Raw genomic sequence first — 144,179 nt, 5'->3', positions numbered from 1 at the left:
AACATTACATTAAAAGGATTATTCACACCAACCAAGTACAAATTATTCCAGGGCTGCAAGTGTGGTTCAAAATACACAAATCAATCAATGTGATACACTACATTAATATAAGAAAGGACGAGAACCACATAATCTTTTAAATAGATGCAAAAAAATATTTCACAAAATGCAGTATACTTTCTTGATTAAAACTCTCTGCAGTGCAGGTCTGGAGGTAACATTCTTCAGTATCATAAAATCCATATACAAAAAGCACGCAGAGAATATTATTCTCAATGGGGAAAAAATGAAAGCATTTCCGTAAGGGCAGGAACATGACAGGGATGTCCAGTCTCACCACAGTTAATCAACATAATGCTAGAAGTTCCACCTTAGAAATCAGGCAACAAAAAGCAATAAAAGGCATCTAAACTGGCAAAGAAGAAGTCAACCTTTCACTCTTCACAGATGACATGGTTCTCTATATTGAAAACCCAAAATATCCCACCCCAAAATTGCTAGAAATCATGTAGGAATTCAACAAAGTAGCAGGATATAAATCAAAGCACAGAAGACAGTTGCATTTCTTTTATTTATTTATTTATTTATTTATTTATTTATTTATTTATTTATTAGAGAGAGAGAATGAGAAATAGAGAGCACGAGAGGGGGGAGGGTCAGGGGGAGAAGCAGACTCCCCGCTGAGCAGGGAGCCCGATGTGGGACTCGATCCCGGGACTCCAGGATCATGACCTGAGCCGAAGGCAGTCGCTTAACCAACTGAGCCACCCAGGCGCCCCAACAGTTGCATTTCTGTACACTAACATCAAGACAGAAGAAAGAGAAATTAAGGAATCGATCTTATTTAGAATTGCACCAAAACCCGTAAGATACCCAGGAATAAACCTAACCAAAGCGATAAAAGATCTGAACTCTAAAAACTACAGAATACATATAACTGAAATTGAAAAGACAGAAGGAAATGGAGAAATATCCCATGCTTATGGATTGGAAGAACAAATATTTTTAAAATGTCTAGGCTACTTGGGGGGGAGGCAGGATGGCAGAGAAGTAGGGGACCCTATTTCACCTAGTCCCCTGAATTTAAAGTCTTTATATCCTTGTTGATCCTTGGATTAGATGATCTGTCCATTTCAGTGAGGTTGCTGTTGAATTTCCCCGCTCTTATTTTTTGTTGTCAATGTGTTTCTTTGCTTTCATTATTAATTGCCTTATGTAATTGGCTGCTCCCATGTTAGGGGTATAGCTATTGACAATTGTAAGATCTTCTTGTTGGAGAGACACTTTAAGAATGATATAGTGTCCTTCCTCAACACTTATTGCAGTCTTTGGTTTAAAATCTAATTTGTCTTATATAAGGATTGCCACCCCAGCTTTTTTTACTGTCAGTTAGCACCGTAACTGATTTTCTACCCCTTCACATTCAATCAGGTGGTGTTTTTGGATCTAAAATGAGTCACTTGCAGACAGCATGTGCATGGGTCTTGTTTTTTGATTCCAATCTGTTAGCCTGTGTCTTTTGATTGGGGCATTTAGCCCATTTATATTCAGGGTAACTAATGAAAGTTAGGAATTTAGTGCCATTGTATTGCTTCTAAGCTGACTGTTACTGTGTATTGTCTGTATTCCTTTCTGGTCAATGTTGCTTTTATGTCTCTCTTTGCTTAGAGGACCCCTTTCAATATTTCTTGTAGGGCTGGTGTTGTGTTACCAATTCCTTTAGTTTTGGTTTGTCCTGGAAGCTTTTTTTTAATTGTTATTTTAATCACCATACATTACATCATTAGTTTTGGAAGTAGTGTTCCATGATTTATTGTTTGTGCATAAAAACCATTGCTCCAGGCAGAACGTGCCCTCTTTAATACCCATCACCCAGCTACCCATCCCCCCACCTCCCTCCCCTCCAGAACCCTCAGTTTGTTTTTCAGAGTCCATCGTCTCTCATGTTTGGTCTCCCCCTCCGATTTCCCCCCTTTCATTCTTCCCCTCCTGCTATCTTCTTCTTCTTTTTTTTCTTAACATATATTGCATTATTTGTTTCAGAGGTACAGATCTGTGATTCAACAGTCTTGCACAATTCACAGCACTCTCCATAGCACGTACCTTCCCCAATGTCTATCACCCAGCCACCCCATCCCTCCCACCCCCCACCACTCAAGCAACCATCAGTTTGTTTCCTGAAATTACGAATTCCTCATATCAGTGAGGTCATATGATACATGTCTTTCTCTGATTGACTTATTTCACTCAGCATAACACAATCCATTTCCATCCACATCATTGCAAATGGCAAGATCTAATTCCTGTTGATGGCTGCATAATATTCCATTGTGCATATATACCACTTCTTTTTTTTAAGATTTTATTTATTTATTTGACAGAGAGAGACAGTGAGAGAGGAAACACGAGCAGGGGGAGTGGGAGAGGGAGAAGCAGGCTTCCCGCAGAGCAGGGAGCCCGATGTAGGGCTCGATCCCAGGACCCTGGGATCATGACCTGAGCCGAAGGCATACGCTTAACAACTGAGCCACACAGGCGCCCCTTATTTTTTTTTAAGATTTTATTTATTATTTGTTTTTTTTAAAGATTTCATTTATACACATCTTCTTTATCCATTCATCTGTTCATGGACATCTTGGCTCTTTCCACAGTTTGGCTCTTGTTGTCCTGCAAGCTTTTTATCTCTCCTTCTATGTTCAATGACAGCCTAGCTGGATATAGTATTCTTCGTTGCATATTTTTCTTGTTTAGTGCCCTGAATATATCATTCCAGTACTTTCTGGACTGCCAGGTCTCTATAGATAGGTCTGTTGCCAATCTAATGTTTCTACCATTGTATTATGCAGATCTCTTCTCCTGAGCTGCTTTGAGGAATATCTCTTTGTCTCTGAGACTCGTAAGTTTTACTATTAGATGTCGGGGTGGTGACCTATTTTTATTGATTTTGAGAGGGGTTCTCTGTGCCTCCTGGAATTGGTGCCTGTTTGCTTCTGCAAATTAGGGAAGTTCTCTGCTATAATTTGCTCCACTATATCTTCTGCACCTCTCTCTCTTTCTTCTTCTTCTGGGATTCCAATTATTCTAATGTTGTTTTGTCTTAGGGTATCGCTTTTCTCTCGAATTCTGCCCTCGTGATCCAGTAGTTGTTTATCTCTCTTTTTCTCAGCGTCTTTATATTACAACATTTGGTCTTCTATATCACTGATTCTCTTTTGCCTCATTTATCCTAGCAGTTAGTGCCCCCATTTTTGATTGCACCTCATTCATAGCCTTTTTGTTTGCCTTGGTTAAATTTTAGTTCTTTTACTTCTCCAGAAAGGGTTTCTCTAATAACTTCCATGCTTTTTCATGTCCAGATAATATCCTTAAAATCATGTTTCTGAACTCTAGGTCCAATGCCGAACTAATGTTCATATTGAGTAGGTCCCTGGGAGTTGGTACTAACTCTGCTTCTTTTTGTTTAGGTGTTATTTTCCGTCTTGTCATTTTGTCCAGAGGAGAATAGATGAATGAGAGAACAAAATGCTAACAGGGTAACAATGTCCTCAGAAAATATACTCTAAACAAATCAGAAAAGACCTGAAACCAGGGGGATAGAAAGGGAAATAAAAAAAAAAAAAAAGAAGCAAAAAATGAAAAAGAAAAAGATAAAAACAGAATATGATCAAATATGGTCAAGGTGCTGTAAAGATCATTACAACACACTAGATTTTAGCTGTATTTTGGTCTCTTAGAAAAAAGTGCCCCCAAAATTTTAAAGAAAGTAAAACTTACATATGTACAAAAATGAAGGTTGGTATGATGAAGGGATGGAATATATAAAGATGATAATTATAAAAAATTTTATAAAAGGAATTGATGAGATAAGAAGTTGATTGAGAAAAAAAGAAGAGGATTTAAAAAAAAGAAAGGAAAAAAAGGGAAAAAATGTGATCTGTCAGGAGACTAGAACAAAGCAATACACTAGATATTTAAGGCATATTTTGACGTTAAAAGAAAATGTATCTCAAAATTTTCAAGAAAGAACAAGCCAAAAATAAGGGTAACTACTATGAAGGGACAGAATATGGCTCTATAAATTAAAAATAATAATGTTTCTTAAAAAAAGGATTGATAAGATGTTGGTTGAAAAAACGGAAAAAAATAGTTAAAAAGAAACACTTTAGGAGAAACAAGGAAAAGCCCACTGTTCCGAAGAAACATCAAGGTAAACTCCAACAATACATCCTAAGTGTGGATCCATGAGGTATATGCTATATTTTTGTAAATGACACCTGAAAAAGTGATGAATCCTGACCCGTTCTCTGCCACCTGACATCTAGCTTGCCTATATCAAAAGAGGAATTCTTGGTGGGAATGCTGGCCACCAACTTCAGTTTTCATTCTGACAGCAGCCATAGGCAAGCCTCTCTCCGGAACTCGAATCACCTTTGGCCACCCAAGAAGTGCCTCCTAATTAAGTTCCCTTGTATTTAACTACATTGTTTTCTATCTTTATTTTCTTTGTTTACATTTATTTTGGTTTATTGGAAGTTTTGTCAGTTTTCATTTGACTGTTCTCATTTTTCCCGTTCATTTATATTTTTATTTTTTGGTACTACATTTATTTTTTAATTTTGATTTTGTGGGGGCCTGGGTGGCTCAGTCATTACGCATCTGCCTTTGGCTCAGGTATGACCACAGGATCCTAGGATCAAGTCCCACATCGGGCTCTCTTCTCAGTGGGAGGCCTGCTTCTCTCTCTCCCAATCCCCTGCTTGTGTTCCCTCTCTTGCTGTGTCTCTCTCTGTCAAATAAATTAAATCTTTATTTATTTATTTATTTATTTATTTATTTATTTATTTATTTGTGTGTGTGTGTGTGCGCGATTCTGATGACATCATGGCAGCTTCCAAGCAGTTAGTGAAGTCATAGTTGTGGAGCCAGGCAGGACACCGAAATCAGTCGGCTTAGATAGGAGGCACGTGAGAGGGAAAGTGCAGAGTTGACCATCGCAATGTATGTGGGGAAGATTGGTCGAGACTCTGAGTTGCTTGTGGGCTTGCACACATGAGTGTGTGTGGCAAAGCAGCTCCCCTGATTGAGAGCCTTTGGACCTTTTCCTCCAGGCCTCACATTCACCTGGTACCTCTACTGGCACATCTCTCTTGGGCCAAGGGGAAGGCTTGGGCATCCAGAAGTTCCTAATCAACAACACCTGCATTTGGATTTGCCTCTCTCTCCTCTTGTGGCTGGATGAAAAGTTTAACTCTCACTGGCACCTTCACTTTTTCTCTATCTGTGTATAAGAGTTGTCAGAGTATCGACCCATGCATGCCAGGTGAAGCTGGTTTATAGTTTCTTGCGCTAATTTAGAGACTTTTAGATAGTTATCCTATATATTATAAAATTCTTCTCTTATATAATGTTTAAGTCCTCTTGCTATTATTGTGAATAAAATACTATATGAAAAATTATTCTCTCATGCAGATTACTGCCTTCATTCAATTTTCTGAAATATCGATTAATGAAACATTTTTTCCTTTCTTTCTCTACCCTATTTAACCTTACAATCCTCAGAACACCATTTTTCTTATTGAACATGCATTTTTTTACTTTCATTCTGCCCCATTATATAAACCTTCATTTTTAATTTTTTTATCTTTTAATATGTTAGTCACCACACAGAATATCATTAGTTTTTTTAATTTATTTTTTACTATGTTATGTTAGTCACCAAACAGTACATCATTAGTTTTCGATGTAGTGACCCACGATCCATTGTTTTCGTATAACACCCAGTGCTCCATGCAGTACGTGCCCTCCTTAATACCCATCACCGGGATAACCCATCCCCCAACACCCTCCCCTCAAAAACCCTCAGTTTGTTTCTCAGAGTCCATAGTCTCTCATGATCAAGTGCTTCCCCCAATTCCCTCCCCTTCATTTTTCCATTCCTCTCACTAATATCCTCCATGCTCTTACTTATGTTCCACAAATAAGTCAAACCATATGATAATCGGATTTCTCTGCTTGACTTATTTCACTTAGCATAATCTCCTCCAGTCCCATCCATGCTGATGTAAAAGTTGGGTATTCATGCTTTCTGATGGCTCAGTAATATTCCATTGTGTATATGGACCACATCTTCTTTATCCATTCATCTGTTGAAGGGCATCGGCTCTTTCCACAGTTTGGCTATTGCAGACAGTGCTGCTATGAACATTGGGGTGCATATGGCTGTTCTTTTCACTACATCTGTGTCTTTGGGGTAAATATCCACTTGTGCAATTGTTGGGTCATACGGTAGTTCTATTTTTAATTTTCTGAGGTAAGCAGTGATTAAAAACCTCCCCCAAAAAACGAGAGTCCAGGACCTGATGGAGTCCCTGGGGAATTCTACCAAACATTCAAAGAAGAAATAATACCTCTCCTCTTGATGCTCTTTCAAGAAATAGAAACAGAAGGAAAGCTTCCAGAATCATTCTATGAGGCCAGCATTAGCTTAATATGCAAACCAGGCAAGACCCCATCAAAAAGGAGAATTTCAGACCGATATCCCTGATGAATATGGGTTCCAAAATTCTCAAGAAAATCATAGCTAATAGGATCCAACATTACATTAAAAGGATCACCCACCATGAACAAGTGGGACTTGTCCCCGGGTTGCAATGGTGGTTCAACATTCACAAATCAATCAATGTGATAGAACACATTAAACAGGAGAGAGAAGAACCATATGATCCTCTCAATTGATGCAGAAAAGCATTTGACAAAATTCAGCATCCTTTCCTGATTAACAGTCTTCAGAGTATAGGGATAGGGGGAACATTCCTCAAGTTCATAAAATTCATCTATGAAAACCTCACAGTGAATATCATCCTCAATGGGGAAAAGCTGAGAACATTTCCCTTAAGATCAGGAACACGTGAAAAATGCCCACTCTCGCCACTATTGTTCAACATAATATTTGAAGTCCTAGCAACAGAAGTCAGACAACAAAAAGAAATAAAATGTATTCAAATTGGGAAAATAAGTCAAACTCTCTCTTTTTTGCGGATGACATGATGCTTTATGGGGGAAATCCAAAAGACTCCACCCCCCAAATTACTAGAACCCATACAGCAATTCAGTAATGTGGCAGGATACAAACTCAATGCACAGAAATATCTTGCTTTCTTATACACTAGCAGTGAAACTGTAGAAGGAGAAATTAGAGAACCTATTCCATTTATAATAGCACCAAAAATCATAAGATACCTCGGGAAAAACCTAACCAAAGAGGTAAAAGATCTACACTCTAGGATCTACAGAACACTCATGAAAGAAATTGAAGAAGACACAAATAGATGGAAAAACATTCATTGCTCTTGGATCAGAAGAATAAAAATTGTTAAGATGTCTATACTGCCCAGAGCAATCTATACTTTCTACACCATCCCAATCAAAATTCCAATGACATTTTTTAAAGTGCTGGAAGAAACAATCCTACAATTTGTATGGAATCAGAAAAGATCCCAAATCTGCAAGGAAATATTGAAAATGAAAGTAAAGCTGGGGACATCGCGTTGCCTGATTTCAAACTATATTACAAAGCAGTGATCACCAAGACAGCAAGGTACTGGCACAAAAACGGATACATAGACCAATGGACCGGAATAAAGAGCCCAGATGTGGACCCTCAACAATATGGTTAAATAATCTTTGACAAAGCAGGTAAAAATATGCAATGGAAAAAAGACAGTCTCTTCAATAAATGGTGCTGGGAAAATTGGACAGCTCTTTTCACTTTGCATTGAATTGTTGCAAATGGATCTCAGTGTACATGTTTGGAAACAATTATGAGTTGTTGTTGTTATTTTTTAATCTGTATCAATAAGCAATCCTGCTGTTGATTAATTAATAAAGCAATATAACTGAATTCTCCTTGGAAAAATTAATATATATCCATAAATATAACACAAACATATATAACATACAAATATACATTGCAAAACACTGATGCATAAAGAAACAAATAAACTTAGCACATTTGAAAGGGGAAAATTCCTGGATTAATGCCAATCTTTATCTTAGATAAGGTTTGTGAGATTTCATTTCCACCCACAGTAGACAGACACGTCATAGAACCGTCGTGGCTGTTAAGTTTTGATGAACTTCAGAAAGGGGTTCTTCTCTGTTCTCCACACCACCAGTGGTTCCTATCCTGAAAAATCACCATTCTTTTTCCCTGGATATCATCAACTTTGCTGCTTAAAGCTTGTCTGATTCAATTGAATTATAAATAGAAAATGCCTAGTAACCATCAGAGTTCTAAAACCTATTGTTTGAAATGTACTTCATTTAATGTATAGCAATTCGGGTAAAAGACATTTAGTACAACAATGTTTCTAACATTTTTTTATAAGTGTACCAAGGCTCTGGGTGCCTGGGTAGCTCAGTTAAGTGGCTCACTCTTGATTTTGGCTCAGGTGATGTGACATGGAGCCCCACATTGGGATCCAAGCTGAGTGTGGAACCTGCTTAAAATTCTCTCTCCCTTTCCTTCTTCCCCTCCCCCCACCACTCTAAAAAACAAAAAAAATGAAGTGTACAAATGCTTATATTCCCATATGTAATGCAAAAAAAACCCTCTTATTTAAAAGAGATGCCAGTTCCTTTGCATATAATCATATGTTGTTATCAGCATTACACACATATACATTTTCATTAATTAATCCAGGATGAGGTTCCATGGCCTGGTCACCTATTTTATTTGTACAACACTTCCTTTAGTTAAACCTAGTCCAGGAAAACTGTGTTTCTCTTTCCATATATTCAATAACAATGTACTGATACATTCAATAACCATGTTATGATAATAACACTGTTTCAAAAAAAAAGTGCTTACAAGGTGATATAAATTCACACCATTTGGCTTTCAATCCAGCTCTCTTTGATTTTGAATCCTATTAATAGTGATTGTTTAAGGGGCCTGATGAAACTAGAAATGCCCTTCACTCTTTCCATGCTGGGAACACGTTGAAGTTTAGTCACTGAGACTGAGAGTCTTTCATGATGAGCAGCACTGGACAGGACTGGGGTTACAGGGCTGTGACTGAAGCACTTGTCCTGCACCAGAAATTGTATCTCTGCTCAGGGAAGTACAGGGAGGGGAGTTCTCATGCACCCAACGGGTCCCAATCGAATCTCATACCTTTGGGGGGCAGGCATGCCAAGGGGTCCCCTGAGGTGTGCTGTTGAAACACTCCACAAGGCTGTAGCATCTTGAGCATAAACATGTATAAATGGGATGAAACTAAATGCACCACTTCCTTTGATGTGTTTAAATGTTCTCTTGGTGTGGATTCTTCCTGGTTCCAATTCTGTTGCTCTTTGCCCCACATCACTATTCCTAACTGATTAGAGCATCTGACACAGGTTGTGTGGTTTGGTTTTATATGTTTGTATGATCATGGCTTCAGCAAATTGTTTTCTATTTCTCTTTAATATTAGCACCAAAGTATGCTTCTACTAAAGAAGTGGTCTAACCTGAGAAATAAAACCGATTCATTTCTTTGTTAATGCAGACTTGAATTTATACATAAGACACTTCCATAAAAGTAAATTCAAATGAAAATTCACAATCTTCAATTACCAGCTACTTTTTAAAAAAAATATTTATTTATTTATTTGAAAGAGAGAGAGAGAAAGCACATGAGATGGGGGATGGTCAGAGGGAGAAGCCGACTTCCCGCCAAGCAGGGAGCCCGAGGCGGGACTCGATCGCAAGACTCCAGGATCATGACCCAAGCTGAAGGAAGTCGCTCAATGGACTGAGCCACCCAGTCGCCCTACAGGTACTTTTAATTGCAAATCAAACTAAGTGACTTCATCAGTGCATCTGCAACATGGGGACAAAGCTTTGTGAAAGCCTAATATGAAGCAGGAAGCCTAGGAATTCCGTGAGGGAAGGAGCTCAGTAGGTGTTTATTACCACTCAATATCTAGCAGCTAGAGCAGGTCAGTAGACCTTGGTTCTCCCAGTTGGGAAAGAGTTAGTATGTATTTGTATATAGATATTATATTTATATTTTCTTTCTTTATTTTTTAAGAGATTTTATTTATTTATTTGACAGAGTGACAGATAGCGAGAGCAGGAACACAAGCAGGGGGAGAGGGAGCGGGAGAAGCAGGCTTCCTGCCGAGTAGGGAGACCAATGTGGGGCTCGATCCCAGGACCCTGGGATCATGACCTGAGCCGAAGGCAGACACTTAATGACTAAGCCACCCAGGCGCCCTATATTTTCTTTATTTTAAACTCGCTCCCAAGGATGGGCAAGTAGCAAATCAAGAACCAGAAAAGGGCACCACAGGAGAGGTTGCAGAAACAGAAGAGGAAGCAGGGCAGAGAGGATTGCAGAGAAGAGCAGACAGAAGGTATTCGCTCAGCTTGGACAGCACTGTGGGAGTGGGGAGGGTTCTGGGAGGAAGTAGCCAAGAGTCCTGGAATTCATACCCAGGGAACAAATAGAGAGATGCACTTGAAAAAAGAGCTACATTTTGGCGAATTGAACATAATTAAACACACACACACAAATAACAAACAAAACATTGAGATTTCGTCTTTTTCTGTAACTTTTAGACTATAAAAGCAATGCACACCTAAATATACTTTTGACCATGAAAAAAATAGGAGAGCTACAGCCACCTCCCTCCCACATTCAAGTCCATCAGCCCTGCTGGGAAGCAGCACAGAGGGCACCAATGGGCATGAGTTATTGGGCAGAGGGAGAGCAGCGGGCACTGGATTCCTGGGGATCCCAAATGGCTCTCAGGGCACCAGTGCTGATGGTGGGCATTTGGCTTTTGTTTCCTGTCAGGGAAGGTGTCTCCTGTGTGCCTGCCTCTCCCCATGTGGACAGCTGGTCTTTGAGCCAGGACAGGGCTCCTGCAAATACCCTCAGGAGCACTTCCTCACCTCAACCCCTCTTCCTCCCTGGTCCAGCTCCCCAAGTTCTGACCAGTACCCAGACCTGAGCAGAGGAAGTGCTCAAGGGTTGGGGGTCCTCCCAGTATCTGTGGGGGTTTCACCAGCTCATCCCCACCAGGAACTGCACTTGAGATACACTAACTGAAGCCTCCCTTCCTGTCCTCTGGAGAGATGGGCAAAACAAGAGGCCAGAGGCCCTGGGTACAATGAGACTAGCACCACAGTTAACTGCCTGATTGGTGAAAGCCTTTGCTAGAGGTGGGAAAACTCTCCTGGGGTCGTCCTCTGCCTTTTACAGCTCTAGTCATTGATTAAAGTTCATGGAATGTGCTTTCCCCTATCTATGCCTTTAACCACTGCAGACATTCTTACTGTTTAGGACCTCAAGTGGAAACTGGATAAAAGGTAGATCTGATAAATGTTACTGCTGAGACTACTGGCTGTCATAACCAGATGCAGTCAGCCTGTTCAGTGCAGGAGAAAGGACCACTTCCGTGCCCAAGACTCACACTTCAGGGTTGTTTGTTCTCCACTAGGTTTGCCACTGTCTTCTGGTTGGAGCTGGTGAAGAAAGCACTGGAGGCTGGCTCCAGTTTTAGTCTTTAGCTGAGATAAGTGGTGTGGTGGAGGGTGGGGAAGGGGCTCTGATAGTGTTTTCTAGTTCTCCCTTAACTTAAAAAATGTTAAGGTGGCAAACAGGTGGTGGGTTTTTTTTTTCCTTTGGTCTTGGTAATACAGACTATGAAAGCATTTAGCCCCTTCACCAGAGGCTAAAAATGCCAACTTCAATTGTTTCTCCTGATACCCTAGAATCAGAAGAAAGGATTGAAAGAGTAGAGATTCTGTTGTACTTGGGTGGAGTTAACTGTTAAATAAAAGAGATGAGCTTAAAATTGCTACTGAATACATATACCACATCTTCTCTCTCAATTCCTGTGCCCACGGACACCTGGGCTCTTTCCATATATTGGCTATTGTGGACATTTCTGCTATAATCCTTGAGGATACAAGTGCCTCTTTGAATCATAATGTTTCTATGCTTTGGATAAATACAGAGTATTGCATTTGCTGGGTCATAATGTTGTTCTATATATTTTTTTGAGATTGGTAATATTTATTTGAGAGAACAAGCATAAGGTGGGGAGGGGGAGCAAGCAGAGGGAAAGCAGATTCCCCGCTGAGCAGGTCTCCTATTGTGGGGCTCGATCCCTACCCTGGGACCATGACCTGAGCTAAAGGCAGATGCTTAATCGACTGAGACACCCAGATGACCCAGGTAGTTCTATTTTTAACTTTTTGAGGAACCTCCAAAACTGTTTCCAGAATGGATGTACCAGCTTGCATTCCCACCAACATTGTTAGGGGTTCTCCTTTCTCTGCAATTCTCACCAACATTTGTTGTTTCCTTTCTTGTTAATTTTAGCCATTCTTACCAGTGTGAAGTGGTCTCTCATTGTGGTTTTAATTTGATTTTTTTTAATGCTGAGTGATGTAGAGCATCTTCTCATGTGTCTTTGGCCACTTGTATATACTCAATGGAATATTACTCCAGCATCAAAAAGAATGAATCTTGCCATTTGCAATGCCATGCACGGAAATAGAGGGTATTATGCTTAGTGAAATAAGTCAGTCAGAGGAAGAAAAAATATCATAGGATCTCACTCATATATGGAAATTAAGAAACAAAACAAATGTACATATGGGAAGGGAAGGAAAAGTAAAATAAGAGGAAATTAGAGAAGGAGGGAAATCACAAGAGATTCTTCACTGTAGGGAACAAATTGAAGGTTGCTGGAGGGCTGGTGGGGAGATGGAGTAATTGCATGATGCACATTAAGGAGGGCACTTGATGGGATGAGCACTAGATGTTATTTGCCACTGGTGAATCACTGTATTCTTCTGAAACTAAAAATGCTGTATGTGTTAATTAAATTGAATTTAATTAAAAATTAACAAAACTCTGCTATTGAGGTTTCTATCAGATTTGAGGGACATTGGAGAATTGTAATGCATGCAGCCCTTGATGGTGGAGATGTGAACATGTTGCTTGACAATATTGCTCTAACTTGTCAATGAGCTCTCAATCAGTTTTCTTAGAAAGGTTATCGTTGGGAAGATTATCTGGTGAAGACACAATGAAGGAGATTTGAAGAACACCTTAATTATCACTTTAAGGAGAAATAAGTGTATTTTGTACTTCATGGTAAGAATCCTAGGTGAGCCCTACCCCCTAAGCATTTCATTGTAAGACCTGTGTGATTTGTAGATTAAATTACACTTGTAATTCACCTTTACTTTGTTAAAAAATTTGTCATTTGTTTAATCAAAAATATACTGTGTATATTCATACCTTCCTAGACAAACCACTAAAAACATGAGGAATCAGTTCATTAGGGGGAGAAAGTGAGCAAAGAAATCCAAAGAACAGGATGTGACAAGGAAATAATAAATGGGGCTGGAGACTACGACAGTCTACACTAAAATGCCAGCCGTGTGAAGCAGTCAGTGGTCGGGGGTGTGGATTGACCAGAAGAGGACACACAGTGAGATGGGTCCTGGGCTCTATTGAGGAGTGGATTTTGCAGAAATTGACTGGAAGAAAGAAGAGACTGGGAGCCTAGGAGGGAGAAGGGGCTTTCATCCCTCTCAAGGAATGATTATGATTCGTTTAAAGTGAAGGAAGATTATTTGCAGTTTCAGGTTGAAACGTGTAGGTGTACACACTCTCCCACCAGGTCCTACCTTCTCAAACTGGATAGCTTCTGTTCTTAATCTGGTGGAATTCCTCCCCTGTGAAGTCTTCCCTGATTTTCACAACCAGATTTCTTTTTATTGACTTCCACTCTTCCTGGTTCACCTACAATTACATGAGTAAAAGCAGTTATTTTTGGTTGCACTGACTTTACATCTTGCCAATTCCTGTTTTATTCATTTATTTTTAATAATTGAGGTATAATTAAGGGGTAACATTATATTCCTTTTGGGTGTATGACAGACTGATATCTGTATATATTGTGAAATAATCACCACTTCATTCTGGTTAGCATCTCCCCACAGTTTCACGTTTTCTTGTGAAAAGAATATTTAAGAATTTTGTCCTAGCAACCTTCAAATATACAATCAAATATGATTATCCACAGTGACCATTGACTGCAGTTCTCATGAAACCAGTTTTACACATTTTTTTCACACCTTACCTTCTGTCTTTAAATCACATATTTTAAGGGCAGAAGTAGGTCCTGGGTTCCCTTTTCATTCAGAAGGGTTTTGCCCTGTGGTTGTAGCTTTTCACCACCAATGACAATAAACCTCTGTTGCCTGGCATGGTCCTTGACAGTTGGTTAAGAGAATGGTCAGAACATACTGGCAGGGCTGAGTCCCTGTGGGAGCAGGCAGCTGCTGCGCAGAGAGGCATGGGGTGATGAAACCCAGGCAGGAAGATCACTCTGATTGTGAAGGAAGATTTGCAGCTGGAAAGCCCTACAGTTATTACTGTGAAAAAGAGGGAGACCTGAGAGCCACTGCTGGAGAGGCTGTAAATCTGAGCACAGAAACAGAAGGAGTCTGGTTTCTCTGACAAAGTTTGACTGATAGTCAATCCTTGGTATACTTTCACAGTTGGGAATTATGAAGCCAGCAATGTAAGGCTATGCTCAATCATTCCATATGCATTTATATAATCGTGTCTACTTTGGCCAAGGATGTGCTAGGCTTTGGTGGTAAGAGATAGGACAAGGCTCCAGATGATGATATGCTGGCTCTGCTCACAGGAACTTCACACCAAGGGACAAAGATTCAAATCTGAAGTCCGTGTATATCAAAGTAGAGATGATGCATTGATTTATCATGTATGTTTCATGTCACAATATTTTTGAGTACCTGTGGCATGACAGGTGTTGGCACTGGTGCTCTGTCCTTTTAGTCTGGGAAAATGCCCAGAATGATTCTGGGAGGGGATGGTGTGTGCTGTTGAGTGGGCCCTCAGATGCTGCAAGAGAGGCTTCAATAAAATCAGTGCCTATGTGGACAAGGGAGTGACCACGCTTCTAATGATTAGTGGAAGTGAAAATATTTTAGTAAGCCCATAACTGAGAAGCATTGTTGTTCTGCTCCATGGATGGTACTGAGATGCCAACTGTGGAGGGACACACAGTTCAGGACTGACTTACTGCTGACTTGCCCTCACCCAGTTCTAGTCATTGTCAGCTAGATGACATACCACTCCTTCCAGACACCTGGTGTTACAGAGCAAAGAAATGCCAGGTTTTAATCAACCCCTTGTAGAGATGAACGATGTCTTCAGGGTTCTGTTATTTCCATGTTGTTTATGTGACCAATCTTGGCTAATGGCACAAAAGAAGACAGATAGAGTCCTTTTTATTTTTTTTTGAAATTGGAAGGAACCTGTCAGCATTGATGAATGTTCTCACTGTTATATCATAAGTGAAGGAACACATTCAGGAATGGACATGTCCAGTTGCATGACCATTAAAATTTTTCCAAATTTTCCTCAGAATAAGTTGCTAAATATGTCAGTCAACAACAACAAAAGAAGCTTATAAATCATTTTGAGAATTTATTTATTTCACTCTCCATCTCTAAATTATTGTAAGGGTTAGTATCTAGAATATATAAAGAATTTATACAATTCAACACCCCAAAATCAAATAATCTCATCAAAAGTGAGGGGGAAGGCCTGAAAAACTATTTCCAAAGAAGATATCCAGATGGTCAACAAACACATGAAAGGATGCTCACCATCACTTGTCATGAGGGAAATGCTAATCAAAACCACAATGAGATACCAACTCATACTTCTCAGAATGGGTAAAATTAACCACTCGGGAAACAAGAGATGTTGTCAAGGATGCAGAGAAAGGGGAACACTCTTACACTGTTGGTGGGATTGTAAGCTGGTGAAGCCAATGTGGAAAACTTTAAGGAGGTTCTTCAAAAAGTTAATTGTAGAACTACCATATAACCCAGCAATCGCACTACTGGGTATTTACCTCCAAAATACAAAAACACTCAATCAAACGATTACATGCACCGCTAATTTTTAGCACCATTATCTACAATCAGCAAATTATGGAAGCAGTTCTGTGTCCATTGCCTGATGAATGGATAAAGAAGATGTGGTATATACACACAAGGGAATATTACTCAGTGATCAAGAAGGATAAAGTCTTGCCATTTGCAATGACATGTGTAGAGATAGAGAGTATAACCCTAAGCCAAATAAGTCTAAGAAAGACAGATACCCTGTAATTTCACTCTTATGTGGAATATTAAGAAAGAAAACAAGCAATCAAAGGAAAAAGAGAGACGAATGAAGGAACAGACTTAACTAGAGAACAAATAGATGGTTCCCAGCGGGCAGGTGGGTGGGGGATGGGAGGAAGAGAAAAAGGGATGAAGAGCGCGCTTATCATGATGAGCACTCAGGAAGGTACAGATTTGTCGAATCACTGTACTGTACCACTGAAATTAATATGACACTGTATCTTAAATCTATTTCAACAAATGAACAGGAAAGAAAGCATTATGGTTGACTTTTCAATGCAGGAAAACAACTGTCACAAATGGAGCTCATTACACAGGACAGTGACACTGCTTTCATTTTGTTTTCAAAGGTCGGTCTAGGGGTAATTAAAACATTTCGAATTTTCACGTGGCCATATTTAGATCTAGTCCGATTACACCTAAAAAACAATTAGATTAGAAACCAATAGGAAAAGTGAGTTAGAAACCAGTATGTTGCAAAAATCCAGCCCCTCTCTGTTCCTGAAACTTTATTACAACCCACAAATAGAGACTGCCTCTTAGTGTTAGGGATGCTGAGCAAACATTGGGGTGCTGTTGAGCCTTGCTCCTGGCAGGCATCAAGGTCAGGCACCTCAGTATCTGTGGGCCCAGCAGGGTACTGGAGCAGGTGATGTTGTGTGGGTTCAAGATAGGAGAGCATCCTGAGCTTGTGGGGCAGTTCTGCTCATCTGCTGGGCATGTGTGAGGGAGGGCTGCCTTGGGGACTTGGAGTCCTTTTTACCAGGGCTTAAAACTTATCCAGCCAATCAGAATCAGAAATCTGGTCCTTCAACTGTATGTGCCTACGTTAAGATGGTGGGGACACAGGGGGTGCCTAAATTTGTCTTGTCCCTCTGATACAAATATGATGTTATCAAATCATTCTCAACCCCTAAGAAATCAGAGATGTGAGAAAACAAATGGTGCAAGTCCACAAGTAGAAAAGCTGCTAAGGTTTGGAACGTAGGAGATGGAAAGTTTGAATCCTGTGTGATATGGCCGAGGACATTGTGGAAGGGAGGGATCCTGCTTGAAGAGGCTACTGCGAAGTATTATATGCATCAGAGCAAAAAGTCGTAACTTTTAGAAGTCTGATACAGTGGGGCATGTGCCTGGTTTAAATGTGCTCAGGTGGAGGCCAGCAAGGATCCCAGGTGTGACAGAGTGGTCCCAGGATCCCCACGGTCCCAAGAAGAATGGGCGGTGCCTGATTGTGGCAGAGTTCCCAGACATCAAAAATTTAATATTGGAACTGATGAATCACTGAACTCTAAAACTAATAATACACTATATTGTTAATTAATTGAACTTAAAATTAAAAAAAAGGAAACCCCCCCAAAAAATTTAATATTGGAACTACCTAATGACCCAGCTTTAGGAACGGGAAAGCAGGCTGAGAACAGTCAGACTAGGTGCCGGTTTTCTGCTTTGTGTTGCCATAAACTGCGAACGCTGCATGGTAACGCGGTCACTTTCCTGGGATAGGGTGGCAAATAGCAGCAGCACAGGAGATCCTGAACAGGGAGAATTGTCGGGGTCCATGTTGAACATTTGGAGTTTTGAAACTCTGTCACATGCCTGAGTTAAAATACTCAGGCACAGGCAGGGTGAACACAGAGTTCTGATGGAAACCAGGGAGGGAAGACTGATTGATTGTTGTCATGAGAGGGTGCACTGAAGAGTGGGGGGACGGAATTTTCAGCTCCAGGGCTAGAAATGGGGTCACTGCCACATTCATCCTACCCATCAGCTCTGAAACCCTGCAGGGAGCAAACCAGTGCCACTTACTGGAGGCTGGGGGAGCATACACCCAGCCATGCCTCCATGTGCACTCTAGGAGAGCTATTCCCCTAGGACAAGTCCACTTGAGAATCATCTCAACGGGCTCCTCGCCCAGAAGTTTCCCACAAACAACTCGCTCACACCAAGTTAACTGATCAAAGAGGGCTGCAAAGCGTCAGCTCTTGGGGAAAACCGTATATGACATTATTTCCATTTTTATTATTATATTTTATTATTTTTCAGTTATTTTCTTATCTTTCAATTCTTTTTAATTCATATTGATGTCCATTTTTATGTAAATCATATATATTTCCTTTCAAAACTTTATACATTTTCTTATTTTGGTATCTAAATTCTTTGGAAGGCGGATCAAACACGACCAGGGCATACTTTTTTTTTTTTGTATCTTTCTTAATTGTTTCTGTTTTGAATTTTGTTGGTCTTGTTTTTCTCTGCTATCATTGGTATTACTTTTTTTTTCTTCTTTTCTTCCTGGAGAAAATGACGAGATGGAGAAATTCACTCCAAAAGATAGAACAGGATGTTGTACTCACTGCCAGTGATTTAATCAATATGGACATAATTGCGATGTCTGAACTTGAATTGAAAACAATGATTACACAGATTCTGGCTGGACTTGAAACTAGCACAGAAGGCACTCTCTAGCATAGAAGGCACTAGAGAATCCCTTACTGTCGACATAAAAGAACTAAAATCTACACAGGCCAACATTAAATATGCTATTACTCAGGTACAGTCCAAGTAAAAGCTAAACAAAGTGGATGAATGATGCAGAAGAACAAATCAGTGCTATAGAAGATAAAATGATGGAAAATAGAGGGCTGAGAAGCAGAGAGAAAGAAATCTATTGGGTCATAAGGGATACTTGGATAGTCAATGATTCCATAAAGAGAAATGATATCTGTGTTAATGGGGTCCCAGGTAATGAGTGCACGATTTTCACTGCGGGTTTATTTGTAATTGCTGAAAGACTGGAAACAATCAAAAGGAGTGAATGGTGCCTCTCTGAAGGGATCTTTCTGAACTACCTTATGGCTTCCTGTGAATCTGTATAATTCTAAGGCTCTACCTCCATACCTACCTGTAGTTGTTCTCTGCCTGTCAGCACACCTCGGAATAGTCACTCAAACCAGCAGTCCCACCCTGGTCGCTGGAGTTCCAAGCTTCACTAAAGACCTCAGAACCCTGCCTGTGGGTGTCAAGCAGCAGTGAAGGAGGCAGGAGGGATCTGGTGCTGGTCTGTGACACAGCAGCTGCTCGGCTATGATGCCCTGTGATCCTTAGGGGCAGAGAAGGCCAGGTATGGGACAGAGGCAACTCCCACACTGCGGTCCTCCCAAAGCTGATGTTTTGCCTTTGGGCAGGAAAGGCCAGAACAAGGACCAGGCTCACAGTCTCACCCCCCCTTCTTCCCTCCCTCCTCTGGGCGGCATCTGTCACCTGCCCTTGTAGATCCCCTCCCCAAACCTGCCATCTCCTGCCTCCTGCTCACACAAACACCTCCCAAAAAAGTTACCCCCATTTTACAAATGAAGGAATAGGGATTCAAGGGGGGAGCAGCTCTGGGTGCCAGGCCTCCCAGGAGCCTCATGTTTGTGGAGCCCAAGGTATTGTGAGCAAGGTCTGAGCAGCTAAGCACAGGAGATTCTAAGTGTTGGGATCACATAAGCGACCCACTTCCCCCTTACATCTAAGTGAACTGCACTCTACCAGCCTCCACACTGGCTCCTGAAAACAGCACCCTCAAAACACCTGATGCACCATCTATCTTAAGGATGTAAGCCGCCCACTTCCCAAGCCCCTGAAGTTCACTTCTCATCCCCAAAGGAGCTTCCTCCTGATTCCAACCATTTATGCCCGGGTGTTATGAGCACACTGCCTTGACTGAGCTCAGCCCCGGAACCACAGATCTAGGCCCTTCCCATTCCAGCACAGGGGTAGTCACCTGTGGGCACCAGCTCACTGGGATCTGCACATCACCTGAGCTTAAAACCCACATCCCTGGAGCAAATCCCAGGTGAGAAGTGACTTGAATGCTCACTTGCCGGCAGAGTTGGAAGGCACCCAATCAGAGGGTTTTGGATCAGGCTGTTGTCTCAGCATCTTTTTAGTGCAGTAGGAAGCATGACTGGAGGGCTCTTGGTTTGAAAGCTCCCATGGGGCCAAAGGACCAATGGAGACATAGGTGTAGTACTGAGCAGCTTTGGAGGTCTCATATCCTGAGATAAATTGGCAATCCCAGTGTTTGAGTGCCCTGTGCTCTGAGGGGAAGGATCCACATCCTAGGGCACATGGTGAGCCCGCTGTCCAGGTGCCTGCTTGGCCTAGCACAGAGCTGAGTTGGTGGTCTTATGTTTCAAGAGCACATGTTGATCCCTCTGTCCAGGTGTGTGCTTGGCCTAGCACAGAGCTACAGTTTTGGTCTCCAGGTACAAGGGCAAATAGTGATATTGCTGTCAAGGTGCCTGCTTCGCCTAGCACAGAGCTCCATTGTTGGTCTGCAGGTCCATGAACACATCGTGATCCCTCTGTCCTGGTTGCTTGGCCCAGTACAAATATGAGTTCTTGGTCTCCAGGTCCAAAGGCACATTGTGAGACCTCAATCCAGGTGCTTGTGTGGCCTAGCAGAGAAGCTGGGTTCTGTTCAGATTCCTGCTTGCCATAGCACAGAGATGTGTTGTTGATCGCCAGGTCTAAGAGCACATGGTGAGCCCCCTCTCCATTTTGGCCAAGGACAGCGTGAGCCCACTGTCAAAGTGACTCCTTGGCCTAGAGCAATGCTGCACACTGTTGGTCTCCAGGTCCAAGGGATGAGATGGACCCTGCTGTCAAGTAGCCTACTTGGATTAGACCAGAGCTGAGTTGTTTGTCTCCAGGTCCAAGGGCACATGGTGGGCCTGCTAACCTGGTGTCTGCCTGGCATAGCACAGAGCTGCACTGTTGTTCTCCAGGTCCAAAGGCACATGATGAGGTTTCTGTGCATGTATCTGCTTGGGCCAGCATAGTGATATGTTTTTCTCCAGGTCCACGGACACGAGGTGAGGCCACTGTCCAGGTAACTTCTTGGCTGAATGCAGAGCAGTGGAACAGGGCTCAGGTCCAACTGCACATGGTGATCACATTGTCTAGGTGAATTGTTAGCAACGTGCTTAGCTGGGTTGTTAGTCTCAAGGCCCAAGGACACATAGTGAACCCTCTGTCCAGGTTTCTGCTTAGCCTATCCCTGAGCTCCTTTCTTGGTCTCCAAGTCAAAAGGCACATGATGAGCCTGCTGTCCAGTTGAGTCCTTTTCCCAGTGCTGAGCTGGGAAGCAAGACTTTGCATATGGCAAGCCTCGTGTTCTCTGGACTCACTTGCCTTGTGTCACACTGGCCTGGCCAGCTTGTGGTGTGAGGGCTCCTTTTCAACCCCATATCCATGTGACTCACCTGCCCAGTGACAAATTGTTTCAGAGGTATCCCAGGGTTCAGGTTCCGGGTATTCTGTTTGGGGGCAGAGTTTCTTTATGTTCTGCTGTTTTCGAGGGTTTGTGGTCTATGGGATCCTGATCAGGCAGGATTCTGGGGGATTAGTTTGTCCCCTCTGATGTGGGTCAGACAACTCATTGTCTGAGGACCTGTGATACAAGGACTCCCACTGTGTCCAATAATGTGATTCCGTCAGGTTGTGAACTCAGGTTACCTATGCTAAGCCTGGATGTGACCTCAGAAGTGTGGAGCCCAGCTTGCTGAGAATCCACTGTACACTGATTCCCAGTATCCTACTACCACATGCCAAATCAAAGTGTGTACCTGAGCAGCCAGGCCATTCTCAGAGTGGCAAATGGATCCAGGATTCCCCGGTGCAAGTTCAGGGCCTCTCAGGACCACGGAGGGACAAAAAGATAAGTGCAAACATGAAGGTGGTGTGCAGAGGCGTTGGTGAGAGGTCCAGTGCGGGAGGAGTGGGCAGGGGCTTGCCCTGGGTAGGAGCAGAGAACAGAGTAGAGAACTCAAGGAATAGCAGGAAGAGCTGTGGCCAAAGTGTCATCTCTCTCATCAGTTTAGCCTCTGCTCTTGTGCTTTTATGACAGCCCTGGTGCATCACAGTGCCTTCTTGTGATGTCACCACCATGCCCTGGCCAATCACCATGGCGCTATCCAGTTGACACTATTTGGTGGGCCAATTCCCTTGTAGCTTGACTGGCCAATGACCAATGGCCTTATCAGTAACCCCTCTGACATCATTGCCTGGAAACCATCTTTTAATGAAAACAGGTTAAGTTTCCTTTAAGAAGAAAAAATCATATTTAGGATGTATTTATACTGAAGTTCATGGTGAGGCTGAAAGACTCAACCAGTACTAAGTTAAATGTGTCACAAAGACCCACCATTCACTGAAACACTGACACCGATATTAATGAAGACATAGGCCATTAGACCCTATGGAAGGTCACACTTTACGGGTACGTTGGACAACATGGCACTAGAGCAAATGCTATTCTCAAGTCATCCATCAAAACTTGTATGTAAGTGTTGAAAATGGTAGATATATGTTTGGTACATCTTCCCACAATAAACATAACCCTGGAAAGGATGAAGCTGTGTCACAAATCATTACCTACTTGACACAAGGACATTCAGCTCTCATAGAATTGGGGCAAGAAAATCCAGCCTGTCACCAGGTTCACAGTCTTCATATCCAGCATCCAATCAGAAAGTACTGAGGGGAAGAGTTAAGTTTGTTTCATCCCTCAAATACAACTACATACTTATCAAATCATTCTGAACTCCCAAGAGATCAATCAGAGATCTAAGAATATAAACGCTGCAAGCCTACAAGTAGAAAAGGGACCACTGTTAAGTGGGGAGGTAATGTGGAGACTTGAATCTGCTCTGATATAGCTGCGGATATAGTGGAGACGAGAGAGTCTGCGTGAGGAAGCTACCGCAAAGTATTATCAGCAGCAGGGTGCAAATACAGATATTTTTCATGTCTGGATAAAGAAAATTTGTTACATATACACAATGGAATGATACTAAGCCACCAAGAAAATCAATACCTTGCGATTTGCAATGATGTGGGTAGAACTAGTCGGTATTATGCTACTTGAAATTATCAGTCACAGATAGACAAATACCATATGATTACACTCATATTTGGAAATTAAGAAACAAAACCGATGAACATAGGGGAAGGGAAGACAAAATAAAATAAGATGTAAACAGAGAGGGAGCTAAACCATAAGAAGCTCTTAACTACAGGGATGAAACACGGTTGCTTGTGTGGAGGTGGGTGTGGAGATGGCATAATTAGCTGATGGGCATTAGGAAGGGCACTGGGAATGAGCTTTGGGTGTTACATGAATCTGATGCATCACTAAATTTTACCTCTGACACTATAAAACAAAAAAGGAATGTGTTCTGGAAGCTCCCATTTTTGTTCCCCACTGGCACACAGTAATCTCCCATTAATTACTTGTTGAAAAAGTGAGCTCAGATGGAGCTCTCTGGTCAGCAAGGAGATGCACAGGGTCTGGATCTGAGGGGAATGAAGAGTAATAGGCGGAGAGGTGCTCTCTGAATCTGGGGGAACAGAAAGGAAGCTGGAACCAGATAGCATGGGTTCCTATCCTAAACCTTCTTGCCATACACTTGGCAAGCCCATGAAGACCTGTTCCTGTGTCAAGGAGAAGCTCAAGAAGAGACCTGTTTGATATGCTGGGGAGTAAACTTGAGTCCACGGTGTAGACTGTTCTTGTCCATGACATGGCCCTTCCCCTTGGGAGTTTGCAGACCCAAATCAGGTCTGCCTTATTTGTCTCATGTGCTGGTTCTGGAACCACACATAAGTGGAAAAAGAAGATTCTATGATCAGGCAACACTGGTGGACATGATCCATATTTTCTTTTCTCCTCACAGGTAAGGTCTCAGAGTGTTTTGAGTGGGCCATGCCATAAATCTGGACAAAGGATCTCTAGGGAAAGTCAGCCAAGATGTGCTGACCTGGTGGAATATCCCAGGCCTTCCCCTCCAATGGTACCTGTGCTCCACGAGTGAATAATTTGGAATGATGTCAAATGTCACGGGCTCCCAAGGAATGCACAATCAGGGGCCAAAGCTTCTGAGCTCCCCAGCTGAGCATGGACATTGGCATGCAGTGGCTTGAGCAGGATCTTATGCAAACCTTGACCCCCAGGTAGAATACAAAAGAAGCTCAATCTTACCTGGTTCCTGGATTCTGGAATGTGTAACACTTGGTCCAGGCATTCTCTGGTGGCGATGCCAGGGTACAGGTTCTACTGGCAAAATGTTTGCAGAGCCACTTGCTGCATCAGCTTCAAAACAAGCTGCTTCCATCGGGATCCACATGGGAGTGGGCCTGTTGCAGGGAAAATGGCAACCTTATTAGGAAGGCTGTCATATGAATGCAAACTGGTGGTGTGGTCTCAAATCTTCACTTTATGCCATGTCAATATCTTCTCAGTCTGGCGATTCCTGTGACTTGGCCACTCATGGATCCAAGTAAGTGGGTGCTCAATAGGACATAGGCAGTCTGCGATCTCCCTATGGGAATGGATGTTAGGAAGAATCAAGGGAATACCAACGGCTATCATGCCATGTGATGCCATGCCAACGAATTGTGGAGACACGGGGTGTGGGTTAGGGCGCGAAAGCACCTTGGGAGAAACAAAGAGATTCCAGCTGCTCCTAAGAAACATCAAATTAAACTCCAACAACAAATCCTAAGTGTTGGTCCATTAAGTGAAACTTCTCTTTTTATAAATGACGACTGACTCAGGTGCTGAAACTTGACCTGTTCTCTGCCACCTGAGATCTAGCTTTCCTCTTCTCAAAAGAGGGATTCTTGGTGGGAATCCTGGCCACCCACTTCAGTTTTCATTCTGACGGAATCCGTATGTAAGCCTCTCTCTAACCCCTTCCCCCAATCCTCCATAGATCACAGCTCTCCAGCACGTGTGCGTGCCATTGTGGTAGTCCCTTTTAATTTCCCAAACCCTGGGACATTATCAGGGGCTTTGGGGAATGCAACCACGGAGCAGGGCATCTGAAGGAAACTTACTCCGTGATGTGCTGGTGGGAGCCATGCCGATGGTATCCTTTGGGTCCCAGAATGCTGGCTGGTCGACTGGGCAGGACGTGGCAGCGTGGGACTTATCAATGCCTGGGATGGCCCACCCTGGATGGCCAAATCTCAATCATTCCATCAGCTTCCTGCAGTAGCCATGTCTTCCGTGGTTCAGACCTTTGGTAGAAGATGTCTTCAGGAGGACATCGGGACCACTTGAGCCAAGTGCTTGCCCTGGGCCGGTGGACGTTCCCCACCCCCTCTCTTCTGGATGCAATGTGCCTTTTCCTCTCCCACTAGCTTTTCTCCGGGATTACAGCCCTCATATCTAATCGTACTGTTGAGACTCTGGGGATTCTGTGGAAGACCGGACCCAGTGAAGGCCCCTCCACAACCGCGTCAGATCCTGGAATGTGGGTGTGGAACTCGAGTCACCTTTGGTGACCGAAGAAGGGCCTCCTAATGAAGTTCTCTTGTATTGAAATACATTGTTTTCTATCTTTCTTTTCTTGGTTTATATTTATTTTTTAATTATTGGAACTTTTGTCATTTTTCATGTGAGTGTTTTATTTTTTCCCCTTCATTTCTTTATTTATTTTTTAGGTTAGTTTTTGAATTAAGATTTTGTAAGAGTCCTGGTGTTTTCAACCTTCCCCTCACCAAATGGGACAGGATAGCCACCTAATTTGTTGTCTAAATGCCCTCCTCACGTGGGGAACCATTTTCCATTGATACCCAGGCAGCTCCAAGGCAGCTTGTGAAGCAAAATTTTGGAGCCAGGCAGGAGAGTGAAATCAGACAGCTTAGGTAGGAGGCACGTGAAAGGGAAATTGTGTGTTGGCCATTGCCATGTATGTGGGGAGGGTTGGTCGACAATCTCAGTGCTTGTGGGCACATGGGAAGAAGAAACTTGAAGGAAGAGCATGGGACCCATGAACGTGCAGTGTTCAAGGCAAGTGGAGATGCTACCAGATCCTGGTGCAAAGGAAGCAATGCTATCCATAGTCTGATACAGATTCAGGCCTCCCTAGGTTTCCCAGAAATAGTCTGTGCTCTGTTGGAGTCCATCATTTTGGGTTTCCACTGGCTCCATCTGGTGTTCCTTGCTCTTGACTGCTCTGGAAAGGGTGTGTCAAGAGAACTTTGAGCTCTCTAAGGAGAACACTACTTAATGACCTGGAGAAAGAGATGACAGTTCCAGGAACATGAGAAGAAGATGACAAAAATTATACAAATTCAAAACAAAAAAGAAACCGGAGGGCCATGTTGCATCTCATTCAAAGTTGGGGTGTTTCTGTTGTGTTGGGAAGGTGGTGGTTGTGCTGTGTGTTTGCTTCCAAAGTAACCAACCCCCCTTCATGGTAAAAGTCCCTTGGGTGTTTGAAAAGAAGATCCATTGGAAAGGGCGACGAGTCAAGCGTTTCAATGGACTCCCAGTGTCAGCCAGGTAGGAAACTGGCCAACCAAACAACTAAGCAAGCAAACAAACTACCAGCAATTCCAACAAAATAGCACACACAGACCCAAATTCCCTTCCTGTATCCTTTTGGCCACAGGGTTCTGAACGTCCATCAGGTGTACTACAAGGGAGACAAGTAGAACCCAATTGAAACAGGTGGTGAAGGGACTCATTTTCCCAGGACTTGAAGGCAGTCGATTAGCAATCGCTCATTGTAGGGGTAAGTGTGTGTGTGTCTGAGGGTTTGCTGGTGTGCAATTGTGTTTCGGTGACAGGGAAACCAGTGGCTTTAGGTCAAAGAAAGAGCGTCTACAGAAAGAGAGGGAACGCATCTACTGGAAGCCCCAGGGTTGCAACATTGACCAGGTGGTTGGTGGCTCTCCAATGTCTGTTTCAGGCTGGCCTTGTCCAAGTGGTGGCTTGTAGCTTGAGGAGAGGCATGAGCAAAGGGCTGCACAGAGGGTGCCCTACACCTTTTCTGGGGGCAGCATCCTCAACAAAGTGCCTCTCAGGAAAGCATAAATCCCTCAAGGTGTTCCAAGTGCCAAGTCCTGTTTGGAGCTGCTAGGGTAATTGACCATTGGTGTGGCTCTGAGTTGTTTTTATGGATTTCTCTGTCCCTACAGTGCAGGTGGTCTCCAGGCAGTGCCTGAAGTTGACTCTCACCAAGACTGGGAGGGGCCTTCAAGGCCCAAGAGGATGTCTTGCAGACATGTGTGTCCTGTTCTTGATCCCTCATTCCCACGCCAAAGTGATCTGAGGGCGAGAGGCTCACTTTGAGGGAACCCAGGGGAGGCACAGGGATAGATGTCAGTTCTCTTTCCCCCCTAACCCCACCTGGGATCACTCTTGGAGAAGGCCAGGACGCTTGGTCTGAATCTCAGGGGAACTCTGTCCATAACTTTCACCTGGCCTTTGGAAACTAGGTGAATACCCAGGGAAATTGTGGACACCTGGCCTGGAGTCCATCCCCCTTTGATAAGCTTAAATGGCAGGCGCTCAGCTCTGCTTGCTGTTCAGACCCTACATTGCCCTCCTGGTCTCACATACACATGATAGGTAAGTTTACAAGCAAAACTCTTATGGGTCTAGAGGAAGGCATGGGCAGCCAGGAATCCTCATCAACAACACTCACATTCAGATTTGGCTCTCCATCTCCTCCATTTGCTACATGGGAAAAAGAGTTTTCAGGAACGAGCACGTTGAGGTTCCCCTGTGTTCAGGGATAAAATTTGTCAGAGTACTGGCCCATGAAGGCCGGCTTGAAGCAGGGTCACTGGCTCTTGTCCCAAAGGAGAGGCTTCCAGAGAGTCTGCCTCCATATACCATAAGGGCGTTTCACAACTCCTTTACCAGGAACCACTCTCTGCGGAGCCTTCTCAACCATGGCACATGGGACCTCTCGCGCACCTGCCAATAATCCTTGGGACAATTATCCTTGATGATTAGGTTATCCAGAGAAGGTGTGGTTTGTGTGTAGAATCCATTCCTTCCCTGGGGTCCTGAGGCCCAGGACAATGAAAAACACGTTGCCACACTCAAGACAGCAACCCCACCCACACTCAGGAAATCCTGAGGGCCACATGGAGAGTGCTACTACGCTGCTCAAGAGCTGACAGTTTGTGTGATCTCTACATAGGTGCCAATGTTTACGTTTCCCCTCTTTTGTCTGCTCATTATTTCTACACGCATATACACTGCCTATTCCCCCCCTACACACACACAGCATTTTGTTTAGAAATTCTTCCTTGTGCCGTCTCTCACTTGAAAGTTCAACACATTCCCCTCATTGCCTGGGCACTGGATCCTGTGGATAACTCAAAGGAGCCCACGATTCCCCAGCAACGTCTCAGGTGCCACTATCATTTCCATGTTGAATATCTCACAGGCCACACTCTGAAAATATACCTGAATGCAGGATTCTGCAACACCTGTGAGTTTGGCCAGGTGTTCCCTGGTAGCAATTCTTGGAAAGCAGTTCTTTTCAAAGGATTGAAGGAGGATACTGGTTTGGGATGGAGAAATGGATTTCCGTTTCCTCCTTCCTTCCTTTGGGAAATGTCTAAAGAGAGAATAGATTTAGAAAGGAGGGCTACATCCAGTGTAGACAGAGAAATTGGTGTACGTGTGCACGCATGAGTGTGTGTGTGTGTGTGTGTGTGTGTGTGTTCTCTCATTCTTCTCCATTTTCTCTATAGCCTCTCCTTCCCTGAGTCCACTGAGGTCAGCATGGACCCACCCACACAAGCCAGTGCTTGGATCTAAAGTCTGAGGTGATCCCAGAAGAGGACTCTGTCCTTCCCACCGTTTCAGGACAAGAAGATTCAAAGCCTTTCTTGCCCAGGAACAATTCACTTGCCCAACAGGCAGGGCATGCACATTTTTCACCTCTGGGAACAGAAAGGCGGCTGGAACCAGTGGTCATGAGTCCCTCTGCTAAGCCTTCTTGCCAAACACATGGCAAGCCCATGCATACCCGTTCCTGTGTCAAGGAGAAGCTCAAGAAGAGACCCGTTTTGAATGCTGGGGAGTTACCTTGAGTCCAAGCTGGAGGCTTTTCCTGTCCATGTGGTGTCCCTTCCCCTTGGGATTTGGCAGACATCAATCGGCTCTACCTTAGGTGTCTCGTGCGCAGGTTCTGGAACCACACCTAATTGGCAAACAAAGAACTAAAGGTCAGGCAACACTGGTGGACATGATATATATATATATATATATATAGACATATGTTTGTTTTTTCCTCATAACTAAGGTCTCAGGGTGTTTGGTGTGGTCCATGCAATAACACTGGGAAAATGATCTCTAGGGAAATTCAGCGAAGATGTACTGACCTGTTGGAATGTCCCAGGCCTGCGCTCCAATAGTACTTGGGTTCCATGAGTGAATGACTTCGAATGACTTCAAAGGGCATGAGCTGAACAGAGATGCACATATAGGGGCCAAAGCTTCTTAGCTCCCCAGCTGAGCATGTAGATTGACATGCAGTGGCTTGGGCCTGATTGTGTCCACGACTTGTCCCTAAGGGAAAATTCAAATGGAGCTGAAACCTACCTGGATCCTGGATTCTGGAATGTCTAGCTCTCGGGCCAGTCGTTCTCTTGTGGCGATGCCTGGGTACGGGTTCTGCTCGAACAATGCGTGCAGAGCCCCTTGCTGCATTGGCTTCAAAACAAGCCACCTCCATCAGGATCCACATGGGAGGGGGCCTGTTGCAGGGAAAATGACAACCGTATTAGGAAGGCTTTCATAGGAATGCAAACTGGTGGTGCGGTCTCAGCTCTTCACTTTCTGAGCTGTGGAAACTTTCCCAGGCTGGCGCTTCCTGTGTCTTTGTCATTCACGGATCCAACTAAGGGTCTGCTGGATAGGACAGGCAGTCCAACACCTGCCTATGGGAATGAGTGATAGGCACAGATCTAGGGAAATACCAACTGCTCTCCAACAATATGATGGCATGCCAATGAACTGAGGAAACCCGCGGTGGGGATGAAGAGGTGAAAGCACCTTAGGAGAAAAAAAGAGGAACCCACTTCTAAAAATCATCAGGGTCAACTCCGACAACATATCCTAAGTGCTGGTCCATGAGGTGAAAGTTCACTTGTTGTAAATGACACCTGAAATAGGTCCTGAATATTTGCCTGTTCTCTGCCACCTGAGATCTAGATTGCCTATTTGCAAAAGAGGGACTCCGGTTGGGATTCCGGGCCACCAACTCCAGTTTTCATTCTGACAGCAGCCATATGCAAGCCTCACTCTATCCCTTTCCCCCAATCCTCCCTGGATCACAATCCCTCCAGCATGTATGCCGACAATTGAGTTGGTCTCTTCTACTTTCCCAAACCCTGGAAAATTATCAGGGACTTTAGGGAATGTAAGCAGGGAGCAGGGCATCGGGTGGAAACTTACTCCTTGATGTGCTGGTGGGAGCCATGTCGATGGAGTCACTTGGGTTCCAGAGCACTGGCTGGTCGACTGGGCAAGACCCGGAGCATGGGACTTATCAATGCCTGGGATGGCCCCCCCCTGGATGTCCCACCCCCATCAGTTCGACAGCTTCCTGTGGTAGCCCTGCCATCAGTTTTTCAGACATTTGGTGTAAGAGGTCTTCAGGAGGACATCGGGACCACTTGAGGCAAGTGCTTTCCCTGGGCAGGTGGACATGCCCTGCCCCCTCTCCTCTGGATGCAATGTGCCTTTCCCACTCCCACGAGCTTTACTCCGGGATTACAGCCTTGACATCGAATCGTGGTTTTGAGACTCTGGGACTCTGTGTAGGACCAGACTGGGTGAAGGCCCTTCGATAATCCCTTCAGATTCTGGCATATGTGTGTGTGGAACTCGAATCACCTTTGGCCACCCAAGACGAGCCTCCTAATTAAGTTCCTTTGTCTTGCATTACATTGTTTTCTATCTTTCTTTTCTTCGTTAACATTTATTTCTTATGTATTGTAACTTTCGTCATTTTTCATTTGAATGTTTTTGTTTTTCACCTTCATTTTTCTATTTATTTTTTGGTTTACCTTTTTTTTTTAATATTGATTTTGTAAGTGCCCTGGTATTTTCAACCTTTGTTCTTACAGTCAGGACTGGTTAGCCACACAGTTTGGTGTATATATGCCCTCCCTATCTGGGGAACCTGATTGTGATGACATCATGGCAGCTCCCAGGCAGCTTGTGAAGCTACAGGTGTGGAACCAGGCAGGAAAGTGAAATCAGTCAGCTTAGATGGGTGGCACGTGAGAAGAAAATTGTGGAGTTGGCCATCACCAAGTATGTGGTGTGGGTTGGTCGACAATATTAGTTGCTTGTGGGATTACACATGAGTGTGTGTGGCAAACCACCTCCTCTGACTCAGAGGCTTTGAACCCTTTCCTTGCAGGCTCACATCCAGCTGGTTCTTCTACTGGCAATTTTCTTATGGGCCATGTTGACAGCTTGGCATCTAGAGGTTCTGTATCAACAACACCAGCATTTGGATTTGACTCTCTCTGCTTTTGTGGCTGGGAGAAAAGTTTAACTCTCATTGACAACTTCAGTTTTTTCTCTTTCGGTGTATAAGAGTTGTCAGCATTGGGGGGGGTGGAGGATGGGGGGTGGAGCAAGATGGCAGAGGAGTAGTAGGCCTGGATTTCATCTGGTCCCAGGAATTCAGTTGGATAGGGATCAGACAATTCTGAACAATTACAAACGCAACAGGACATCAGCGAAAAGAATAGCAACAACTCTCTGATTAGAAAAGAGACCACTTTCTGAAAGGTAGGACATGCAGAGAAATGAATCCGAGGCGGTACTCAGGAGGATAGACGGCAGGGGAGGGGGCCTCCATCAGTTGCTTCTGGCAAATGAGAGAGCAGCGGAGCACAAAATCGGAAATTTAGAAGTCGGCTCCGCTGAGGGATGTTGCTCCAGTGGCTAAGCAGGGTTGGAACCCTCACGGGAGAGTGTGGTCTCAGGATGTAGGGTCACAGAAAGATTGGGGGTGCCTGAGTACTGCAGAGCTCCCAGGTATCAGAGCGGGAAGCCGGGTGCAGAGACAGAGCTGAGGCGCGGGCTCTCAGCTCCGGGTTGCCATAAACCATGACCCACGGCACAGTTGGGCCACTGCTCCTCAGCAGGGACCCAACATGCGGCAGATCTGGGGAGACTCCCCTTCCTCCCCGGGGAGGAGCGGCGTGGGAGCACACCGCAGGGATCTGCTGGGAATAGAGACTCCACACCGAGTCGGGTGCCAGGGAGAGAAACGCTCAGTCACAGGGCGGGTGAGCATGGCGTGCTGCCACAGACGAGGGAAGGGGGAGTGAGGACTGCTTTTCTCTGGGGGCGCACTGAGGAGCGGGGTCCCTGAGTTCTCTTGTCCTCCGTGGTGTAGATTGGGAGGCCGCCATTTTCACTCTCGTTCTCCAAAGCTGTACGGAAAGTTTGCAGGGAACAAAAGCTCCTGAGAGCAAAGCAAAGCAGATTATTTAGCCTGGAGCGACAAGGGCAGGGCTACTCCACCTCCGGCAAAGACATTTGGGAACCACGGCAACAGGCCCCACCCCCAGAAGATCAGCAAGAACAGCCAGCCAAGACCAATTTTACCCATCAATGAGAACGGCAAAACTCCAGCACTAGGGAAATACTGCACATAGAATTCATGGCTTTTTTACCATGATTCTTTAGTCTTTCAAAGTTAATTTTTAAACTTTCTTTTTTTTTTGAATTTTTCTTTTTCCCTTTTTCAATCAACACCTTATCAATCCCTTTTTTAAAACATTCTTATTTTCAGTTTTAGAGTCATATTCTGTGCCTTCATAGTAGTTACCCTTATTTTGGCATATATATATGTTACTCTCTCTTTAAAATTTTGATATACAGTTTCTTCTAACAGATCAAAATTTACCTTATATCTCTAGTGTTTGGCTTTGTTCTAGTCTCCTGCCTGATCACATTCTCTCCCTTTTATTTTCTCTTTTTTTTAAATCCTCTTCTTTCTTTTCTCAAACAACTTCCTTTCATCAATTCCATTTATAAATTTTTTTATAATTATCATCTTTACATTCATGTTCCATCCCTTCATCATATCAACCCTTATTTTTGTACATATAAAAGATTTTATTTCTTTAAAATTTTGGGACTCACTTTCTTCTAAGAGAAAAAAATACACCCAAAATCTAGTGTGTGGTAATAATCTGTGCACCAGCCTGATCATATTTGATCATATTCTGTTTTTTGTTTTGTTTCGTTCTGTTTTTATCGTTCCCTTGTTTTTTCTTTTTTCTCTCTTTCACTTTCTTTTCCTCTGGTTTCAGAAATTTTCTGATTTCTTTAGAGTATAATTTCTGGGGACATTGTTAGCCTGTTAGCATTTTGTTCGCTCTTTCATCTATTCTCCTCTGAAGAAAATGACAAGACGGAAAAAATCACCTGAGCAAAAAGAACAAGAGGTAGTACAGTCTGCCAGGGACCTACTCAATATGGACATTAGTAGGATGTCGGACCTAGAGTTTAGAATCATGATTTTAAAGATACTAGCTGGGCTTGAAAAAAGCATGGGAGTTATTATAGAAACCCTTCCTGGAGAAATAAAAGAACTAAACTCTAACCAAATCGAAATCAAAAAGGCTGTGAATGAGGTGCAATCAAAATTGGGGGCACTAACTGGTAGGATAAATGGGGCAGAAGATAGAATAGGCGATATAGAAGACCAAATGAGGGAAGAAGAAGAAGCTGAGAAAAAGAGAAATAAACAACTGGTGGATCATGAGGTCAGAATTCGAGAGATAAGCGACCCATAAAATGAAACAACATTAGAATAATTGGGATCCCAGAAGAAGAAGAAAGAGAGAGCAGGGCAGAAGGTATATTGGAGCAAATTATAGCAGAGAACTTCCCTAGTGTGGGGAAGGAAACAGGCATCAAAATCCAGGAGGCACAGAAAACCCCTTTCAAAATCAATAAAAATAGGTCAACACCCCAACATCTAATAGTAAAACTTAAGAGTCTCAGAGACAGACAATCCTGAAAGCAGCTCAGGAGAAGACATCTGCAAACTACAATAGTATAAACATTAGATTGGCAACAGACCTATCCACAGAGACCTGGCAGGCCAGAAATGACTGGGATGATATATTCAGAGCACTAAAGAAGAAAAATATGCAGCCAAGAATACTATATCCAGCTAGGTTGTCATTGGAAATTGAAGGAGAGATAAAAAGCTTCCAGGACAAACCAAACCTAAATGAATTTGAAACACGAAACCAGTCCTACCAGAAATATTGAAAGGGGTCCCCTAAGCAAAGAGAGAGCCTAAAGCAACATAGACCAGAAAGGAACACGGACAATATACAGTAACAGTCACATTACAGGCAATACAATGGCATTGAATTCATAACTTTCAATAGTTACCCTGAATATAAATGGGCTAAATGCCCCAATCAAAAGACACAGGCTATCAGATTGGATTAAAAAACAACACCCATCGATATGCTGTCTGCAAGAGACACATTTTAGAACCAAAGACACCCCCAGATTGAAAGAGGGGGTGGAAAACCATTTACCATGCTAATGGACACCAAAAGAAAGCTTGGCTGACAATCCTTATATCAGACAAAATACATTTTAAACCAGAGACTGTAATAAGAGATGAGGAAGGACAGTATATTCTACGTAAGGGGCTATCCAACAAGAAGATCTAACAATTGTAAATATCTATGCCCCTAACATGGGAGCAGCCAATTATATAAGGCAATTAATAACAAAAGCAAAGAAACACATTGACAACAATACAGTAATAGTGGGGGACTTTAACACCTCCCGCACTGAAATGGACAGATCATATAAGCAAAAGATCAACATCTGCTCTTCTCTGCAATCCTCTCTGTCCTGCTTCCTCTTCTGTTTCTGCAACCTCCCCTGTGGTGCCCTTTTCTGGTTCTTGAATTTGCTCCTTGCCCATCCTTGGGCACCAGTTTAAAATAAAGAAAATATAGGGCGCCTGGGTGGCTCAGTCATTAAGTGTCTGCCTTGAACTCAGGTCATGATTCCAGGGTCCTGGGACAGAAGCCCACATTAGTCTCCCTACTCGGCAGGAAGCCTGCTTCTCCCGCTCCCTCTCCCCCTGCTTGTGTTCCTGCTCTCACTATCTGTCTCTCTGTCAAATAAATAAATAAAATCTTTTAAAAATAAAGAAAGAATATATAAATAAAATACCTATACACAAATACATACTAACTCTTTCCCAGCTGGGAGAACCAATGTCTACTGACCTGCTCTAGCTGCTAGAGATTGAGTGGTTGTTACGAAACACCTACTGAGCTCCTGCCCTCAGGGAATTCCCAGTCTTCCTGCTTCATGTTAGGCTTTCACAAAGCTTTGTCCCCATGTTGCAGATGCACTGATGAAGTCACTTATTTTGATTTGCAATTAAAAGTAGCTGGTAATTGAATATTGTGAATTTTCAAATGAATTTACTTTTATGGAAGTGTCTTATGTATAAATTCAAATCTGCATAAACCAAGAAATGAATCGGTTTTATTTCTCAGGTTAGACTACTTCTTTAGTAGAAGCATAATTTGGTGCTAATATCAGAGAGTAATAGAAAACACTTTGCTGAAGCCATGTTCATAGAACCATATAAAACCAAAACACATAACCTGTGTCAGATGCTCTAATCAGTTAGGAACAGTACTGTGAGGCAAAGAGAAAAAGAAAGGGAAGCAGGAGTAAGCCACAAAAAGAGAACATTTAAACGCATCAAAGGAAGTGGTGCATTTAGTTTCATCCCATTTATACATGTTTATGCTCAAGATGCTACAGCTTGTGGAGTGTTTCAACAGCACAGCTCAGGGGACCCCTTGGCATGCCTGCCCCCCAAAGGTATGAGATTCGATTGGGACCTGGTGGGTGCATGAGAACTCCCCTCCCTGTACTTCCCTGAGCAGAGATAGCATTTCTGGTGCAGGACAAGTGCTTCAGTCACAGCCCTGTAACCCCAGTCCTGTCCAGTGCTGCTCATCATGAAAGACTCTCAGTCTCAGTGATTAAACTTCGATGTGTTCCCAGCATGGAAAGAGTGAAGGGCATTTCTGGTTTCATCAGGCCCCTTAAAAAAATCACTATTAATGGGATTCAAAATCAAAGAGAGCTGGATTGAAAGCCAAATAGTTTGAATTTATATCACTTTGTTGGCACTTTTTTTTGGAAACAGTGTTATTATCATAACATGGTTATTGAATATATCAGGACATGGTTATTGAATATGTGGAAATAGAAACACAGATTTCCTGGACTAGGTTTAAAGAAAGGAAGTGTTGTACAAATAAAACAGGTGACCAGGCCATGGAACCTCACCCTGGATTACTTAAATGAAAACCTATAGGTGCCTAATGCTGATAAGAACATGTGACTATATGCAAAGGAACTGGCATCTCTTTTAAATGAGAGGGTTTTTTTTGCATTACATATGGGAATATAAGCATTTGTACACTTCATTTTTTGTTTGTTTTTTAGAGTGGTGGGGGGAGGGGAAGAAGGAAAGGGAGAGAGAATTTTAAGCAGGTTCCACATTCAGCTTGGATCCCCATGTGGGGCTCCATGTCACATCACCTGAGCCAAAATCAAGAGTGAGACACTTCACCAACTGAGCTACCCAGGCACCCAGAGCCTTGGTACACTGATAAAAAAATGTTAGAAACATTGTTGTACTACATGTCTTTTACCCGAATGGCTATACATTAAATGAAGTACATTTCAAACAATGGGTTTAGAACTCTGATGGTTACTAGGCATTTTCTATTTATAATTCAATTGAATCAGACAAGCTTTAAGCAGCAAAGTTGATGATATCCAGGGAAAAAGAATGATTATTTTTTAGGATAGGAACCACTGGTGGTGTGGAGAACAGAGAAGAACCCCTTTCTGAAGTTCATCAAAACTTAACAGCCACGACGGTTCTATGACGTGTCTGTCTACTGTGGGTGGAAATGAAATCTCACAAACCTTATCTAAGATAAAGATTGGCATGAATCCAGGAATTTTCCCCTTTCAAATGTGCTAAGTTTATTTGTTTCATTATGCATCAGTGTTTTGCATTTTTTATTTGTATGTTATATATGTTTGTGTTTTATTTATGGATATATATGTTAATTTTTCCAAGGAGAATTCGTTATATTGCTTTTTAAATTAATCAACAGCAGGATTGCTCATTGATATAGATTAAAAAACAACAACAACAACTCATAATTATTTCCAAACATGTAAACTGAGAACCATTTGCAGCAATTAAATGCAAAGTGAAAATATTCATCCAATTTTCCCAGCACTATTTATTGAAGAAACTGTCTTTTGTCCGTTGCATATTTTTACCTGCTTTGTCGAAGATTATTTAACCATAGTGTTGAGGGTCCACATCTGGGCTCTCTATTCTAGTCCTTTGGTTTATATATCTGTTTTTGTGCCAATACCATGCTGTCTTGGTGATCACTGCTTTGTAATATAGTTTGAAATCAGGCAACGTGATGCCCCCAGCTTTACTTTCATTTTCAATATTTCCTTGCAGAATTGGGATCTTTTCTGATCCATACAGATTTTAGGATTGTTTGTTCCAGCACTTTAAAAAATGTCCTTGGAATTTTGATCGGGATGGTGTAGAAAGCATAGATTGCTCTGGGCAGTACAGACATTTTAACAATATGTATTCTTCTGGGGCGCCTGGGTGGCTCAGTTGGTTAAGCGACTGCCTTTGGCTCAGGTCATGATGCTGGAGTCCCGGGATCAAGTCCCGCATCGGGCTCCTGGCTCAGCAAGGAGTCTGCTTCTCCCTCTAACCCTCCCCCCTCTCATGTACTCTCTCTCTCATTCTCACTCTCTCAAAATAAATAAATCTTTAAAAAATATTTATTCTTCCGATCCAAGAGCATGGAATGTTTTTCCATCTTTTTGTGTCTTCTTCAATTCCTTTCATGAGTGTTCTCTAGTTCCTAGAGTGTAGATCTTTACCTCTTTGGTTAGATTTATTCCGAGGTATCTTAAGGTTTTTGGTGCTATTGTAAATGGAATAGTTTCTCTAATTTCTCTTTCTACAGTTAGACTGCTAGTGTATAAGAAAACAACTGATTTCTGTGCATTGAGTTTGTATCCTGCCACATTACTGAATTGCTGTATGAGTTCTAGTAATTTGGGGGGGGTCTTTTGAATTTCCCACATAAAGTATCATGTCATCTGCAAAAGAGAGAATTTGACTTATTTTGCCAATTTGAATACATTTTATTTCTTTTTGTTGTCTGACTGCTGTTGCTAGGACTCAAGTGCTATGTTGAACAATAGTGGCGAGAGTGGGCATTCTTCACGTGTTCCTGATCTTAAGGGAAATGTTCTCAGCTTTTCCCCATTGAGGATGATATTAACTGTGAATTTTTCATAGATGGATTTTATGAACTTGAGGAATGTTCCCCCTATCCCTATACTCTGAACAGTGTTAATCGGGAAAGGATGCTGTATTTTGTCAAATGATTTTTCTGCATCAATTGAGAGGATCATATGGTTCTTCTCTCTCCTGTTTAATGTGTTCTATTACATTGATTGATTTGCGAATGTTGAACCACCCTTGCATCCTGGGGACAAGACACACTTGGTCATGGTGGGTGATCCTTTTAATGTATTATTGGATCCTATTAGCTATGATTTTTTTTGAGAATTTTGGAACCCATATTCATCAGGGATATCGGTCTGAAATTCTCCTTTTTGATGGGGTCTTTGCCTGGTTTGAACATTAAGGTAATGCTGGCCTCATAGAATGAGTCTGGAAGCTTTCCTTCTGTTTCTACTTCTTGAAAAAGCTTCAGGAGGACAGGTATTATTTCTTCCTTAAATGTTTGGTAGAATTCCCCAGGGACTCCATCAGGTCCTGGACTCTCTTTTTTGGGGAGGTTTTTAATCACTGCTTACCTCAAAAAATTAAAAATAGAGCTACCCTATGACCCAACATTTGCACAACTGGGTATTTACCTCAAAGACACAGATGCAGTGAAAAAAACGCCCATATGCACCCCAATGTTCATAGCAGCAATGTCTGCAATAGCCAAACTGTGGAAAGAGCCGAGATGCCCTTCAACAGATGAATGGATAAAGAAGATGTGGTCCATATATACAATGGAATATTCCATTGTATGGAATGTGCACTCCTTAATTCCTATCTCCTATTTAAGTAATCCCCCACACCGTGCCCTTCTGACCATCAGCTTTTTCTCTAGACTTAAGGGTTTTTTTATTGGTTTGCCTCTCTCCTTATTTCCCTTTGCTCTCAAGTGTCTTAAATTTACATATGAGTTAAATCATTTGGTATTTGTCTTTCTCTGACTGATTTATTTCAATTAGCTTAATACCTTTAGCTTCTTTCATGTCATTACAAATGGCAAGAGATCATTCCTTTTTTATGGCCAAGTATTAATGTATTAGTATATATATTTTTTCATTAATATAAGTGTGAATCTATTTCTGCATTCTTTGTTCTGTTCCATTAATCTATGTGTCCGTTTTTATGACTGTACCATATTACATTGATTCCTACACATTTGTAATATAACCTAAAGACTGGAATCGTGATGCCTCCCATTATGTTTTCCTTTTTCTTTTGTTTTTAAAATTTATTTTTATTTTATTTTATTTATATATTATGTTCAATCAGCCAACATATAGTACATCATTATTTTTTGATGTAGTGTTCAATGAATCATTGGTTTCTTATAACATCCAGTGCTCATCATGCTGTGGTTAGGACTTCTAATACTATGTTGAATAGCAGTGGTGAGAGTGGACATCCCTGCCGCGTTCCTGACCTTAGGGGGAAAAGCTGAGCTTTTCCCCATTGAGAATGATATTTGCTGTAGGTTTTTCATAGATGGCTTTTATGATATAGAGGTATGTACGCTCTATCCCTTTGCTCTGAAGAGTTTTGATCAAGAAAGGATGCTGTACTTTGTCAAATGCTTTTTCTGCATCTATTGAGAGGATCATATGATTCTTGTTCTTTCTTTTGTTAATCTATTGTATCACGTTGATTGATTTAGAGATGTTGAACCAAAATTGCAACCCAGGGATAAATTCCACTTGCTCATGGTGAATAATCGTTTTAATGTACTGTTGGATCTTATTGGCTAGTATTTTGGTGAGAATTTTTGCATCCATGTTCATCAAGGACATTGGTCTATAATTCTCCTTTTTGATGGGGTCTTTGTCTGGTTTTTAGGATCAAGGTAATGGTGGCCTCATAGAATGAGTTTGGAAGTTTCCCTTCCATTTCTATTTTTTGGAACAGTTTCAGGAGAATAGGTATTAATTCTTCTTTAAATGTTTGGTAGAATTCCCCTGGGAAGCCATCTGGCCCTGGCCTTATGTTTTTTGGGAGATTTTTGATGACTGCTTCAATTTCCTTAGTGGTTATAGTTCTGTTTAGGTTTTCTATTTCTTCCTGGTTCAATTTTGGTAGTTGATACATCTCTAGGAATGCACTCATTTCTTTCAGATTATCTAATTTGCTGGCATATAGTTGCGCATAATATATTCTTACATTTGTTTGTGTTTCTTTGGTGTTGGTTGTGATCTCTCCTCTTTCACTCATGATTTTGTTGATTTGGGTCATTTCTCTTTTCTTTTTGATAGTCTGGCCAGTGGTTTTTCAATCTTGTTAATTCTTTCAATGAACCAGCTCCTAGTTTCTTTGATCTGTTCTACTGTTCTTTTGGTTTCTAGTTCATTGATTTCTGTTCTGATCTTTATTATTTCTCTTCTCCTGCTGGGTTTAGGCTTATTTGCTGTTTTTTTTTTTTTTTACCTCCTTTAGGTGTAGGGTTACGTTGTGTATTTAAGACCTTTCTTTTTTTCTTGAGAAAGGCTTGTATACTTTCCTCTTAGGACTGCCTTTGCTGTATCCCAAAGATTTTGAAGAGTTGTGTTTTCATTTTCATTGGTTTCCATGAATTTTTTAAATTCTTCTTTAATTTCCTGGTTGACCCATTCATTCTTTAGGAGGATGTTCTTTAGCCTCCATATATTTGAGTTCTTTCTGAATTTCCTCTTGTGATTGAGTTCTAGTTTCAAAGCATTGTGTTCTGAAAATATGCAGGGAATAATTGCAATCTTTTGGTACCAGCTGAGACCGGATTTGTGACCTAGGGTGTGTGATCAATTCTGGAAAATGTTCCATGGGCACTAGAGAAGAATGTGTATTCCGTTGCTTTGGGATGGAATGTTATGAATATATCTGTGAAGTCCATTTGGCCCCACTGTTTCATTTAAAGTATTATTTCCTTTTTGATCTTTTGAATAGATGATCTGTCCTTTTCAGTCAGGGGGTGTTAAAGACCCCCACTATTATTGTATTGTTGTCAATATTTTTCTTTGCTTTTGTTATTAATTGCCTTATATAATTGGCTGCTCCTATATTAGGGGCATAGATATTAATATTGTTCAATCTTCTTGTTGGATAGATGCTTTAAGTAGGATATAGTGTCCTTCTTCATCTCTTATTACAGTCTTTGTTTTAAAGTCTAATTTGTCTGATAGAAGGATTGCCACCCCAGCTTTCTTTTGGTGTCCATTAGCATGGTAAATAGTTTGCCGCCCCCTCACGTTCAAAGTGGGGGTTTCTTTGGTCTAAAATGAGTCTCTTGCAAAAAGTATATCAATGGATCTTGTTTTTTAATCCAATCTGATATCCTGTGCTTTTGATTGGGGCATTTAGCCCATTTTCATTCATGGTAAATATTGAAAGATATGAATTATTGCCTTTGGATTGCCTGTAACGTGACTGTTACTGTATATTGTCTGTGTTCCTTTCTGATCTATGCTGCTTTTAGCCTCTGTCATTGCTTAGAGGACGCCTTTCACGTTTAGTGCAGGCCTGAAAGTGCTGGCATGATATCTTCAGAGCACTAGGTCTGTTGCCAATCTAATGTTTCTTCCATTGTGGGTTACATATGTCTTCTCCTGAGCTGCTTTCAGGATTTTCTCTTTGTCTCTGAGACTCGTAAGTGTACTATTAGATGTCGGGGTGTTGACCTATTTTTATTGATTTTGAGAGGGGTTCTCTGTGCCTCCTGGATTGTGATGCCTGTTTCCTTCCCCACATTAGGGAAGTTCACTGCTATGATTTGCTCCAATATACCTTCTGCCCCTCTCTCTCTTTCTTCTTCTTCTGGGAATCTCAATTATTGTAATGTTGTTTCTTCTTATCGTATCGCTTATCTCTCGAATTCTGCCCTCGTGATCCTGTAGTTGTTTATCTCTCTTTTTCTCAACATCTTTATTTTCCATCATTTGGTCTTCTATATCGCTGATTCTCTCTTCTGCCTTATTTATCCTAGAGGTTATTGCGCCCATTTTTTATTGCACCTCATTAATAACCTTTTTAATTTCGACTTGGTTAGATTTTAGTTCTTTTATTTCTCCAAAAAAGGGTTTCTCTAATAACTTCCATGCTTTTTCAAGCCTAGCTAGTATCTTTAAAGTCATGTGTCTGAACTCTATCTCCGACATCGTACTAATGTCCGTATTGAGTAGGTCCCTGAGAGACGGTACTACCTCTTGTTCTTTTTGCTGAGGTGATTTTTTCCGTCTTGTCTTTTTGTCCAGAGGAGAATAGATGAATGAGAGAACAAAATGCTAACAGGTTAACAACGTCCCCAGGAATATATGCTCTATACAAATCAGAAGAGACCTGAAAGCAGGGGAAAAGAAAGGGAAAGAAAGAAAAAAGAAAGAGAAAAAAAAAAAACATAAAAAGAAAAGGACAAAAACAAACAAAAACAGACCAAAAAAAAAAAAAAGAATATGATCAAATATGATCAGGCTAGTGCATAGATCAGTGCCACACACTAGATTTTGGGTGTATTTCTGTCTGTTAGGAGAAAGTGCCTCCTAAAATTTTAAAGGAAGAAAGACATATATGTTCAAATTAAGGATTGATACAATGAAGGGGTGGAAGAGGACTGTACAGATGAAAATTATAAAAGATTTTTTAAAAGCATTTGCTAAGATAAGAAGTTGTTTGAAAAAAGGAAGAAGAAGATTTAAAAAAAAAAAGAAAAGGAAAGAAAAAAAAGGGAGAAAATGTGATCAGGCAGGAAACTAGAACAAAGCCATACACTAGTGATATAGGGTATATTTTGATCTGTTAGAAGAAACTGTATCTCAAAATTTTAAAGAGAGAACAACTTATATATATATGCCAAATAAGGGTAACTATTATGAAGGAATAAAATATGACTCTAAAAATGAAAAATAAAAAATGATTTTTAAAGAAGGGATTGATAAGATGTTGGTTGAAAAAAGGAAAAAGAAAAATTCCAAAAAAAAAAACCAGTTAAAATAATTCACTTTGAAAAACTAATGAATCATGGTAAAAAAAGCCATGAATTCTATGTGCAGTATTCCCCTAGCGCTGGAGTTCTCCCGTTCTCCTTGTTCAGTAAACTTGGTCTTGAATTGCTGGCTGTTCCTGCTGATCTTCTGGGGGAGGGGCCTGTTGCCCTGGTTTCCAAATGTCGCCAGAGGCGAATTGCCCCGCCCTTGTCGGTCCGGGCTAAGCAATCTGCTCGGGTTTGCTCTCAGGAGTTTTGTTCCCTGCAAACTCTCGGTACAGCTTTGGAGGACCAGAGTGAAAATGGTGGCCTCCCAATCTCTGCCAGGAGGAGCTGAGAACTCGGGGCCCCGCTTCTCAGTGTGTCCCCAGAGAAAAGCTGTCAGTCCTGTCTCCCCAGTCTCCGGCCGCACTCCATGCTCACCCGGCCTGTGACCGAGTGTTTCTATCTCTGGCACCCGACCCCATGTAGAGTCTCCAAACCCAGCAAATCCTTACAGTGCATTCCTATGCCGCTCCTCCCAGGGGTGGAAGGGGAGTCTCCCCGGCTCTGCCGCTTGTTGGGTCCCTGCTGGAGGAGCAGTGGCGCGACTGGGCCGCGGATCACAGTTTATGGCAACCCCAACCTGAGAGCCGGCGCCTCGGCTCCCTCTCTGCAGCCGGCTTCCCCGCTCTGCTACCTGGGGCTCTGATGCACTCAGACGCCCTTGGTCCTTCTGTGACCACGAGGGTCCTGAGACCACACTGTCCTGCGAGGGTTCCACCCCTAGGTTAGCCACTGTAGTGATGTCCCTCAGCGGAGCCGACTTCTAAATGTTCCGATGTTGTGCTCCGCTGCTCTATCCCTTGCCAGAAGTGGCCGACAGAGGCCGCCTCCCACGCCATCTATCCTCCCCAGTATCGCCTCGGATTCATTTCTCCGCATGTCCTACCTTCCAGTAAGTGGTCGCTTTTCTGTTCAGAGAGTTGTTGCTATTCTTCTCTTCGATCTCCTGTTGAGTTTGTAAGTGTTGAGATTGGTTTGATCCCTATTCAGCTGAATTCCTGAGACCAGACGAAATCCAGGTCTCCTACTCCTCCGGCATCTTGCTCCGTGCCCTCTTTTATTTCTTTTTGTTGTTTAACTGTGGGAGAGCCACAGGGCAGTCAAGTCTCCAGGAGCCCTCTGAACAACCTCCTCCAACCAAGCTTGGCACTAGACAAACATGTCATCTGGACAGAGGGGTGACCAGGAGCCTTAGGACCACAAGCACTCCATCTCAGCTTTGTACCAGGCAAAGGAATCACAAAGTCACTGGACCAAGTGCAAGCCTTCCAATGCAACAGAGGAGAGTGCAATTGAGTCCGCAGAACACCACGCCTCCTGGGAACCTTGAGAATATGAAACCTCCAACCGTGCTCTGCACTGTGCAAATAAGGACCCTGGACAGAAGGCTGAGGGACAGTCCTCTGAACAGGAGCCTTCCCTTCTGCTGTTCTTGTGCAGCAGAACACAAGGCAGTCAAATCCAAAGAACACCATGCTTACGAGGAGTCTCCAGACCATGAGCCCTCCAGCCCAGCTTGGTACTAGTAAAGGAGACCCCTGGACACTGGACTGAGTGGAAGTCCTCTAACTGGGAGCTCTCCAACCCAGAAGAACACAGTACAATTGAGTCCTAACAACACCAGACCAAGCAGGAGCCTTCCTCGAACACCCAGCTGGGCACATGGCAAAGGATTCACCTGGGCACCTGACTGACTGAGATTAGGAGCCTTTCCTCCAAACATAGCACAGGGCCATGGGGTTCCCAGAACACTAGACCATGGGGAGTCCTCAAGCCACATGCTGTCCAATGTTGCTCAGCATTAGCCACAAGAATCCTCTGAACATGATGCTGACTAGGAGCACTCAGACCACAAGTGTGGCACATGTCAATCAGGTCCCCAGAAAACCAGGCCATCTCAGGCTAGGAGCCGTCCAATCCAATTTGGCACTGGGCAAATGAATCGCCTGGACAGTAGTCTGAGCAGGAACACTCAGATGATGAGCTAGCTAACCCAGTAGAGCATAAAGCAATCAGGTTTTCAGGACACCAGGATTTCCAGGAGCCCTCTGACCAAAACCCTTCCAACCAGACCTGGAATTGGACAAATGCATTATCTGAACAGTGGGCCAAACAGGAGCCTTAATACAAGCACTCCAACCCAACTCTTCACCAAGAAAATGAGTCACCTGGACACTGGGGCAAAAGGGGTACTCTTCTAATGTAGCAGAGAGCACAGCAACCATGTCTCTGGAACACCAGGCCCACTGGATGCCCTGAGACCATGACACCTCCAACACAAATGCACACAGGGGAAAGGAGTCCCCTGCACACTGGCTTGAGTAGGAATACTCTAACTAGGATTTCTTCATCCTAACAAAGCATAGGGCAACTGAGTCTTCACAGTACTGGGCCACCCAGGAACCTTCAGACCCCAAGCCATCCAACTCAGCTTGGCAGTGGGCAAAGGACTCACTTGGACGCCAGGATGACTGAACATCCTCTGAATTGAGGCCCATCTACCAAGCAGACCACTGGCAATTGAGTCCGTAGAGCACCAGGCCCACTGTGACCCCTGGAACGTCGGGCTTCTGTTTGAGCTTGGCACTGAGCCCAGTCTCTCAGACACCAGGCTGACCAGGAGACCTCTGAGTGAACGTCCTCCAAACCAATAGAGCATAGGAAAATGGGGTTCCCAGAACACAGGTTGACTGGGAGCCCTCTGGTTATGACTCCTCCAACCCAGCTCTGTGCACTGGGCCAACAAGTCCCTTGAACACTGGGCTGACTGGAAGCCCTTTAACTAAGGTGACACTAGGGAAATTAAATCTTCACTGGCCTGAGATGAATTTCAGATTAAGATTCTTCTGGCTTGTCACCTGGGTAGCTTTCTATTTTGGGGAGTTCTCCTCAGGAGAAAAGGATATCATGCCCAAAAAGAGGAGCCAGAACAAACGTTTGAAGAGTTTGAAATAGAATGCATGGCAGAAGATCATTTGGGGGTCTGGGAGGAAGCTATGGAAGAGACCCTAGGCCCTGAGTACAGAGGAGTCATTGAATAAGGTCTTCCAGAGGAAGGAGAGGTGCTCCTGCCTGGAAGGAGAGGTGGAGACCTTAGGAAAACAACCTGAATAGTGGAGTGAGAGACAGGCTCAGATTCATAAGGTGGGGAGACACTTTGGGTACATGAAGGTCTTGCTGGAAGCTTTTGCTTCCAAGCAATGTTGTCCAAGGGGATGAAGTCTCCGCAGCCACCCATCCAAGATGGAATAAAAGGGGAGCTGGAAGAAGTGTGGTCATCTCTAGGAGTGGATTTGTGGCAAGTTTTAATATTTGTCAGGGGACTAAATAAATAATTTAAAACCATCAATTCAGATCGACTTATCCACAAGAAACGACTCCTGGGTGATTGTGATGTGCAGCCTGCCTTAAAGTCATTACTGCACCGTATGAATCATCACCTTCTCCCGATGGTGGGCAAGGGTCTCCATGGCTCTGAGAAAGTGTCATTGAAGCATGCCGAGATGACCCTGAGCACAATCTGCCTCACACCATCAACACCATCAGACATATTGATTTCCAGAACCCAAGATCAGCTCATGAGTTCAGCCCAATTTTAACAGGAAGAAAAGAATATGCTTTTGTCCATACAGACCTATTTCTGCAAAAACGATTTTGCCCCTAGACATACCATTCACGCTGTGGCAAATTTGAGTCTGGACCCGGATGTGAAGGTTCCAAACTCTCGCTTCCACAGCAAGTATTTCTTGACTACCTGTTTCTATGGGATGCAGAACTTTGAAGAGCAAATGTGACAAGAAGATGAGGGAACCAGGGAAGAGGAAGGCCAGAAGCTTGGGACAATTCCCTGTCTCTGGACAAGTTCCCATGGGGTGAGGGTGGCAGGTACAGACAGGAGTGAGGAGTCGGGGGGTTGGACTCTCTGCTCTTAGCCACCAAAGCACTGAGAATGTGAGGGAGACACATAGATTCCTCCTGGCTGCTCCATGTAGATGGGTGGATGGACAGAGTAAAGGAGAGAAGGAGACAAGTAGGAACAGTGGGAACAGGTGCATATGGAAAACTCGAGGGTGTCTGTGGATATGGAGGAATGTGGCTACCTCTAAAATGCAGAGCTGAGATTCTGTCATAAATTGGAGAGAAGGAAGGAGGAAAGTAAAGTTACAGATTCCTCTTCTCCCTAGGGATTTTCCCTTTCACTTCCATGGATGATGTGGGAGCTCAAGTGCCCTGTGGATATCATTGATGTGGAGTCCCCCTGCAGCTGTAGCTGAGGTGGAGTAGAGCCTAGAGCCATGGCCCCTTGGGGGGAGCTCAAGGAACTGTGGTCACAGAACCTGGGCATCGACTGATGACAGCCATGAAAAATCTGTCTCCTAATGAAGGCAAAATTGAGGGGGACTTCAGAGGAGAGAGGCTAACTTCACGAAGATGGATGGTGTCTGACTCAAAGGAAGACTTCTGCTTTCAGGAGCCAGTGGGGAGCTTGGTGGTGTCCAGGTCACTTGGATTTGAGGGCAAAGTGGATCACTTTGTTATCCGAGAGCTGCCAACCTCCTGTGATCAACTGCTCAGACCCCACTTACCCCACACTTTTCTAGACACAGCAGGCTCTTGGAGGTGCTGGGACCCCACTTTGGGGGGTCCTTCACACTTTGGGAGTGTGAAACAGAGCCAAACACTACTTGAATCCCCAGTCCTTCTTCTGAAAATGCCAGCAACTTTGGGGGGATGGCTCTGTGAGCAGGATGCAGGAGATGGCAGGGTTGGGCAGGGGATCTACAAGAGCGGGGGACAGATGCTGTCCAGAGGAGAGAGGGCAGGCTGTGAGCAAGCTCCTTGTCTTGTCCTTTCTTTCTGAAATGCAAAACATCAGCTCCAGGAGGGCGGCAGTCTGCATTCTGCTTCAGTCCTGTCCCAAACCTGGCCTTCTATGCCCATTAGGGTTACAGGGCATCACAGCCCAGCACCTGCCCAGTCACTGGCCAGCACCAGAACCCTCTTGCCTCATTCACTGCTGCTTGACACCCACACGTAGTTGTCCTGGGGAAGCTTCGAGCTTCCAGGAGCCAGGGTGAGACTGATAGCTTTAGGGAACTATTCTGAGGTGTGATGACATATAGAACAATAATATAGGATGGGAGGGATTTAGATACATTTATACACTCACAGGAAGCTTCAGATAGTACAGAAATGCCCCATTACAGAGGCACTCTTGGCTCATTTTTCCCCAGGGTAACATACTACATCATTGCCAAAAACTATTAACACCAGGAAATTGACAGTGGTATGATGGACTTGTCCAGTTCTGTCACTTTGTCATGTGCACTTATATTTTCAACAGCACAATCCAGATATGGAACTACTCCATCAGCACGAAGATCTCCTTCATGCTACCCACCCCTGCCCCAGCTAACGGGCCCCTGGCAATCACCCCTGTGTTTGACATTTTGGGAGTGATGGCATTTTGTTATATGAGGGGAATCCTACAGCTGTGACCTGTGATGTTGGATTTTTATTTGTTTTCACTCAGGATAATACCCCTGGGATCCATCCTTGTTTTGTGTGTCACAACATTATGGCTCCTTTATCACTGAGTAAGGATCCGTAGGATGGAAATGCAGCAATTTGTTCATCTGGTTAGCTTTTGAGGGATATTTTGGGTGTTTCCAGTCTTTGGAGACTACAAATAATCCCACAGTGAACATTTGTGCACAGTGCTTTTTGGGATCTTAAATTTTCATTTTCTGGGATAAAGGTCCAGGAGAGTGCTTGCTAGGTTATAGGGCTTATGCTTTTCTTCTGTAGAACCTATCAAACTGTCTTCCAAGAGTGTCTGTTCCATTTACTTTCCCACCAGCAATGTAGGAGAGCTGACTCTTGCCAAAATTTGATGTTCTTACTGTGTTTTATATTAACAACCTTTCCTAAAAGATGGGTAGTAATGATAGCTCAGGTTTACATTTACATTTCCCTCACAGCTACTGATGAACGTTTTGTCCTAGTGCTTATTTGCCATCTGTATATTCCTTTTGGGGAAATGTCTCTTTATGTCTTTTGCCCATTTTCTATTTGTTTTTTTTTCCCCTGTTGAATTTTGAGTTCTTTTTATATTCTAAATTCAAGTTGTTTGTCAGATATGTGGTTTACAAATACATTCACCTAGTCTATAGTTTGTCTTTTCCTCACCCTAACAGGATCTCTACTAGAACAAAATGTCTTAATCTTGATAAAGTCCAGTAATATACCTTAAGAATCATGCTTTATTGCCTTGTGTAAAATGCACCAAACTCTAGGTTTAGACAATGGCTAAACATCTGTAATATATTTCCTCACAGTTCTGTAGGGTAGAAGTCCAATATAATGCCTCATTTTGGTCAGGTTCTGGGGAAGCCCATCTTCCTGGAGGTTTGTCGATGGCCACCTTCTGGCTGTGTGTTCACATTACCTCTCTTTTTATGTGTGAATGGAGAGTGCAAGCTCTATGGTGTCTCTTTTCTTAAGTACGCTAACCCCATCATGAGAGTACTAACCTGGTGACTCAAGCTAGACCCTGATAACGTTGCAGGGATTGTGAAAGTAGAAGGGACCACCCCGATTGCCGGCACACATGCTGTAGGGATGTGATCACCATGTGATCCATGGAGGACTGGGGAAGGGGATAGAGAGCGGCTTGCATATGGCTGCTGTCAGAATGAAAACTGAAGTTGGTGGCCAGCATTCCCACCAAGAATCCCTCTTTTGAAAATAGGCAAGCTAGATGTCAGGTGGCAGAGAATGGGTCAACATCCATCACTTATTTCGGGTGTCATTTACAAAAATATAACATATACCTCATGGATCCACACATAGGATGTATTGTTGGAGTTTACCTTGATGTTTCTTAGGAACAGTGGGATCCTCTTTGTTTCTCCTAAGGTGCTTTCGGCCCCTCACCCCCACCGCGGGTCTCCTCAACTCATTGGCATGCAGTCACATGGCTTGATAGCGGTTGGAAATTCCCTAGATCCTTGCCTATCACCCGTTCCCATAGACAGGTGGAGGACTGCCTGTATCCCATTGAGAAGCCCCTTAGGTGGATCCATGAGTGGCAAAGGCACAGGAACCCCCAGACTGGGAAGGTGTCCACAGGACAGAAAGTGAATAGCAGAGACCGCACCACCAGTTTGAATTCCTATGAAGCCTTCCGTATAGGGTTGCCATTTTCCCTGCAACAGGTCCACTCCCACCCAGATCCCGATGGAGACAGCTTATTTTGAAGCTGATGAAGCAAGGTGCTCTGAAAGCATTGTTCCCGCAGAACCCATACCTTGGCATCGCCACCAGAGAACGACGGGCCCGAGAATTAGACATTCAAGAACTAGGATCCAGGTAGGTTTCAACTTCTCTTGCATATTTTCCTGGGGGACAAGGTGTGGACACAATCCAGCCCAAGGCAGTGCATGTCAATCACCATGCTCACCTGGGAAGCACAGAAGCTTTGGCCCCTCTATGTGTGTCCCTGTTGAGCACGTGCCCTTAGAAGTCATTCCAAGTCATTCCCTCGTGGCACAAAGGAGTGCAAGGCCTGGGACATTCCAAAAGGTCAACATGTCTTTGCTGTAATTCCCTAGAGATCATTTGTCCAGAGTTATCGCATGGCCCACACAATACACTCTGAAAACTTAGGTATGAGAAAATATATATATCTATATAGATGATATAGATATACAGATCATGTCCACAGGTTTTGTCTGATCATCGGTTCTTCTTTTGCTACTTAGATGTGGCTCCAGAACCTGTGCACGAGACAGCTAAGTCAGAGCCAACTGGGGTCTGCAAATTCCCAAGTGGAAGGGCCATCGCGTGGAGAGGAACAGCCTCCAGCTTGGACTCAAGGTGACTCACCAGCATAACAAATGGGTCTCTTCTTGAAATTTGCCTTGACACAGGAATGGGTCAGCATGCGGTTGCCAAGTGCATGTCAAGAAGGCTTATGTTATGAACCCATGCTATCTGGTTCCAGCCACATTTCTGTTCCTCCAGATTCAGAGAGCACCTCTCTGCCTATTACTCTTCTCTTTCCCTGAGTTCCAGACCCTGGGCATCTGCTTGCTGACCAGACAGCTCCATCTGTGCTCACCTTTTAATTAAGGAATTAATGGGACCTTACTGTGTGCAACTGGGGAACAAACATGGGAGCTTCCAGAGCACATCCTTTTTTTTTTCTTTGTAATTTTAGAGGTAGAATTTAGTGATGCATCAGTTGCATATAACAGCCAATGTTCATTCCTAGTGCCCTCACTAATGCCCATCACCTAATTACCCCTTCTCTACACCCACCTCCACTCAAGGGACCCTCAGTTTCATCCCTATAGTTAAGAATTTCTTATGGTTTACTTCCCTCTCTGTTTTCGTCTTATTTTATTTCGTCTTCCCTTCCCCTATGTTCATCGATTTTGTTACTTAAGTTCCAAATATGAGTGAAATCATATGGTATTTGTCTATCTGTGACTGACTAATTTCAATTAGCATTATACCCTCTTCTTTCATCCACATTATTGAAAATGGCAAGGTATTGTTTTTCTTGGTGGCTGAGTATCATTCCATGGTGTATATATAATAAATCTTCTTTATCCAGACTTCAAAATATCTGTATTTGCACCCTGCTGCTGATAATACTTTGTGGTCGCTTCCTCCAGCAGACTCCCTCATCTCCACTATATCCTCAGCTATATCACAGCACATTCACGTCTCCACACTTCCTCACTTCCAAACGGTGGTCCCTTGTCTACCTGTAGACTTGCAGCATTTGTATTCTTAGATCTCTGATTGATTTCCTGGGTGTTCAGAATGATTTGATAAGTATGTAGTTGTATTTGAGGGATGAGACAAACTTGACTCTTCCCATCAGTACTTTCTGATTGGACGCTGGACATGAAGACTGTGAACCTGGTGACAGGCTTGCTTTTGTTGCCCCACTTCTATGAGAGCTGAATGTGCTTTTGGCAATTATGTAATGATTTGTGACACAGCTTCATCATTTCCAGGCTTTTATTCATTGTGGGAAGATGTACCCAACATGTACCTACTATTTTAAATACTTATATATAAGCTTTGATGGATGACTTGAGAATAGCACTTGTTCTAGTGCCATATTGTCCAACTTACCCCAAGGAAGCGTGACCTTCCATGGAGTCTAAGGGCCCATGTACTCATTAATATCGGTGTCAGTGTTACAGTGAATGGTGACTCTGTGTGACACATTTAGCTCTGTACTGGTTGAGTCTTCAGCCTAACCTTGAGATTCACTATAAATACATCTTAAATAATATTTTTTCATCTTGAAGGAAACTTAACCTGTTTTCTTTAAAAGATGGTTTCCAGGCAATGATTTCAGAAGAATTACTGAGAAAGCCATTGGTCCCTGGCCAGCCAAACGGCATCATAATTGGCCACCCAAATGGGATCCACCTGATAGTGCCATGGTGATTGGCCAAGCTATGGTTATGACATTACAAGAAGGCCTTGTGATGTCCCAGACATGTTCAGAAAGCCCAGCAACAGCCCAGGCTGCACTGAGGAGAGTTGGCACTTCAGCCATAGCTCTTCCTGCTCTTCCTTGAGTTCCCTACTCTGTTCTCTCCTCTTGCCCATGGCAATACCCCTGCCCACTCCTCCTGCTGTGGGCCTCTCACCAACTTTCTGCACGCCACCTTCATGTGTGTCCATATTTTGTGCCCCTCTGTGGTCCTGAGAGTCCGCGAACCCAGCTACTCCTTGACGCATTTACCTCTGTGAGGATGGACTGGCTGCTCAGGTATGCATTCTGATTTGGCATTTGGGATAAGGACACTGGGAATCAGAGTGAAGTGGGTTCTCAGCCAGCTGGGCCCCATACCTCTGGGGTCACAACCGGGCTCAACAAAGGAAAGCTGAGTCCACACCCGGAGGGAATCACCACATCAATTGACATAGTGGGAGTTCTTGCACCACAGGTCCTCAGACAATAAGCTGTCTGAACCAGCTCAGAGGTGACAAACTATTCCACCATATACCTGGCTGACCATGATCCCATAAACCACAAACCCTCAAAAACAGCAGAATATAAAGAATTTCAGTCCCTAAAGAGAGCACCAGGAACCTGAAACCTGGGAGCCCTCTGTTCCTATTTGACACTGAGTAGGTGAGTCACATAGATATGGGGTGGACAAGGAGCCCTCACACCACAAGCTGGCCAGGCCAGTGTGACACCAGGCAAGTGAGTCCAAAGAATACGAGGCTTGCCAAGTGCCAAGAAACCATGAGTCTTGCATCCCAGCTCAGCATTGAGAAAAAACTCAACTGAACTGCAGGCTCCCCATGTGACTTTTCCCTAGGAGATCAAGAAAGGATCCCTGGGATAGGCTAAGCCGACCCCTAGACAGAGGGCTCGCTATGTACCCTTGGACCTGGAGACTGTCAACCCAGCTCAGCATGTTTCCAAGAACTCACCTAGACAATGTGATCACCATGTGCAGCTGGACCTGAGACCTGTTTCACTGCTCTGCGTTCAGCCAAGAAGTTACCTGGACAGTGGCCTCTCCTCGTGCTCTTGGACCTGGAAACCAACATCTCACCTCTATGCTGGGCTAAGCAGACACCTGTGCAGAGAACACACTATGTGCCATTGGACCTGGAGAACAACAAAGCAGCTCTGTGCTAGGCCAAGCAGACACCTAAACAGCATGCTCACCATGTGCTCTAGGACCGGCAGTCCAACCATACATTCTGAGTTATGCCAAGCCAGCACCTGGACAGAGATCTCACAATGTGCCTTTGGACCTGGAGACCAAAACAGAGCTCTGCACCTGGCCATGGAGACATCTAGATGAAGGGATCACCATGTGCCCTTAGCCATGGAGACCAACAACACATCTCTGCTAGGCCAAGCAGTCACCTGGACAGAGGTCTCATAATGTGTCTTTGGACCTGGAGACCAGGAAGTCAGACCTTTGCTAGTCCAAGCAACCTGGACAGAGGGATCACAATGTGCTCATGGCATGGTAGACCAACAACTCAGCTCTGTGCTAGGTGAAGCAGGCACCAACATATCACCCTTGTACCTGGAGACCAAAATCCAAGCTCTGTGCTAAGCCGAGGACATACCTAGACAGAGGGATCAACATGTGCTCTTGGAACAGGAGACCAAAAACTCAGCTCTGTGCTGGCCAAACAGTCACCTGCACAGTGGTCTCGCCACGTGCCCTAGGATGTAGATCCTTCCTTCCCCATGAATATTGGGGACCAGGTGCCCCTTCTTTTCACTACATCTGTATCTGTGGGGTAAATACCCAGAATTGCAATTGCTGGGTTGAAAGTTCAGCTCTATTTTTTTTATTATGATCAATTAGCCAATATATACTACATCATTTGTTTTTGATGTAGCGTTTAAGGATTCATTAGTTGCATATAACACCCAGTATTCAAAACAACACAGTTTGTTTCCCAGAGTCCAGAATATCATGGTTTGTCTCCCTCCCTGATTTCTTCCCCTTCAGGTTTCCTTCTCTTCCCCTATGTTCCTCTGTGCTATTCCTTAGTTTGCACATATGAGTGAAACCATATGATAATTGTCTTACTCTGCTTGTCTTATTCATTTAGCCTGACCCCCTCTAGTTCCATCCTTGTAGATGCAAATGGTGGGTAGTCATCCTTTCTGATGGCTGAATATTATCCCGTTGTATATATGGACCACAAATTCTATGTCCATTCATCTTTTGAAGGGCATCTTGGCTCCTTTTACAGATTGGCTCATGGGGACATTGCTGCTATAAATATTGAGGTGCATGTGCCCCTTCTTTTCACTACATATTTATCTTGGGGTAAATACCTAATAGTACAAATACTAGGTCATAGGTTAAGTCTATTGTTTTTTTAAGATTTTTGTATTCATGTGAGACATAGAGATATAGAGAGAGAGCATGAGCAGGAAGAGAGGCAGAGGGAGAAGGAGAAGCAGACTCCCCGCTGAGCCAGGAGCCTGACCTGTGGCTCAATCCCAGGACCCTGGGATCACAACCCGACCAAAGGCAGATGCTTAACCATCTGAGCCACCCAGGTGACCCGGTTAGCTCTATTTTTAATGCCTTTAGGAACCTCCATATTGTTTTCCAGTGTTGCTGTACCAGCTTGCGTTCCCACCAACAATGTAAGCGGGGTTCCCCTTTTCCACATCCTCACCCACATTGTTTGTTTCCTATGTTGCCAGATTTTGCCATTCTAACTTGTGTAATGTGGTATCTCATTGTTGGATTTCATTTGAATTTCTCTGATGGCTAGTGATGTTGAACATTTTTTTCATGTATCTCTTAGCCATTTCTACATCTTCTTTGGAGAAGGGTCTCTTCATGTCTTCTGGCCATTTGTTCACTGGATTATTTGTTTTTTGGGTGTTGAGTTTGAGAATTTTCTTTATAGATCTTAGCTACTAGCCATTTATCCGTAATGTCATTTGTAAATGTCTCTCCCATTCTGTTGGTTGCCTCTCAATTGTGTTGATTGCTTCCTTTGCTGTGCAGAAGCTTTTTATCTTAATCAAGTCCCAAAAGTTCATTTTTTGCTTTTGTTTTCCTTGCCTTTAGAGAAGGGTCTTGAACCAAGTTGCTGTGGCTGTTATCGAAGAAGTTACTACCTATGTTCTCCTCAAGAATGTTGATGGATTCCTGTCTCAAATTGAGGTCTTTCATCCATTTTGATTTTATCTTTGTGTATGATGTAAGAAAATGATCCAGTTTCAGTCTTCTGCATGTGACTGTCCAATTTTTCCAACACCATTTATTGAAGAGACTGTCTTTTTTTCCACTGGCTATTTCCTGTTTTTGCGAAGATTAGTTGGCCATAGATTTGAGGGTTCATTTTCAGACTCTGTTCTGTTCCATTGATCTATGTATCTGTTTCTGTGCTAGTACCATGCTGTCTTGGTGTCACAGGCTTTCAGTATAGCCTGAAGTCAGGCAACATGATGCCCACAGCTTTGATTTTCATTTTCAAATATCCCCTGGTGATTTGAAAACATTTCCGGTTCTATACAAATTTTAGGATGTTTGTTTGAGCTCTGTGAAAAATGTCAATTATATTTCGATAGGGATTATTTGAATGTGTAGACTTCTCTGGGCAACACAGATACTTTAATAATATTTATTGTTCCAATCTATAATCATGGAATATTTTTCCATCTCTTTGTGTCTTCCTCTATTTCTTTCATAAGTGTCCCATAGTTTCTAGAGTATAGATCCTTTACCTCTTTGCTTAGGTTTATTCCTAGGGATCTAATGGTTTTTGGTGCTATTGTAAATGGAAGTGATTCCTTAATTCCTATTTCTTCAGTCACATCGTTTATGTATAGAAATGCAACTGATCTCTATGTAATGATTTTGTATCTTGCCAGATTTCTGAATTGCTGGTTGAGTTCTAGTCATGTTGGGGTTGAGTCTTTTGGATTTTCCACGCAAAGGATCATGTCATCTGCAAAGAGAAAGCTTTTGACTTAATTTTTGCCAATTTGAATGCCTTTCATTTCTTCTTCTCTGATTGCTGAAGCTAGGACTTCTAGTAGTATGTTGAACAATACTGGTGAGACTAGACATTCTTCTCACATTCCTGACCTTAAGGAAAACCTCTCAGTTTTCCTCGTTGAGAATGATATTTCCTGTGAGCATTTCATAAATGGCTTTTATGATGTTGAGTTATGTTCCCACTATCCTTATAATTTGAAGAGTTTTAATCAGGAAAGGATGCATTATTTTGTCAAATGCTTTTTATGCATCAATGGAGAGGTTCATATGTTTCTTGTCTTTTCTTTTTTCATGGGCTCCATCACTTGGATTGCTTTCCGAATGTTTAACCACCCTTTTATTCCAGGAATAAATCCCACTTGGTCGTGGTAAATAATCCTTTTAATGTACTGTTGGATTATACTGGCTAGGATCTTGTTGAGAATTTTGGCATCCCTGTTCATCAAGGATAATGGTCTGTATTTCTCGATTTGATGAAGTCTTTGGATTTGGGATCAAGGTAATGCTGACTTCATGGAACAAGTTTTGAAGTTTTATTTCCATTTCTATTTCTTGAAAAGACTCCAAAAGAGGTATTATTTCATCTTTGAATGTTTGGCAGAATATGCCTTGGATGTTATCTGGCCCTGGACTCATGGTTTTTTGGGAGATTTTCAATTACCGCTTCAATTTCCTTGCTGTTAAGTGGTCTGTACAGATTGTCTATTTCTTCCTGTTTCAGTCTTGGGAGTTTATAAGTTCCTAGAAAGGTATCCAGTTCTTCTGGATTGCTTAATTTGTCGGCATGTCTTTGGTGATAGAAAACTTCTCATAATTGTTTCTATGACCTTGGTATTAGTTGTGATCTCTCCCCTTTCATTATGATTTTATAAATTTGGGTCCTGTCTCTTCCTTTGGAAAAGTCTGTCCAGAAGTTTATCGATCTTATTAATTTTTTCAAGGATCGAACATCTAATTTCATTGATCTGTTCTACTGTTTTTCTGTTTCCTATTTCATTAATATCTGTTCTAGTCTTTATTATTTCCGTCCTCCTGCATGGTGTAGGCCTCATTTGCGGTTTTCTCAACAAGCTTTTTAGGTATAAGTTTACCTTGTGCAATTGGGATTATTCTAATTTTTTAACATAGGTGTGAATGGCTATGCAATTTCCAATCGGACCAATTTTGCAGTATCCCATGAGTTTTTATTTTTAAGATTTTATTTATTTGACAGAGAGAGACACAGTGAGAGATGGAACACAAGCAGGGGGAGTGGGAGAGGGAGAAGCAGGCTTCCTGGGGAGAAGGGAGCCTGACGCGGGGCTCGATCCCAGGACCTAGGGACCATGACCTGAGCCGAAGGCAGACGTTTATTGACTGAGCCACACGGGCACCCCTCCCATGGGTTTTTAAACAATGCGTTTTCATTCTCATCATTTTCAATGAATTATTTAAGTTCTTCTTTACTTTCCTGGTTGACCCAATCATTCTTTAGCCGGATGCTTTTTAGCTTCCAAGTGTCTGAGATTCTTCCACATTTCTTCTTGTAGTTGAGTTCAGTTTCAAAGCACTGTGGTCTCAAAAATGTAGGGGATAACCTCAATCTTTTGCTCCCACTTAAGACCTGATTTGTGACACGGTATGTGGTCTATTCTTGAGAATGTTCCATGTGTTCTCGAAAAGAATGAGTATCCTGTTGTTTTAGGATGGAATGATCTGTATATGTCAGGGAAGTCCATGTGGTGGGATGTGTCCTTCCAACTCTTGTTTCTTTGTTGATCTTCTGCTTAGATGATCTGTCCGTTGCTGTAAGTAGAGTGTTAAAATCTCCTACTATTAATGTATAATTACCAATGTGTTTCTTTATTTGGGTTATTAGTTGGTTTATATAATTTGTTGCTCTCATGTTGGGGCATAGATATTTACAATTGTTAAATTTTGTTAGGTACACCCTCTAATTATGATGTACTGTCCCTCTACATATCTTACTATGGTCTTGGTTTTAAAATCTAATTTGTCTGATATGAGGATTGTCACCCCAGCTTTCTTTTGGTGTCCCATTTGCATGGTAAATGGTTTTCCACCCCCTCACTTTCAATCTGGGGTATCTTTGGATATGTGAATGTTCTTGTTGCAAACCGACTTTAAATGGCCAAAGTTTGGAGCCAACTTTTCCCCAAAGGGTTATGAGTTCTTGGGTCAGAAGTGGTCTATGTCCAGATACATGTGTATAGATGCTCTGCTTCCCTTTTCCATTCTACCAGATTGGCCCCCACCTCAGGGGCGGGTCTTGAGTTCTAGAGGAGTCAGTGTGTATGAGCAATGTTGACTAGGATGGGCAGGTTGTGCTGATTGTCAGCTCCCTAGGGTTCATGGCCACTGTCTCAGAGCCATAGAGACCTCTGCCCACCATCTGGAGAATGCAGTGATTAGTGTGGAGCAAGTTCATTTACAAGGAAGAACGAGAGAGCAGAGAAGACTGTGGCCTTGGGCTCAGGAGGCTTCACCTGGACCCACACTCAAGCAAACAGTGTAGAAACACAACGGGAACCAGGCCTGGCCTTGGTATTTGATGCTGAGGAGCTCCTGCTGTTTGTTGCTGTGATAACATGGGGGTTACATTTATTGTAGCAGCCCCTTCTGTTGTTAATAGCTGACACGCTCAGGCAGGAAGTGGCAGGTCCCAGGAGCGTGGCCCTGAGGTGGTCCTTGCTGATGTGAGGCCTCCATTCGCCACTTTACATGATGCCATTCTGTCCGCTTTGGGGTACGTTGGACATTTCCCTTAAGAAACGTAGACGGGTTGGGACAGAAAACACATTGTCGGAAGTCAGTTCCTGGCACTTCTTGTTCTCACATTTGTAGTTGAAATTTCTTGCATGTTTTGCTTTATCCCCGCAGTCGGTACACCTGTGTACACGCATGTGCACATGCACACGTACGCACACACAGCACTGTGAGAGCGATGCTCCAGCACGCGCCCCGAGGGTGTCCCGGGTGCGTTTGCACACAGTCGGACGTCTGGCCATAAGACATTCTAAGTCAGCGTTGTTCTCCTGAGGTCAGCTCCCATACTAGAGCAGCATCCGTGTGCCGGCGCCTGGTTGTCCTCGGGACCGCCCGGCGGGACCAGCTCCTCGTCAGCCCCTCCAGGGAAGCCGCATGAGCATGGAAGTCTGTACACCCTCCTCTCCACAAACTCGCCCAGGTTCCCCTTGCTTCTCTCCGGCCCACCGAGGCAGAGGTGCAGAGGGGCTCACACCTGAGGGCAGGATGAGGTACGTGTCTGAAGAACCGTCAGCTGCACCTCCCACACACAACCCCGTCGTGTCTCAGGTGCACTTCCCGCCGCAGCGCGGCTTCCTGCTCGCACTCCGAGGCTGCCTCATGGCATTGACCGCCAGCCGTTAATAACTCCATGCGTGGCTCCAAAAACCAGTTCAGGGGGACACGTGGTTTTTCTCTAAACATATTGTCATCTGCTTTTAAAAATATTCGCGTATTCCTAAATCCGTGTTAAGTACCACAAGTAACAATAGTCTGCAAAGTCAGGAAATTAAAAAAAGAAAAAAAAAAACAGTTTTTCCAACAGATCCAGTTTTCAGGACAGGAGGGTATTACGTAACAAAGCGTCTTCTGCTTTTTTGTTCAGTGCTTTCCAGCCTTGGGCTCTAGCTAGAAAACTTTTTCATCTGGTTGAGAAACAGTAATGTAATTGTTTCCGTTTCTGTCCTTTGGTGTCAGCATCCTATATCTTTCTGCCAAACCTCCCCTTCCTCTTTATTTATTCATTTATAATTAAAATCAGTTAGCATATAACATATTAGTTTCAGAAGTACAGGTCAGTGACCTGTCAGTCTTATATCACACCCAGTGCACGTTACATCACGTGCCCTCCTTACTGCCCATCACCCAGTTACCCCATCCCCCACTTACCCATCTCCCCTCCAGCAACCCTCAACTTGTTTCCTAGAGGTAAGAGGTTTGTCTTATGGTTTGTCTCCCTCTCTGGTTTCATCTTGTTTGATTTTTTCCCTCTCTTCCCCTATGATTCTCTGCCTTGTTTCTTAAGTTCCTCGTTTCAGTGAGATCATATGATAACTGTCTTTCGCTGATTGACTTATTTCGCTCAGTATAATGCCCTCTAGTACCAACCACATTGATGTAAATGTTAAGTATTCATCCTTTCTGATGGCTGAGTAATATTCCATTGTATATATGGACCACGTCTTCTTTATCCATTCGTCTGTCGATGGACATTTGGGCTCTGTCTACAGTTTGGCTATTGTGGACATTGCTGCTATAAACATTGAGGGGCAGGTGCCCCTTCTTTTCACTACATCTGTATCTTTGGGGTAAATACCCATTTGGGGTATTTAGTAATTGGGTAAATACCCAATTACTGGGTTGTAAGGTAGCTCTATTTTCAACATCTTGAACCTCCATACTGTTTTCCAGAGTGACTGCCCCAGCTTTGCATTCTCACCAACAGTGTAGGAGGGTTCCCCTTTCTCCACATCCTTGCCAACATTTGGGACGTTAAAATATGTGATATTACAGTTAGCTTAATGAAGGACGAGATGTAGCTAAATCAGGTGCTTAGGCATATTTTGCCTTGATAAAACTAAACTGTCATTCAATCATTATACTTAGTACTATATTTAATTCCATGAACCTTAGAATTACTTCCTAATCTTGCCGTTGGGAAGCAGAGGTTCATGACCTGACAGAGTCAGCACGTGCATGAAGAGCAGAGGCATCCCCAGTGTCAGGTGCCCGAGCTTACAGACGCCAGAGGCCATGCGTGCTGCCGTGCTCCACGTATCAATGTCTCCTCCGGCGTGAGGAGGAGGTCTCCTGCAGTACTGCTTTAGGAGAATCTTTGGTGCTGGAGAGGCCAGTGTGACCCCGGGTCCTGGAGAAGACGCAGGAGAACGCAGTCCGACCTGTGCCCTCTGCGCACGTCCTGTTCATTCCTGTGTCTTCGGTGAAGTGTCGTAGCAGGTTTCTTCCAGTGGCTGGTTGTCTGCTGCGTGCGGTACTGATGCAGCCAAGGGGTCTGGGTTTCTTTGTCATACTTTTTACTTCGATGCACTTTTGTATTCCTTACGTCGTGCAGACTGTGAACTCGTGGTAAGCGTGTGTTCGCCCCCGCCTTGGTTCACATGCTGTCTGGGTTTGTGAGTTGGGCGTGCCCACACCCTCTCCCAGACAGGCTGGCTGTGACTTGGGACGGCTCGCTCACGCTGGGTCATGGGGACGTGCTTGTTGGACAGCAGTATCATGTCACCGCCTTGGCAATGGAGGCAATCGTGTGTTTCAATTCCGTTTTCCATGATGAGTGGAGAGTGTGGGAGGAGGACACGCTGATACCAAGCGTGAAATAAACATAGTTCTCATACACACGGTACAGTTGAGGTGATCATGGAAGTGCGTTTGAAAGGGAGCGAGGTCAAGCAGCCATCACTGAGCTTTGTCTCTTTGGTGTCTTGGCCCTGATCCAGTTGACATCATACTCAATGGTGAAGGGAAAGAATCAACGTGAGGGGGACCGATTGCTGGAAGCGTGGTGTCTTAACACCGAGGCACAGGAGTGTGGGGTTTACGTTCCTCTTAATTCTCTGAAGCTGATCCTTCCTTTTCCCACACTCCAGACATTGCGTGGAACCACCATTGCCTTGTGTCGAGACCAGCTCTCTCCCCGGGCACTCTGGTCCAGGTGATGAGGGGCTGTGACTTGGGTATCAGGATTTAAAATATCCCAGGTGGTGAGTGGGCAGCAGTGCTCAGGGTCTGCTGGGATGCGCACAGTTAGACACAGAGCCACTGCCCAGCCTGAACACAGCATCCGCACCCTGTTGATCTGAGGCCGTGGAGCAGGAGACCTAATCTCATGGGCACCTTGGAGGTCCTACCCACTCTGCTGCCTTGATGTAAGATACATGCAATCTTCAAAGAAAAACTATTCATTTAAAACCAAAATGTTTTATTATAACAGTATGTAGTCTCAAAACTTCTTAAGAACGTGAGCATTTGCAAGGTATATATGGATAGGGGCGCCTGGGTGGCTCAGTTGGTTAAGCGACTGCCTTCGGCTCGGGTCATGATCGTGGAGTCCCGGGATCGAGTCCCGCATCGGGCTCCCTGCTCGGCGAGGGGCCTGCTTCTCCCTCTGACCCTCCCCGCTCTCCTGTACTCTCTCTCTCTCTCATTCTCACTCTCTCAAAATAAGTAAATCTTTTTTTAAAAAAAGGTATGTATGGATAGTAGAATTTACATAAGGAGACCAGTATAAATGTAAATTTATCACTAGGTAAGTAAATGTGTAACTGTCATATCTTAACATAATTTAGGACGAGTGCCTCTGAACAGTTCTGTGATTATGAGCTGATGCCAGTCGACGGCCTTGCTGAGCACCCGATGTGGGCGGAAGGCATCCTGGTCAGTATAACCTGTGGGTCATTGGCATGGCCCTATATGTAAATTCAAATTGTACTCTCCGAAATCTCATCTTTAAGAATCTACCCCACATAAATAATGGTTTTGTAGCTGCATTTTTTGGTGATAACAAAAAATTTTAAACCATCTGAGTATCCGTGTTTGGGAGGAAGATCCAGCAGAACATTGTGTACCATACTGGGTTTATGGTATACCCCCTAAAAATAACATAGAATACCCCTGTGTGTAGTCATGTGAAAAAATAGTTTATAAATGCATACTTGTCTCTACCAGTGGAAAAGTTGGAAGAGGTTATATACCTAAACTAGGTGATCCCAGGGTGTGAGAAGGTACAACAAGTATTTACAACTTTTAATATAAATGAAGGCCTCCAATTCCAGAACGATGGAGTGGATGTTCTTCTCCCTGTCTGTCCTGCTGAGCACACCACGCACCTGACGTGCTACGTCCAGCGCACACAAGAAGACCGTGAGCGGGGAGGGAGGAAGGCAGGCTCGCCCCATCAGGAGGACCAGCAGTCAGTTCCTTGGTGTTCCGCTTCGTGCCCAGACTGGGGCCTGGAGAAGCCAGCGATGCAGAAATGCCAGTGGGCACAGACAGGCCGAGAAGAGCTGCTCTCTGTGACCGAAGGAGCAGCCTGGCAAGACGGGAACACTCACGCTTCCATTCCAGCCGTTGGAGAAAGCACAGCACACGTGGCCCCGTGATGATGTGACGGACGGAGGAGTCACCACGGCGGTGGCCATCCCATGGCCACATGTAAGTGTGTCCAGTCAGCGCATGGTGCAGCAGCAGCTTGCACAGTGTTCCCTGTCCATTTGTGCTCAGCAAAGGCCCCACCCTCTGTCTCCGAAGACCAAGTGGGGACCCTAGACTTCCAACCTCTCCTGGCTGTCCACAGATGACCCAGCTCCCAGGCCAGCATGGAGTCCAAGAAGGCCAAGGGTCGGACTTTCGTGTCTGCTGGGCGGGCAGCCTGGACGGCCATTGTCACAAACAGAATCAGCGCGGTGAAGAACTGATGGGTCGTGCCAGACTAGGGGTGGGCGAGGGCGTGGATGTGGCCACGGATGCAGGTGAGGACCATGTTGGTGCAGATGGGACGCCTCTGCATCTTGATGGCCATGCTGGCCATGCAGATCCACACATGACGGTGACGTGAAGCTGACATGCTGCGCGGTGCCGGGCACTGGTCTGATACTGCGCCACTCAACACAGGGACAGCCAGTGGGGTGCCAGGCGGGGGATGCGGGCAGCCCCCTGTGCCGCTGTGGAATCCAGAATTGCTGCAGGAGAAGTCAGAAGAGAGGCCAGCAGCCCTTACTCAGGAGGCTGGCGGACACGAGAAAGGCCTGTGGTAGGCGTGCCACCCAGGGGGAGGAATTACACATTTCCTTGTGAGGTAGCAGTTTTTTCTTTAAACTAGAGTTGTTTCTTATGAAATGCATATTTTTCTTATTTTTTCCTATCATTTCATTGAGATTCCTGGTAGTTGCTATTTTTTAAACTGGAGAGCTCTAATTCTGTAATCGTCTAGCATTTCAGGGGCCTGGCAGGTCCCAGCAGCCGTGAAGTGCGCTGCCCAGCTGACATTTCATGTAGACGGTGGACATTGCTGGTTGTGTTTGAGGGAGGGAGGAGAATGAAGGGTCCTTATTCTAGGAAGGCGGCACCAGTCAGGAGGTCAGAAGCCATTCCCGAGTCTCGCAAGTCGGGATGAGCGGTGAGGGCCCCAGAGTACATGTAGCCGCGGCAGAGCCCCCCCACCACACCTGTGCGGCTGGTGTGAGGAGGTCTGAGGGTTGGCAGAAAGGACGGAGGATGATGAGGGCGGCGTGTGGGGCAGCTCCGTCACCCGCCTCCGCCTGCGTGCCTGTGGACCCCCTCGCCAGCCTCAGCCGGTGTTTCACGGTGAGGGGGTGGGCGGCAGGGGGGCGGCAGTGCCCGCAGTCAGGCGCTCAGGGGGCGCTCCGGCAGGGGCGGGTGCTGCTGGTCAGGGGGCGTGCGGGCCAGGTGGCGGAAGGGGAGGCCAAGGCTGTGCGTCCACAGGGTAGAACAACCATCCTAGAGGAAGAGTGGGTGGAGCTGGGCACCATGAGATCTGGGAATGGTGACACCTTAGACCCTAGAATGTCTGCAAAGCCAGAGAATCCTAACAGTGTGGCCCCAGCACGACACACACACAGACCAGGGGAACAGAAAAAAACCGCACCCGTAAATGGGCAACGAAGGTAGGCCGAGGAGGGCAAGAGCGGACAGTGTCCTCGCACGTGGTGCCACAAGAGCTGGACAGCAGCGTGCAGAGGAAGGAAACCGGCCCTTTGTCCCGCACCACACAAGATGAACCCAGGACTGAAGACCAGAAACCATAGAGGTTCCAGAGGAGAACACGGGCAGTAATCTCTTTGACATCGGCCTTATCAACATTTATTTGGAACTGTCTCTCCAGGGAAGGGCAACAAAAGCTAAAATAAACAGACAGGATTCCATCAAATGGGATTTCATCAGACTACAAAGCCTCTTCAGAGCCAAGGAAACCCATCAACAAAATGAAAAAGGAACCTATTGAATGGGAGCAGATATTTTCAAGTCATCCATCCTGTAAGGGGTTAATATCCAAAAACATATGAAGAACTTAGACAACTTAGTATCAAACAATTAAAACGCCCCAGTTTAAAAATAGGCAGAGGATCTGAAAGGACATTTTTTCAAAGAATACCTGTAGACACATGAAAAGATGCACAACATCACTAATCGTGGGAGAAATACAAATTAAAACTACGATGATACATCTCCTTCACACAGGTCACAGTGGCTAAAATCAACAGGTGTCGGCAAGGATGCAGAGAAAGGGGAACCGCCGTGCACGGCTGGTGGGAACGCAAGCGGGTGCAGCCCCTCTGGAAAACGGTGTGGAGGTTCCTCAAGACATTAAAAGGAATCACCATGTGATCCAGCAATTGCACTTCTGGGTGTTTATCCAAACAAAATGAACACTAATTCACAAAGATACACACCACCCCTATGTTTGCAGCATTATTTACAACATCTGAGATCTGGAAACATCCCAAGCATCCATCCGTAGATGAATGGATACGGGAGAGGTGGTAGAGACCTATGTTACTCAGCCATAAAAATGAAATCTTGCCATTTTTGACAAAAAGGATGGACCTAGAGGGTATGGTGCTCAGTGAAATGAGTCCGAGAAAGCCAAAGTTGCAGAATCTAAATAACCAAACACAAGAGAAACAGACTCAAAGACATGGAGACAAATGGGTGGTTGCCAGAGGGGAGGGGGCGGAGGAGGGGGGAGAGCCGCAAACCTCCGGTTATCAAATGAGTCCCGGGGATGTACAGTACCGCATGGGGAGTGTGGCTGGTGATACTGTACTAGGGCTGTGCGGTGACCGATGGCGACCGCACTCAGACGGGGAGCATTTTGTATAAAAATAGCGAACCGCTGCCGTGTACACCTGAAACAGATAGTGTATGTCAGCCTTCAGTTTTCACAAAAAAGAAACACGGAAGTGATCCACCCAGTTCCAGCAACAGCACTGTGAGACGGTGGGTCTTCGCACTGGGTGAACTGGGCGCATCCCCGTTCCATCCCCGCGGATCCCGCGGTGTGAGCCAGTGAGCAGGGCAGAGCACCCTTCACTTAGGGTCTTTTGCCACTTGCGTTCAGTGGTTTACAAACCTAAAGAAATAGTAGTTTATTCTTGGTAGGAACTGTGCAGGCGTAGTATTCTTATTTTTGCCATACGTGTAAAATTCTTAGTAATAAAAAGGTTGAAAAGTATTATTTATTGTCATCGTATTTATAAACTGCCTCATACCACAGCCCACCGTAGATTCGAAGCCTCACATTCAGTGTATGTCAGAGGAAAAAGTGTCTACAGGAAATTCTTTAATTATGTCAATCTGATGAGTAAAATATTTTTTTTTAAATAATAAATTTTCAGGGAACTGCTCATTTGGGCACACGTAACAGAGGTGAGCTTGGTGCTTATTCTAATAGGAATTAATGTACAATTTCATTAGCTTTTGATGATAGGTAACTATTGTCTTCATCTCAAATCTGTGATGTAAATAATTTCTAGAACTTCCTTATTTCATTTGGAAGCTGAATTGTTTTTAATTACATTCTTTAAACTATTTTAATTAATTCTGCTTTACTTAATGAGGATGACATAACCAGGAAACCCTTTTAAACTGTACTTCTCACATAATTTTGATTTCAGGAAACTTAGGTGCCATTTAATTGAGGTACTAAACGGGCTAAATAGAATTTTGAAAAAGCAAAATTTCTAAAACTGATCAGCATCCCTGAGAAGAGCTGCTCTTTGAAATTTATGAGACCCTAATGTATGTATTCTATCCATTCTTGTAAGAAGGTTATTCAAAACAGTCTCTGAAACAGTGTTATGAAATACGGATTTTCCTTCATGTTAACGTAGCCTTCCTGTCCTGTAGTGGGAGTTCTGAGCTATTTTGTTTTGAACACCAATGTGTATGGAGTCATGGATAGATGTGAAAACACTTTTTATTATATCTTCCACATCACATGTGCCAAAGAAAACAGAAGTTAGTTAATATTTTATGGGTGCCTTGTAACCGTGTGGAAAGCCCAGCTTCTAACTGAGTGGGGATAGGATTGTTCGTATCCACATTGATAATTACATCAGTCAGTGGGTGATCCTTCTGTGAGCTGTGAGGTAAGTGCAGAAAAGCCCGGGGGCCTACATGACCGCACTTTTCGTTACCGTACCTGACGCCCCTGCTCACAGGTGTTCACACTTCCCCAGGTTGCTTTACTTCTAGAAAACCCAGTAAGCAAAAATCCTATGTGCGTATTGTGTGTGCATTTTTATATTAAGTGATACACATACACAATGTTTAGGGTTTTCAGAGTCATGAAGATGTGTACCATTGTGAATTTATGTGTCACTTTTAATGAAAATTCACCGTTTTTGAAATAATGTTAACGTCTCGCTGCCTTTCATGATGTTACTTCACTGTATTTGGCAGACCCAAGACATCTCATAAAATTGACCTGTGCGTGCTCCTCTCTTAACTGACTTCCTTACACACCAGGGGTGAAGCACTTCCTCATGCTCAAGCACACATGAGTGCCTGGCCTACATGGACTGGCTGTCCCCAGGAGTGAGCCCTGGCCATCTGGAGGGACGTGAGCACCTCCAGGCAGCTCACCGGGCAGAAGCCCAGCTAAAGAGAACGTGCCTCCCTGCTCACTGACCTTTCTGTTGCTCCACATGATGCAAGTGGTGCTAAGGGTTAAATGCATCTGTTTCTGTTCAATGAAAAATACTTAATTTTTCAAAATTGGGTGTTTTTTTTAAAAAACTGGTAGGCACGCTAATTTGGGACTAGTTGATGTCTTTCTCAGGCAGTGTTCTAGAGTATAATTACAAAGGTAGTGACTCTGTTTTCCAGTTTCACGCCTGTCTCTTTCAGAACAGGCAGAAGTTATATTTGTACCAAACAATGCATCTGAACTGAAAGACAGAGGCCACACTTTCTTCAGGTAGTTAGAGCCCTTCACGTTATCGCGCTCTTCCGGAGGGATCTGGGAGGGACACTTGTCCTCAGTGGGGAAGGACATTCCTAGCTGCTGGAATTACAGAGCAGAGCATTCTCAATGCCGAGGGGCGCCCAGCTATGAGAGCTCGGCCCGTGGAGGTCCACGTACGGGATGGGGAGTCCTGGTCCCGTTGATGAGCTTTCCTCTGTGACCTGGTCTTTGTTGCAGGAACCCTCACCCAGAACGAGATGGTGTTTAAGAGGCTGCACCTGGGGACTGTGTCTTATGGAGCAGACACGATGGAGGAGATCCAGAGCCACCTCAGGAATCCATACTCACAGGTAAGCTCATTGGCATCCGCACGGGAGCTGCCTGCAAAAGTGCCTGGCTCTGTCGAACCAGCCGGAACCCACTGTATCCGCTGATCTGGAAATCGGCAAACATCTTTGAATGTCCTAAAACACTCAGTTTTAATTTATAAATCAAGAAGCAGTTTTTGAACCAATTTTATTTTATTTTTTTTATTCTTTGTAAAGATTTTATTTATTTATTTGTTTGTTTGTTTGTTTGTTTGTTTGATAGAGATAGAGGGAGAGCACAAGCAGGGGGAGGGAGAAGCAGGCTCCCCGCTGAGGAAGGAGCCCGATGTAGGGCTCGCTCCCAGGACCCTGGGATCATGACCTGAGCCGAAGGCAGCCACTTAACCGACTGAGCCACTGAACAATTTTGAATAAGCATTTCTATATTGTAAAATAATAGAAAGGATATAATGACCTTAAACCATTTATTCATATTAAATAATTTTCTTAGTGAAATATTCCAAAAGATTACTCAGGATAGGTAGTATTTTTAAGACTATTAAGTAGAATACTGCATCACAGGTGTTTCTTACCAGTTCCTCTGGGTTTCTTCATAATTAGTAAGACTTTCTCATATTTTTTTGCCTTTTCCATAAACAGAAGTAGACACACGGTATCGTGAGCCCTATGTCCCTGTCATTCGGCCTCAGCAGCTGTCCATGCACCGCAGACCTGGTTCCCTCCGTAGCCCTGCTCCTCCTTCACCATATCACTGTGAAGTGAAACTCAAATGTCACGTTATTTCATCTGCAAATACCTCGTCTGTGTCTGGATCAGATAAGGACTCCTTGGGTGGAGGCAGGGGGCGTATATCCTAAGTCTTGGCCTTTCCCTGGAGCTTCAGGAGCTCTCTGAAGTTGCAGGAACAGGAAATACACAGCCTAGTAGCCACAGTGTTTGCCAGAGACTTGGTAGGCCGTGCGCTCTGCAAGTGCGTCTGTGGCCCGGGAAGGTCCTGACACGCCAGATCCTGACATGGGGCCCACAGGGCCACGTGTTCCCACAGATGACAGGGTGTGGGGCAGGCAGACACAGGCCACTCTGCAAAGGTCAGTTTAGGCCGCAGAGGTCCCCTAGCCTGTTCTCAGGTAGCGTTCGTGTTGCACTCATTTGAATTCACTGATTCTGAGTAACCAAACCTTGCAAGCCCAGGGTGTCTAAGATGCTGCACACACAAGGCTGTGGTTTGAACCCAGAGCCAGCCATCACTTCCCTAGGCTGCTTTTCTGCCTCTCTGCTGGCCTCTTGTGAGGTTCGGGCACCCCCGTTGTAACAGGCCAGCATATATCAGGTGCAAACGTGCCATCACCCGCCCCCCAGGGAAGCGGGGCCTCGCATGTACACAGACCACTGCCGCCTCGAGGCTCCCACGGGCCGTCTGGCAGCGGCGCCCCCAGAGGCTGTAGGCCCTGTGTATTGATGGTCATACTTCTGACTTGACTTCCACAGACGGGGCTGAGCCACACACGCCCTGAGCAGTTTCTGCTCTGACCGAATTCAGGTGTACTGTCTGCCTTACATTCAGTTTGTGAAAACCTTCTCTTTCTTCTGTAATGTTTACCAGAACGGCGTATACTTTACTTTTCAAGACGCTGTCAAAAGAAAAGTATCTAATGCATATGTGTTTATTGGATGTAATGATCACTTACACAAGCACACATATACTTAAAACCAAGCCCTTTCTTCAGTTGGATGTCACTCAGTGCAATACAGAGCATTTTGTAACCTAGAACATTTATTAACAGAAGGAAAATCTAAAAAGGAGAAGGAATAGGTCTTCCCTTCTCCTGGTAATCTAGGTCTAGGTCGAAACAGTACCAGGTAAAATCTGTTTTTAAAAAATAAATTTACATTATGCATGAATATGATTTTAATAGCTCCAAATAAGCTGTTTTCTAGAAAATTTAGAAACAGAAAGGATGAGTCAGTGTATAAAAATAGCAGATATTTAATACTTATTTCCACGGAGGAGGTCTTTTAAAAATCTTTTTTCGAAGCTGTCTGTTGGTTGGCTGGTTAGATAGTACTCTTTTGTAAAATTGATTTTATTCCTGAGATTCTGTCTTTTTATTAAGATGATAATAGTCTACCAGGTCCACTGCAATGTAACATGAATCTTTCATAATCTGATTATATTTCCCCTCCGGAAGCATTTGGTGATGGAGGGCATAATCTTTAATGGCATTTGTGTGAAATGAAATTCTACAGCCATCGATAAACAGAGTCCTAAGGGGAGTCAGCCGTGTTGCGTGCCGCTCTCCCTTTGCTGTGCAAGCAGCAGGCGGGTGGGAGGCGAGCGCAGGGGAGAGGCAGTGCCAGCTGCTGAGCTGCACGAGCAAACCCTTCATTAGACAGCACTGTGACTTCACGGGCAGAGTAGTCACGGCTCGGTGGCTCTGCATGCCCCGTCCAAAAGCGAGAGCCTGGCTTTCTCGGGAGGGCCGTCACAAGTGGCCATGAAGGTAACCGAGGAGCCTCTGTGGTCCTGCTCCACCTCCCCCCGGGAGCGGGGGGGAATGGCCACTCTACTGGCCGAGGCGAGCGCCCTCGAATGCAGCCTGGTGCGGGGGGAGCCAAATGGAGGGAGCGGGGAGTCACGTCTGGAGCGCAAGAGTCTGAAATAGGAGGTGAGGATCAGTTTTTGTCAGATGCCGGGGTTACTGTCATGCACAAAACTAGCTCTTAATACAGAGGCTGTGACAGGCTGGATTCCTTTATTGTATTAAAGGAAGATTCGTAAGTATTTTTTCCTGCTTTTAGCTTTAGTCCACTTCAGGTACAGCACTTTTTAACGAAACATGAAAGCAGTTAGGAGCATATGGCTCTGGTTTGCTCTTTAACTCACCCCATCTTTACAAGGAGAACAAACATGACTTATTACGGACTTAGCAAGCCAATGCTATGGATCAAGTGAATGTAGAAAAGGAAAACCCTCTGACTCTAAGTACTGCAACAGTTTGGTAGCCGTGCCGACCAGGAGACGCGAGTGCTTACGGCGCTAGCACGGACACGTCACGTGAGCGAGCCCGTTCCCTAAGAGCTGCTTGTCTCATCCCTCACTGATGCACTCATAAAAATCACACGTGCTGGTAACTCCAGTATCAACTACGTTGTCTCTTTAATTTTGTGACGTTCGTATTTTATCAGATGCAGTCTCAAGCTAGCGGGAATGCTACCAGTTCAACACCACCAAGAAAGGCCTAGTCCTCAGCTCCCAAAGTGAGAAAAAGTGTTAGCAGTCGAGTCCACGAAGCTGTGAAGGCCATTGCGCTGTGCCACAACGTGACCCCCGTGTATGAGCCTCGAGCCGGCGTGATCGCGGAGGCCGAGTACGCAGAGGCGGACCAGGACTTCAGCGACGGGAACTGCACCTACCAGGCCGCCAGCCCTGACGAGGTCAGTCGGGGCCTCTTAGAGGATGTCAGATACAAACCTGCATCAGAGGCACAAGAATTCGTTCTTCCAGGGGCATGAATGCAAGGAGAGCTTTATTATCGTGTCTAATGGTGCCTTAGCTCCAGGCCTGAAGGCCACATGGCTCTCTCAGATTCGTGCATTTGGTCCTGGTGTGTCCACTTACCCCAGAAAGCCTAAGAGTTGAGTTACTGGAAAACACATGAGAAAAATCAGAGTTTTACTGATTTGTAAACTGATTTGTGACCGAGTCAGATCTTAATAAAGCTGCTGGCGCCTAGACTGTTCCTCCCTCATCATCCCATCTTCTTACTTCCACATGAATTGTCAGGCTTACGTGTTAAATTTCCAGGTTTGTTCGTTTGTTTTGCCAGAATTTAGCTATAGCATATCTATTTCAAAAGAGAATTGGGCTATAAATCATTTCAAAAATCTACAGAAGACAGAAACAGTAAAATCTTCAATGTGGCAAATTAGTCATTTCTGACCTTACATCATTTTTTTACTTTTTTTTTTTAAAGATTTTATTTATTTGTTTTTGTCAGAGAGAGACAGAGCACAAGCAGGGGGAGCAGCAGAGAGGAGAAGCAGACTCCCTGCTGAGCGGAGAGCTCGATCCCAGGACCCTGGGATCATGATCTGAGCCAAAGTCAGACACTTAACCGACTGAGCCACCCAGACGCCCCCATTTTTTTTATTTTTAGATTGATAAAAGTCATTGTTAAATTAATTTGCCCAATTCCTGTTCAGCCAGTATATTTTAAATAACGTTTTCTTATGCCCTCCCTTTTAGTCAAGGTTCTTGAGATGATTCTGTAATCAAACCAACCATGGAAGCAATATAAGCAAACAACCTTCTTTTTTTTTTTTTTAAATACTGTATGAAATTGGATCATGTAATAACTCCCAAAAAGTACCATCAATCACAGTTTAAAAAAGAAAAATCTGATCTAATGTTTTTTTTTTTTTTAAAGATTTTATTTATTTATTTGAGAGAATGAGAGAGAGAGAGCATATGAGAGGAGGGAGGGTCAGAGGGAGAAGCAGACTCCCTGCTGAGCAGGGAGCCCGATGCGGGACTCGATCCCGGGACTCCAGGATCATGACCTGAGCCGAAGGCAGTCACTTAACCAACTGAGCCACCCAGGCGCCCCTGATCTAATGTTTTAAAGAGAGGAGCCCAGTGATTCTCGTAAACGAGTATTTCAGAAGAGCGAGGTCCTTCTGTAATGACATCACAGCAAGGAACTTGCGCGCCGCTTTCCCCTGAGATATCTGTGTTGGGGAGGCTGAAGGGCTGGGGCCTTAGGCTGCCGCTGGGAACCACAGCATGAAACCAAGAGCGCCAAGGTGCTGGGGTGTAACGTGTACTGCAGAGTCTGCAGCGCTGACAAGAGCGTCCCTGTTGTGCTGAATAAAATTAATTAAGAGGTCAGAAGATAAATCTGTGAGTTTCCCGTGTTAGGAAAGGCGTTCTGTGAGTCATAGCTAGAGCCGGCTTGGGACCTGGGCCAGAGAGGACTGTGTAGTTGTGTGTTGTGGGTGCCGGCTTGCAGGGGCTCGTGTCCTGCTTCCCTGCAGCTGGGAGCAGCCAGTCCTGCCTGTTTATTCCTCGAAAGCTGCTTGCGACCATCCTGATGGGTTTCGTTCCCAGAGGCGCCCTCAGTCCATGTCTGCCGTCTCCTGGGAGCCACAGGGGACACACCGGCACCCTTCATCCTGTCTGCGTGGCACGGGGACTGACAATTTTGTTTTCTTCAGTCTTTTTTGTGTATCTGCCTTTTTCTGTACCTGTGCTTGGTTCCAGAAGTGCTGATTGCTGGGCCTGGTGTGAAGCCAGTGCTTCTCCATTCTGGGAACGCACTAAGTGGCCCCCATAGCTTAGAACCACTGAGTCTCGTGAGTCTTCCTGGGCGCTCCCTATGGTGTGCGGGAAGCACCTCGGCGGAGCAGGTGGGGAGTGCCGGTGTGCGTGGTCCCTCCACAGTGCCCCCCACAGGCCGCACGGTGGAGACAGACACTTGGGACCCCTTTACCTTGTTCTGACTTCATAATGACGAAGAACAGTAGCAAGAAACCCGAAGTGCACCAGCAAACGCTTGGTGTTTTACTAAGCTTTATGCACCGCTGTATGATTTGAAAACCAAATTTATTTTTGAAGAGGTAGTTACATAGGCACTGCCTTATTTATTTAGTCAGGAAATTATCCCACGGTAACCAAAACAAGCTACTTTAGAAATTATGACATGTCATTACTCAGGGGAAAAACAGCCAAAAAGATGAAAGTTCAGTTTTTCTTTAAACGTGGAAAGCTGAGACCGGTTTCACTAGCTCCAGCCTCCCCTCAGTGCTCGCTCACATGGAGACACCTCCCTGTCTCCCCCCCCCCCCCAGCCCCCGCAGCTGCCTGCCACACCCCTGCGGCCCTGGGCCCCCTCCACTGCGGAGGGTCAGCTCAGGGGTGATTTAGCTGGAGCAGACCTGCTGATGCACCCCCAGTGTCCCAGGCACACTGCGGGTCACACAGCTTGCGTGGGGCTCAGAGTGCCTCCCAGACATGAAGCGTTCAGGGAGCTGTGCTCAAATCATTCCCATGCACCCCAACTTCTCCCCACGCCTCTGCCTGCACCCCACCCAGGATGCTCTTGTTGGTTCACAACCAGCTGACGGTGGGCTCGTCAGGGCTGGGGTAAAGGGAACTTCCACTCTTAAACACTGTTGTATTCCTATTAGACATTTTTACAGTAACTTTATTATTCCTATAATTAGTTTTTAAATTAAACTGAAAAGAATGAAAGAGGCTGAAGACAAAGAAGGATCTCAAAGCCTGTTTGATCCTGAACCATCACCTTCATAGCAGCTTGTGTGGGTCGACCTGGCACGTTTTGGGTGTGGTGTGGTGCCACAGGTGTTTGAGGGGAGGGGTAGTGCTCTTTCTCAACCTCCTCAGACTCTTGTCTTCTTTTGTGCCCTGTGAGGGTCTCACCCGGACCGCCCCCCACACGGTGTGCAGGTCTCAGCCACCGCCCCCCCCTCCCCGCAGGTGAGCTGGTCTCACCCGGACCACCCCCCACACGGGTGTGCAGGTCTCAGCCACCGCCCCCCCTCCCCGCAGGTGAGCTGGTCTCACCCGGACCACCCCCCACACGGGTGTGCAGGTCTCAGCCACCGCCCTCCCTCCCCGCAGGTGAGCTGGTCTCACCCGGACCACCCCCCACACGGGTGTCCGGGTCTCAGCCACCGCCCTCCGCCACCCCACCCCCCCACCCCCCGGCGCGTGTGTGCAGGTCTCAGCGGGACCCTTGAGGCCCAGGCTGCAGGGAGGTGCTGGGATTGCCCTGCCTAGGGTAGAAAGGAGGGAGCTGTCCGTGGTATTTATCTAGAAACCAGTTTCCTGGGAGTATCAGGCCTTGATGTTCAAGCAGGAGCCTGAGCCCTGGAGTCCATAGCCAGGCCGAGTCTCAAGTCTCGCAGTAAAAGGTCTTTCCCCGTTCTGCTGCCTGATGACCTTGTGATGGCGAACCCCCATCACTGTGGAGTGCCAGCGTCACCCAGCTCTTCTCAGGATCACCGGCACGGCCTGTGAACACGGGGACTGGCCGCGGTGTGGCAGGTGGTTGAGGAACTGCGCAGCGCAGCCGGCTCATCACGGGGAGGCGGGCTTGGGGCACGTGGGGAGGCCCAGTTCCGCCATCTCTCCCGCTCTCCTCCTCGGTGTGCTTGGTCTGGAGTCTGCTGGTCAGGGGATGGGACTTCATTAGCACCCCTGGTACACTCTGTAGATTGTGTTGACCACTAAATATGGAGACATCTGTTGTGGCCAAACTGCATGCGGCTTTGGGAATCGTGTATATAGCACATATGTTTATTTGGTAATAGGAAATCTAGGAGAAACTGCTAAGAGGAAGAGCTAAGATTCAGATGATGTATAAATTGCCATCTTAGCATTCCATTATATGCTTTGAAACAGATGTGGGCCCCTGGTCACGGCCCTTTAAAGGAAAGGGGCCATGTTCCTTTTCATACAAAGAAAGGATTGAACACATTTTTTTCTGTATTATATAACAGTTTAGAAATTCTCAAAAATTGCATGTGATTATATATTGAAAAAGGACTATTTCCCAGTCTAAAAGCATAGGAAACTGAGACCACAGATGTTTCTCAAGAAAAATCTTATTAGAAGTTGTAAAAATACTATATTCCATGTTTACCTTGTTACCTGCCAAAAGTAAATATAAATTTTATTGAAAATACATGGAATTTTTCATCTTTAGGTTTTTATATAATTCATAACACTTTTTAAATCTTAGGTATGCACAATAGAGAGGGGTCTCATCAATTCCAAGATTACCGGAATCAAATAGAAACTGCCAATCTTATAATTGAATTTGTTCCTTGTTTAAAAATTCTTTCTACTTTGGAGATTGGACAATGATTAAAAGTAGCAGCCCTTTTAAATAACCTTAAAAAAAATCCCTAACACATAGTCTAAATCTGAAAATGAAGAAAATAGAGTTCATCATAATTTTTAAAGAGCTCTATTGATGCAATGTTTGCAAATCCCTAAGGCCCAAGGAAAATAATCTAAATGGTTCATTATTTAGCTTATTGAACTTTGCTGCAGTTAGGTTGACGGATGATGGCAATGCTTCCCAATCACCAAAGCACCGTTTTAAAAGCATTTTTTATTGAATAAAGTGCTTAGAATATTGCACCCTGGAGCTTTATTCAGGAAAATGGCTCAGTTGATGTTTTCTGTTTGACCTCAGCTTTGACCTATCACAACATGGATGGTTAATAAGCAACATTATCATTTCAGAGATGTCACTGGTTTTGTCCATTCTGCATCAACACTCTGCTCTTACAATCCCTACGTGTTTATGGCTCTTGTGTTCTCTTCGTCTTTAGAAAGAATGTAATTTAAGTAGAATGTTCTTGTTTCTGAGTCCCTGGTATCACAGTTGCAATTCTTCACAACATAAGTGGCCTTCATTTTCATTTTCCTGAAAACAGAAAGGATCTCTTACCTTACCTACAGATGTGCACAAAGGAATGTTTTATACAAATAATGAAATTCTGGGGGAGTTAATGTTAAATCCTTAAAGGCTCTGTGAGGTACAGTCATGAAATACTTGCTGGGACGTGTCATCGGGGAACATCGGTGATACTTTAAGGTGTAGCAAGCGGTGGTAATAGTCGAGTGTCAGTAACTCATCTTGTATTCACCACGTGGAGCCCACTGATGCCCTGTCCCTGTTTCTTATGATAAGTGATCAATATTTCATTTTCTCTGAGAGAGTAGAAAGTTTCACTTGCCTGTCGCTTTATCTCTAGAGCCTGAGCATAGCAAACTGCAGCTTAGTAAACATTAGATGTTCCCTGGAAATTCCTAGACAGAATTAAGACCCATCCTCCTTCAGTTGTGGTGTGTCCCGTGCGAGACCCCGAATGTTGTGAGCCGTCAGAGCGGATATGCGCTCCGTGGGCAGAGCCTTGGTGCTCACAGTCCCTAGCTCCAGGGATCAGGGCACACGGTGACACAAACCCTAAAGGCCTCTGGCCTCTTTGGGCCCAAAAAGACTGATTGGCCATGATTTTTAATGACCGCTTCCTTCTGAAAACTAGCTGTTTACTGGTAATATTCTTCTCCGCACTGTGGCAAGAACATTCTGTGTTTACATGTTATTTTCAGGTATAGATATCAGCTCCTCACTTGGACATTTATTTGCAAGAATCAGCTAAAATTTATGCCAAACCGCAAGTGGATTATTTAAGTATGGAAGTCTATACCGTCCTTAATGGCCTTGCTTTGGGGTTTCCCAAAGCAAGCTGTCGTGCGTGGGGTGTGTCCCGTTGTATACTCGCTGTATTGTGCACACTCACTGGCGTGGGGCTAACTGTGGTGTTGCATTAGTGCATGTGGGGGCAGGCCCCCGGCTGACGGATGCCCCCTCCCAGGAGCAGCGGACAGTGTGTGCACAGCCGACCGTGACTGCTGATCGGAAGGTTTTCCAGGTGATCAGACTGCATTTCATGTTCATAATCTGCCAAGTTATAACAATGATGGTAATACCACACTCAAGAATGAAGACAAGTCTGTGATCAGGTTATGATCTATCAAATGCCTGGTGAGACAGGCATCCCTGGCTTATACCTGGCAGGTATGTGTATGTCATTGCTAATATGATCAAAGAAAGTTCTCCCAAGCTTTTCAGTAATGGCACAGAAGCTTCTGAATAATGGAATTGTAGAGAAAGACTAACGTTAAGATCTTGCCTCATATTTTCTCTCCTATGGAAGGACCCTTGGGAACACCTTCCTATACTGGTTACTTAGCGTGGAAAAGTGTGATGTGTACATAAGTTGCCTGTGACAAAGATTGTGTGTTACTAAGTGGCCTGTGGATGAGATTTAGCCCAGGCTCCCTCTTACATATATTTTTCATATTCACATTTTAACTAATTTTACCTCTGTGTTATTGTCAGTAGTTACATTGTTAGAAATTTCTAAAAGCTCAATAGTCATGGAAATAGTCATTTTGAAATGTATTAAGCCTTTAAGTTTAGAGTTATCTTTACATTTCAGAGAATGATCTCTCAGCATTACATGCTGTTAGAACGTCAGGGAGCAGCTTCCGGAGGAACATGGCAGCACACAAGGAGGATTTGATAAACCACTTTCCCCACGTTTTATTCCAGTACTGACAAAACTGCCAAAACAGATCAAATCAAGCAGTAGCACTGGAAACTTCCTTACTAAGGAACCCATACCTGAGCACCAGGACAATTTTGTGTTCTGTGGGCCACGGATACAGGGCGAGGGGTGCTAGATGGCCCACCATCACAGAGAGCATCCCCCGGGAGCAAGAAAAGACGTGCACCCCACCTCTGCCCTCTGCCTGAGTTAGAGGGCCTCACTGATGGAGAAGGCAGGTGGCTGTGTGTTCCCTGCTCCTGAGATAATTCTGAGCCAAAGACCTGACCGTTTCTACCCAGCCCTCAGCAGCTTTGTATGTATGTCCTGTTAGTACAGAGAAGACAACCAAAGAGAAGCCCTGGTCAGGAGAGGCCAGAGATCCAAAGCGACGTCCGTGCAAACACTGAACAACTCCCGCTCGCGCTCCAGCTCCCAGGGCACGGCCAGCAGCATGGTGGGGGGCACGGCAGACGGACCTGCGTTCCCCTTGGAGGACGTACCCGGGAGCACCTTGCAGACCAGACGAGAATGCTCCCCAATAAGAAGAACAGTAAGTGAAGTCGCATCAACTAAAACATTCAGAAGGATAAAACAAAACCAGAGGAAAGTAGGAGAAAGAAAAGGTAAGGAGAACAAAAAGTCATGATTGAGAAGCCAATAAATTCAGAAATTGTTGGCAAAAATCAAAACAAAACTAATACAAACCAGTGAGTGCAAACTAAGTGCAAAATTAACCCAACACAAAACTTTTCTGGAACAAGGAAGGCTATTCCAAAGGTTTCTAAATCATTTCATGAAGCCAACTTAATTCTAAATTCTAAAATCTGATCAAGATAACCTAAATATACACACAGTAAGAAAGAGATTTACAGATGAATCTTATGACCATAGAGACAGAAATCCTGTAGTACCCACAAACCTACAGTATGTTGAAAGACCATGACCCAGGAGCATTTTTCCTAGGAATATGAGAATGATACAGGACATACATTAGCATGGCTCTGTCGGAGTCAGAAATCACTTGATAATCTCACTTCCATTAGTGAGTGCCTTAAAAAAGGCATTTAAGTTAAAATTCAGTACCCATTCCTGGATCAAAACAAACAAACTAGGCCCCTCTCCACATCTAGTAATAGTCAATGCAAAATAGAGAGGTCCTTTCCTAGCATGATTCATGATACCAGTCTTAAATCAATACTCACCATCACACCAGATAAACTCTACAACCGTCCCAAGTGAAGAATAAAACAAGGATGTCTGCTAACTGCAGTACCATTTCATACTGTCCCGGATGTTCTATCCAGACAGTGTGTCAGAAAAAAATCATTATCGTTATTACAAGGAAATAAAATTACTGCTTAGACATGACATGACTGTATATCTAGGCAACCGAAGAATCATCATTCAGGAGACCCCAATAAAAATACACAAACTCATAGTTTCTTATATATCAACAACCACCTGCTGCACTGAAGATGATGGCCCATTCACAAAGCTACAACAATAAAAATATTTAATCATGAACTTAAGTAGAAATACGTCCTATGGGGAAAAAAAACCAGCTAATTTTAAAGCTGTGCTTCAAAGCACTGTTATTAATGCTTTACCTACATCAGTCTTCTAACAGATTCTGAAAGAGGTGTCCTCATTGATTGTTCAGGTAATTGTCAGCCCTGGCTCCCGTTCAGAAACACCTGAGGAGTTTTAAACCCTCCAATGTCTAGATTTCTTCCAAACCTACTGAAACTAAATCTGCAGAATGAAACATTCTTCACCAATTCCTTATATTATTCCTGATTGATGTGTTTTAAAAACAGTTAATTTCAGTAAATGTGAGGGTTGCGGTGTACGTTGCTTAATTAGTTAAGTAGGTACACATGTTCATATTAGACTGTTCTGCAAATCTACGTTTTACCAGCATGGAAGAACCTCCTGTGAAAAGCACTGTGCCGGGAGTCTGTAGTCTTGAGTCCTAGAAACCCCTCACCCCTGTTAGGCCTCCGTTACCCATCAAAGCAGAGCAGGGCTGTCTATTTATGCCTGTACCGGTGATACCCCACCTCTCCCTCCCCCCAGCTCCCTCACAGTTACTGGAATACCCAAAGCAGTCTCAGGCCTTATATCTAATTGAATGTGATTGCAATTGCATACCTTCCCACATCCAGGCCCAAGTGGCTTCAGGTGAATTCAACCAAACATTTAAGGGGAAATAATACCAATTCTATAGAAACTCTTCCCAAATACAGTAGGGAAGAAACACTTGTCTGTGCTAAACTGACACCAGTATCAGACAAAGGCATCACGAGAGAGCTACAAACCAAATCACTATGAGCATAGGTGCAGAAATCCCACAGAGTGGGGGCAGGTAAAGCCCAACAGGAGGTGAAAAAGATAACACATCCTGATTAAGTGGAGCTTACCCCAGGAATGGAAGGTTGGTTTGACAGTTGTAAATCGATCGATGTAATTTCCTGCAGACTATAGGGGGAAATCCCTATGATCATTGCAGGAGCTTCATGGGGAAAAACACTTGGCAAAAATCCAGCGTCTGTTTCTGATAAAATCTCTCAGTAAACTAGGAGTAAAAGAGTTTGTGCAGCCTAATAAGGACATCTTTGAAAAATCCTGCTGTTAACATGATACTTCATAGGAAACAATGAGTAAGTTCCTTCTAATGTTTGGAGCAGGCAGAGGAGGTGTCCTCTCTTTCCACGCAGAACTAGCCAGGGCACTAACACAAGAAAAGAGAAATAAAAGGCATAGAAGCTGGAGAAGAAGAAATAAAACTGTCTTTTTTGGTGGAGGATATGAGTATCTTCATAGAAAATCCCAAAGGCTCTACTAAAAAAAAAAAATAGTAATGTTTAAGAAGTGAATTTACCAAGATAGCACATCATAACGCCCATATACAAAAATTACTTGTATTTTTATATACTAGCAGTGAGCAATTACAAATTGAGATTTTTTTAATGTACCATTTAAAATGCACCAAAAGCACATGAAATACTTAAGGATGGATCTAACCAAACATGCATAGATCTGTGTACTGTCAGCACCGAGACAGTGGAGAGTTGAAGAGGGCCTGTGTGTGAGGGCGCATCGTGCTCACGGACCGGAAGACCTGTTGCCGAGGTGCCGACTGATTTCCTGCCAAGGAGGTGCAGTGCAGAGGGGGTGATGCTTGAAGAAGTGGTGCCCAGAACAACGGGACTGTCATACACAAAGCCTCAACTAGTATCTCTCCCCATGTACAAAAATTAAGTCAAGGGGCACCTGGCTGGCGCAGTCAGTTGAGCGTCTGCCTTCGGCTCAGGTCATCATCCTGGGGTCCTGGGATCGAGCCCCGAGTCAGGCTCCCTGCTCAGAGGGGAGCCTGCTTCTCCCTCTCCTCCCGCTCGTGCTCACTCTCTCTGTCGCTCTCTCTCAAATAAAATCTTTAAAAGAATTAACTCAAATTGGTCACAGACATATGAAAAACCTAAAAGTATAAAATTTCTCGAAAAAAAGTCTATAGGCTTGAGTCAGACAGTGATTTCACGGGACACAAACAGCACAGTTTGTAAAAGAAGTTGATGAATTGGACTTGATGGTAAACATCACATTGTTCAGAGACACCATTAAGACAAGGACAAGCCACAGATCTGCAGAATATGTTTGTGAAATACATACCTGATCAATGAGTGGAAACCAAGATACATGAAGACTTCTCAGAACCCGCTAATGAGAGAACTCCCCCCACACAATTCAAGCGTTGGCAAGAGATCGAACGGCACCGCCAAAAAGAGATATTGACCATATAAAACCATAGGAATAGTGAGGCTTCGTGCATCTGTCAAGTGACTGGCGTTTTGTGGGCAAGAATTGGCTGAAAGGTAGACTGGCAACTTGAGGGGAAGAGAGACATTGCTTAGACCCCAGGCCAGTGACACTGGGCACCCGGGGGCATGCCGCTCACGAGCAGGTGCTCAGGACTGTCCCGTTTACGCTTAGGCGTGTGTCATAGGCGCCCGTCAGCCCTCCATTCCAGATAAGAGGTTGTTAGTTCTCTCTTATTGAAGGAATGTTTGTGCTGGCCCCGACCAGTGAGCTGGGGGAGAGTGAGCCCGGTAGAGCTCGGGGGCCTCAGGCATGGAGGTCCTCAAACCACTGCGGGTTTGGGTGTGGAAGGTGACACGCAAGCAGACCCGTCGACGTGTGTGTGTTGTAGTGAGTGCCACAGTGGAGGGAACAGGTGGATGAAGGGGAGAGTGGGAGGGGGCCAGGACAGGAGCCCCCCCAGGCTGGACTAGGGATGCTGGACTCATATCTGACCCAGCCGCTCAGCTCAGGAGCAAGACAGCCCCCACGTGTTACTGTTCCTGCAAACCAACCACCCAGCATGGATCCTGGGGGGTGGCCGGTGGGGAGGAGTAGAAAAGAGCCACTTGAGAGCACTCCTGGTGCGTGGGTCTGGAGTCGGGGGCTCACCCAGCCTGCGGAGCGTGTGCACCCTGGGAGGCCGCCACGGATGCCCCACCCCAGGCAGTACAGTCAGCCACGGAGACCACCCTTCGCTCAGCAGCCTGCGGGGGGCGTGTCCACCCCTGCGGGGCTGTCCCATCGTCTGGTGCTGAGTGGGGACCTGAGAACATGTGAACACTCAGGCCCCTACGTCCTCACTGCCGTGGGAAGACCTGCCTGCCTTCAGTTCTGCCACATCTAACGCACAGTCTCCACTTGTGGCCCTGGTCACCCCGATTCAGACACGCAGATCCTTTCTAGGACCAGAGATGTTGCCTTTCTGGATGGCTTTCCTTAATTTTAAAAAGCAGTGAAAAATCCTGGCATCTCCATGCGGCTTTTCAGTTCTCTGCCCAACCTGGGAGTTCCCTCTCCTGACCCGGTCGGGTGGTCCTGGGGAGGCTCAGCTGGCGGGGGGGCGGGGGGGGCGCGTCGCTGGTGCTCGGTACACACGTATTCTGCATGTGGTCAGACACGCGCTGCAGTTTGGGGTCCGCGAGACCTTCTGCCGGCCTGGGTTCCCCAGCAGGACTGCGCAGCCGTCAGACTCACTTCCTGGCGGTGACCAGAAGAGGACGAGTGGGAGCAGTGTAAGGGGTGCCCAGGCCGGGGGTCCCTCCCCGGGGGTCCTGTGGACAGCGCTCACTCATCAAAGCAACGATGCGTGACACCATGCACGGAGCGCTGCCCACCCAGGAAGCCCACCTGAGCCTTGGCGTCCAGGGTTTTCACTGGGGGTCATTCGTGTAGGTGCGGGTGACCCCCACATGGCTGACCTTCGTTTCCAGCCCCTGCAGGTCAAGGGGACACCACGAGACTGGCGCCCCTCCATAAAGCACAAGGATGGTGCCGACCACGTGTAGCTGGCCCCCCGTTCCCAGGGCTCGTTCCCGCGGCGTGGAGGTCACCCCCAGAAACACAGGCCCAGCAGGCCATAGAGTCAGGCAGTCACCCCTACGCAGGGGAGCGTTCTGACCTTGCATTCGCTCCCCGGCAGAGGTCAGGGGTCACAGCGTGCTCTCCTGACTCTGTGACCCCATCTGAGGCAGCTTTGGGCCTTCACTGTTTTCCGGCAAAACATTTCTAGACAGCAGTTTCTCACAGTATTTGACAAACATAAACATTCAAGTTGTTACTAGTTGTCTAATTTATCTAATGGAAAAAGGAGAACAGAGATCTTACTGAAACAGTTAATTAAAATAGATAAAAGTAAAAGTTTGCTCATTTCCTTTATTTCCCAGAAATAGGGGAGAGGCATCAATTACACATTGAGAGTGGGGCTTCACATTTATAAAGGTAAGGTGCTGGGTGTTCCTAGAACAGCGGGCTCCCGAAATGCAGCAGAGGAAATCCAGCATGTCAGACATGGTCTGACCATCCCGAATATTGTACAGATTCAGGGCTTTGGGCTTATTCTTGTTTCGAGTTTTGCCTTAGCTCTTTAAACTCAGTCTTCCAGCCTTTTGAGCACATTGTCTCTGGTCAGTGGTTTTGGGTACTAGGCAGGTACCTCCTATCTAAGGACACCTGGTAGTGTCCAGGCTGCTCCAGGCACACAGAAGGTCAAGGTGGACACAGCAGAAAAGGCCCAATGTCAGAATTTCCCCTTCAGTGAGACCGTGGGAACACCCCCTGACTGGGGGTGTCTGTGCAGATGCCCTCGTGGGCGGACCTGGCCCAGCGCGTGTGGACGGCACTCTCCTAGATGCCAGAGCTGATTGCATGGCGTTGCTCACAGCAAAATGAGAATTCTGCACCATTAGATCTTACTGGTTGGCAATCTAATATGTAACATTTTGCTGTCTTGAATTTATAGTTCAGCTAATAGTATGATTTTATTAACTTAAATGAAACTTGTATCTTTAAAGGGAAAATTGGGGAGCAGAAATTGGCACACTGCACATAGCTGTTCCTACCTCACCAAGCAGACTTGTGCCCAGCAACAGGCGGGGGGCCAGGCGTGGGCAGTCGGGCCAGACACCGTTTCCGGTGTCCCGTGATAGTATTTGCCAGCAGGGCCCAGAATGATGTAGGGTCCAGAGAGGAAATCTCTGGGTGCCTGAGGACCCCGCCGGGTGGAGAGACGGGGTTTCCAGGACCTGCCTGTGAGCACCAGCCTGGGTCCCCAGTCCTGCGCCCCAAGCCGGGTCCCCTGCTCGGCCAGCCCAACGTCCGGACGGAACCCGGGCCCGGACAGATCCGCGCGCCCCGCCCGGAGCAGCAGGAGGCCCTGGCAGCCTGGCCATCCCGCCCAAGGTGGAGCACCTCATTCACCGCCTTGGCCCCGGGGTCCCTTCGCCACCTGCTGGAAGCTGGCTGAGCGCTCCTTGGTGCCACCAGGGCTGTGCCCTAGGATGGCTGGGCCGCCACACTGTGTCCCCGCCAGGGCGGCTGGAAGGGACATTCTGAGGGCCGGCGGGATGCCCGCGATCGCCCCCTCCTCTCCAGCTAGGACATGGCCGGCCACGTGGCAGAGGTTTCTTTCTAGTCAGGGCACCTGCGGTAGGTGCTAGGGTGCTCCTCCTTCCACGGGTGAGGAAGCTGAGACTCAGGGAGGGAAGCACCCCTGAGGGTGGACTCACCTGCCCTCCTGCCTCGCTCAGTCCTGGAATTCCTATTCCTTACTCCCCCCCCCCCACTCAGTTCACCCAGGTTCTTTCCGCTCAGAATGTCACCTCCCCTCCGCTCCATCAGGGAGCAGTGTCCCCCAGAAGCCCAGTATCCTCGGCTCGATGCTCCTCTTGCTCACTCTTAGGGTCCTCCATCAGCCCCTCACCCCTTCCCGTCTCCAGGCAGATGATGACATTTCCCCTGGCTTTGGCCCCGCTGACCTCAGGGTGGCACATCACTAAAGCGCTCAGATTCTGTAGAGACACCTGCACACAGCCTCAGCTGATCTGCGCTGTGTCCTCAGCCCCACCCCACCTTCCCAGGCTCCGAGGTGAGAAGGGGAAATACAAATGCAGCCCTCCAGCGCTGGCTCACGGGGGAAGCTGGGACACCAACATGACTCAGACACAGTGGGACAGGCTCGCTGGTCATCTGGAGGGTGTGGTGGCAAGCAGAAGCTGAGGACACTGTGCTCCAAGACGGATGGCCGCCTTGCACACACCAGCCCAGGCTCGAGAAGACTGCTGAAGAGCTCGCTCAGCGTGGACACATCAGAGGGAATTAAAGGACATTCCGCACCCGTGTCTCCGACGAGGATTTAAGAAGAGTCCACTACAATGAGGGCTCCTAGACGAGACGCTAAAATATCTGGACGACACCCAAGAGTGATCCCAGACTTGGAAACAAAGACCCCAAAGTCTCATTGCACGAGGAATAAACAAAGGAGTTTTCATCAGAATTGTGCTGAGCTGAACAGCGGTGCACAGTGGCTGCCGGAGGCGGCCACAGGACCATCCGAAGGCTCACGAGCCAGGGCTGGTTCTTCTGAGGCTGGGATGGAGACTGCCGCTTCCTCTGCCCCAGCACCTGGGGGTTTGCTGGTGGCCATGGGTGCTCCTCGAGGGCTGGTGCATCCCCCAAAACTGCCCCCATCTCTGCAGGCCATCCTCCCTGTGTGCCCGTCTGGCCCTTCCTGAGCAGGTGAGAGATCCCAGAACACAACACACAAGATCGTGGAAGAGTGTCTGCAGAGAGTGCAAAACAACGGCAGGTCTGACTCACGCCGGGTGGAGCAGAAGGGGTCAGGGAGGGCTTCTCGGAGGAAGGGACATTCGGAAGAGAGCTGAAGCACAGAGGTACTTAGGGAAGTTGGGTGGGCTTCCGCGGAAGAGGAGACCACTTGTGAAAACCCCAGAGTGGTGGAAGCAGAGGGAAGGGTGAGGGGGGGGAGAGCACAGGCCGTGGAGGGAGGTTCAGTCCGAGGACAGGGAGCCCCGGGCAGGCTCGGGGCCTGAGCTTGGAGCCCAGGACCCCCAAACGGAGATGCCACGTGAGGGGCTGGAGTTCAGAGGACAGAGAGATGTGGGAGCCGGACACGTGGAGTCACCAGTATGTAGCTGGTGATGCAATTCGCTGGTGCGGTTAGGGCCACCCAAGGAGAACACAGTAGAACGGCATCAGTCAGCTACTGCCACGTAAGGACCACCCACAGGATCTCTGTGCTATGAACCGACACGAATGTACTTAGCTTTCCCGTCTGGGCAGCATGGGGTCAGGTGGTGCAGGCCGGCCCTACTGGGCGGCGGGGGTCTCTGCAGCTTGCGCCCGCCTTGGGGGGTGACTGTCCGTGACTGGTTCGTGCCGGCTCTGCTGCCATTGTCCCCCTCGCACCGAGGGCGGCCACGTCCTGCTCGTCTCACGGCCACGCCGAGGCCACAGCAGGCGAGGCCACAGCAGGCTGGGAGGAAGGGCTCAGCACAGGACTGCATTTCTGCCTCAGCGGCTAAGTGAAGCATGTCGAGGGGCCAAACCCCAAGTGCAGAAGGGCCTGCACAGGGTCTGTCGAGGGTCACAGCCCTGGGCACGCGCAGGAGCCCAGGCTGAACCCAGCTCTGTGTCCTCACACAAGGGCTGCACCCAGGCCTTGCGTGGGGTGTGGGTGGGGTGGGGTGTGAGGGTGTCACTGTATAGATGGGGCATGGGGGGGGGTCAGCATTGAACAGCTGGGGGAGGGGCCCTCGCGGCTGGGGCTCTTGTCTGAGGAGGAAGTTGGGTGAGGGGACCCCGGCCATGGTGACCTCACTTCCCTGACAACAGAGCCCATCAGAATTTGGAACCCAGGTAACCAGGAACCCACATTCCAGAGACAGCCCCTGGCCCAGCTCATTACTTTAGAGATAGTCAAACCAACATGTTCGCGTGCTGCGTTCCCAGATCCGGAGGTTGCCGACGGAAGAAAGCGCGCCCAGCAAATGCTGTCTCAAGATGTCCTTTTAGGGCTCCCCACCGCCTCTGGCCGTTTGGTCGGAAAGACCACAAGGTGACACCAGGAGCCCCAGAGCCGGCCACCCAGCCCCACAGGGTCTAATCCACCTGTGCAGCCCCAGGTCCCCACCCGTGTGTGTGTGTGTGTGTGTGTGTGTGTGAAGAGGGGTCATGTAGGGTGGGCCAACCCCATTCAAGAGCAGGCTGATGAGGGGTCAGATACCCAGTGGGCAGGTCTTGTTCAAGGTCAAGGGTGGCTGGGTGGGACGGGGTGTGTGCGGATGCGAGCTTCTGCCCTGGGTTTATCCCAATTGCCCTGGAGCGGGGGTCACTGTACCGCGTGCAGGGCTGGGCACGCACAGGTGTGTCTGATCTGGGAGCAGGAGGGGGACAGGGCAGGGGGACAGGGAGGCTGGCTGGGCAGGGCTGTGATGCCTCTGGGCCGGCTACCCGTCCCTGTCTTTGCAGACCACGGATGAAATCGGGAGGAGGCTGGCGGACAGCCGTGACGTTTCCGCGACCTGGGGCGTGACCCCACAGGGGTCCCCAGGAGCAGGTGCTGGGGATTGCGGGGGAAGGCCTCCGACACCACCCAGACCACTGTCCCTGGTGGTCATTGACTGGATTGTGCTCCAGGAATGGAGCCCACGGAGACCGAGCTCGAGGCTGAGAAGCCTGGGGCGGGGTGCCTGTGGGTGTGTGGGGACGGGTCGGGGCCGGCCCCACAGGGAGGAGCCCCGAGACGCTGGTGTGGGGCCAGGAGCAAAGACTGTGTGCAGAGCACCCAGCGGGTGGACTGCAGTCGGGGAGACGTCCCGGGGAGGGCTCCTTCCTGGCTGCGGCTTCTCTGGGAGGCTCTGGGCTGGGCTCTGTCTTGCAAATACCCACGGAGAGCAGGCACGGGGGTGAGCTTTCCTCCTCTCACAGATGTTCCACGACCTAAGGAGCTAGAGCCGGCTCCAACTCCATCAGCAGCTCTGCAGGGAGGGGTGGTGCCTGCAGAGACTTCAGCAGGAGCCCAGGAGCCGGCAGTTGACCCGGCACCTGCCCACGGAGAGCCTGACACCGACCCGGAAGGACCTGCTCGACAACCTGTGCCCGGAGAGCCTGCCCCTGTTCCTGCCACTGTTCCTGCCGGAGCCAGAGCCCCTGGGCCTGCCCCGAACTGTGGCCCTGCTCCTTCCCCAGACCCCGCTCCTGCCCTGGATCCTGACCCGTCCCTACCCCTGCCAGTGCCCCTGCCCCTGCCCCTTCCGCGACGTGTGCACCTGTTCTTGCCCCTGACCCAGCTCCTGTGCTGGATCCTGCCCCTTCCCCTGCCCCTGCCTGTATTCCTGTTCTTGCCCCTGTCCCGGCTTCTGCCCCTGCAACTGTCCATTCCCCTGCCCCTCCCTGTGCTCCAGTGCTTGCCTCTGACCCAGCTCCTTCCCCTTTCCCTACCCGTTTCCCTGCCCCTGCATGTGCACCCATTCCTGCCCATGACCCACCTCCTGCCCCTGCACCTGTCCGTTCCTTTACCTGTGTCCCTGTCCGTGCCCCTGCCAGAGCCAATGCCCTTTCCCCTGCCTGGGTCCCTGTTCCTGCCCCTGCCCCTGCCAGAGCTGATGCCCCTTCCCCTGCTTTCCAGGGCCGCGGGCCCTTCCCTTGGCCCTGCCTGTGCTCCTGTACTTGCCCATGACCCAGCTCCTACCGTGGATCCGGCCCCTGTCACTGCTCTTGCATCTGGCCCTGCTCTTGCATCTGGCCCTGCTCTTGCATCTGGCCCTGCCCATCCTCCTGTTCCTGCAGGGCTCCCAGAACCACAGCCAGAGCCCACATCCTCGTGGGGAGAGCCCCTTGTACAATTCCCCTTATTTCCATCACCCGACCCTGATGCCCCGCCAGATTGTTTCATCCCCTCCCCCTGTGTTCTTTCTCTCTGGTACATATTAACTGTTATATTATCTTTCCTTATCCTCTACGCTGTTTATTATTTATTTTAAATAAAATTAATTGTTTTCTGTTGGACAAGTCTGCAGCATTAATTATATTCCCAATGCTGTGCCACCGCACCACAGAACATTGCTGCACAATATCTGCTTCCGCAAAGGACACCCTGAGCCAGAAGGCCTTCCTGCCCGTTCCTCCCCGAGCCCAGCCCCTGGCGACCCCTAAGCTGCTTTCTCTCTCTGTTCCTTTCCTGGGTGTTTCCTGTACGTGGAATCACGCAACAGGGGCCTTTGTGTCTGCCCCCCTATTTTCAAAGGGAACTCGTTTCCTTCTGTATTTATTGGACACAGAATTTCCCTTATTCGATATTGAAATGCCTGGGGGTTACAGATCAGACGTAATCAGAGAGGCCACTTTAGGAATTATGGGCACAATCTTGGGGCCGAGACCCCTGTTCCTGCTGGGACACCTCAGCCTGACCCCAGACAGGACAGGGCTGGTTCCTCCTGTGGCCCACACAGAAACCAGGGAAATGCAGAAAGCTGGAAGACACACCCCAAAGGGCAATGCATTGCTCACAACCCCAGGCCAGAGAAAGGTTTCAGCGGACTCTGGTCCAAACCACGCTCCAAGTCACTGGGTTCCACAGGGAGAGACCACATGCATGCAAGTCCAAGTGGGGACAGGCACGGGGGGAGTCAGAGAAGCGGAGCTACCAGGGAAGGACTCTGGCAAAACAAAAAACTCTATGGAGGCAGCGCTGGTCACCCTCAGACCGGCAGGTGTCTGGTCTGGGGACCAGCAGCCCTGGGGAGAACGTGAGGAAGCGGAGGTCCGCTGGAGGAAAGGGTGACGGCACCCCTGTCTGGGAGGACAGTGCACAGCACCCATCCCAGCCTGCAGGTGCACCCATCACCTACTGTGGGCAGCTCAATCCCAGCTTGTGGAGGGAAGACCCGTGTCCATAATCCCCTATTTGCAACAGAATCCACAAAGGGGAGTTTGTGGGTCAACACGTATACAGTGTTTAAGGTACAAGTCTCGAATTCCAACATCCATGGTCTGCTTGTCCACCTTGAGCCTTGTTTGGGAAGCAGGGGTGGGGACGCCCGGGGCTGTGACCTGTGGGAGGGGTGGGGAGGGGGAGCTCTGAATGGAGTGACCAAAGCACACGGGGTGACCTGCCCAGGAGGGACCCTCTCGGGCCCCAGCCCCTCTCCTGACCTCGCGCACGATGGCGAGGGTGTGATGATGAAGGTGCTGGCCCTTGGCTGGCCAGTTCCGTAGCTGGTGTCGGAGCTGCTCAGGCTCCACACCGGGCTCTGATCCCAGAGCTGGCGCGAGAGCTGAAGCTGCAGCTGCCCCAGTCTCGGGAGCTGCGGCTCGCATTGCTGTTGGACCTGCCTCGAGCTCTGGGGCAGGTACTAGAGCTGAATCCCCCTCCAGAGATGATCTAGATCCGGTTCCGCACTTGGATAAGGCTCTTGAACCCACGAACGGCTTTCCTCCCCTGCCCATTTCATGGATGACAAAACTCGGGGCGGTGACGGGACCGGCTACCTGGGGGTAATGGCTACGGGGGGATTCAGCCCAAGGATCCTGCATGACCTTCACCTCGTGCCTCATACAGGTCGGTCCTGAGCTGCCCGAAAGGGGGAAGGGCCTGAACCGCTGCTCCCGGCACCTGATCCCACCTGATCAGAGACTCTCGCCAGGGACGTGAAGTCGTCGTTTGACCTCTGCTCCGGCCAGCCCCACGTGAGCAGGGACCGTGCTTCCTCACCGCTGGGTCCCCAACCCCAGAACAGTGCCTGGTAGTGGTATCAGTTCACATTGTAGTGAATCACAGGGATCCCCCAGCAGCCCCTTGATGTGGGGGATGTTCCTTACAGAAGAGAGATCTGGGCCACAGACTTGTGTTCACTCTTTCATCCACTCGTGCAGCATCCCCACCTGTGTCTGTTTGCTGGAATTCAGAGGGGACCCCCAGACACCCTCCCTGCCCTCGGAGCTCCCAGCCCAACCCGTAGGTCAGCATCTCACCTACAGTCCGCAAGGGGGCGATACAGAGCTAGAGCATCTCTAGCACCAGACCTTGCAGGAGGCATGGGGCTGGGCCCGCCCTGGTGGCAGCTAAGATCTAGAACCATCTGACGCACTGGAACCTGCCCCAGTGCTGACTCGAGCCAGCCACGGAAGCAGCTCGAGAGCCTGAGCCAGTGCCCCCACAGACTAGAGCCCGTCCAGCTCCGACCCGATAATACTGGTATTATCAAAATCATTCTGTAGACAGAACCCGAGAGAAATATTATGCTTGTATATACCCCACCCACTACCATACCGTACAACACTAGTAAAAAACAAGAACCACTAATCAATCACCAATTACATAGGATATGATCTGCACTATCTTCACAACTGATAAAGGCTAAAATATGTTTAATTCTAGCTTTGTTAACATAGGTATCCTTCTTGAAATGATCCTAAATATCTTCCTAGCTCTGGGGAAAATCTGAAAGAAGCCCAGAGCTGATATATTTAATGTCATTCAAACCCAAACTACTTATTCCCAACAAAACAATAAATTGTGAGAAGTTGATGGACAAAGCAAAAGGGTAGAAACCCTATATATGTATATCCTTTCAGCTCCCTGATGAGGTACATTCATAAAAAGCAGTCTCAAAGCATGTAACTCCTATCAGGTATCAAATCTGCCTAATTTCTATAAAATTTATTTAGAGCAATCCAATAATTCCCAGTATTTCAACAAATATTGATAATCCCTTATTATCAACAGGTTTAACACTCACAGCAAAATAAAATAGTAAAATAAGAATAAATACCAACACACAAATAAATAAGTACAAAAGCTGACCGACCTAGGAGAAAAGGGTGGGGTGACCCACTTCAGCAGGCCACCACTGAGGGCCTCCCCCAGGAGATGACCCTTGAGTCCTAAATGGGAAAGACTGGGCAGATGGACAGCACCGGTACAGGCAGCGGACTGGGCTAAATTAATCCAAGACAGGCTCTGAGCCTACAGTAGGCAGGGGCCCTATCTTTGTGGGTCATGATATCAAGCTTCTTTCCCATCAATATTCTCACCATTTCTACCATTTGGATCACAATCCAGTTTTTACTTTTCCTAAGGTCTAGCCCATACAAAAAGATTTCCTCTTACGATGCAAACTATCCATCAGTGACTTACCACCATGGGTCTGTCTTCATGTGAGTGAGTGACAATGAATGGCACACCGATATTTTTGTTAAATGCTTGTGTGCCTCATCCCCTTGATGCTACAACAATCCAATGTAAAACAGACTGTTATCACCCCCATCTTATAATATGCCAAGAAACAAGGGTTTGGCAAAGAAAAGTTATCTTCCTTTTAAAGCCTATACTCTTACACACTCTGAGCTGATGGGGACCTAAATATGAGTCAAACACAGTCCCTGACCTCAAACAGCTTACGTTCTAGTGTCCAGGAAAAACAGAATGAACTCAAAAAAGTAATTATAGGGTGAAAATAACTGTCATAACTGAAGCAAAAATAAAATGTTACAAAAGTTCAGAGGAAGAAAGACCCCCAAATTCTAGGTGGGAAGAAAAAAGTTTTGGCGAGTGTTTTTCATAATAGTAGCCTCTTAGCTGATAGCTTAGCTTACTAAAAAGGGGAAAGGCATTTGGATCAGAAAACACTGTAAGCAAAACACAGAGATGAAGAGGTATGAAGTACACTCAGCAATAAAGCGGTTCGAGTATTCTGGAGCTTATGGCAGAACAAAACAGTGGTCCAGAGCCCAGGGTCTGTAACCAGTCTCTGGGTTCAAATCCCACCCCATCATGACTGATCTGTAATCTCGTACAAGTGACTTAATCTCCCTGAACTACAGTTAATTCAGCCATAAAATAAGACCACCACCTAACTTATGGGTTTGTTAACACAATTAAATGAAATGTGTGTAAAATATAGTACTTATCACAAACATAGAGCCTACACTGAATTCAGTATCATTAATATTGGATGTTAGGAACAAGAAAAGAGGTGAAGATAATTAAAGTTTCGAGAATAATGTTAATAAAGAGACAAGTTTAGGACAAAAATCAGCTTTGGGAAGGGCACTAAGTAAGTAGTTTGGTTTTCTATAAGCTGAGCTTTCAGCTCCGTTGAGTATTCGGGTATAGCATTTACAATGTGGTGTAGTTTGTTTTCGGTGCCTTTTGCTCCCTAGAGCTACACATTTAGAAGTGTCATGAAAGTGGCAGAGGTGGTAAGGAGAACAGAGCAGAGCAACTTTAGACCAAGGACAGAACTTGGAACATTTGCCTATCTTAGGGGGCTAGGAAATAAAAACGGAAAAGGAGACCAAAAAACAAAAAGAAAAGCTCTGCCAGAGAATCAGGAAAAAATTAAGAATGCAGTGTCATGAAACCTCTTCAAGAGGGAAGTGAATTTCAAGATTTGATAGCATATTTTGAGTGTGTATACATTTATGTAGCAAGTTAAATAATCCAATTTTATTTTTTTAAAAGACAGGAAAAAATTATTTGTCACTTATTTTTTTAAATCTTTCAAAATTAAGCAAGCATTACTAAAGGAATCCCTACTACAATATTTTCTCAAATTTTTTCTGATTAATCACCTCAGTAGGAAAGACAAACATATAACCAAAATAATTTAATAGGTACTAACAAAGGGGAATATGAAAAGTGCAGAGAAAGGAGCTTGATTATCTCAACTTAAAGAAGAGGTGAGGCAAGGTTCAAGAGTAGGCAGTGGGTGCAGCAACATCAGAGCCCGGCCTTGAGGAGGCGGTCGGGCGGCTGGAGCAGGCAGGGGGCACTGACAGGAGAAAGCCCCGGACACGCCTGCTAAGTGAAAGCATGCGGCCCGTTGGGAGCACAGCCCATTAGCAGCGACCGTGCAGTCCGAGCCGCGGGGGCAGGAGCACAGGCTGGAGGTCAGCGGACGAGGGAAGAGGCTGTGAGTCATTCAGACCTGAGTCTGTAGGCAGTGAGGACCCGTGAAAAGAATGTAAATGGCAAGTTCCTTAAATGCAGCTAAGAATTACTACCAACTGAAAATCAAAAATGAATATATGGCAACTCTGAGATTCAAGTGAAAAGTATAATCAAAATGTAACATGCAGACAACTTCTCAGAGACATAACTGCTCTGTAAATCAAGGAATATATGTGGTAAATTTTGAAACATAACAGAGTTACTACTGATACAACAGACACCTAAAATACCTGTAAGTATTTGTAAATTTTGTCTTAAAATTTGCCAGAAGAATTTCTACCTGAGTGTCTATAGTTAGTATTTTAAAAGCAAAAACAAATTTGTTTCCAAAGATGAAAAAGATTAAAATAAAAGCAACAATAACAAGGAGGTCACAAGCCCACAGAAATACACTAATGTTTCTGATTGCTAATTCACAACCTAAAAGATGTTCAAATGTAAACACATTTAACAAACAAGATGACACACTTACTGTTCGCTTCACCAGCAACTGACCCATCACTGTGAACATGCGGGAAAGGCCAACAGGGGTACACACTGCAGGAGAGGTCACAGAGAGGAGGCTGATAAATGGCTAGTGCAAAATACAGAACAGACTCCAAGACGATCGTTGTAAGAAAAGTCTTGCCTCAAATTTAGATTCTCTCAGTGTTTTATCAGAGGAGCCTTCATCAATAAAGAAGCTAGAGAGGATGACAGGTGAAAGATGAAAGATACCCAAAGACTGAAGAAGGCTTAGCACGTACAAGACTCTAGCAGTTGAATAATAGTATTTTCAATTAAAAAATTAAAAAAAAAAACTAAAGAACAGATTAAAATTTCAAGTACTGATGGAGTTGAGAACCAAACAACTATTATCTTAACTCCTTTTAACTACATTTATCTGCTTATAATATCCCTGAGATATGCTGTAATGCCTCAGGTAAAACTGAGTACATTTTAACTAAATTAAACCACAAATTCACCACACAGGGTCTATGTTACCACTCAAAAGTAGAATCTAATGCTTCAGTGAGTGTGGGCCTGTGTGTGTGTCTCTCCACAAGAGAGGCTTTCCTTAAAGAACAACACATGAGTATTATTTCATGGCTTCAGTTTATCAAAATTTATCTTAACATAAAAAAAGTTAAGGGCCAATTTTAAAAACATCTCCAAGCTGTTAAGTAATTTCATCAGGAAACCTTAGTATGATTTTCTAGAACAAAGAACTCCATTTTCCCATCAACATTAAGCCAGAAAAATACTTACAAAGAAGTAACAAACATCCCGTCCGAGATATACAGGAATATAAATAGGGTAGGTAGAACTCCCAGAGATCTGTAAAGAAACACAAATATATTTTAGTAAATCCAAAATATTGTACATTAAGATATAGGTTGACTATAATGTTTGATAAACATCATAATTGTCTATTTGAGTCTACTAAACCATATAATTTCTAAATTGTACAATAAAAAGATCTAAAACAGAAACGGAAATACCCCTTTTGCAAAACCTGTTTGGAGGGAGAAAAAAAGTCTCCATGGAATTTTAAGAACAGAAACCAACTAAGAAACAAAAATCTTAAAAGCTGCTTGCTCGTTCTGAATACAGCAAACACAGGAACACTCATTTATTTTCTTAAACCTGTCTAAAGACTTGTTAACTCTGTAAATTAACAACAAGGGCTGACCACACAAAGAATCACTACAACGTTCACGACAGCGAACGTGTAGTCATAGGCCGGTTCAAGGTCCCGGAGAGAAGCCGACTGACCGTACAAAGACTCCATGCTCGCGGCGTCCTTGTCAACGAGCGCGGAGGCCACCCACACCATCCCCAGGATGAGGAGCGCAAGCAGGACAAGCATGACCAGAGTTTCTAAAATTCGGGCTCGGATTCCCTGAAAAAGATAATGGAGATCTAACTGTATTTCATTTCATCACACTAGCTTTACAGTGTCATGTTTAGACTACCTTTGTTTTACCAAATTATGTAGAATACCATCAAGCTTTAAAAAACCAAAAAAATTCGTCACGAAAACATTTTTCAGAGCAGTGTTTTAAGGGGCGCCTGGGAGGCTCAGCCCGTCAAGTGCCTGCCTGCCGCTCAGGTCATGGATCCAGCCCCACGCGGGGCTCCCTGCTCAGTGGGGACCTGCTTCTCGCTCTCCCTCCCGCTTGTACTCTCTCTTGCTATCTCTGTCACCGCCTCTCTCTCTCTCAGATAAATAAAATCTTAAAAGAAAAAACAAAAACGGGTTTTAAAACACAGATTGATGAATTTTTGTCTGTGGCTCTAAGCAAGGGCCTCGAGGACGACCACGGTCCGGGGCCAAGCAGCCATGGGAGCTACGGGCCGCGCGAGCACACACAGCCCCCAGTCCCCGGGCGCCAGCCACCTGCACCGCTCCCGCAGCCGCGGGTGCAGCCGCCAGTGTCCCCACCCCCTTCCCCCACGCCCACAGGGCCAGCGCCCCCTCCCCCGCTCCCGCCAGCGCCCCCCTCCCCTCTCCCCCCGCCCTGCAGCGGCCAGTGCCCCCTCCCCGACTTCTGCCAGCGACCACCTCCGGCTCCCGAAGCCCGTGTCCCCCCTGCTCCCGCCAGCAGCCCAGGGACTCCCTGAGCAAAGCCCGCAGCAGAAACCAAGGCCAGGTGCAGTGCACGGTTATCGATTATGTACTACACTTCTTTCTTCACATTAGATAAAACCGCCATTACTTCATGTGCCTGGAATATAATAAACCATCTTTCTGCACAATTTTGTTTTAAATATAAAACAAATTCTGACCTCAGGGCCAAACCAGAGGCCAGGCTCCTAAACTTGAAACCTATTGGACAAGCCAAACAAACAAACGAATAAAAACAACTTTCTTATATTCCTGAAAAGTCACCAAATGATTGAATCCATACCTAAATTCAAAGATTCACATTGTTGTTTTATACTATAATGTACATGGAATACAACAAACACAATTAGAAGTAAATCCATGTCTCTCGATAAAAGAGTTGGAGGGGCCTGCTCTTATAGCCCAGTCTTCACAGGACTGCCCTCGGCCGGTTAAAAGATGTCCCCAGGTGTGGAGTCAGCACACCTTAAGTGTTTCCAGTAGGGAGGTCGGTGGACCAGAGTAAATGACGCTTGTATTTTATTTAACGCATCAGATCTAACAGTAGTTATGACTCAAGTAAGATGAAATATGAACAGTCCCCAAACATACTACTAAAAAACACACTCCAGCTTTCCTAAAGAACTCTCCAAACCCGCACTTCACAACTTTCAAACCACTTAGGATACCAAAACATGACCACCACCCCCCTTTTTTCTTTTTTAAGTAGGCTCCACGCCCACTGTGGGGCTTGAACTCACAACCCTGAGATGAAGAGTCACAGGCTCTACCAAGTGAGCCAGCCAGGTGGCCCAGACAGCCACCTTTTAATGGTAATTTCTTTTTCCTTCCTTCTCTCTTTCTGAGCAATAGTCTTTTTTTGTAAGCAAGAATCTTCTTATTACACATCAAATATTACGTGGAAAGCTTGTAACAGATAAAAAGAACGGGTGCTTTGATGAGAATGTGTAACACCCTTTCAGCTTGTCTCCTCCTATCTCTGACTGGAGCCCAAATCCTGCCTGCCTCCAACCAGAACTTAGGAATACTAAGGGCTCCCAAAACACCTAACACATGTGTCTTAAGTGTTATGACATATGAGCTAAACACTGCAACCATGTTTGATACAAAACAGTAGTGATCCTTGGAACCATCTGAGACCCACTGTCCCCAAAAAGTGTTTTAATAATATAATTATTAAACAATTGTAATAACGTAATAAGTATATAACCATTACGATGATATTAGGTGTTGGGGAATCAATCTACCATAAGATTTACATACTTCCTCTGTTATTTTGGTAAGAAATATCTGTTGGCAATTAAATGTATTTTTCTTCAAATATGTTATTCTGCTTCGGGAGCTAATGCTCCATGGGCCTCTCTCATTTCTGTGCATCTCAGAGGCAGGGATAGACCTTGTTCTGGACTTTTTTTTTTAAGATTTATTTATTTTGGAGAGAGAGCATGCATGCATGCAGGGGGGAGGGGGAGAGGGTGAGGGAAAGAGAATCCCAAGCCGACAAACCACTGAAAGTGGAGCCCAACAAGTGGCTCAATCCCATGACCCTGAGATCATGACCTGAGCCGAAATCAAATTGGATGCTTAACCAGCTGAGCCACCCAGGAGCCCCTGGACTATCTTATTAAGGATGTCTGGATAGCAAACAGCCTTGGAAAATAGAGACGCTGTCTCTCTGAAGCAGGTCTGTTTCATACAGAGCAAAGCACAGACAAGTTTGCTTGAAGCCCATTTGTGGGTTCCCCTGAGATTCCTCAGCTATGACTTGAGCCCACTGTAGGAACAGCCTCCACCTGAGCCACACTGCCCCCATGAAGCTGGGGGGTGGGGGTGTTGTCCTGGAGAACAGGAAACTCATGGCTTGCCTGTTCTGAGTAATGAAGTCTTTTGTCTCTGATCCAGGAGTCTCATGTCTACAACTACCATGCAGGAATCTAGCAGACTGTCAGCTTGCAAGTACAGTAAAATCTCAGACCCTCCACAATTCTTGCAGCTTTGGGTGACAAGGGTAGGCAGCTAACATGGCTTTCTAGAGAAGAACAAATAAGGGCCCACAAGGTTGGGTTAGGGGCAATGAGAAAACTCCCAAGATCTAGCAGGGAATGCTCTTACCCAAGCAGTAGGCAAGTGGGAGAAGTATGAGTCCCCCAAGGACCTGACGTGCTAATGCCTGTCAGAGGCTGAGCTACAGGTGGAGCTTGGTCATAGCCCCTTCTCCCAGAGAGTAGGGGTGTTATCATGTTCGTGTAACACCAAGCCCTACAAGGCCAACTAAAAAGACTATGATTACAAGGAACTATTTTTCTTGTAGACTTTGTCCTTTTCTGTATTTTCCAAATTTCATAGAGTGAATGTGCAAGGCTTTAAGTAATAGGAGAACAAATTAATGTTGTTTTGAATTTTTAATTTTTTTCTTAAAAGAACTAACTTCCAAGAGATTGACACTCAGAAAAATAATTTTTAAAATATCCAACTTCAGTTTATGAGACAGTATAGCGAGCTAGTTCAGGACCCCAACTCCAGCAACAGACTGCTTGGGTTCAAAGCCTGGTCCCATCACTGACCAACTGTGTAACACTGTGCAAATTTCTAAACCTCTCTGTGCATCAGTTTATTTCTTCATAAAATAGGTTTATCCCTACCTTATGGGGTCATTATAAGGATCAAATAAGTTAAAATAAGTAACATGCTTAGCATTAGGCTAGGTGTTTAGTAAGCACAATATAAGGGTTAACTGTAACGGCTCAAATTACTGCCTTTGTTTTTAAATTATCCAAGGCTTTGTAGTTCACCTATCATTTGTGTTTCTGGATTAAATTTATTTCTCCTAATGCCAGCTTATCAACTTCTTTCCATCTGTCACCTATCATTCACAGACCTGTAAGACAGCACATCCACTAGCCTGACTCCCTCGTCTCTCAGACCCATCCTGAGATCTCAGACTGTGAGACTGCTCCATATTTCTCTGATACCTCCAGTCCTCTAACCTACACTGTGTCTTCATCATTATAACCTCCACTCCCTCAATCCACCCAACTCCTCCAATCAGTCTTGTTTTCACTTGCTTAAACCCTATGTTGAACTGTGTATTTTAATGAAAATCCAGTACCAATAATATTCTAATATTCCTGGTCCCTTTGATTTCCACCAGACTACCTTAATTCCACTGGCGGCTCATTCCTTTGAATTCTCAGTCCTGTGAAAGAAATTTACAAAATCTTGAGAAACATGTGCTACTACAGTCCAAAGTGGGTCTTTGCTGTTACCTGGCAATACTTATGCTGATCTCTGGCTAACGATTCCCTCAATGATTTTTTAAATGTTTTCCATTCTCCTTGACCCTAAATCTCATCCCCTGCTTTCTAGCAAATTGCAGCTGCCCTTACCTCTTCCTTAGTAGGACATAACTGGGGAGACTGCACATCCCTCAGCTTCCTTCCCCTATCTCTGGTTTCTCTGTCTCCATTCTTTCTTTCATTCTTTATATAAGGGAAAATGCCTCAGATCCCTTTTTTCCATGGCTCAGGCTTAGATGTTCATCCTTTCAACATGCCGGATTAGTGCTTCTCAAACTTCAGCGTATGTCAGCATTACCAAGGGGCTTGCCAATCCCTGAGAACCAGCCCAAAGACACTTCAGTCAATTCTGACGAAGCCAGTTCATGTGATGAAGACACCAGATAGACTGCTCTGTTCTTCCCCTGGGTGATCTCGGCTCCTCACGTAACCAACGGCTCTAAAGTTTCCATCTTTAGTCCAAATCTCACCACTGAGACCAAGATCCATACATCTAAACGGCCACCTCCCCTCAAGTATCTCACAAGTACATAAACAATTCTAAAGTCAAACTCATCACTTTATCCCCTAAACAAGCTCCTTCAGTGTTACATACCCCAATTAATGGCACCATTACCCACTGTTTTTTCCAGATGCTGCAAACATCCTTATCATCCCCCTTGCTGCTGCACCCTCTCTCTCTCTCTCTCGCTCTCTCTCTCTCTCTCACACACACACACACCTTGGACTCTGATCTATTCAAACACCAAGTCCTTCTGATTCTACTGTGTCATTACAACTAAATCCATCCACTTCTCTTTCTGCCACTACATCCAACTCACCTGGACAACTCCCTACTTTGCTAGCTAGTAGTCCAAAATGCAACTCTTAACTCTTTCTGCCTGACCTGTTGCCTACATTGCAGTGGGAATGCAATCTTTGCAAAACACAACTCTGATCGTGTCACTCTTAGTCAGAACTTGCTAACAGAAGTACAGGCCAGCAACAGGGAAACAGGTGCATTAATGCAACAACACATAAACATCAAATCTCATTAGCATCACTTCTAAGAAAATGAGGTGCTATACACATAGATCCTTAAAGCTGGGTCTTACTCTGTCTTCTGCTGTTTAGATGGTAGACAAAATAATTAAAGACAAAACAAATATAGATGAAACAAATTATTTATGATTTAATAGCATACAAAAGTGCTGTCCAAAAGACCCTTCTGTGATGATGGAAATGTTCTGTGTTATCCAATAAGATAGCAACTAGCCATACGTGTTTATCAAGCACTTAGAATGTCGTTACTATGAATGAAGAGCTGATTTTTAATTTTATGTAATTTTAGTTCTTTTAAATTTATATAGCCACACATGGCTAATGGTTACCATATTGATCAGAGAAGATTATTAACAGCCTGTTGCTAATAAAATCTGATATAAGTACTCTCTGTACTCTGAAGTACTTTCTGGTTATTTTTTTTAATCCATTTGTTATTCTGTTTTTTTTAAGATTTTATTTATTTATTTGAGAGAGAGAAAAGGGACAGCACAAGAGGGAAGAGGGTCAGAGGGACAAGCAGACTCCCTGCTGAGCAGGGAGCCCGATGTGGGACTCGATCCCGGGACTCCAGGATCATGACCTGAGCCGAAGGCAGTTGCTTAACCAACTGAGCCACCCAGGCGCCCCTACCTTCTGGTTATTTTTCTAAATTTAACCTTGATATAAAATTATTTGAAAAACAGCTTGGTTAAAGTAACCTCATTTAACATGCTATTGCTCTACTTAGTATTTTCATTAGCATTTATGTCAAAAAGAGGTAATCTACTTTTAATTCAAAAACTGCCCCCTTCGGTTTATATTAAGAAAAATTACATTCTCTCATTAAGAAAAAGTTTTTAAAATGCAGCCTACATATGACCCATCTAACACTGATACTAAGGTTCAAGACCCACACACTTATTCCCATACACTGACAAACCAAGTCCTTCAATAAATCTCTTTGTGTTAAAAAAAAAATAAATTATATGTGAACAGTTTTTCTAAAAAGAAACAAGCTGTGTAATTCCAAGAAGATGCTTTTTTCTATTACAGATATATGAATAATATCAAGAAGAAATGTCTAAAATGTATACTCACATGCTTAAGCAGTCATATAAAAATCATTTAGCAAAAAAAGACCTCTGTAGTCAAATCATATAAGTGGTTCAAAATTTACTATCAATATTTCTTTTGAAAAGTACTAAATAGGGCGCCTGGGTGGCTCAGTCGTCAAGCGTCTGCCTTCGGCTCAGGTCATGATCCCGGGATGCTGGGATCGAGTCCCGCATCGGGCCCCCTGCTCCGTGGGAAGCCTGCTTCTCCCTCTCCCACTCCCCCTGCTTGTGTTCCCTCTCTCGCTGTGTCTCTCTCTGTCAAATACATAAATAAAATCTTTTAAAAAAAATAGTAAATAACACAAAAAGAAATCTGCTCATTTTCAGTTATCAATCTAAGCACAAAAGAGTGAATTAGCAATATTACATGTACAGAAAAGGCTGCCACAGAGCAGGTCATCAAAACTGTTGGATAGGATTATGCCTGTTATGAAATACTGATAACTGCTGTAGGAAGAAATAACCGTTATTCTGACTCAGTCCACTAGGAGGCCAGGACAGTTATGTTTTTCTTTTAATTGTATTCTTTTTTTTTTTTTAATTAAACGAGACAAAAATCAGCCCAACTTGAAATCAGTGAAGTGTCACATTTATGAGCTTTAGCAACACCAATAGAAAAATATAAATTTTTTCATTAAATGCGACGTGGCAGCTTTTTTTTATCCTCAACAACTTTAGGACAGAGAGAAGAGGGGTAATGGGGCTCTAAATAACCAGAGACTTCATCTGTTAATTCAGAATTGACTGGCTCCTCCAAGTGCCAAAAATACATAAACTATGGTTACTACCTTTCTTGAGACCATAAAAGTATGACAAAGCCTAAAAAGTACAGGCTTTGTGGCATGGAATATGTGAGATTTTTAAACTTTTGTACGTGATTCTGCCTGCAAAAGTAATGAAAGCATTGAGAGAGCTTTTATCGCTACCACTAATCACCAGCAGGACAGCATATAAGCAAAAAATATGCCTACTGCTCATTTTTCCATTAAGAGTCAGAATGAGGAGCTAGGATCCCCAAGGGGAAGGTTCCTATCAACTCTATTCTCGCATATGCTGAGCTGAAAGATGTGCCAGATGTCAGAATAACTGACTGAAATACCCTGCAAATAACAAAGTGGCAAAACATTGTCAGAGGGGAAAAGGTTTCCATGTTTATCTTAAAAAGTAAGGAAAGTCTCCTGAATATAATAAGATCACAAACTATAAGAACTTGAACTTAAACAGTTGTACTTCTTTCAAGTACTTTTGAATGCTTATCCTCTATCATATATTACTAAGATTTCAAGAACTCCATAATATTTTTATCCCCAGTATAAATACTGGGATAATCCCTCCCAAAAACCATGAACCTAAGTTACTTTAATGAAACTCCACCCCTTTTATTAAAATCATAGTTCAATAAGCACTCAATGTACTAGTTAAAAACAGCATCGAAACTAAGTACTTCTTTCTGCTAACACTTTCTGAAACACTACATTGTTTTTAAGAAAAGCAAGCTACATAATTACACTAGTTTCATATCAATATCATTTTGAAAAATTACAACCATCACAACATAGTAACAGGTTAAATTAAGTAGGCTAATAAAGACGAAATACATGTAAACAGAGATTTCTTTTTACATTTAAATAAGCACTGAATGGGTAAAAGTCTAAAACATTAAAATAGTTATTGCTTTTTGAACTTTTCGTGCTGGTCAATTACACATTTAATTGCTTTGTGCTGAAGATCAATGAAGTGACAATTACAACGTATACACAAAAGCTCTAACAATAAGCTGACATGTTTCTGTGGTGATGAACATTTAAACAAGATTTTGCCTGGACATCTTGACCTCTCAGAACGTATGTAAACACCATATTATATACTATGGCTCCACCCATCAGGAAAGCCTGGTAAAAATTTCTACAATTATAGAACATTTAAAATATGTATCAAGCCACTGTTCATTTAACAAAAAGAGTCTCTTAGTAACACTAAGATACGGTTTGCTCAGCATGCCATCAAGACTGCACCAAACAGGCTCAGTCGTTAGGTGTCTGCCTTCGGCTCAGGTCATGATCCCAGGGTCCTGGGATCGAGCCCCACATCGGGATCCCTGCTTGTCAAGAAGCCTGCTTCTCCCTCTCCCACTCCTCCTGCTTGTGTTCCCTCTCTCGCTGTTTCTCTCTCTGTCAAATACATAAATAAAATCTTTAAAAAATAATAAATTAATTAAAAAAAAAAAAGACTGCACCAAACATATATGCTGTCATCTGGGGAAGACTGACAGAAACACTAATAAGGAACAGAAAATAAAGGCAGGTATTAATTATTTTAAACCATGAAAATAGCTACAAACAAGCATCAGTAGAGTGTCACACATTTCCCCCCTTTGCTCCCAAGGTAATCATTAAGAATTTGGACAAAAAAAAGTTTTGGTCCCAGGGCAAAGAAAACAGCTTTACAGAAAGCTTTGTTAAGCTACAGTGAAATATTTTTAATATTAATATTTTCTGCATTTAATCTATTTAAGATGGAAAGATTAAAACTATAAGATGTTCAAGCTATTAAAATTTGACAGAGAGAATATATTTTAGGATAAGATAAAATAAAAACACTATGATTGCCAGTTTATTTAACTAAGATGTTCACTGTATTCAAATTTATAAGAAACTTCCCATGATGTTAGACAAACAAAAATCCTCAAGATTGCAAGTAAATAAATACAGCAAGTAAATGAAACAAGTAAATAAAAGAACTGAACCATAAAAAGATTGCAAAGAATTTATATTAAAATTTTAAAACGGAATTCTAAATTTGGAAAAAAAGTATTTCTCGGTATACTACATCATATCAAAATAACTTAATGGACAGCCAGTAAAGACCTTTCCTTCTACTTCTTTTCCAATAATCTTTAGTTATCAATTTCACAGAAAAGAGATGGGAAATGACATTTGCCAAGCTCCTACCAGTTGTTTTATATGTGCTCACTGAACCTTCATGATAAATTAGAAGGTAAGTTGTATTATAAATGAGAAAGCTCACACCCCAAAAAGTTAAATAATCTGCCTACAGTCACCCTGTTCAAGGTTTGCCTGCACTCACAGTAAACACAGGTCTGTCAGCTTTCAAAGCCTGTGCTTTCCACCTCCTCACACAACAGAAATAAGACACCAAAGACAAACTGACATGGAAATAGGGAGGTGGGGGAGAATGCTTAAAACATATTTAAGACAAACCTCTAATTTAGTAAAAGAAATAAAGCAAAATACATAAAAGCTTCTTTTACTAGAACATTAATTTTCAATCCCATAATAGCAAACTCATGCTGAGGTCAAATCCTCAGTAGTCCCGTAAGACACTTAATACAAAAGAAGTCAATACCTTACTATTGGTTTCATAAAACACCCAAGCATAAACTCCAATAAAGACACAACAAAACAGAGATTAGGGTTTTTATCACATTACTAGAGCAAAATGTACAAAATACTAAAGTGTAGAATATAATAGAAAATACTGCCTCATGATTTAGATGTAGCGTCACATCGCTTATATGGCAAACAGTACATTCACACAAAAAGCACTAGGAATTCCAAAATACTACATAAACCTTAGGGCTATCTGCCCTCACTCCATTATCTGAGTTGGGCCCATCTCTCCCTGATTTCCACATTCCCTCCAGCTCTCAATAAAAGCTGCTTTGGGTGGATAGGTGTGCACGCATGTGTATTTTACAGTTTTCCACTGAAAACCAATAAATTGGCAGTTTAGTTTTACCTATCAGCTTCAATTTGGGTAATGTGAGCCCATCACCAAGAAATAAATACCCTTTCGTTCCTTCCTATTTTTAAATAATGACAGGATACTGTTTAGCTCTGTATGTCTATTAAATACTTGTGGATTTACCACCCAACTTAAAGGAACATCATCACAACCACTGCGGCACCCATGTGGCCCTCCCAACTGCACCAAACTTCCATACCAAAGTGGCCAAATGGAACCACTAATTTGAACTGCCATCTTTGTCATTTATTTACTTTTATTTTGGATTGTGGTAACATACACAGAACATAAAGTTTACCATTTTGAACATTTTTAAATGTACAGTTCTAGAGCATTAAATACATTCATTCACATTGTTCTGCCATCACCATCACCATCCATCCCCAGAACTTTTTCACATTCTCCAACTGAAACTCTGCACCCATTATAACAATGACTCCTCATTCCTTCCTGCTCCTACCCCCAGCCCCTAGCACTTACCATCCTATTTCTGTCTCAATGAATTTGACCATTCTAGGGACCTCATATAAGTGGCATCACAGTATTTACCTTGTTGTGTCAGCCTTACCTCACTCAGCATAATGCTCTCAAGGCTCACCCATGTTGCAGCATGTGTCAGAAGATTTCTTTACTTTTTAAGGTGAAATAATATTCCATTGTAGATGCAAACTACATTTTGTTTATCTATTAATCCATTGGTGGATACTTAGGTTGTTTTCACCTTTTGGCCATTATAAATAATGCTGCCAGGAAAATAAGCATAGAAAGGTCTGTGAAGGAAAGAGAGGAAGACGGCGGTGGAGAAGGAGGACCCTAGGCTCACTGGTTACCAGAGGGCAGGTGGGCGAGAGGACGGGGGAAATAGGTGATGGGGGTGAAGGAGTGCACTTGCGATGAGCACCAGGAGGTATATGCAAGTGCTTCACTGTGTTGTACACCTGAAACTAACATTACTCTGTATGTTAACTGGAATTTGAATAAAAACTTTCATAAATAAATAAAGGAATATCTGTGGAGTTCTTGCTTTCAATTCTTTTGTGTATATACCCAGAAGTGGAATTGCTGGATCATATATAGTAGTTCTATGTTAATTTTTTGAGCAACCACCATGCTGTTTTCCGCAGCATCCACACAATCTTACATGCCCACCAACAGTGTACAAGAGTCCCGTTCTCTCTACATCCTCACCATGACTTGTTATTGTTTTCGGGGTTTTGGCAGTTGTTAGCAGCCATCCTAGTGGGTGTGAAGAAGTACCTCACTGCGGTTTTGATTTACGTTTCCCCAAAGACTAGTGCTGCTGAGGTCTTTCATGTGCTTATTGGTCACACGTATGTTTTCTTTGGAGACATGTCTATTCCAGTCCTCTGTTCCTTTTTTATTTGATAGAACAGGTACCATCACCATGTTCTTCAAAATTGCTTTGGCTATTCTTGGCTCTCTGTTCCTCCATAAGAATTTTACTATCTGCTTATTACATTCTTTAAGATAATTTGCTGGAACTCTTTTTAGAATTGCACAAACTCTAAAAAATAATTTGAGAACTGTTATTTTTACCATATAAAGAAAGTCATAAACACAGAATAACCTATCCATTTGTTTAAGTCTCCTGTAACATCCTTCAATGAGATTTTTTGTTTCCATATATTATTTCCATAAAGATTCTGCATATCATTTGTCTAATTTATTTCAAAATACCTTAAGGCTATCTTGCTACTATAAAAATATTTTTAATTAGATTTTCTTTGTTGTTATTTGATTTTTCTATATTAATTTTCTATTTTAATCTATATTAATTTTTTCTATGTTAATCTTTTTTTTTAAAGATTTTATTTATTTATTTGAGAGAGAGAATGAGATAGAGAGAGAGAGACCATGAGAGGGGGGAGGGTCCGAGGGAGAAGCAGACTCACTGCTGAGCAGGGAGCCCGATGCGGGACTCGATCCCGGGACTCCAGGATCATGACCTGAGCCGAAGGCAGTCGCTCAACCAACTGAGCCACCCAGGCACCCTTTCTATGTTTATCTTATATCCAGGTTCCTTGCTAAATTTTTTTTTACTTGAATAATTTATCTTTAGATTCTATGGGATTTTTCAATAGACAATATCATCTAACAAATAAAATAATGACTATTTTATTTGTTCCTTTCAAGTGTTCCTTTTCTTGTCTAAATTGTACTACTAGTAACTCCATTACAGTGTTATTAGAAATAAAGGATTTAAGACGGCATCCCAATTTTAAAGTAAATACTATTTACATTTTTACCATTAAGTACAATGTCAGTTACAGACTTAGAGTAGATATCCATTATCAAGTTAAGAAAGCTCACTCAAGTTCTTAGTTTGCTTTTTAATCATGAATGGTTACTGATTTTGCTAAATGTGTTTTGTGTCTCTTTGGAGGTGCTCGCTTGACTTTTTTTTTCCTCATTTACTTTCCTAATATGAATTACAGCCATTGATTTTCTAATGTGAAACCAATCTTACATACCTGAAATAAAATTTTCCTTGATGATGATTTTTTGCATACATGGCTGAATTCAGCTTAATATTTTCTGATTCACAAGTATTCGCAAATAAGAATGGCCTATAATGATCCTTTCTTATACTGTCCTTGTCTACTTTCAGTATCGAGATTATATTAGTCCCATAAAACTCTGAGTGTTCGTTCCATCTTCAAATCTCTGAACAAATTTGTATGAAACTGAAGTCATCTAGGGGCGCCTGAGTGGCTCAGTCGTTAAGCATCTGCCTTCAGCTCAGGTCATGATCCCAGGGTCCTGGGATCGAGCACCACATCGGGCTCCCTGCTCAGCGGGAAGCCTGCTTCTCCCTCTCCCACTCCCCCTGCTTGTGTTCCCTCTCTCGCTGTCTCTCTCTCTGTCAAAAAATAAATTTAAAAATCTTAAAAAAAAAAAAGAAACTGAAGTCACCTATTCTTTGAAGTCTGGTAAAAATATCTTGCAAACTGTCTGGACTTGATTTTTTTTAAATCTAATGACTATAGAACTTTCATTTCTGGCAATATTGAGAAGAAGATATCCTTAATTCCCTCTGCCAAAAAATGTCTAAAATGCTAGATCAAATATTTTTAAATCTCCCTGAAATCTTCTCTTTGTCTATTTATTCTGAGCAATACATTGAGTTCGGTACCTCTCACAGTGTTGGCTTTTCCCAATGTCAGGTCATCTTCTGAGTCCCTACTCATCCTTATATTTAAGAGTTTTTGTCCCTCCCAGTTCTCTTTATCACCTCCTGACTCTGGTGACGGTAGAACTAGTAAGTGAATCTAGAAAATAGATCTAGATAGGCAGGATCTGATTCTGAGTGACGTGTCTTGGTAGCTTGTATCCTGGTGGACACTTTTGAGTATTTACCAGACGCTCTACCACCAGAACCCCCATTTTCTATGTCGTCTACAGTATTACTGCTGCTTGCTAACTGCAGCTCCCCTCTGAGTACCCTGATCCTTTCTGTTCCTCACATCCTTTACCAGCAGAGCCAGATGGTTTTAATTTTTGTTAAGACCAGGTCAAACAAAAATGTGAAAAACAGGGCGCCTGGGTGGCTCAGTTGGTTAAGCAACTGCCTTCAGCTCAGGTCATGATCCTGGAGTCCCGGGATCGAGTCCCACATCAGGCTCCCTGCTCTGCGGGGAGTCTGCTTCTCCCTCTGACCCTCTTCCCTCTCGTGCTCTCTATCTCTCATTCTCTCTCTCTCAAATAAATAATAAAATAAAATCTTTTAAAAAAATGTGAAAAACACAGATATACTTAGGTAACTGGAAATGCTAAAATCAATTTGCTAATAGATGCAAAACTGGATAGTATCCTATGGGACAACATAATAAAATGTTTGGGGTTATCTTTTGTATAGAAAAGGAATCAATTCTATCAGACAGAATCATTTTCATTGCTCTTACTTTCCTACAAGTTAACTCTAATCCTAAAGAGATGTAAAATAGTCAAGTCAATAGAAAGTCAGCCAAAGATACACACCCCTACAAAATCGGATGACCACCACGGTCTACTACACAATGCCTAGGACTCCACTGACAGAACACCCGGGATCTCCTCTGCCCATTTCCAAGTCTTGGACAACTCTTCCTGGCACCAGAAAATTTATGTATGCAAAATAAATTATTAAAATAAAAAGGATATAAACTATATGTACACACTAATTATAATTACACAATACTCCAAACACAAATACTGACAGGTAATCTGGAATGATATAAAGTATAATGACAGATTAATTGGCTTTCTATGAAATTGTCTAAAATTAAAATATTAATGAAAAAGCAACAGAAGTCAAGATACATAGGACAATCAAACAAAATCATCAGCCTCATAAGTATGCTTCATGCAAGCCCAATATGACATAGGAAAAGTAAACATTAAGGATCCTACAATACAGATGCATTCAGGAAGGATTTGTACATTTGTAGAAACCATCTTGGAATCTTGAGGATTTCTGAACATTAGATTGAAAAAGATCTTCTTTGAACAGTAAGGCCATGAGAGGCCAAAACAGTTTACAAAGCTAAAGAGGAAAGGCCAAAAGAAAAGACTGGACCCCCATATTTGCTGACAAAATCAGAGACAATTCAAACAGAGACCACAAAATCTCCCAATCTGGAAAAAGACCCAAGAATGTCCCCAAATTAACAATTAGCAAATTAACACTGTATTCCAGATAAAGGGCCAGTAAAGTTAACAGGTAGAGAGAAAAGAGGAATCAGGGAGATTGGTTCAAGATGATGGATTATCATAGAAGACAGGAAAAATATATAATAATCAATCAATCAATTAATCCGCACCATCCCTAGCAGCTGTAATAATACCAAGCATACAATAAATGGCCAACAGGAATTAACTGAATGAACTATGCTAGAAGACAAGACTGCCATCAGTAGACTAATAATGTTAAGAAATCCCTAAATGATAGAAAGTAGATGGGATCAAATCTATAGAGAAATTATAGTCTTAAAAAAAAGGGGGAAATAAGAAAAGAGCAGTGATTCTAAGAGCTATAAGCTTCTAGTCAAAAAATCCAAAAATTATAGATAAATATAGATCAGAACACAATAAAATATTTAAGATAATAGATAAGAGTAATATTCTTATATAAATTGCCTTAGAATTGAATAATACAGAGAAAAATAATTTAGATTCATTCTTTTTAATCACCTCACAAAATTAACTACATAGATTAAAATACTAGATCTTTGTAAAAACTCACAGAAAAGGGTAGCTAAAATAAAAGAGACTACATTATTCATTCTTGACTTTGGGGGATGATAACACTTAACAAACTAAACCAATATCAAATTACTAAGAAAGAGTATAAGTTTAAAGTGTACAAAAGCTAGGATAAAATGAAACCAGGTTTTATTTAGGCCTGCTTATGTAACATTTATTGTCAGGCCTGAGTTTTCTCACACAATTAATTTAAAGGCAATTAAACAACACATGTCATAGTTAAATAGGACCAGGTCAAAAACATATATGGATTATGAATCTTGAATTATAGTAAATGAACTTTCTAAAACCAACTTTAATTACATATTTATATAAACCATTTTTAACTAAAATTTACTTAAAAGTATTACACATGAGGTTAAAATGACAAAATGATGCATAATGCTTTGAAACAATTTTTATGCTAATTTCTTGTCTTGGGATTTCCCAGCAGTTGTTAAATACTGAACCCCAACTCCTAGGAGGTAAAGGCCTGTGCAGTAACTCTCTACCCAGAACTAAGGCTGACAGTACAGTCTTCCCCTATCAGTGGGCAAAGGGTGTGAGTGTGTGTGTATGTGTCTGTGTGTCTGTGTTAAACAAGGAGGCCCTTTTGCTGAAGGTTTTCAGAGGGGCCTCAGTTCCATCTCCTTGCCTCTATGCGCCTATGATCCTCTGTCACCATATAACCACCTCGCTGTCCTGACCAACGCAGCCAGGGCATCACCTACTCACTATTCATGTTTTTGGTGCCTTTTCAGTTTTGTCTTTGGAGATCTTCTTGCTTTCCTGGAACTTATCTATGCATTTAATCATACAGGGATTTGGTTATACAATTAAATTTTTGACTTGGTTCTATTTAACAATGATAGATGCTATTTAACTTCCTTTAAACTAACTATGTAAGAAAACTCATGAGTTGGGGCGCCTGGGTGGCTCAGTCGTTAAGCATCTGCCTTCGGCTCAGGTCATGATCGCAGGGTTCTGGGATCGAGTCCCGCATCGGGCTCCCTGCTCAGCGGAAAGCCGGCTTCTCCCTCTCCCACTCCCCCTGTTTGTGTTCCCTCTCTCACTGTGTCTCTCTGTCAAACAAATAAGTAAAATCTTTAAAAAAAAAGTCATGAGTTGGCATCAAACATCATATAAGCAGACCTAAACAAAGCCTTATGTATAAAATATATAGACTAAATTTTCTCTATGTATTACATCTTACAGTATTTTTTTAAACTCTAACGTCTCAAACTTTTAAAAAACTATTTCTTATAACCTTCATATTTTATTTCTACATATTGAAGTAAGAGAAGATTTCAAGCAGTTATTTGCAAATGTTCCTCAATAAATAACACTCCAGGCCCAAGTTGTCTATTTTTAATACATAAAAAGCCAAATTAGATAAAATTATTCAATTTTCTCTGGTTAGCATTAATTTTGAAGCTCCAGGGCCATCTTAATGTGCAGTACAGAATTTTTAATGAGGCAAATACCTTCACCACAACCCGGTGAGGATTTACTGGGTGGGTCTGCAGAATCATGATTTGCCTCATTATTAGTTGCGTGTTCTCTATCCACATTGCACTTAAACCTCAGTGCCCCTTAGATTCATGGTATTTAAACAATCATTCATTGTAGCACTAAATGACTAAGAATTTTTAAAAAAGAAAACACACAATGCTCAAAACCACTACTGTGGCTTGTGGGGTTCACCTGAGTGATCAATCAGTGGAGTACTGCAACCATGAGCATGCTCCCTGAATCTCCACTAAAACCTGGCAATCTCACCAAATACACATTCACAAGCTCTCAAGATATTTTCTTTTAAGGAAAAAGTATACATTTATTGATTTTTTAAAAATAGAAATAGTATGAGATCTCTTTTTAGAATTGCACTGCAGGAACCCTTCTCTAATCTTGAGAAGGTTTGAGAACTATTTGATTAGTAAATACTAACACAGGGAAAACACACTCTTCGGAGTCTATTACGAGCTTTGCCATGGACCATGTCCTGGAAGTTTCCCAAGAAACCTGGGCTTCAAGACATTATCTATAAGAAATGTGCACTATAACTTGCCTTGGTTACTTCTCAGATATTTAACAAATCAAATGAAATATATGAAAGCAGTTTAAAAACAATAAAATACGAAGCAGGCATGAAACTTCAATAATACCTGGCTGCAGGGAAAAAAGAGGCTAGTGCCTATTCTATGTGAGAATCAGATTTGGCATAGAAGACATTAGGTTAACAATATTAACACTATTTTCAAAGTTTAACTTTTCATCAATTTCTATCACAAGTAAACACTAGCACCTGTCTTCCTGCCTCTCAGGCACTCCAACCCAGGAGGCATGCTAGTCCTCCACTGACAGGCCAGGCAGAGAAGGAAACTGGGAATGGAGCACTATGGACAGAGGAAAGCTCCACTGCTGAACACGTGGCCCTTGAAGGGCATGGCCAGGAGAAGGAAGACCTCACACCCTGGCAGGTGGTCAACATCCTGCCAGGCAGGCTACAGTCAGGCTGAGCTCTAGCACAACAAGAGAGCTAGAACTACCAGTCTCACCCAACAGGCAAACACGGTGGTGACTGTGGGGCTCATTCCTAACAGCCAGCTAAAGAACCAGGATGGGGTGGGGGAGATACGGTTTTGTAAACCAAGCCAAGGATGGTAAAGATCCTGTAAAGACTCACTTCATTAGTGAAGAGCCTCATTATACTTTAACCTGGAGGTTCTGGACTAAAAGCCTAAGCTGTACTAAAACAATGCAAACTCTCATGTCTTCATTTGTGTTGAGGTTCTAAAATGATTCTAAAAATAACACACCCTGAAAGATAACCATGCAGGAACCCATAACCAGCCCCCTCCAGAAAGGGGAGCATTGATGCATTTTTAGATCCTTCCTCTGACAAACCAATGGAACCTAAGACCTACTCAGCTTTTATGCTTTATTTTTCCTGTACAAAAGCTTTGTCTGCAGTAGGCTAAGTATATATATTTGGGAATACCATGGTAAATAAGAGAAAAAGACACACCTACAAACAATCACAATAGAATTACAATCCCTAACTGCAGGGGGAGGAAGCAGGTCACCACAAAGGAGGCCCACCGGAAAGACTTAAGGAGCACCAGGAGGTAGCACTAAAAGACAGATTCCACTGGGAAGTGAGTAGAGGGCTTCCTGGCAGAACAGCACATGAAGACAGGAGGCCATGAAAGCACCTGGAAAGTCCTGGGCAAGGTGAGGAGCTCAGGGGGATACAGCTTGGGGAACAGGGGAGCCTCCTGAAAAATGTGGCCGAAATGACAGATGGAAGCCAAATTTCCAGAGTTGTAGATATAACGTTACAGATTTTAGACTTCATTTTGTTGGCAGTTAAAAACTATCAAAAGATTTTATGGAGGTAAGTTACACAATATCATTAAGAAAACAATGCTGGAAGGCAGTGTGGAGAGTACATTGTATAGGAAGGAAACTGGAAGCAGAAAAAACAGTAGGACAGTGGTTTAAATCAATCCAAGCAAAAAATGATGAAGCCTGAACTAAGGTAACGGCAAAAAGAAAAGAGGAACATTCAGAACACTTATTCAGAAGTTATTCATAGTAGTGAATCCAGTACTTTTAAGCTATCTAATGCACTAAGTTCTTATTACAAGGTAAGGTACTTTATTACATCTCTTCTAAAAAAAATAAATCAGAAGTATAATTTAATTCTGGGCATTTAAGAAGGAAACAAAAGTCATCATGAGATCAGACAAATCTTTATGATAACTCAAAAAAGCTTTAAAAAATTTTAAGCCCTTCCCACACCTGTTTTAAAAAAAAAAAATCCCACGCTTATAATAAAAATTAATACTCATTAATTAATGTGTAAAGAGAAACATTAAATATCAAGTAATCCCAACTAAAATATGAAAGTATACAAGTATTTAAATCTAGCATTCTGAACAACTTCAAATTTCTTCTTTGTGTTCTAAAAAAAAGATAACAGGAAATGTTTTCTAAGAACTGGTCATTTCAGTACTTAATTCTAACTTTTTCTTCTGTTGATATAGCCTTATTTTTTCAGTTTTTGCCTGCTAATCTTATTTTTAATAACTAAAAGAACATACATTCATACATATACTTCTGACAATTCAGTGCTTTAAAATTCAATCATTCTAGAACAGTAAGAACTTGTCTTTTTTAGATAAGAACTTCCTTTGCTTACCAGATGTGCAAACCAGTAACTTTGTAAGTAATGAAACTGCTAATAACTTCAGTTTTTAAAAAAAGTAGGTATATCACAACCTAAAATATTCCCTAATGTCAAAACTATCAGGGGCGCCTAGGTGGCTCAGTCGTTAAGCGTCTGCCTTCGGCTCAGATCACGATCCCAGGGTCCTGGGATCGAGCCCCGCATCGGGCTCCCTGCTCACTGGGAAGCCTCCTTCTTCCTCTCCCTCTCCCACTCCCCCTGCTTGTGTTCCTGCTCTCGCTGTCTCTCTCTCTCTGTCAAATAAATAAAATCTTTAAAAAAAAAAACTATCAAACAATCCAATCGCCTTTGATTTATCTGCTTACGCAACATTTATTTCCCATACAAATGGGCCAAATAAATGGGTTGGTAAAGTAATATACCAAGTTTCAACTATACACTGGCAAACATTTCATAGAGATCAGAAGATTAACACTGTACCATGCTGAATAAATTATTTTATAGACAAATAAATATGTTTAAATGCCAAACAGATTTTAACAGCCCAAACTCCAGCCGTCCTGTGGACCTGTGGGCATGTGCCATAACGTGCCATAACCAGGTAAGCAGCTCTCTAGTCAGCATGAAATTAGACATTAATTTTACTTTCAAATAAAGTTTATTCCAGCCAAGGGTAGATAGTTTTCAAGTCCCCCCCCAAGAAAAGTTTTGGAAAAGAGACTCTAATCGACAATGATTATTTCCATAATATTGTTTCATGAATGTTGGAAGTAGTAGGGCCAATTTAATTACGAGTATAATTACTTTAAAATCTGAACCTATTTTTTATTTCCTCCATACTAAAACTCTTCATTCAACAAGGAGCCCAAAATTGTGAGACTTTTAGTTAATACTTTAATCATCATATAAAATAAAGTTTGAAGTCTAGTTACCTATTAAACATAATACCTATATTTTTAGAACTTATACTGTTACAAGATAAGGCAGTTCCTATTTCAAAAAGTAAATAAATAAAGCTATGTTGACACCACAATAGTATCTTATATGTAGCTTTGCTATCATATGTAAAAAATAATCCTACACAAATCTTCCTGATGTTTCATATCAACTTCCACACAGCCAATACATTTAAGCACCTACTAAGAGTGGCTGCTCTTACTGCATCTCATATGGTAGGTGAGACAAACAAGACCCTCAGCAACTCCACACCGAGATAAGTACTGCCAGCCCATTTTACAGATGCAGACACTAAGAAACATGCCTGAAGTCCCACGTCAGTAAGGAGAAGAGTCAGGATTTAAGTCAGTCTAAATGCCAAAGCTCACAATTTGTCCACTATACTATTATGCAAATAAAGAGAAAATTTGGCCTTAGAGTAGAAATCTCTCATTTTCTGATAGGACAGAAAGATGAAAGTGCTATATATTGGTCCAATTCAACACTCATACCATCTCAAAGTATATGGGTATACCAGTGATAACTTTTAGAAACACAGCTGCTATTTAACAGTAACAGTTACTGTTACTGAAATTATAATTTAGTTCCCTCCAATATGCCGTTATACTAAGAACAGTGACAAAATTAAGATCATTTCATGAAGTAAATGATTTTTAGTTCAAAATCTTTATAAACTCAAATAATTTTAAATGAAACAAATGTATTCTTTTCCTCAAAGTAGTACTTTTATACATCTTTCTCTGAGATCCCATATGCCAAGCTTCAATAAATCATTATAACCACGCCTTTTACAGTAGATTAACAATTCCGAAAAGAACCCTGAGCATAACAACACTACCAGAATCAAACGTTTTAAAAATAATCATCTTTATCCATGTTGTTTCTATGGAAAACAGGGAGTGCTCCCAAGTGGGGGAGGGCAGAGGAATTCTATTAATAAATTACCGAATGATTTTTTTTTTCTTGAAGGTGTTGGGAAAATCAAATTAACACATAACAATAGTTAGTGAGATATGACTCCATTTTCTGTAATAAACACCAAGATCAAAACGCACCCAAGGTAAATTTCCTTGCAAGTTCCCCAGCAGGAGTTTTCCTTTTTGTATGCGATTTCCTCTCACCCACAAAAACCAGGCCAAATACGCGCATGTGCCGCTAACACTAAGCAGCACTTCCTTATTCACTCATGTCCAACAATTTATGGATGATCAGTGGCAAAAACGAGCAAAAATAATGAAAGAATGCCATGAAAGCTCCCTGAGACCAAGCTGGACTTCCTACTCATTTCTGTGTCTCTTTCACATGGAGGCCTGATACAAATTAGCCACTGGGGGAAAAAGTCATCTGGTCATAAAATACAGTACAAGGTCACTTTTATGTAAGTTTGCCAAAAGGGACATAAACCAGGACAATTTCACACTGTGACACAGGATAGAAACATATTCAAACAATCTCTGTTCCTCCTCCATTGTGCTGTCACAGTGCTCAGCTTTATAGGCCTTCCCGGCACCGGCACCGGGCTCTTCGCTTCCACCTGGTCAGTCTAATTAATTAAGAAAGGAAGTTACCTCAAATTCTGTACTTTTTGCTTTTATTATCAAGCACTTCGTTTGAAGTTATAGGAGTTAACCTCTTAAGCCTACAGACCGTGTGCTATGTTCTGGACATTTGGGGATGTCTGGATATAGCTGGATAATTGGTCAGGATGTTGCTGTCGCTTATGTTAAATTTTATGCCAAGGCTTCAAATCAAAGATAGGCACTAAGGTGAGGCACAATATAAAGTTACTCCCAGAAACATCTTTGGTTTGCGAATTAATCTGTCACTGATTATATTTTTTTCACTTTCATTAAATTGTTGAATTTTTACTTCGTAACATCTGAACTCAAAGTAAGATGTTAAAATATAATATGAAATAAATATATTCCTAACCCTTATTTCAACCCTGGCCAGAGGTTAGACCCTCAGAGTTCACGATGCAATCAGCAAACATCTTCTGACATAATCCCACATAATCCAGAGGCCTCCCCGAGGCAGAATGGGAAGAGAAAACCACACAGCTGATCTGAGGTGTGACAGGAACAGCAGTGCTGTCGGCCCCAATACCCTTGTACTCTGGTATATGACTGAGTGACCAAGACAAAAACTGCAGAGAAAGGATCTCCACCACAACACACAACACTCAGCAGATGCAACCGTTTTTATCAGAACTGAAACAAACATTAAGATGCAAGCATAGGATCAGGTTCAAACACACATGAACAAATACAATGCTTGACACAATACATAAAGGTGACTAATAATATAAATTTGATAAACATTTAAGTGCTAATAATAAGTTAGAGTTCTAAGATAAAAGTTACCTTCTTACTAAAAAAATGTTTTGCTTTATCCAAACCATTTACATTCTCCTACCCTTGAGAATATAAAGAATGGGAATAGTGAGGAGATGGTCCTAATAAAATAGAAACATGCACCATGGTAAGGAGAGAGAAGAAAGGCTCATTTACGGCCCTTAAAAGGGCATGGTCAACCCCCCAGGCCTAAAATGTCCTGTTTGAATTAACATAGTGGTTTAATTAAAAACTAAGTAGAGAATTCTGCTTAATTTGATTTTCAATTCAAGCTCTGCATCCGCCCGTGGCCAGTGGCCAATTTCCGCGTCTCGGCACAATATGCAAGGGGCTGTTTTAAAATCGATTGCCCAGGGGAATCAATGGGAGTATGGTGGAGCCATATGCCATTTAGGGACTCCACCAGACTTAGACATAGTAAAACAGCACCAGGAGGGTGGCCAAAGGAATAAAAAAGAAATTTAACTTAACCATATTTCAAGTTTGTCATTACTCAAATCATTGTGCGGAATCTACCAATTAGAAGTGTTTTCTAAGCCCTCTTCAATATCCCTTCAGACTAGATGTGTCTAATGCCAATGAGCAAAAAGCTTTAAAGGATATACACAAAGGAATATCCTTGCTAGCCAGCTGTGTTAAAAGTCAATGTCTGTGATACATTCGCTTCAGTGAGGCAGCAGTACAAGTCTGGGATACAGTCTACCACACCGTGTAAAGAACTACAGATCTTAACAAACACGATGTAAAACCTGCACAAGTCAACTCCTAGGATCGTGTATTAGAGAAAGGCCTAACAATGAAAGGCTCAAACATAGTTTACACATTTAAGACTTAACCATGCAATGCTAATAACCCCTGCAACTGTCACGTAATTGATTTTAAAACTGAAAAATATGAATATTTAAAATAATATGTCACAATTACCTCAATTTTAAAGCTTTCCAAACAATTCTAATAGGGTCTAGAATGCACCTTATCTTCAAGCAGGTTTGATTTTGCTTCAGTCCATGTCATTTCAAAATGGGAAAAATAATTTGTAACCTTAAAATTGCCCAAGATAATATGTGAATAATTAAGAACGGACTGTACTGTACTCCGTTGCTTTCTGATGGCCCCATAGAACACTTACTGGTGAAATGCATTAAGCTCTAGAATGACAGCACTAATAGCTGCCATACCCTGGGCTGTGTGTTCTACATGAATAATCTCCTCTCGTTTAATCCTTAAATAATACAGTAAGGTAACAATCATTACTATACTCATTTTACAGAAAGAGAACGTGAGGTCCAGATGAAAAACTGGCCCAGGCTGTGAGACTCAAAGGGCAGATTTCCTCACCTTAGCACCCTCACCCTCCATCTCTCTGCCACAGGCCCCTCAGTGCAAAAAGAGCAGAATCATTCTGCCTCTTCTGCCTCCAGGCTACAGCCCCATTTTCCCTTCCCTCCTCTAATAGTTTTAAAGACCAAGTTCTTTCATTTGGTTCCTACAACGCCCAATCATTGTCCAGAGATGGAAGTTGGACAAATGGTAACCAACCATCCTGAGCTCTGTCTCCTTGCCCTCCTTTAGATCCTTCGCTGAGCTGGGGAATCACCTGGACTGGTCATGTCGACTGTACCCTACAGTCATCCAGCACATCAGTCCCCTCTGAGATCACGAAATGGGGCTGGTGATGTTGAGGGATTCTGAGGAGACTAACAAAGATGTGCTTAGAAAAGAATAGTCTTTTAAGTGCGTATAGAGAGACTAGACGTAAAAAACTTAGAGGAAAGAATGCTCTACAGTGGTAGGTATGAAATATCTTCAAGTACCTTCTTGTGTCCTTCCTCAAGCTGCTTCTCCCCTTGGACCTTAGTCTACAAGGGGGAACAAGAGAACAGTGACATGTCACTGGGGTTTTTGTCAGTTTTTTTTTTATTCTAGAGATGGTAATTCTACTCCAGTAAATGTAGCCAAGTCCCTCTTCTAGTTGGTTAGTTCACAACAAGGGAGGAAGACAATTTGGAGACAAGAGGTCTGTCCACATTACACACTGTTTTTTAAAATAACCTATTTAACTAAAAACTAGAATTTTATAAAGAGTATAAATTAGGTAGAGAAGCGTATACTACCAAATATGAAATTACACTTAACACTGAGCTTTACCAATTGTTTTTGTACTTGGCAAGATTACACACAAGGCAGAGATAGGACAAAAGAACAATCTGCATATTTAACGCAAACATCAGCACAACAATGTTGGGGACCTATGCTGCAACGCTGTTTAGCAGGACAAGGTGCGTGACCCATTCAGTATGGTGGTGTCTCCACATGTACTCCTTCCCTTAGTGACATATGTTTAAACTCTGACATGTGCATTTATCTCCATACTCAAATAAAACAGTAGATGCAAAAATCTTTTTCAAAATTCTGTTGCCAACTCCATTATCCATAGATAATGGAGCACAAAATCCAAACTAACTGGCAGAGGATTCAAGGCCTCCAGGATGTGACCTCAGCAAGATTCCACGCACCCTGATCTCTCACCAATTCTCCGTTCTGTAGCTAAGGGTCAGCCATTCCCGCAACCCAGTCAGAACCCATGCCTTCCCCCAATTGCCTAGGCAAATCAAGCTCTTCACTCCGCAGTGCCCCCCACCGCAGCGGTGTGAAAGTCCATCACACTGCGTCCTGGCAGACTCTTCTTTCTCCTTCCGCCTACCCCTGGGAGGCAGAAGCCCTGACTTCATTTCTGTCCCCAGCAAGGTCCTACAGTAGCATAATAATTACTTTCTAGTAGGTGCTTAGTAAAACTCTGTTGAATGAATGAATATCCATCAAAAGCTTTGGCTCTAAAATTATACAGAAATCGCTTTCTCAAGTGTCTCCTATGCTCTCACTTCTTCTTGATGTTCTTTCCAGCCCTCTTTAACACAGTATTTTACATTCCATTCTTCTAGAAACTCTGTCTTCTGGCTCCCAGAAAACCACACGTCTCTTGCTCCCCTGCCTTCTGGCACGACCTGCTCAGCAGTCCCCTCCGCTTCCTCCCCCCGCAGCAGGCCGTGTAGCCCTCTTCTCTGCTCCAGCCTCACTTGTCCTCGGCCACCTCATCCCCTTGGGCGGCCCCAGTACACTCCACAGTGTTGACGTGTGAAGATCACAACCACTTTGGGGTGGTTAAAAGTGACCCTAGGTTTTAGTACCAGTTCTGGAATTGTACATATATGGCCCTTAGACAATTTAATAATATTTAATATATTTGGACCTCAGTTTTCTCCTTACAAAAGGAAGGTTTGTATTAAATCCCATTCAGCAAAACTCCTATAATTTCTTCAAGAAGTCATAAACACTCAAAGAGCTTTTTAAACTGAAACTACACAATTCTTTCACATTATACAGATGACTTAAATAATTCAAATACATCATGATAAAAAACAATTCCAATACACCAAAGCCAGTTTTCTCAATGTCAGGGTTGACTACCAAATACAACCATCCATTCTGATCTCAGTACATTTACTATATATGAAATCAACGCTGAGTTTTTCAGCTTCAAACTATTCAAGTATGGAATAATATCTAGAAAGCAAAAAGGTGCATCCACTAAAACAATACTTTATCACCTCTGTGACTCTTTCCCAGCATCCTTCAACACACAGACCTAAAAAGTGCTGCACTTAAGGTTTAAAATCAGAAGACTTATCAAAATGTGAAACTAAACAATTTCATTCCTAAGTACCTACAAAAAGTTATATGAAATAAAAAGTCATATAAATTCACAGTTTATGGCTTCCCTTGCCAAATTTATGGAACTGGCATTATAGTATTATTCAACAATAACATACATAGGCATACTTTCACTTCATGTATCACAATATGAATAGAACTAACAACTAAAAAGGTGTAATGTGTCTATAAATAAACTGTAACCTAGAACTCATTTTTGCCAAAAAGTATTAACTACTTAAATCTTTGTATTATATTCCAAATGTTTATAGCAAAGACCTCCACAAGCTATAAACAGAAACATTGTTCATTTCACTTTAAAATGTTATATTCAAAGACAGATGAAGTTATTACCACTGGATACAGTCTGGACTGATTGTTTAAGATGCCCTTGCAAAGTCTCCTGTTTTGCTTACTTCTAACCTCCCACATTCACTAAGATCAGTAACTCACAGTATCTTGAGAATTTGACTATCTCCAGGGCATGTTTGATTTTATAAAATGCTATTCTTCTGAAAATACTAGATATAAAATAACTTTTACATCAAGATATGTTTTACTATTTTGAGAATTTCATGTCATGCTTTAAACTAAATGCGAGAGAGCCTAGGAAAGGAAGAATGGCTATTTTATCAGCTTTATTCTCTACAAACATTCCACCAAGTAAACATTCAAAGGCCAAAAGATGACTTCCTCCCTGTGGGCACACAAAATCATTCAATATGCACTATTATTAATAGTATTGTCAACATGATTAATATTAATAAGATATTATTACTAATTAAACTTTTGTATTTCAAATGGTAGCTCAAGCCTGCTTTTACTAGTTCAACATGAATGACGTATACTTCTTAATTTGACAAGTTTAATTCCAAAATATGATTCCCTTACCTTTTTCAGGCCAGCAAAACCTTCTGATTCCAGAAAGAAAAAGGCAAAGGGCATCAACACAAATAAACAAAGGTTGGAAAAGAGAGAAGCAAGATTCCACAAGCCTATAAGGAGATAGCAAAAAAAACAATAAAGATTAGAGACAGGCCTTGTAAAAAAAAATTACTATGCTAAATTATGGTATTAGTCGAAGATCTATACTTTTTACTAATAAAAATAAACATAAACTTGAGGACAGTGGACTAACGAATCACCTAAACTTAGAAATGAGAAAACAATTACACATCCAAATTTCTGTAACTTTGTAACTTGTAACCTATTAGGAAAAGCCAATATAGAAACTAGAAATATTTTTCCTCATGTCCTAAAACAAATTCACTAAAGATATGACAAATGCAGAGATCCAAAGACACAGTCTCTTTAGACATGCTGGCAACTGAATATTTAAATTAGATCCACTAGCATTTACTGAGCACTTAATAAATGCCAGATACTCTACTAGACATTGTACATGCATAATATCATTTAACTTAAGCCTAGTAAAAACACTAAGGGTAATAATTAGCATCTATTGAGCCCTTCTGTGCCAAGCACTATCCTGAGTGATTTACCAATATTATACAAACTCACATACTCTTCATAGGAATCCCCCAACAAGACAGAGGAACAGGCTGGTTATATAACTTAGCCAAGGTTGCAGAGCCAGTGGCAGAACTTACTCCTGGGATTTTTAAAAACCACTATATCATAGAAGTTTAAGTAAGCAATTCTAAGTGGGAAGGAAAATGTAAGAGAGGCAGGCAAATTCATATTACCTTTTCCCTTTTTGACACATTCTGTACTCTTGTCAAACCACAATAAAAAGGTACTAAGATGACAATAAAAATAGATTTAGAAAAAGAAGACTAAGTCTGTCTTTGGGATTATGTTTGGCCAAACATCTTATACCTTTTATAGGTATAACACTCAAATTTAAAACAATTTTCAAAATAATGCCTACTTTTTTTTTAGATTTTTATTTATTTGAGAGAGAATGAGAGAGAGAGAGAGAGAGAGAGAGAGAACATGAGAGGGGGGAGGATCAGAGGGAGAAGTACACTTCCCACTGAGCAGGGAGCCCAACGTGGGACTCAATCCCAGGACTCCAGGACCATGACCTGAGCTGAAGGCAGTCGCTTAACCAACTGAGCCACCCAGGCGTGCCAAAATAATGCCTATAATACTTATAAAATCAAAAGTTAAAGATAAAATTATGCTAAGCATAAATTCAATCTATCACATGCACTTATCATTCAGTGCTTTGGAAAATGGGAAACCAACGTTCTTTCAACACCCTTATTTAGAAGGCACCGTTCCAAGCACAGGAGACACAGGAACAAACAAAACACAAAACCTTTGTTTTCACCAAAATATGCTATGAGGAATCTTTTCAGTTTTAGCCATTCTAACAAGTATAAAGTGGTATCTCCTTACTGTTTTAATTTACATTTCCCTAATCAATAAAGAATAACATGAACATCTTCATTAACTTATCTGCCACCCATGTATATCTTCTTTAGTGAAGAGTCTCTTCAAGTCTGTTGCCCATTGTTTCATTAGATTGTTTACTTATTGTTGAGTCTGTCAAGTTCTTTATATATGCTGAATACAAGTCCTTTATCAGGTATATAATTTGCAGGTATTTTCTCCCCATCTGGAGATTGTCTTTTCATTTTTTTAACAAGTATCTTTCAAAGAACAAAATTTCTTCATTTTGACAAAGTCCAATTTACCAATTTTTTCTTTTACAGACCATCTTACCCAAGAAATTATATGGTCTAGCCCAGTAACACTGAGACTTTCTCCTATGGTTCCTTCTACAAGGGTTACAGTTTTAAGATTTACATTTAGATCTATGATCCCTCTGAGTCACTTTTGTATATGGTGCCAGGTATGGACTGAAGTTCATTTTTTTCCCTATGATTATCCAATTGCTCCAACACCATTTGTAGAAAAGAATACCCTTTTTCCACCAAATTGCCTTTGCACCTTCTTTGAAAGTAAATTGACAATATATGTGTAGATATATTCCTGGATCCTCTATTCCATCGAGTCGATCTATTTATCTTTATGCCAATACCACACCATCAATGATTACTATGGCCTTAATATAGTCTTCGAGTTGGGTAGTAAGTCCTCCAATTTTGTTCTCTCAAAGTTGTTTTGACTATTCTAAGACCTTTGAAGTCCTATCTGAATTTCAGATCAGCTTTTAAATTTCTACAAAAAAAAAAAAAAAAGCCTGCTGGGATTTTGAATGAGGTTGCATTTAATTGGGAGACCCATCTGGGGAAAACTGACATCTTAACATTGTCTTCTTATCCATGAACATGGAATATCTCTCCATTTATTGTGGCATTCTTTAATTTTTGTCAGCAGTGTTTTATAGTTTATGGTATACAGGTCCCACACATCCCTAAGTATATCAGGTTTCTGATGCTACTGTACACAAGTGGGCTTGTTTTTTTTAATCAATATCCAATTATTCATTGCGAGAATACAGAAATGCAATTGAGTTTTGTATATTTACCGTGTATCCTGCAACCCTGCAAATTCATTTATTGGTTCTAATAGCTTTTTAATAACAGATTCCATCACAATTTCTATATAGACAACCCTATCATCTGTTAATAGAAACAGTTTCACTTTTTCCTTTCCAACCTCAATGTCCTTTATTTTCTAAAAATCACCAGAACAATGTTGAATAGAAGTGGTGAGAGGGGACATCCTTGCCTTATTTCTATTCGCAGGGAAAAGAGCATTCAGTCTTTATTAAGCATGATGTTATCTGTAGGGTTTTTACAGATGCTCTTTATTAGGATGAAGAAATTCCTTTTCATGCCTAGTTTGCTGATTTTATCAAGAATGGATGTTGAGGGTGCCTGGGTGGCTCAGTCGTTAAGCGTCTGCCTTCGGCTTAGGTCATGATCCCGGGATCTTGGGATAGAGTCCTGCATCGGGCTCCCTGCTCTGCAGGAGACCTGCTTCTCCCTCTCCCACTCGCCCTGCTTGTGTTCCTGCTCTTGCTATGTCTCTGTCAAATAAATAAATAAAATCTTTAAAAAAAAAAAAAAGAATGAATGTTGAATTTTTTTTCTGCTTTTTCTGCATGTATTGTGGTGACTTTTCCTTTTTAGGGTTTGAATATAGTAATTACATTCATTGATTTTTCAAAAGTCATACTGTATTATCCTTTTTATATATTGCTGTATTTGATTTGCTAAATTTTGTTTAGAATTTATGCATGTATGTTCATGAGGGATATTAGTCTGTAATTTTCTTTTCATGTAATGTCTGTCTGGTTCTGGAATCAGGGTAATGCTAGGCACCATGAATTAGGAAGTGTTCCTTCATTTCTAATTTTCTAAAAGAGTCTGTGTAGAACTGGTATTGCTTCGTCCTTAAATATTTGATAGAATTGACAGTGAAGTCTTCTTGGCCTACAGTTTTATTTGTGAGAACATTTGTAACATTTTTACAATGTCTGAGAGACTTTAGTAGTTTTTGCCTTCCAAATTTTTCCATTTCTCTAAGGTGTTGTATTGGCATAAAGGTTTTCACAATGTGCACTAATTATCCTTTTAATACCTGTAGAATCCACATGTATCATATGACCTCACTGATATGAGGAATTCTTAATCTCAGGAAACAAACTGAGGGTTGCTGGAGTAGTGGGGGGGTGGGAGGGATGGGGTGGCTGGGTGATAGACATTGGGGAGGGTATGTGCTATGGTGAGCACTGTGAATTGTATAAGACTGTTGAATCACAGACCTGTACCCCTGAAACAAATAATACATTTTATGTTTTAAAAAAAAGAAGATAGTAGGAAGGGAGAAATGAAGGGGGGGAAATAGGTGGGGGAGACGAACCATGAGAGACTATGGACTCTGAGAAAGAAACTGAGGGTTCTAGAGGGGAGAGGGGTGGGGGGGATGGGTTAGCCTGGTGATGGGTATTAAAGAGGGCATGTACTGAATGGAGCACTGGGTGTTAAACGCACACAATGAATCATGGAACACTACATCAAAAACTAATGATGTAATGTATGGTGATTAACATAACATAATAATAAAAAAAAATACCTGTAGAATCCATAGTGATGTCATCTATTTCATTCCTGATATTGGTAATTGGTGTCTTCTCTTTTTTTTGCTAATCAACCTTGCTGCAGCTTTATCAATTTTATCGATCTCACTTTCTCTGTATTTTCTGTTTTCTATTTCACTGATTTCTCCCCTTATCCTTTTATTTCCAATTTTCCTTTTTTTTTAAGACTTATTTATTTATTTGAGAGAGCGCGAATGAGAAAGAGAGAGAGTACACGAGAGGGGGAGGGTTAGAGGGAGAAGCAGGCTCCTCACTGAGCAGGGAGCCCGATGCGGGACTCGATCCCGGGACTCCAGGATCATGACCTGAGCCGAAGGCAGCCACTTAACCAACTGAGCCACCCAGGCGCCCTCCAATTTTCTTAATTCGGTATTCATTTGTTCCCCTCTTCCTGTTTTCTTAAGGTGGAAATTGTGGGCACTGATTTGAGACCTTTTTTCTTTTCTAAAATAGACATTTTAGTGCTATAAATTTTTAAATGTTTTATTTTTGTTTTCATTAAGTTCAAAGAACTTCCAAACTTCCCTTCTCATTTCTTCTTTGACCTATTATTTAGTTACCAAATAATTGAGTGATTTTCTAAATATGTTTCTTTTACTGGTTTCCCATTTAATTTCATTAGAGAACCTATCTTGTATGACTTAAATTCTTCTAAAAGTACTGAGATTTATTTTATGGCACAGAATATGGTCTCTCTTGGTAAATGTGCCTACTGTACTAAAAGAATGTATATTCTACAACTGTTGGGCAGAGTGGTCTATAAATGCAAATTAGGCCAAATTAGTTAAGAATGTTATTCAAATCTTCTGTGTTGTCTTCTTAATTTGTTCTATCAATTAGTAAAAAGAAGATATTGATAAATCTGAATAGAACTGTGATTTTGACCATTAATCCTTTCATTTCTATTAAGTTTTTGCTTTATGTATTTAATAGCTACTTATTAGGTAGATACATGTTTATTATGTTTTGATGAATTTCGTCATTATGAAATGATCTTATTTATGCCTGGCAAAATCTATACCCTTTTCTAATAATAATAATATACCTACTCCAGCTTTCTTTTTATTAGAATTAGCATGGTATACCTTTTTTCTTCTATTGCTCTAAACCTATTTGTGTCTGTATATTTAAAATGGGTTTACTGTAGGCAGCATGTACTTGAGTCCTTCCTTTTTATTCAGTCTGATAATCTCTGCCTTTTTTTTTTAAGTTTATTTATTTGTTTATTTTTAAGTAATGTCTACACCCAACGTGGGGCTCGAACTCACAACCCCAAGATCAAGAGTTACATGCTCTTCCGACTGACCCAACCAGGTGTCCCCAATCTCTGTCTTTTAATTGGAATGTTTAGACCACTAATGTTTACTGATATGGTCAGGTTTAAGTCTATTGATTTGCTCTTTGTTTTCTATTTGTCCCATTTATCTTCCCTTTTTCTTCTTTTTCTGTGCTCCTTTGGATTAATTTTTATGATTCCATTTTATTTCTTACAGTTGCTTATTGACTGTATCTCCTTGTTGAGCTATTTTACGGTCATCTGCAGGTTTATCACATACACCCTAACTCATCACAATCTGCTTTCAAGTGATCTAATACTTCATGTACAGCATAATAACCTTCCAATAGTATATTTCCATTTCTTTCCTTCTGCCTCTGTGCTATTGTTGTCATGAATTTTACCTGTATATACTATAAAATCACAATACATTGTTACTACTTTTTAAGCAGCCAATTATCTTTTTATTTTTTTTAAAGATTTTATTTATTCGAGAGAAAGAATGAGAGATAGAGAGCATGAAAGGGAAGAGGGTCAGAGGGAGAGGCAGACTCCCTGCTGAGCAGGGAGCCCGATGTGGGACTCGATCCCGGGACTCCAGGATCATGAGATGAGCCGAAGGCAGTCGCTCAACCAACTGAGCCACCCAGGCGCCCCTCTTTTTATTTTTTTAAAGATTTTATTTATTTATTTGAGAGAGCACAACCGGGGGGGGAGGGAGAGGCAGGCTCCCCACTAAGCAGGGAGCCCGATGCAGGGGCTCAATCCCAGGACCCTGGCATCGTGACCTGAGCCGAAGTCAGACGCTAACCAACTGAACCACCCAGGTGCCCCCAATTATCTTTTTAAAAGACATATAATAAAAACTTTTATATTTTGCCACAAAATTCAGCCAATAACCTGAATGAGCCTGGAAGCAAATTCTTACCAAGAGCCTTCAATAAGGAATGCAACCTCATGAAAACCTTGTCTACCAATTCTGAATCTGTGTCAATTGTAAGTCAGTTTTGACTTATTTTTCTCTTTGTTATGAGTTTTCCTTTCCTGCTTTGTACTCAGTTGTAGACTCAAGGTAGGCAGAGTGAACCTCCAAAGATGTCCATATCTTAATCCCTGGAATCTGTGAATATGTTACATTACATGGTATATTAGTTTTCTAGGGCTGCTCTAACAAAGTACCACAAACTGGATGGCTTCCAACAACAGAAATTTGTTCTTTCACAGTTCTGGAGCCTGTAAGTCCAAAATCAAGGTATCAGTAGGGCCATATCCCTTCTGAAGGCTCTAGACAAGAATCCTTCCTTATCTCTGGTAGAGACAAGGTAGCTGCATTCCTAGTTCTTATAGAAGTATCTCTCCAAATCTACCTGTCTTCACATGGCCTTTTTCAGGTGTGTCTGTGTCTCTGTTTTATCTTCTTATAAGGATACTAGTAATTAAATTAGGGCCCACCCTAACCCAGTGTGACCTTATCTTAACTAATTACAACTTCAAAGACATTATTTCCAAATAAGGCCACATTCTGAGGTTCTAGGTGGACCTGATGGGGGAAAGAAGGGTGGGCAGGAAAGAGGACCATTATCCAATCCAGTATACATGCCAAAAAGACTGCAGGTATAATTATTAAGGCTATAGACCTTAATATAGGGAGACAGATCATCTTAGATTAGCCAGGTGGGTGAAACCTACCCAATGAACCTTTAAAAGCAGAGAACTTTCTCCAGCTGAAGTCAGAGAGAAGCAGTAGAAGGGTAAATCAGGGAGGAACTCAAGCCACTTTTTCTGGAGGGGGTCACATGAAAAACATAAGAGGTGGGCAGCCTCTAGGGCAAAGACCAGCACCTGGCAAGGAAATGGAGGACTTCAGTCTTACAACCACAAAGAACCAAATTCAGCCAATAACCTGAATGAGCCTGGAAGCAAATTCTTCCCCAGAGCCTCCAATAAGGAATGCAACCTCACGAAAACCTTCATTTCAGCTTCCCCCCACAAAAGAACATCCATTTAATAAGATCTTACAAAGAGAAATGTTTAAACTGAGATTATGATAGTCCCTTAATTCTATTCATCTGTAAAACAAGATGTTTCTCTGTGCCACTCTCACCTGTCTAGTACTCTGCCCAGAACCTCCAGCCACCTGCCCCCCAACTATAGCCTGCACCCCCATTCTCTCGGCAGCACCCTCCAGCAGTTGAATGTATTTATTTATATGCTGAATTGCTATTCTTCAGTGCCTAGGTTTTCTTGAAAACTTAGTTGTTTTAGGTGACAGGGTATATACAGTCTCTCTTACTTCATCTTGGCCAGACTATATGTAGCTTTTAAACTTGAATGCTGATTTTAATTTTTCTTACTTCACACCTGAGCCTTAGTTTTTGATAAAACAATAAACACAGGGAATGTTCTGGGCATAAAATACCATAGCAGATCACTCATTCTTTACTCACTGTCCTCATGGATTTGTTAATCTTTAAAAAGCTGTTTTTAACGGGTAGTTACCCACTGTTTGAAGTTGACTTCCCAAATACTTACTGAGGTCCTTGACCCTTTTTTAAATTGTTTCAACACACAACTCAATAAAGCCTAAGCCTCAACTCCTATGTCTTAGACAAAATTGTTCCCTATTACCCTATTGTAAAATATCCATTCTCTTTACTCTCTTGCCCTAAATTCCTAAAATATAACTGCTCCAGTACACATTCTATAGTGGGCCTCTAGGATAGTTCACAAAACCATCATGCTTATTCTTTTTTCTCCCTTTTCTATGCCCTGCCCATTATATTCTTTGATACATTTAGAAAGTGCACTCTAATCAAATAGGATAGTATCTTAGGGGCGCCTGGGTGGCTCAGTCAGTAAGCATCTGCCTTCAGCTCAGGTCATGATCCCAGGGTCCTGGGATCGAGTCCCGCATCGCATCGGGCTCTCTGCTCAGCAGGGAGTCTGCTTCTCCCTCTGCCTGCCACTCCCCCTGCTTGTCTCTCTCTCTCTCTCTCTCTGTCAATAAATAAATAAAATCTTTTTTAAAAAAACATAGTGTCCTAAAAACATATTAAACATAATGAAATCATTGCAAAGCCTCACTTTGTTAAGCTCCTATTATACTATTCAATACCTGCTACTTTCAATTTACACTCTGAAAGGAAAAAAAAAAATCACTTAGGAAAAAAAGTACCAGTTTTATATCTTCTCAAAGAATTGTGTTACATTAAAAGGACCTCTCTTCCTGTTTCTACTGGTCTAAACAAAGATCTCTTTAACAAAATACTTAAGCAGGGTAGACATACATTTGTAAGATTCTGAAATTAAGATTTATTCAAAATAAGCAAAAGTGTACTTTTAATGCACCAAGAATAACAAGTAAACACAGAATTTTGGAGCAGAAAAGAACTTTGAGATCCCTTGTTTAATTCACTCAGAAACCAAATTCTTTTTTTAAAATTTTTAAAAGTGGTTAAATAAATGCCACACAAATTCCAAAACTTACAAATAATGGACAAAGGATTAGATCCAAGATCTCTTGCTCTTTCTACACTACTGTATGGATCTCACACTTACCATTCTGGATGAAAAAAGCACAATATTTTGAATTTTGTTAATATTATCTGCTGAAAAAAGCAATCAGTTTAATAAGATTTTACTAAAGGAAATGTTTAAACTGAGACTATGACAGCTTATTAATTCTATCCATCGGTGTAAAACAAAATTAGTGGAGCTTCTGATCAGTTTGAAAGACACTGAAACAGAATGCAGCACTAGTTTGAAAGACACTGAAACAGAATTCAGCACTTCTACATGTAGCACTTCTACATTATATGTGAGCACATGTACACCCAAGCCTCTGAAAACATCAAATACAGAAAGGTTTTAACAAATCCAACTCTGATAAAACACTGACTGTACTATATGTACTCTGTGTGCTATAATGTCCTCTAACAAAACAAGGCATTCACACTATTCATGATTTAAAAGGCCTAAAAGTCCTGAGGCCAGATGTCTGAGTAAGTGGCACTTTATGTCTGACTAGCCTAAGATTGCATCTATCAGCTATACATGAGCTGGAAGAGGAACTTCAACTCTGTGTCCTCATAAAATAGGCTACAACTTAACTCATAGGGCTCTCATAAAGAAAAGAAATAACATACCAAATACTAAACAAATGTCAGTGCCTCCCGCCAGCCATCTCAAAATAATGTAAATGTTCCAAACAACTGAAAATTCTAATATACACCAGCTTTGACCTGATAAAGACAAGACAGTGATTTACAGCTAAAATCAGCTCTCAAACTTTCCCTAAGGAGTTATTCTCATTAGGGGCTTCCTGGATGCTTCAGTCAGTTAAGCATCTGCCTTCAGCTCTGATCATGATCCTGGGGTCCTGGGATGGAGCCCCGAGTCTCTTCGAGTCTCTTCGGGCTCCCTGCTCAGCAGGGAGTCTGCTTCTCCCTCTCTCTCTGCCAATCCCCCAGCTCATGGTCTCTCACACTTGCTCTCTCAAATAAAATCTTTTAAAAATTTTTTTAAAAGGCATGATTCTCATTAATTATACCCCAAAAAGCTTACAAAACAAAAACCTGTATACACACATTAAAAATATATAAAAACAGGGGTGCCTGGGTGGCTCAGTCGTTAAGCGTCTGCCTTCGGCTCAGGTCATGGTCCCGGGGTCCCGGGATCGAGCCCCGCATCGGGCTCCCTGCTCAGCGGGGAGTCTGCTTCCCCTCTCACACTCCCCCTGCTTGTCTTCCCTCTCTCGCTGTCTCTCTCTTCATCACATATATAAATAAAATCTTTAAATATATATATATATATATATATATAAACAACGACCAAAAACAGAAACAGAAAATAAGCTGCAAAGAAATACACCAAATTACTAACAATGTGAATGTACTAAAATTATGGATGATTTGCGTCCTACTTTTCTACATATTATTAGTTTTCTATAAGGAGCAAATAAAGACCCTTAAAAAAAATGAAATATATTTAAACCTTGTTGTGAAACTCAAAATTCTCCAAATCCCTGTTAGGTAATCTCCCAACAAAATGCTGGGCTTCCCGTCAGCCATGCCATTCACTCTATTTACCAGCCTCACTGACAACACAGTTCAAATCCAAGCTTCAGCCAAGTCACAGATTACCACTTAGGAGGGAGCTCAAAGCTTGCTCTCAAATAGTTGCCACCATGAATATAAACCCCTGAATGCTTAAAATCCACTATACTTTTATAATAAGGGGTAAAACTTTATTAGTTTTTGTAATTTGAAACAACATTCGTAGCACAGAAAGGAACTTTTTTATTGTTATTGAACTATAAATATACGTACTCCCAGAATTCATCCTTCTGATCATATATGTCTCCTTTCATGCAGGGAAAACTACAAATTGTTCTCTGAAAATCAAAAGTTAAGAAATAAAACGCTGGGGGCGCCTGGGTGGCTCAGTCGTTGAGCATCTGCCTTCGGCTCAGGTCATGATCCCAGGGTCCTGGGATCAAGCCCCGCATCGGGCTCCCTACTCCGCGGGAAGCCTGCTTCTCCCTCTCCCACTCCCCCTGCTTGTGTTCCCTCTCTCGCTGTGTCTCTCTCTGTCAAATAAATAAATAAAAATTTGAAAAAAAGAAAAAAGAAATAAAACTCTGCCTTGGGCAAAAGCTCACAAATCAGAAAAAGTATCTGCTCTGACTAACCTACACACTTAAAATGAAGATAATTCAGAAAAGCTAAATAAAGAAATCTGTATCAACAGATATCAACAAGCAGCAATGTCTGCAGAACAAGTGGAGAAAATGATGAGTATGATCACAAAGATTCTGAATACCAACTCATTTAGTTTGACAGGAAATTAGATGCTTACATTTTTACATACTGAACTTTATATGTAAGTAATATATGTGTGTACATATGTATATGCTCTATATGTGTGCATATATAATACATAAGTGTGTGTGTATATATATACATATATCATTTAAATTTTTTTTTTATTTTCCCCCAATTGCCCCTTTTCCAGGAGACTCAACATTACTACTAATGGTTTTGACAACCACAATTGTAGAAAGGGATATGTGATACAGAACCTCCACTGTATTTATTTTTGCAAGAAATATTCACTTAACACAAAGAATTTGAGAGCTGAGGTCTTATCTTAACAGAATAATCATCTACACAAATAACCAGTTTTTATTCAAAGTCTAAATAATTAAATGCAAAGAATTAAGTGTATTTACCAGAGTAAGTAAATGTGAAAGTTTCAGGCTTAGCTTATGCTAATTTAATTATTAAATCTACAACATATAAGTTAAAGTTACTATGAGAAAAACATCTAATATAGAGAAATATATCTAACATGCATTCCTAAGTAGTAATTATATTCTTGACAATTAAGACTTAGTTTCCAACAGTTTACAAACATACATCAGACATATATACGTAAATATCCCTTAAGAATTATTCTATAATTTTGATGAAACTTTCCTAATTTTAAATTAGGACTAATATTTATAATATAACTTATTTATATGACTACATATTAATTTATAAAATAAAAATAATCAAATTTCTCTACTTCCAAAGGCTAAAATTACTTCATATAGCTAAAATCCTTCAATATAACCCCAAAAATTCAAAAACCTTGTAGTTTGTCTAAATCAGTATCAGTGACAACCTTTCTGAAAGATGTCCTATGCCTATCTCCCAAAGATGTATCTGAACTTAAACAAAGGTTATTTACTAATCCTAGAATACTTCATTTCAAACCAAACCAAACTGAATTGCCAGATCACCGTAGGATGCATTAACTTCTAGCTCCATCTGCTGGAGTCACAAAATATTCCAAAATCTGACATAAAATACTATGAAACAAATGATCTACAATTTATCATATAGACCAAACACTTCATGAATTTAAAACAGAAAATTAATCAGAGTTCAGCCATATTCAATAATTTCTAAAATGACAAATCTAAGTTAAAATCAGTATTGCAGTGGAATTGAGGATCTAACGCTATTGTCAAAAAGTGAGTTCTATAATAAAAAAATTCTACCAAGAAAGCAGAAGCCTTAGAGAAAGACAAGTTTGCTTTTGAACAGTAAGTATTGTGTGAACCTCAGAATCAGAACAGCTTCCGTCTATTAGAAGAAAAACAAAAATTAAAAAACAACGTTAGCAATGAGTTCTGAAACTTTTTACCTTAATATAACTTTTTCTTGTAACAAAAAAGCAATACATGTCCATTGCAGAAATATTATACAATACAAGCACCAAAAAAATGTCTATATCCTGTAATTAATCCTACCACCCAGGGAAAAACATGTTTTTCAACATCTTTCTCTATCAACAAATACTCTTCTACATCATCATCTATAATGGCCAAGAAAGCACTCCACTGTTAGGATTTACCAAAATTCAATTAAGCAAATTTCTTACTTTGACACTTAGATGGTTTCATTTTTAAAATTTTTATAAACAATACCTCCATTAATATCCAGTAACTACGGTGATGCATACTATGACAAATGACTATTAAGACCAATTAATTAGAAACTACTAGTAACATTTAACTAATAATGGTATATTAAACTTTATGAAGGACTGACTTTGATTTAATATCTATACATAAGTAGATGTAATACTTATTTTTAAGTTTAATTGCTTATAATCTAGAAGTCTGATTTTTTTAATCTTCTGTGGGACTTGAAAATGGCTAAATTAAAGATGGATTTTGCATAGTTCCTTCATGATATCTACAATAGCATATTGTCTGTTCCTGTTGAAAAATCAAAATAAAACACCCATACCTTGAAAAGACTAGTCAGGTTCATGGTGGTTATCTTTTAACAGACCTAAATGTCAACTAGGCAATCATGTTATAAACGTGTGTCTCTGTCTCTTTCATAAATAAGTATGAACGGCTTAGCAAAAATTGGCCCCCAGTGGGGGATACCTCAAAAAACTGAAGAATTATTTCCTGACTTTATTTAAGGCTACAACTTAACTCCATCATTCTCCTACCTTCCAAAGATTTATTCCTGTTTATTTTTTAACTTTAATCTCACATTACATAAAATTACCATTTAAATAAGGAAGTAATTCAATGCATTTAGTGCATTCACAAATCATGCTACCACTACCACCATCTCACCCCAAAACATGTCTATCACCCCGAAAGGAAAACCCATTAAGCATTTGTATCAGTTTTTCAATTTATGGAACTGAAAAGTTTCGTAGTTTTCTGCTAAGTTTTTAACAAGATACAAAGAAAGTGAATACAAATAGATGCTTTCTTTTTCTGTCCATTTTTTACCCTTTTTCAATTTTAACAATAAAAGTGACAATACAAATTTTAGCTACCATTTTGTCATCTCTGCTCTCTTTGTACCATCCTATAACTATAGTTGCCGGCATGTCATACCCACACTAAGTGAATGATGGGACACACCTCACAACATCCAGCTGACAAGCAAAAAAGACCCTGGGCTAAAACTGCCAATGACCAGATTACCACTCTGCCCCATTCTAGCTCCAATATCATTTTTGTATATCACATTTTCCAAGCTACTTTAATCATTTTCCCCTTGTAGACAGAGATACATCTTGCTACACGATACAGATTTAAAACTAAGGGTAATATTTTATTTATTTATGTTATTAAATTCTGGCCCACAGAAGTGAAGTGGCATTCTAACGTAATCTGGTTAACATGTAACATCTCAAACCCAAGTGGCCCAAATCCAGACACTATATTTAATTCAAACTAAATATTTTTATACATACTAAAGCATTATCAACACATACAGTGGCCTAATCCATATGATTTACACACTAAAGGCACAAGTGATCAAAACCATCCATACTGACAATTTTACAGGATAAGCCATTACATTTGTTTTCAAATTAAGTTCCTTTTTACCAAGGTATTCCTAATGACACAATAAATAACTTTTATTCACTCAACGATGAATCTTTATTGGACAATTTCAGTGTGGAAGTACTGGAGCAGTGATCCGTGGGAGATTAAGAGAATTTCAGACATATTCTGAGACCTCAAAGAATTTGGCATAAATTCACAAAAGCTTAACACAAAAAGACAAGTAACAACTTAAGAAAATCTCGTTAAGTGTTACAAGATGGTAAATGATTGACAAATGAATATGGATGATATAACTGCACTGGGGTAAAGGAAATCATCAGACTTTTCAGGGACTGCTTTTGGAGACCCAAAACATCACTGCGGCCCACCAGTCAGAGCAAAGGCTTATGGAGGTCAGCTGGTCAACTGAGTGTTAGCTCAGGTCTCACATGTGTCACAGAGGGTCTGCAAACCAGGTCTGTGGTCATATCCCCAGTGCCAGAATGCATAAGGAATAGATATACTTCACAGCTAACAGAACCCCTACTCTGGTCCCCTGACCTGTGTAGTAAGGGCTATTACAATGGGAAACGCCAAGTGGAAGCCCCCAGAATTGCCTCTAACTAGGAAAACAGTAAACCAAAAGTCATGCCACATCCCCAAAGGAAATGCAGAGATTAAGGGTTTGAAAGACGCAGAAGTAGTGACTCCCACATCTCCAAAACAGACAGACCTTAGGACAATGACAGTGGATTACTGTAAGCCTCACTAGGTGGTGGCTCCCACTGTAGCTGCTGTTCCAGATGTGGTTTCACTGCTTAAGTAAATTAACACATACCGTGGTACCTGGTGTATGACTCCTGATGTGACAGAGGCCTCTGTCTCCATCTCTGTCCATAAGACCCACCAGAGGAAGTTTACTTTCAGCTGCAAGGCCAGCAAAGCACCCTCACTGTCTTACCTCAGGGACACCCCAACTCCTCAGCCCTGTTACAATTTAATTTGCAGGAATTTTGATCGCCTTTCCCTTCCACCAAATGTCACAGTGGCCCATACTAATGATGACACTGTGCCGACTGGATGTAGTGAGCGAGAAGTAGCACTACTACTTAGAGCACTACTCTAGACTTATTGGTAAGACATTTTCATGTCAGAAGGTGGAGAATAAATCCAAAAATAATTCAGGGGCCTTCTATGTCAGTGAAATTTCTAGGGGTCTAGTGGTGTGTGGACGTGGGGATCTCTGTTCTCAGGCGAAGGATGAGTTGTTGAATCTGGCTCTTCCTACAACCAAGAAAGGCACAAAGTCCATGGGCTTCTTGGGATTTTGAAGGTAACATATGCCCCCTATTCCTCCTCTGGGTGTGTTACTGCAGCTCACTTACCAAGTGACACCCAGAGCTGCCAGTTTACAGTGGGGCACAGAACAAGAGAAGGTTCTGCAACAAGTATAGGCCGCTGTACAAGTTGCTCTGTTATGTAGGCCATCTGATCCGCAAACCCAGAGATGCCTGAAGTGTCCACGGCAGGCAGGAATGCTGCGTGGAGCCTTTGGCAGGCGCTATAGATGGATCACAGCACAGGCCCGTAGGACTTTAGAGCAAAGCCCTACAGCACTACAGCCCCTCTGGGATATACCTGAAGGACAGCCCTGCACAGATAACCATTCTCGTTTAAGTAACACTTGTAATTTAATTTAATTAACACAGTAAATCTTGGCCTGTTACCGGGCCTTAGAAGAGACTGAACACTTGACCATGAGCCACCAAGTTACCATGTGACTGGAGCTGCCCATGATGAACAGGGTGTTTGTTATCTGACCCACCGACCTGTAACATCAGACATGCAACAGCAATACTCCATCATCAAACAGAAGTGGTATACATAAGATCAGGCCCAAGCAGGCCCTGAAGGTACAAGTAAGTTACGTGAACAAGTGGCCCAAATGCCCATGGTCTCCACTCCTGCTCTACTACTTCTCTTCCCCAACTTGTGCCTAGGGCCTCATAGGGAGTTCCCTACAATCAGGTGACAGAGGGAAGAAAAGACTCAGGCCTGGTTTACAGATGGTTCTGCACGACACCACCCAGAGTGGACAGCTGCAGCACCAGAGCCCTCTGAGACAGCAGTGAAGGGAAATCCTCCCGATGCCCCTGGTTGTTCACTTTGCTTGGGAGGAGAAATGACCAGACACGTAATTATAAATTCATGGGTTGTGTCCAGTGATCTGGCTAGAAGGTCAGGAAGAAACATGACTAGAAAACTGGTAACAAGGAAATTGAAATTTGGGGCAGAGGTAGTACAGACAGTGCTTTCTGAATGGGGAAAAAAAACATGAAGATATTCATGTCCCATGTGACTGCTCATCAAAAGGGGACCCTGGCAAAGGAGGAGTTTAATAATCAAGTGGATGGGACTCCCTGTTCTGCAGATACCAGTCAGCCTCTTTCCCCACCACCCGTCATGATCCAATGGGCTCAGAAGCAAAGTGGCCACGATGGCAGGGTAGAGATTAGGCACGGGCTCAGCAGTGTGCACGTCTACTCATCACTCTCACCTGGCTATGGCTACCAACTGCATGCCTAATCACCAGCAGCAAAAACCAACACTGAGACCTCAATATGGCACCACACCCAGGGGAGATTAGCCAGCTACCTGGTGGTGGGTTCCCTGAAATGGGCCACTCCCATCATGGAGAGGGCAGCAATTTGTCCTTATTGGAACAGACACTTACTCTGGGTACAGATATGCCTTGAACTTCGCGCAAAGCTGCTGCCAAAACTACTATCTGTGGACTTTCAGAATACCTTGCCCACCATCATCACAGCAGTGCTTCTGATCTAGGAAATACTTCACAGCAGAAGAACAACAATGGGCCCATGCCCTCGGAATTCACTGGTCATGCATGTTTCCCACGATCCTGAAGCAGCTGGTTCGACAGAATGGTGGAATGTCCTTCTGAAGACTGTTACGGTGCCCGCTAGGTGGCCATACCTCGCAGGGCTGAAGAAAGGTACTCTAGGAGGTTGTATTCGCCCTGAATCTGTATTCAATATATGGTGGTACTTCTCCCATCGCCGGGGTTCACAGGTAGAATCGAGGAGTAGAATCGGGAGTGGTAGCACTCACCATTATCCGTAATGACCCACTAGCAAACTTTCTGTCTCCTGTTCCTGTAACCTTAGGAACCAGTGCTGCTAGACTAGAGTTCTAGCTCCAAAGGGAGGAACGTTTCCACCAGGAGACACAACAATGATTCCACTGAAATGGAAGTTCAGACTACTGTCCAGCACTTTGCGGTCCTCATGCCTCTCAATCAACCAGCAAGGAAGGGAGTTCTGACCCCCAGGGGGAACCTGGACGCCTCCTCCACAATAGAAGTGAGGAAGAGCGTGTCTAGAACACAGAACATGCCTCAGGGCATGTCTTAGTATTACCATAATTTGGCCCCATTAATGATTTTTTAAAAGCCAAGAAGCAAGTATGTCTAAGGTTGACAAATCTTCAACCCCAAGACAATCTAAGGGACTAATAATAAGCACTCCCTTGAATGTCATCGACAAGGTTAAAGAAAGCTATGAATTTAGAAGAGAAAGATGAATTTAAAAGATTTACGAAATTCACTACATGCAGCAAAGGATACAGACCTACCAAAGATTTAGCAGAAACAAAGCCAGGGGTCATAAAACCCTCAAGGAGAATTTCCAGGGCTTACATCCCAGGCCTCCTGAAACCTATTCCTAAGGGTACATTTAGAAGCAGCGACATCATTTAGAAGGTTCTTCCTCTAGTTCCCCAACTTTCAGATGATGTGGTTTATTGGAGTTCAAAATTATTGTCTATCACATATTCATTCAATAGGTTTATTAGGCAATCACTATGTGGGAATCATTGTTCTAAGCCCTAATTTATAAACAAAATATTTGAGCTTACACACCTTACATTATAATGAGAAAGACTACCAATAAAACAAATATATTTACTTCCAGAGTTAAGGCCTCCAAATATATGGCATGTCATGTGTTAGTAGCTCTTACTTACAGTCCATAAACAGAATAAAAGAAATAGCCTTGATTTAGAGTATGTGAAGGTCACTAAGTATAGCATGCAATTTCTACTCAGTAAAACTGGAAACAAAGGCCAGTTCACCTGTCATACTGGTTAGCCCAGCTCGAGACCACCTGCACTGCTGGTAAGAACACCTGGAGCCCAATCCTGAAAAATGTATGTGCTATAGTACCTATAGCTTTACAGAAAGCTAGGGCCAAGGGGAACCATGCCAAACAGTCTTCCTCAAACATTTTAGACAATACATATAAAAACCATTTTCTAAATTATATATTATCCAAGTATTTTTAATAACAAAAAACATGTCATCTAAAAAAAACTCACCAAAACATTCATAGCCATTACTTTCCAGGTTGCCTCCTGCCTTTCATAATAATAGCTGACTTTTCAGTAGAGGATTTATGTTTTGTATCAATTTCAGTTTGCTTATTCAGTTTTTTTCAATTGCTAAGCAAAAAAATGGAGTAATTTCTTTTTATTCAGTTAATAATTAGTCCTCATTTTACTGAATTCATTTGGTCTTCAGAGCATCATGACTCCATTTGTTTCTACTTTCAAGCATGACAGAAACCACAAAGGCCAGATTCAAATATATGATTAAACTAAATCTAGTTTAGTTTATTTATTATTATTTAATATTATTTAATATTATTAATTATTATTATTATTAAATAATAATATAAATTATTATTTATTAATTTATAAAAATTAATATTATTTATTATTAAATAAATAGATAAATAATCATATTTATTTAGTAAATAAACTAAATATGATTAAAATTTTTCATGTTAAAAAACAGTTTAAGCAGTATTAAAGGACAAATGGGAGGAAAATGTTTGCAATTAACCTCTGAGAGACAACTAATTACTTAAAAAAAACTGCAAGTGTAAAAAGGAATGAAA

The sequence above is a fragment of the Eumetopias jubatus genome, unplaced genomic scaffold (assembly GCF_037043125.1).
Source record: "Eumetopias jubatus isolate StellerSeaLion01/CBP00866 unplaced genomic scaffold, mEumJub1_p1.0 scaffold_30, whole genome shotgun sequence".
NCBI classification, from domain to species: domain Eukaryota; kingdom Metazoa; phylum Chordata; class Mammalia; order Carnivora; family Otariidae; genus Eumetopias; species Eumetopias jubatus.
Note: the sequence above shows the minus strand (reverse complement) of the source record.